Source organism: Typha latifolia, chromosome 15 (assembly GCF_019914945.1).
Source record: "Typha latifolia isolate L0001 chromosome 15, TyphaL0001v2, whole genome shotgun sequence".
Classification (NCBI taxonomy): domain Eukaryota; kingdom Viridiplantae; phylum Streptophyta; class Magnoliopsida; order Poales; family Typhaceae; genus Typha; species Typha latifolia.
Genome location: NC_133100.1, coordinates 8,741,909 through 8,875,817, shown reverse-complemented (window position 1 = coordinate 8,875,817; position 133,909 = coordinate 8,741,909). Strand labels below are relative to the sequence as shown.

The 133,909-nt window shown below is 39.1% G+C and overlaps 27 protein-coding genes across 50 annotated transcripts; 11 read left to right on the top strand and 16 right to left on the bottom strand.

Annotated features, from left to right (window-relative positions):
* Window positions 1–1,194: 1,194 nt before the first annotated feature.
* Window positions 1,195–4,437, top strand: LOC140801877 (cationic amino acid transporter 7, chloroplastic-like). Its single transcript, XM_073157232.1, has 5 exons — window positions 1,195–1,856; window positions 2,175–2,397; window positions 2,703–3,054; window positions 3,372–3,603; window positions 3,690–4,437. The coding sequence occupies exons 1-5, from the start codon at window positions 1,433–1,435 to the stop codon at window positions 4,256–4,258; spliced, it is 1,800 nt and encodes a 599-aa protein (XP_073013333.1). The 5' UTR covers window positions 1,195–1,432; the 3' UTR covers window positions 4,259–4,437.
* A 2,353-nt stretch (window positions 4,438–6,790) lies between these two features.
* Window positions 6,791–9,216, top strand: LOC140802212 (pentatricopeptide repeat-containing protein At5g04780, mitochondrial-like). The gene has a single exon (XM_073157655.1). It carries the CDS (start codon window positions 6,791–6,793, stop codon window positions 8,567–8,569), a length of 1,779 nt encoding a protein of 592 aa, XP_073013756.1. The 3' UTR covers window positions 8,570–9,216.
* A 2,199-nt stretch (window positions 9,217–11,415) lies between these two features.
* Window positions 11,416–12,876, bottom strand: LOC140802295 (B3 domain-containing protein Os11g0156000-like). Its single transcript, XM_073157774.1, has 3 exons — window positions 12,182–12,876; window positions 11,933–12,095; window positions 11,416–11,789 (listed from the first exon to the last, which is right to left on the bottom strand). Exons 1-3 carry the CDS (start codon window positions 12,729–12,731, stop codon window positions 11,777–11,779), a joined length of 726 nt encoding a protein of 241 aa, XP_073013875.1. The 5' UTR covers window positions 12,732–12,876; the 3' UTR covers window positions 11,416–11,776.
* A 395-nt stretch (window positions 12,877–13,271) lies between these two features.
* LOC140802298 (photosystem I subunit O) lies at window positions 13,272–15,110 on the top strand. Its single transcript, XM_073157775.1, has 5 exons — window positions 13,272–13,323; window positions 14,085–14,344; window positions 14,437–14,509; window positions 14,620–14,799; window positions 14,895–15,110. The coding sequence occupies exons 2-5, from the start codon at window positions 14,263–14,265 to the stop codon at window positions 14,983–14,985; spliced, it is 426 nt and encodes a 141-aa protein (XP_073013876.1). The 5' UTR covers window positions 13,272–13,323; window positions 14,085–14,262; the 3' UTR covers window positions 14,986–15,110.
* Window positions 15,111–15,507: 397 nt separating this feature from the next.
* LOC140802299 (short chain aldehyde dehydrogenase 1-like) lies at window positions 15,508–16,695 on the bottom strand. The gene is made up of 2 exons (XM_073157776.1): window positions 16,555–16,695; window positions 15,508–16,358 (listed from the first exon to the last, which is right to left on the bottom strand). Exons 1-2 carry the CDS (start codon window positions 16,578–16,580, stop codon window positions 16,019–16,021), a joined length of 366 nt encoding a protein of 121 aa, XP_073013877.1. The 5' UTR covers window positions 16,581–16,695; the 3' UTR covers window positions 15,508–16,018.
* Window positions 15,568–15,975, bottom strand: LOC140802211 (short-chain dehydrogenase reductase 2a-like). Its single transcript, XM_073157654.1, has one exon. It carries the CDS (start codon window positions 15,973–15,975, stop codon window positions 15,568–15,570), a length of 408 nt encoding a protein of 135 aa, XP_073013755.1.
* A 981-nt stretch (window positions 16,696–17,676) lies between the features above and the next one.
* LOC140802294 (uncharacterized) lies at window positions 17,677–21,356 on the bottom strand. The gene is made up of 8 exons (XM_073157773.1): window positions 21,215–21,356; window positions 21,047–21,149; window positions 20,861–20,965; window positions 20,606–20,691; window positions 20,164–20,405; window positions 19,583–19,772; window positions 18,921–19,104; window positions 17,677–18,324 (listed from the first exon to the last, which is right to left on the bottom strand). Exons 1-8 carry the CDS (start codon window positions 21,265–21,267, stop codon window positions 18,019–18,021), a joined length of 1,269 nt encoding a protein of 422 aa, XP_073013874.1. The 5' UTR covers window positions 21,268–21,356; the 3' UTR covers window positions 17,677–18,018.
* A 422-nt stretch (window positions 21,357–21,778) lies between these two features.
* On the top strand, window positions 21,779–29,282 carry LOC140802300 (uncharacterized). 2 transcript variants are annotated; one of them, XM_073157778.1, is made up of 4 exons: window positions 21,779–21,936; window positions 22,629–22,810; window positions 28,099–28,777; window positions 29,072–29,282. In XM_073157778.1, exons 2-3 carry the CDS (start codon window positions 22,649–22,651, stop codon window positions 28,264–28,266), a joined length of 330 nt encoding a protein of 109 aa, XP_073013879.1. In that variant the 5' UTR covers window positions 21,779–21,936; window positions 22,629–22,648; the 3' UTR covers window positions 28,267–28,777; window positions 29,072–29,282. The 2 variants fall into 2 exon arrangements, with proteins under 2 accessions (XP_073013879.1, XP_073013878.1); XM_073157777.1 differs by having other exon boundaries at window positions 21,785–21,972.
* Window positions 29,283–30,985: 1,703 nt separating this feature from the next.
* On the bottom strand, window positions 30,986–36,637 carry LOC140802292 (uncharacterized). 16 transcript variants are annotated; one of them, XR_012111623.1, is made up of 6 exons: window positions 36,439–36,636; window positions 36,261–36,334; window positions 34,001–36,033; window positions 32,879–33,219; window positions 31,914–32,596; window positions 30,986–31,768 (listed from the first exon to the last, which is right to left on the bottom strand). XR_012111623.1 is itself a non-coding variant. In XM_073157765.1 (4 exons), exon 3 carries the CDS (start codon window positions 36,031–36,033, stop codon window positions 34,006–34,008), a length of 2,028 nt encoding a protein of 675 aa, XP_073013866.1. In that variant the 5' UTR covers window positions 36,261–36,334; window positions 36,439–36,636; the 3' UTR covers window positions 30,986–33,219; window positions 34,001–34,005. The 16 variants fall into 16 exon arrangements, 6 of the variants coding, with proteins under 6 accessions (XP_073013866.1, XP_073013867.1, XP_073013868.1 ...); XR_012111628.1 differs by having other exon boundaries at window positions 30,986–32,050; window positions 32,131–32,596; XR_012111624.1 differs by having other exon boundaries at window positions 30,986–32,596; window positions 32,879–33,008; window positions 33,140–33,219.
* Window positions 36,638–36,990: 353 nt separating this feature from the next.
* On the bottom strand, window positions 36,991–41,545 carry LOC140802293 (mitochondrial-processing peptidase subunit alpha-like). Its single transcript, XM_073157772.1, has 13 exons — window positions 41,359–41,545; window positions 40,644–40,895; window positions 39,707–40,003; window positions 39,458–39,625; window positions 38,950–39,117; window positions 38,778–38,858; window positions 38,557–38,623; window positions 38,257–38,354; window positions 37,889–37,961; window positions 37,719–37,789; window positions 37,589–37,638; window positions 37,387–37,499; window positions 36,991–37,295 (listed from the first exon to the last, which is right to left on the bottom strand). Exons 1-13 carry the CDS (start codon window positions 41,389–41,391, stop codon window positions 37,246–37,248), a joined length of 1,521 nt encoding a protein of 506 aa, XP_073013873.1. The 5' UTR covers window positions 41,392–41,545; the 3' UTR covers window positions 36,991–37,245.
* Window positions 41,546–46,130: 4,585 nt separating this feature from the next.
* On the bottom strand, window positions 46,131–47,338 carry LOC140801969 (uncharacterized). Its single transcript, XM_073157371.1, has one exon. The coding sequence runs from the start codon at window positions 47,046–47,048 to the stop codon at window positions 46,500–46,502; it is 549 nt and encodes a 182-aa protein (XP_073013472.1). The 5' UTR covers window positions 47,049–47,338; the 3' UTR covers window positions 46,131–46,499.
* An 856-nt stretch (window positions 47,339–48,194) lies between these two features.
* Window positions 48,195–50,944, top strand: LOC140801565 (putative HVA22-like protein g). Its single transcript, XM_073156729.1, has 6 exons — window positions 48,195–48,436; window positions 48,554–48,652; window positions 49,653–49,709; window positions 49,798–49,861; window positions 49,962–50,168; window positions 50,610–50,944. The coding sequence occupies exons 1-6, from the start codon at window positions 48,405–48,407 to the stop codon at window positions 50,793–50,795; spliced, it is 645 nt and encodes a 214-aa protein (XP_073012830.1). The 5' UTR covers window positions 48,195–48,404; the 3' UTR covers window positions 50,796–50,944.
* Window positions 50,945–53,771: 2,827 nt separating this feature from the next.
* LOC140801564 (transcription factor E2FA-like) lies at window positions 53,772–59,533 on the bottom strand. Of its 2 annotated transcripts, none has more exons than XM_073156727.1 (14): window positions 59,258–59,533; window positions 56,875–57,067; window positions 56,613–56,672; window positions 56,362–56,447; window positions 56,194–56,282; window positions 56,054–56,108; window positions 55,857–55,909; window positions 55,722–55,772; window positions 55,587–55,635; window positions 55,403–55,468; window positions 55,233–55,309; window positions 54,911–55,142; window positions 54,485–54,551; window positions 53,772–54,395 (listed from the first exon to the last, which is right to left on the bottom strand). In XM_073156727.1, exons 1-14 carry the CDS (start codon window positions 59,258–59,260, stop codon window positions 54,262–54,264), a joined length of 1,215 nt encoding a protein of 404 aa, XP_073012828.1. In that variant the 5' UTR covers window positions 59,261–59,533; the 3' UTR covers window positions 53,772–54,261. The 2 variants fall into 2 exon arrangements, with proteins under 2 accessions (XP_073012828.1, XP_073012827.1); XM_073156726.1 differs by lacking the exon at window positions 59,258–59,533 and adding an exon at window positions 58,200–58,660.
* A 1,007-nt stretch (window positions 59,534–60,540) lies between these two features.
* Window positions 60,541–62,177, bottom strand: LOC140801645 (uncharacterized). The gene is made up of 2 exons (XM_073156860.1): window positions 62,043–62,177; window positions 60,541–61,062 (listed from the first exon to the last, which is right to left on the bottom strand). The coding sequence occupies exon 2, from the start codon at window positions 61,033–61,035 to the stop codon at window positions 60,802–60,804; it is 234 nt and encodes a 77-aa protein (XP_073012961.1). The 5' UTR covers window positions 61,036–61,062; window positions 62,043–62,177; the 3' UTR covers window positions 60,541–60,801.
* An 815-nt stretch (window positions 62,178–62,992) lies between these two features.
* LOC140801860 (2-Cys peroxiredoxin BAS1, chloroplastic) lies at window positions 62,993–67,361 on the top strand. Its single transcript, XM_073157206.1, has 7 exons — window positions 62,993–63,427; window positions 63,531–63,605; window positions 64,868–64,949; window positions 65,070–65,149; window positions 66,470–66,595; window positions 66,730–66,843; window positions 67,060–67,361. The coding sequence occupies exons 1-7, from the start codon at window positions 63,194–63,196 to the stop codon at window positions 67,174–67,176; spliced, it is 828 nt and encodes a 275-aa protein (XP_073013307.1). The 5' UTR covers window positions 62,993–63,193; the 3' UTR covers window positions 67,177–67,361.
* A 1,811-nt stretch (window positions 67,362–69,172) lies between these two features.
* LOC140801598 (protein SMAX1-LIKE 3-like) lies at window positions 69,173–72,462 on the top strand. The gene is made up of 3 exons (XM_073156776.1): window positions 69,173–70,593; window positions 70,770–71,007; window positions 71,097–72,462. The coding sequence occupies exons 1-3, from the start codon at window positions 69,356–69,358 to the stop codon at window positions 72,210–72,212; spliced, it is 2,592 nt and encodes an 863-aa protein (XP_073012877.1). The 5' UTR covers window positions 69,173–69,355; the 3' UTR covers window positions 72,213–72,462.
* Window positions 72,463–77,660: 5,198 nt separating this feature from the next.
* On the bottom strand, window positions 77,661–83,437 carry LOC140802210 (5'-3' exoribonuclease 3-like). Its single transcript, XM_073157652.1, has 24 exons — window positions 83,261–83,437; window positions 83,040–83,145; window positions 82,879–82,955; window positions 82,438–82,629; window positions 82,240–82,359; window positions 82,082–82,144; window positions 81,540–81,659; window positions 81,292–81,456; window positions 81,133–81,210; window positions 80,928–81,038; window positions 80,603–80,674; window positions 80,424–80,528; window positions 80,216–80,311; window positions 80,032–80,127; window positions 79,765–79,835; window positions 79,442–79,570; window positions 79,261–79,337; window positions 79,126–79,166; window positions 78,957–79,031; window positions 78,717–78,865; window positions 78,525–78,635; window positions 78,381–78,456; window positions 78,235–78,311; window positions 77,661–78,155 (listed from the first exon to the last, which is right to left on the bottom strand). The coding sequence occupies exons 1-24, from the start codon at window positions 83,435–83,437 to the stop codon at window positions 77,972–77,974; spliced, it is 2,568 nt and encodes an 855-aa protein (XP_073013753.1). The 3' UTR covers window positions 77,661–77,971.
* A 3,042-nt stretch (window positions 83,438–86,479) lies between these two features.
* Window positions 86,480–87,070, bottom strand: LOC140802209 (NDR1/HIN1-like protein 3). Its single transcript, XM_073157651.1, has one exon. The coding sequence runs from the start codon at window positions 87,068–87,070 to the stop codon at window positions 86,480–86,482; it is 591 nt and encodes a 196-aa protein (XP_073013752.1).
* Window positions 87,071–90,051: 2,981 nt separating this feature from the next.
* On the bottom strand, window positions 90,052–91,338 carry LOC140801672 (NDR1/HIN1-like protein 1). Of its 2 annotated transcripts, none has more exons than XM_073156894.1 (2): window positions 91,201–91,338; window positions 90,052–91,025 (listed from the first exon to the last, which is right to left on the bottom strand). In XM_073156894.1, exon 2 carries the CDS (start codon window positions 91,009–91,011, stop codon window positions 90,388–90,390), a length of 624 nt encoding a protein of 207 aa, XP_073012995.1. In that variant the 5' UTR covers window positions 91,012–91,025; window positions 91,201–91,338; the 3' UTR covers window positions 90,052–90,387. The 2 variants fall into 2 exon arrangements, with proteins under 2 accessions (XP_073012995.1, XP_073012996.1); XM_073156895.1 differs by having other exon boundaries at window positions 90,052–91,028; window positions 91,201–91,337.
* Window positions 91,339–93,577: 2,239 nt separating this feature from the next.
* LOC140802309 (putative F-box protein At3g25750) lies at window positions 93,578–96,130 on the top strand. Its single transcript, XM_073157792.1, has one exon. It carries the CDS (start codon window positions 94,324–94,326, stop codon window positions 95,458–95,460), a length of 1,137 nt encoding a protein of 378 aa, XP_073013893.1. The 5' UTR covers window positions 93,578–94,323; the 3' UTR covers window positions 95,461–96,130.
* A 3,284-nt stretch (window positions 96,131–99,414) lies between these two features.
* Window positions 99,415–100,523, bottom strand: LOC140802310 (NDR1/HIN1-like protein 10). The gene has a single exon (XM_073157793.1). It carries the CDS (start codon window positions 100,341–100,343, stop codon window positions 99,567–99,569), a length of 777 nt encoding a protein of 258 aa, XP_073013894.1. The 5' UTR covers window positions 100,344–100,523; the 3' UTR covers window positions 99,415–99,566.
* A 615-nt stretch (window positions 100,524–101,138) lies between these two features.
* LOC140802415 (exocyst complex component EXO70A1-like) lies at window positions 101,139–106,674 on the bottom strand. Of its 2 annotated transcripts, none has more exons than XM_073157936.1 (12): window positions 106,362–106,674; window positions 106,164–106,259; window positions 105,859–106,064; window positions 105,308–105,562; window positions 104,497–104,635; window positions 104,210–104,422; window positions 103,059–103,264; window positions 102,254–102,454; window positions 102,074–102,173; window positions 101,875–101,972; window positions 101,647–101,793; window positions 101,139–101,555 (listed from the first exon to the last, which is right to left on the bottom strand). In XM_073157936.1, the coding sequence occupies exons 1-12, from the start codon at window positions 106,518–106,520 to the stop codon at window positions 101,438–101,440; spliced, it is 1,938 nt and encodes a 645-aa protein (XP_073014037.1). In that variant the 5' UTR covers window positions 106,521–106,674; the 3' UTR covers window positions 101,139–101,437. The 2 variants fall into 2 exon arrangements, with proteins under 2 accessions (XP_073014037.1, XP_073014038.1); XM_073157937.1 differs by having other exon boundaries at window positions 106,164–106,254; window positions 106,362–106,500.
* A 2,532-nt stretch (window positions 106,675–109,206) lies between these two features.
* On the top strand, window positions 109,207–115,529 carry LOC140801863 (two-component response regulator-like APRR9). Of its 5 annotated transcripts, none has more exons than XR_012111542.1 (10): window positions 109,207–109,613; window positions 109,687–109,848; window positions 109,935–110,065; window positions 110,145–110,249; window positions 110,412–110,571; window positions 110,679–111,099; window positions 112,933–113,743; window positions 114,728–114,911; window positions 115,131–115,252; window positions 115,348–115,529. XR_012111542.1 is itself a non-coding variant. In XM_073157212.1 (8 exons), the coding sequence occupies exons 1-8, from the start codon at window positions 109,289–109,291 to the stop codon at window positions 114,842–114,844; spliced, it is 2,232 nt and encodes a 743-aa protein (XP_073013313.1). In that variant the 5' UTR covers window positions 109,207–109,288; the 3' UTR covers window positions 114,845–115,529. The 5 variants fall into 5 exon arrangements, 2 of the variants coding, with proteins under 2 accessions (XP_073013313.1, XP_073013310.1); XR_012111541.1 differs by having other exon boundaries at window positions 109,210–109,613; window positions 110,412–110,586; XR_012111540.1 differs by having other exon boundaries at window positions 109,210–109,613; window positions 110,412–110,586; window positions 115,131–115,529.
* A 1,556-nt stretch (window positions 115,530–117,085) lies between these two features.
* On the bottom strand, window positions 117,086–118,408 carry LOC140802325 (uncharacterized). Its single transcript, XM_073157814.1, has 4 exons — window positions 117,951–118,408; window positions 117,752–117,859; window positions 117,513–117,600; window positions 117,086–117,413 (listed from the first exon to the last, which is right to left on the bottom strand). Exons 1-4 carry the CDS (start codon window positions 118,146–118,148, stop codon window positions 117,334–117,336), a joined length of 474 nt encoding a protein of 157 aa, XP_073013915.1. The 5' UTR covers window positions 118,149–118,408; the 3' UTR covers window positions 117,086–117,333.
* Window positions 118,409–120,522: 2,114 nt separating this feature from the next.
* Window positions 120,523–122,479, bottom strand: LOC140802323 (uncharacterized). The gene has a single exon (XM_073157811.1). The coding sequence runs from the start codon at window positions 122,211–122,213 to the stop codon at window positions 120,687–120,689; it is 1,527 nt and encodes a 508-aa protein (XP_073013912.1). The 5' UTR covers window positions 122,214–122,479; the 3' UTR covers window positions 120,523–120,686.
* Window positions 122,480–123,188: 709 nt separating this feature from the next.
* Window positions 123,189–125,114, top strand: LOC140802324 (pentatricopeptide repeat-containing protein At1g18485-like). The gene is made up of 2 exons (XM_073157812.1): window positions 123,189–123,418; window positions 123,505–125,114. The coding sequence occupies exon 2, from the start codon at window positions 124,226–124,228 to the stop codon at window positions 124,862–124,864; it is 639 nt and encodes a 212-aa protein (XP_073013913.1). The 5' UTR covers window positions 123,189–123,418; window positions 123,505–124,225; the 3' UTR covers window positions 124,865–125,114.
* Window positions 125,115–125,497: 383 nt separating this feature from the next.
* Window positions 125,498–130,119, top strand: LOC140801958 (digalactosyldiacylglycerol synthase 1, chloroplastic-like). The gene is made up of 7 exons (XM_073157357.1): window positions 125,498–126,249; window positions 126,661–126,693; window positions 126,998–127,085; window positions 127,786–128,270; window positions 128,355–128,621; window positions 128,829–129,178; window positions 129,271–130,119. Exons 1-7 carry the CDS (start codon window positions 125,614–125,616, stop codon window positions 129,803–129,805), a joined length of 2,394 nt encoding a protein of 797 aa, XP_073013458.1. The 5' UTR covers window positions 125,498–125,613; the 3' UTR covers window positions 129,806–130,119.
* Window positions 130,120–133,909: the final 3,790 nt, after the last annotated feature.

Genomic DNA, 133,909 nt, shown 5'->3' with positions numbered 1-133,909 from the left:
ACCTTCAAAAATTAACCACTAGGGTGGTGTCACCTCTCTGGCATAAGTAGTCAAATATAAATGCCATTGTGATTAAGAAAGGTGGAATTTATATTTGTCTAGTATTGAAAACCTTAAATATAGTTTAATTGTTATCCTCTCCTTCACATTTATTATGCGTTTTTATTAGTTTTATATGAAAAACTAAGATAATGAATAGCAATGTGAAATCGATGTCGTAATCACATAAAATATTAGCTCATAAAATAATAAAAGGGCCGAAAAGAACAACGAAAGAGCACATAGTAGATGATGATTTTTATTTTAAATTTTAAAGAAAATGGGAATTTTTATTGGGATATTAAAAAAACCTACATATTAAATAAAAGAAGAAAAGGACACTTTATATATAAAAATTAATATATAACACAAGTTGACTAAATAAAGCTGAGATATTATAAGTGCCTTTTTACTAAAAAAAATCGCATGTTCGCTAGCTATAATATTTGTACACGAAACCTTATATTAAAATTAATGATTTAAGAAAATCATAGTTTTTTTTTGGGGGGGAATATAGCATCATGTCAACATTATAATAAGTGCTAATTGAGTCATTATACACCCTCTTAATTAGTACCAAAATTTCTCCAAAGAATTATATAATGTTAAAATAAGATGAGATTGAGAACATTTATTGGACATCTAGCACTCACAAGCTTCCGTTCATACGCATCTCACGTGTCTACCACTCGTTGTCTAAATAAATAAAAAAGGAAAAAGAAGGGGGGGAAAAGGGAAAGAGAGACACTGTAACGAGTGTTGGGGTAGTTATGTGCGTGACCGAGAAGCGTCCCCCACTATACTTTATTTAACAGTACCCCGACATCCTTCCGACCTTTCTATTTCCATCCATCCATGTCTAAAAATAAGACGAAATCCTTACGACGTGATAACCCAACTCACCCAACTCCACACCCAGCAACTACCGCGTGTGGGCCCCACACTGTGATATATTCCCTGGCACCACTCACAACCAACACCCGCTTTTGGCGAGTTAACTGGTGGGTCTACTTGCATCTTTTTGTTGATCGTAGGTCGTTCTTTTGTCAATAGGACTAAGTACAGGTTGTTATTTGCAAATGTTACTTTTTTTTTTAAAGAAAAAGGATTAATCCTTCGTCCTAAGTTAAGAGATTTACTACATTTAATTACTTTGTCAAATTCCTCGATTGCGCCAAAATTTTGCCCTGCTTTTTAGTGTAGCCGTTTCACTTCTCCTCCGTCTCCGTCCGTGTCGCCGTTATCTACACCCCTTCGAGTTTCTCTTTATAGCACCCCAACTTCTCCGCACTCCGCACCCTTCTCTCTCTAACCAGGCACACTTCTCTCATAGGGGTAGAGAGAGAGAGAGAGAGAGAGAGAGAGAGAGAGAGAGAGAGAGAGAGAGAGAGAGATGGAGAAGTTACAAGGCTCCACCTCATCGCCTTCCTCGGCTTCCTCCTCCTCTTCTTCGTCCTTCTCGAGCTTGAGGGCTTATGGGCGAGCTTTGGCGCAGACACACAAGAGACTAAACCGGAGAGCCGTGTCGGTGACGACGACCCACGAGGAGATGAGCCGAGTCCGAGCCCGCTCGGGTACCGACATGGTTCGATCCTTGCGGTGGTTCGATCTCGTCGGACTCGGGCTCGGTGGGATGATTGGGGCGGGGATCTTCGTCTCGACTGGCCGCGCCGCTCGGTTCTACGCGGGCCCCGCGATTGTCGTCTCCTACGCCATTGCTGGCCTTTGTGCTCTCCTCTCCGCCTTCTGCTACACCGAGTTCGCCGTCGACATGCCCGTCGCTGGAGGAGCGTTTAGCTATCTCCGGGTCACCTTTGGTAGTTCCCCAAATCTCGTCTGTGTGGCTTAAAGTTCCTTCCTTTGTTGGATTCGAGTTGAGGTTTTGATTCTTGGTAGTTTTTTCTCTCTTTTATGTGGATAAAAGAACCGCATTTTGCAGCGACATCTTCAACTGTGTTCAAAAGTTCTCTTTTTTCCTTGATTTTGGACAATAATTACGACTTTATTCAAATGGGTCCCTTCCCCTTTTCACTAGAATCTCGGTTTTTGTTAAACTTTTTGGAGTTTTTTAGATAATGGGACCAGCTTAAAAAAGAATTAGGTTTTATCTCCGATGTAATTTTTATATATTTCAGGCGAATTTGCGGCCTTTTTGACTGGTGCGAATCTGATAATGGAGTACGTCTTCTCCAACGCGGCCGTATCCAGAGGCTTAACGGCGTATATTGGAACAGCCATTGGAGTGGATGCCACTGAGAAATGGAGAGTTACGATCTCCGGTTTGCCCAAAGGATTCAACCAACTCGATCTCCTCGCAGTCGGCGTCGTCTTGGTCATTTCCATCTGCATCTGTTACAGGTAATTAATCGCATTAAAAACAACAAAGGAATTAAGCGAAAAAATCCAAACTTGGGATGGTTTTCTTCTCCATCTGTCGCTTCCACGTGTTGCTCTGTTCTGGGTGTCACTTGTTACTTGAAAACGATACTTCTGTTTCGAATTTGTTTATCATTCTTTGTACAATCTCTGAATATTTGTTTCAAAGGCGGCTCCTTTTCATTTTTTTTTAAAAAAATCCTACTTTTTGTTTCAATTGTGCATATGGGTGCTTCAATTTTCTATCAAAAATCTAAATCCCTTCTCTCTTATCTGTTTTTCCTTAGCACGAAGGATAGCTCGGTATTGAACATGGTGCTGACGGCGATGCACATTGCGTTCATCCTGTTCATTATTGTGGTTGGATTCTGGCTAGGGGATGTGAGAAATTTGACCCACTCATCGGATCCGGCCAGGGACCCAGGTGGCTTCTTCCCCTATGGAATCGGCGGGGTCTTCAATGGGGCAGCGAGGGTGTATCTGAGCTACATCGGGTACGACGCCGTCTCCACCATGGCCGAGGAGGTGAAGGACCCCAAGCGCGACATCCCCATCGGCGTCTCCGGCTCCGTTGTCTTCGTCACCGTGCTCTACTGCCTCATGGCCGCCTCCATGGCCATGCTGGTCCCCTACGACGCGGTACCCATCTACTATCCCTCCCCCAACTCTCGCGTGGAACCCACCTATTACTTCTTTCCCTTTCCCTTTCCCTTTTTCCCGTTTTGGCCCTTGAAAGACTGGGGAAGCGTGAGTGAGGACGTCTTATCCTGACGGTCCATTTTGTTCGACCCAACCGTCTCTTTACGTCTCTTTACTTCACCCACCAAAGAAAAAAAATTAACCCCAAAAAGCTCCCTCTACCCTTATCTAACTAATAAGTTGGACTTTAGAGGGGTATATGTGCAAAAGAGACTCCTATAGTTTTAACAGTGGGTAGTGCACTTTTGGGGCTGCAGATCGACGTGGAATCGCCTTTCTCGGCGGCATTTCGAGGATCGGACGATTGGGGTTGGGCGTCGAACGTGATCGGCGTGGGCGCGAGCTTTGGGATTCTCACGTCGCTCCTCGTCTCGATGCTTGGCCAGGCTCGCTACCTCTGCGTCATCGGACGGTCCAACGTGGTGCCACCATGGCTCGCCAAGGTCCATCCGACGACCGCCACCCCCATCAACGCCTCCGCCTTCCTCGGTACTCTTTTCTTTTGTTGCAAAAACCTGTGTTACTATAATAATTACAAGGTGTTAAGTGCAAAATTGACATTGCTTCCTCCATAGGCTTCCTCACGGCCGCCATTGCTCTGTTCACCGACCTCGAGGTCCTCCTCGACCTCGTCTCCATCGGCACCCTCTTCGTCTTCTACATGGTCGCCAACGCTGTCGTCTACCGCCGCTACGTGGCGGTGGGCACCACCAATCCCTACCCCACAATTTCCTTCCTCCTCTGCTTCTCCCTCTCCTGCCTCGCCTTCACCCTCGTCTGGCACTTCGCGCCGCCGGGGAAAACTAGGGCGGCCCTCCTCGTCATTTTCTTCCTACTGGCCGTCGCCGTCCTCAACGCCTTCCACTTCCTCGTCCCCCAGGCGAGGAAGCCGGAATTCTGGGGCGTGCCGATGATGCCGTGGATTCCGGCGATCTCAATCTCTCTCAACATCTTTTTGCTGGGCTCGCTCGGCGGTCCGTCGTACCTCCGGTTTGCGCTCTTCACGGCGGTCGCCGTGCTCTTCTACGTGTTCTACAGCGTGCATGCGAGCTTTGACGCAGAGGAGAATGGGGATCTCTCGCTCAAGGTTCGACATGGCCGGACTCACGTCATGGAGATAGAAGATGGTAGCATAAAGGTGTAATTTTTGTAACAGTGTTGTTCTCAAAGAACAACAGAAAAAAAAATTGCCATCTTTATTGTTTTAAGTTTAGATATCGTTTTCCTTCGCTTATTTCTTTCTTTAAGGGATCAAAAGAATAGGAAAAACTGTAACATAGATGGTTTCTCAATCGATTGCCATTTGACTCTCTTTTCATTCAACCTTGTTTATCATGAACGATAGCAGTAAGTCCACATAATAGCATGTTCTCTATGATTTGCTAGAACTTATCCATCTCTAGGATTGCGAAATGATATCGTGGAGTCCTTAGGGAGAATCAAATCTTAAAACCTATATAAAGATCTATGATGGCTATCGTACATGCATCCTAGAGAAAATTCCAAATCTATGATGGTTGCATGCACTAATCATACTTCGATCGCACGTGGACAAATGTAGGTTTGGACCATGATAGTGATGTTTACAAGATGATAATAACAAGATATCCACCATCCTTTTTTGCTAATTAGATTTGTCTTGCGCGCTTTCCTTGCAGGAGAGGGCAAGTGGTATGCCAATGCAAGTGAGACCTCTTCATTTGTTTTCAAGTCCTTGTCTTGCTGAAGTGATGAAATCTCTGATCATTTGCTTTAAGATGGTATATATATATATATATATATATAATATATAGGTGAAAGGTGGGGGGGTGTATGAAGCTTCCAGGAATGGACTACTTTGATGGTGTCTACCAAGTGATCATAGATTTTTATTAATGTTAAAGTGACTAATGACACTTTCATCCGTTGTATGGAGCTCTTGGGATCAAGATTGACTTTTGCTAATGAGACAATAATTAGAAATTATTATCGGAAAAAGCTTGTCGGAAACTGATTAAGATCAGAAGGTAAGAAGACACAAGGTGGTGACTAAGAAAGCGGAAAGAAGTGACAAATAAGATTATAAATTAGTATCTGTAGATCATCACTAACACATCTGATAAGTTTTATATCTCTCACCTATAATAATTATTTGTTTGCTCTGCTACACGATAACCTCATTATCTCCGAAATCTTCTTCTCGAGCATCATATCTAACACCATTAGCAAAAGTTTATTATCACTAACCAACATAAAAGGTGGAATATGGAAGTGAAAAAGAAAAAAAGTTTTTTTTTTTTTGTATTGCATACAGTAGTGCAACTATGCGTATCTTGACTAAGTTAAGACCATTCCACACTTCGATTCCTTCCAGCTTTTGCTTTGACTCATCATCTCTTATTGGAGTAATCCAATCACGAACAATGGGCTGTAACCTTCTTTCCAGCTTGATATTTTTCCATCTGTGCATGAACCAACGTTGGAGCAATTGCCATCTGTCAACCATTCAATGCCATCTAGATTCCACTTCATAATAATGTAGTAGAAGAAGATTTGGTTTGGGTCAAGCCCAGGTGGTGTTGATATCGATATCGATATCAATATCACTGTGTCACTCTACATCAAAGGCATCGGGTTGGGCTTGTGAGAGCAATAACTCAACTTGGACCTTCTCGAGGTCAAACTCCAAGGAAGCAAAGGGAAGCAAGCACGCAAGCAATGTGCATGCACCCAGAAAGGTTTGTACGACTGTGGCTTTAAAATTTTGCACCATAGAAGAAATAAAGACAAGGGTTGAAAAAAATTAAGATTCCTTGCAATATATGGGAAATGTGATATGATATCTCCTTAAAAAAAGATTGATATGGATCAAGACGAACCAAAAAAAAGATAACAACTTTAAGCATGCTCTTTGAATTTTTAAAGTCTTTCGACAGAATCCATTAATCCAAATCAAGACTGGGGGTCCACTCCTCTCCACCTCGATCTAGTGAAGAAGCTAAGTAGAGAGATCCCATTGCCAAGTGCCAACCCAATTGCCATCAGTGTAAGTGGAGAGCACGAGTTTCTTTGCTTTCGGTTGGCTATGGCCTATAGTATAGATGATAGATCACAGTGGGATATATACTCAAAAAGAACTTGAGTTTGTATCCATGGAGATGTCATCACCATCCACTAGATGTTGTTTGCAAGTTTCTCTTTAAAAAGACGACTCAGATGTGCATAGGAAAGTTTTAGAAAGAACTCTATGATTATAGATTCTTTTGTTGTTCGAACGCTACTTTATCTATTTTTTTTTTAAAAAAAAAATCTAATTAGTATCCTACTATTACTATTATAACACCCTAATGTTAATAAATTAAGTAAACTATTCTTCTCAGATTATCAAAATATCCCTGTTGAGATAACAGTTTGAATACCCATCGGTATAGGAATAATATTGGAGAATATAAAACTTAGGAAGAATTAAAATACAAATTATATAATTGTGAGGATAAAAGCATAAGTAAGTGGTTTGTGTTGAGGGAAAAAAAATAAAAAATAATATAGGGGTCGAACCAAAATAAACCCAAGATAAAACAAAGAAAGTTTTCTGCAATATTCTAAAATGTAGGTTGTTATTTGCAAAAAGGTCTTGTTTTTTTCTAAAGTATTTATATTTGTCATCTAATAAGGCACCTGTAGTGATGTAGTTTCGATGTGCTCAAACATAAGAAAGCTTGTCTGGGTGAATGGAGGTATAATTAATATAGTCAGATTGAAACAATTCTTGCAAATATGTGCAACAGAGAAGGCCATTGTGGCAGGGAAGTGCTGCCATGGATTAGCTATCCATGCTGGTCTACTGGCAGATACTATCACATGTAACATTCTCATTAACCTGTATTCTAAATGTGATCACGTTGATTCTGCTCGTCTTCTGTTTGATAGAATGCCTGCTCGAACTATAGTTTCCTGGAATACCATGATTGCTACATACATCCATCATGGGGAGGATATGGAGGCAACGGGACTTTTTTTGCGGATGCATCGGGAAGGGATGCCGATGAGTGAATTTACTCTGTCAAGCGTCCTGTGCGCATGCGCTGCCACATGTGCTGTTGTGGAGTGCAAGCAGTTGCATGCAATTGCTCTAAAATCTGTAATGGATTCAAATGTGTTTGTTGGGACGGCGTTGCTTGATGTGTATGCTAAATGTGGCATGATTAATGATGCATGCAGGATATTCGACAAAATGTCTGACAAATCTTCAGTCTCATGGAGTTCGATGGTTGCAGGGTATGTGCAAAATGATCTTCATGAGGAGGCCCTGAGATTATTCCGGAGAGCTCAAAAGGTGGGAACTGAATTGACGCAATTTACTCTTTCTACATGTCTGAGTGCTTGTGCAAGCCTAGCGGCAACAATTGAAGGAACACAATTGCACACAATTATAGTAAAAACTGGTTTCCAGTCGAATATATTTGTGACCACATCTCTCCTTGATTTCTACTCCAGGTGTGGACAAATAGAGAAAGCTTATTTGGTATTTGCTGATTCAGAAGAAAAGAATATTGTCTTATGGAATGCAATGTTAACAGGTTTTTCCAAGCATGCTCGTTTTTGGGAAGCTATGATTCTGTTCGAGAAAATGCAACAGGTTGGTTTTCACCCAAATGAAGTTACTTATATATCGGTGCTGTCTGCATGCAGCCATACTGGATTAGTCGAAAAGGGCCGTCACTATTTTCATCTGCTGATGAATGACACCAAAGTGCATCCTAATGTTCTTCACTATTCTTGTATGGTTGATATTCTGGGCCGGGCCGGGCAGATTGATGAAAGCTGGAACTTGATTGAGAAAATGCCATTTCAAGCAACTGCCTCAATATGGGGATCTTTACTCAGTTCTTGCAGAATTCACAACAATATTAAATTGGCTAAAATTGCAGCAGCACATCTTTTCCAACTTGAGCCTTACAATGCAGGAAACCATGTTTTGCTTTCAGATGCATGTGCTGCAAGTAAAAATTGGGAAGAAGTCGTGATGGCAAGGAAGCTTTTGAAAGAAAGTGGTGCGAAGAAGGAGATGGGAAAGAGTTGGATTGAAGTGAAGGGAAAAGTTCACATTTTTGTTGTTGGAGAGAGAAATCACCCCAGAGTAAATGATATCTATGCTAAAGTAGATGATCTTGCTAATGAGATGAGGAAGTTGGCTTATAAATCAAACACTCAGTTTGATCTGCATGATGTAAGGGAGGACGCAAAGGAGGTGCTACTGATGCACCATAGTGAGAAGTTGACACTTGCTTTTGGTTTGATCAGCTTGCCTTCTAGGATACCAATTAGGATAAATAAGAACATTAGAATCTGTGGAGATTGCCATTCTTTTATGAAGCATGCATCACGGATCACTGAGCGGGAAATCATCATCAGGGATATCAATCGTTTTCACCATTTCAAGTGGGGGTCATGTTCCTGCGGGGATTTCTGGTGAATAAGAAACTTGAATGGTGAGGGGTAATTGTTTGCTATTTGATCATCCTTAATGCAAATCATCATATCCTTGTAAGTTGTAATATTCTATTTCCATCACTCAAGTTCTGTTGACTGCATTACCGACCAACTGATCAATCATGTGGTGCAGCCCTTATTGACCTTGCATAATAACAACATTATCAGCAGATACTTGGCATATTGAATGGAAATAGAGATACAGGTTCTTAAATGATTTAAACAGATGGGTTGTTCTTGATGTCCGGAAGTTGTAGGACGGGCATGCTTTTTACTGGTAAGGCGGATCTTCCTGCTGTACATAGATAGATCAAAATGCAGGTTCAGTTTAGCCACCTCCACCTGTTGATCAGTGTTTGTTCATAGATTGTATTACATAGAGGTACATGGGACAAAGCAGTCTGCTTCTCTCTGTTATGATTTATTTTTGAGAAAATTCTCTGTGTAATCATTTTGTCTGGAATAAGGTTGCCAGATGCCAGCTACTACACAATATTAGAAGGAAAATATCGATGTCATCATCATGGGACATTGAAGCTGCTGCTAGCTCATGCTTGGACCTTGTTGATCACCAGCCATGCTTTTCTTGTGTGGTCTTGTGCAGTAATTATAAAGTACCATATTGGTATTCTGGCTTGCAAATATATATTTTTGTGTTGTGTCATGTCATCATCTGTTTTCATTCCTTGTGCTCTATATCCTTTCTTTTAACATGATCTTTCTTATACTACTCTTGGTATCCATTTCTGTGCTGACACTTACCTGTTCCGAGTTTTGCATATCAGTTCTGTTTAAAAATTGAAGTGCCAAAGTATGCCAAAAATAGTAATGACCCTCTTCTAGTTAATCACCTAACGTTGTGCTGATGTTTGAGATATTGTGGACATATTTGTTGTGGCAAAGGGCTTCAGTACTCATATATTCTCATAATTGGATTCTTTTCTTCTTCATTTTTTTTAATGTTGGCTAATGTTGCATTGGTCCCTTGACCTTCAATTTGCAGCAAGTATTTCATTTTATCTAAAGGCTGCTCTCATCAATATAGCCAATATAGTAGTAGCACATTTGGGAACAATAGAGCATCAGAAACCATAAAGGTGTTGTGCCCATCATCTGGAATCTTGAGCAACTGTCTGTTTCAGGTACATATTTTGCTTGTTAGGTATGAGTAACATGAATAATGTCCTCAGCTATGTCCCTTTTTGTTAAATTATTATCAGCTTCATGTGTTGGGCCACATTCTCTAGAATCTCTTTGTGCAAATCTGTTTCTCAAAGAAAGCATTGTCAAGCAAAGAAAACACTGTCGAGTTGAGAACCTGTACAAACCGATAAGAGGTAAAATGATTTATTGGAAGTGTGCCAACGAAAAAAGATGACCTCTCCTCAAGTCAGCTAATTTGTGTGGACCATGTTTATTAGTTAGGTCAGTGAAGGCAGTGACTTCTCCAAGAGAAGATGTGGATGGGGCACATCATAACTAGCATTTTGTAGGATCCACCAGGTTCATTTCAATAAGATTGGTCATTGTATAATTGAACGTCTTGTCAACTTCAAACGCAAGCCTATCTTGTAAAGATGTGTTGTACTTTCCTTTTCTTTTCTTTTTTAATCATTGTTGTGTCATTGGCAAATTCAAGGTCTGATACTGCCTCCTTTTCTTGTTGCCTGAGATCTGCACTTCCAATATCAAGAGAGGAACACACCAACACTGGACGTAGTTTGCTATGGTTCCACTGAGTACTGTATATTTTAGCCTTATCAACAAATGTTTTGCGGTGGAGGAGCTCTTGAATGTGCCAGGAAGTAGCAGTTCTCTGATCCTTTGAACATTTTCCCTTGTGACCCATGATCAGTCTATTAACTATTAGTACTCATGCTATAATTTTAATCTTTTTAGTGCTGGGTTACTTGAACAAGATTCAAGTTTTTTGATTAGGAAAAGGCACCTGCACATGGCTCATTTTCTTGTTAGCAGACAGGGGATCTTTCTGTCGATATGGTCGTTTATTATCCTGCAAGTTTAATCATGTCTGCACTATTATCGAAAATTTCAGTCAGATGAATTCTTCTCGTTGTGTTGGCACCTTCGTTCTCATCTTTCTCAGCTACTTGCACTGCAGCCAGTATAATATACGGATGGAATCTACGCAATTTGCAAAGTTTGGGACTTGAACCTGTTGTGATTATAACAAGTATCTATGCTATAAATGCCAGATTTGGTTGCCTGGTATGAAATCTTCACTCTTCATTAACTAGTCTTTTTCACTTTACAGCTATCAGGAATTCAGGGTGATCTAACTTTTAGATCTAGGTAGTAATTGTAGTATAGTATGATTCTGTAACACCAGCTCTTACTAATTGGTCAGGCTAGTGTATGATACTGTTGCCTCACACTAATGCACAGAAAAGCAGGTGAATCTCTAAAGTTTTAGCCATAAACTAGTGGGAATCTAGCTTATTATGGTTAAGACTGATGACCTTTTTATGTCTAAACTTGTCTCCAAAGTCTTTAGCCAAGCAGCTTTTCTCTTATATCTTATTTAGGTTGTGCAATCCACTTGCATATTAAACTGGAGACTTTTCTTCCCAAGGAACAAAAAGGAGGAGACCAAAACATTAATGTAGAATTAAAAGCATAGGACATGGGTGTCTTTTCTCTGAGCCTTTGCTGCACTTACTATTTCTTTCATGTCATTGCCTCTCCGGTGGTACTCATGCACCTGAATGCCACTTAATATTTCAACCACTGTTCACCTCACACAGTGACACAGGCCATCAGATAACAATTGTAGGAGAAAAAGAACGCTAAAAGAGAAAACAAACCACATCGCATAACAGCTCTCTTTTTTTTTTTCTTTTTTCTTTGATTCAAAAGTTTTATAGCTCAACAGGAGTTGGTGGGCCACCCTTAATTTCTTCCTATCAGCTATTGGGCTCCACTCATGGCTACTCATTTCAACCAGATGTTTCCTGAACCCTTAGAAGAGCCTATCGATCACTTCCGACAGGACTCCTGCAGTGGAGTTCCTGAAAGAAAGAAAGCAAGTTGGGCAATGAGAAGATCGCCCTGAAAACCATGGATATCTTCTTATTGCTTTTATTTTCTCTCTCCTCGCCTCCACAAGAATCCCCTTTGGCAAGTCTTCCTTTCTCTCCCTTTACCCCTAACCTTATCTTCTCCACCCAGTCTAAGAGCTGCTCCTGTTAAGATGCAAGCATTAATCCTTGTATCATAAGAACAGTAATGCTTATAGCTAACTTGTTTTTTTTTTTGACGAAATTATAGCTAACTTAGTTACTGAGAATGGAGAGTAATAAAGTAAAACAAGTGCTATGTTGCTAACCAAGATTTGTTTACAGAAGGCATTGTGCTATGGTTTACTAAATGTAACACTTCCCTTGCTGCCTCTGGCTCCTGCAATTCTGGTCCGCAATCCAAATTCACTCCGAACAATCGCAGCCGCCTCGAGTTAGCCGGTGCTGATGTCGATGCTGCCTCGGGATATCCTAGAATTGCAAATGATATAATTCATGAGTATATATAACCTGCCCTAGTATTCAAACATGTTAATCAGTTCTCTATCTTAATTTACCTGCATGGAGGCTACTATCTTGTTGCAGTGAGCTGAGGTGCGTGCATGAGTCTGTGTTATTATAGGACATTGGATTCCATGCCACTGTGACATTCGACTCAGCCATGGTGCGTGCCACCGCTGCATTATTGCGGCGTCTGCAACTGATATAGAGGCGATGGCCACCACCGCCACTTATGCGTCCGAAAAGAACGACATCACCGGCATCAAGCCTCTTCTCCTTGACGTAGCGGCTCCAGCCTTTTGTGAGGACGTAGCTCTGGCTGCTGGTCCAGTAGGAGTACCGGAATTGCCATGTCTTACCGGACTCATCCTCCAAGGTAAGCAGTAGGTCCTTCTCGCCAGAGTCTCCGTCGAGGGGGAAGTACTTCTCTGCATACTGTTTGGGTATTACTAGCCTGTTAAGCTTGCCCACATCACTTGGAGTTAGGGGTTTCTCAAACATGGGCTCTCTCTCATAGTGAGCTGCTTGGTTGTGGAGGTGGTAGTGGTGATGGGGATCCATTGGTGGCTTCCAAGACCAAGATTGTAGATGAGGGCTTGTGTGCATGGTAGGAGAGGAAGATAAAAGTTCAGTTTGTATCTTGTGAAGTGGGAGGGGAGGGGGAGAGATAAAAAGGAGAAGGGAAGGGATTGTGGAAAGTTGATAGTGGATGTGGTTGTGATGATGGTGTGCTGTTGGGAAGCATGTAGATAATATTGTTATGCATTTATCAAACATAACTTTAAGGCACAATTTGGAGAAAATGCCAAAAAATACTAGGAAATATTAATTAGTTGTACAAGAGGCCTGGTTAATCTGAACATATGAGGAGGGGGCCTTTTAAGGGACATACAATTATTTAAACCTAGATGACAACCGCACATCCATGAAGAGGCCTAGGTTCATTGTGACATGTGAAACTATTTATACAACTTCTCTATTATTTAAGGTCGTTTATGTGAAATAACCTTTATGCTTATACAAAATGATGCAACTTTTGTACTATCATACTTTGATTTCAGAGCTACAAAACTCTGACTTAGTCAACTTTTTTTTTTTTCTTTTTCCATTCAATTGCAGCTCAACATCCAAGAGGCATCATAACATGTATGACCAACAAAGCAAGTGTGGAAGTCGGCACCTACTCTTTGAGTTTTAGGTACAATTCCATGATCAACACTTACAAGGTGGCTTTCAGTTTCAACCTGCATGAGCTTTTATCCTCCAACTAGTTGCATGTCAATGTATGCCAAAAGGTGAAGTTGTGGGTCTATTTCCTCACGACACTGTTAGTCCTGGCCTTTCAGGGAACACAATTGTTCCTAAACTATATCTCCAGCAAGCTAGAGAAAGAAGATAAGATTTTGATCAAATCCCTTTCATTGTGCCGTGTACAATGTCAGTCCTCACAATTGCGTCCACCACTATGGGTAGCTGTGTACTTCTCTTAACTCAATCATGTAACCCATCTGCCCCTATTTCTTAAGCCATGTGATGCAAGCCAACACTTGTAGACCTTTGAGTGAAGAACGGATGGTATCTTCTGATACTGTAAGATAAAAATCATAGGCTTTCATGTAATGCATGTGGATTTGCCACTAAAGGAGAGAAGAAAACACATGTAAATGCCTAATTTGATCCAACTGAGTTGACAAGTCAGTGTCCTTGTGTTTGATTTTTGAGAATTTTTAATCTTTCTGTCTGTACCTTTCTTTCTCTCTTTTCTCTCTTTCTCTCTGTTATTCTCTTCTTTTCTGATAAGAGTGATAGACTTTTGTCTTTGAAATTTTGAAACTTCTGATGGATGGTAATCTCATGTGACTTGGGCTTTGCAATGGATGAGCCTTGTGGAATAGGCCCAATTCTCAAGCGTTCCTGTATGATGGAGACAGAGATAATATCTTATCCACATCTATCCAGGTGGCAGAGCTCCATTAGCCAAACCATAGCACATACAATCCATTGCAGCCATGGCAAGTGATCCACATCACACAAGCCCCTGATCCAAGAATCCAACTAAAAGCAAGCTCAGCCTCTAAAATAGTTGGAACGACCAGTGCTGTCCAGATAGTACACGAAAGTCAAGGTAAGAGCAGCCATGGCATCCACAGCCAGCATTGCAGGATTGGGTTCTCCTCTCACCCTTGTACGCCCTTCTTCGAAGGCATCTCTCTCTTCTGGTAATTTTACTACACATAGCAAAACCATACTAGTGTTTTTGTCTATTGCATTCTTGAATACTGTCGATCATCTTCTTTTGGAAATCCTTCAGGTTTCATAAGGACCCAAGTGGCTGCAAGGAACCCTCTGAAGCAGAAGCTAGCTTCAGGTGGAAAATTCACCTGGTAAGTGATAAAACATCTCTTTACTTAGATACTCTAAGCACAGGTACTTGTTGTGAGTTAATCTGTAACACGGTATGGATGTGTTCTTTTCTTTGCATCATGTAACAAAGCTTTCAGAGGGATTGGCTCCGAACTGACCTAAATGTGATCGGATTCGGGTTGATCGGTTGGCTTGCGCCGTCGAGCATTCCGGCGATCAACGGCAACAGCTTGACTGGGCTCTTCTTCCAGAGCATTGGAGAGGAGCTTGCTCACTGGCCCACTGGCCCAGCCCTCACATCCCAATTCTGGTGTGTTTAAATTTGGACTAGCTACCTTGCTGTTTATATTAATTTCTTACTGTTATTATGAGTTCTTAATTGCAAATTTGGTGAAATCTTTGCAGGTTGTGGTTGGTGACATGGCACTTGGGTTTGTTCCTTTGTCTCACCTTTGGTCAGATTGGTTTCAAGGGAAGGACTGAGGAGTACTTCTAAAGGGGTTGAGACCTTATAAATTGCTACCATGTCTCTTTGTATAGGAACTTATTATGGTCTCCACCATCCTCCATCAGCTGTAATGCAATTATGTTTCCTAAAGTTGTGTTGGTTTGTTTGCTTAATTAATTGGACTGGATATTGCTAGCAAAAATAATTATATTCGCATCCGATCAATTTTTGAGAAAAATGGGTGTAGCACAGTTAAATTTTTAGGAAAATTTACTTTTATCCTAACAGGAAAGAAAATATTCCATTACTTTTAAAAAAATAAAAAAAACTAAAATATTTCTAATATCACTTTAAAAGATAGTCATTTAATTTTATTTTAACCTTTAAAAAAAAGATTTATTAAGGGTATTATAATCATTTTCATACATAGTTGTTCATAACTAACGACATAGTGTCTTATATAATGCCATTAGAGGCCGTGCTTTTAATAAAGTTTAAGAAACAAGAGAGAGAGAGAGAGAGAGAGAGAGAGAGAGAGAGAGAGAGAGAGAGAGGGAGGGAGAACGGGGGTAGAGGGATTTAAGTGGGTAGTATTATTCCAATTCGAGTGCGTTTACGAACTATTTGATCCTACTGCTTGAAGAGACCAAAGTTGTTGTTGATGGTGGTCAACCCTCCATCTATGATGAAGTTATGCCCACTCACGTACTTCGTCTCATCACTAGAAAGGAATAGCGCCGCCTTTGCCACGTCATCCGCCGTCAACACCGCCCCCTTCAAGTTGACCATCGACGAGATCCACGCTTCCAGATCCTTCTTCTCCTTGTTCATCGCGTTGACGGCCAGCGCTGATGCGTACATGTACGAGGAGATGCAGTTGACTCGTATCCCGTACTGCCCCAGCTCCGCCGCCGCGTTCTTGGTCAACCCGACGACGGCGTGCTTAGACGCCGCGTAGGCGTGCGACGCCAGGCCGCCGACCACCGAAGACACGCTCGCGTTGTTCAACACTACTCCGCGGCGCCCCGCGGCCGTCATCACGCGCGCCGCGTGCTTCGTGCCGAGGAAGACGCCAGTGACGTTAACCGCGAGTACGCGCTCGAAGTCCGACACGTGGTTCTCGGTGATCCTCGGGTGGTTGGCCTTTTTTTGGTCGACGACGCCGGCGTTGTTGAATGTCGAGCCCGCCGTACTTGGCGACGGTGAGGTCGACGGCGTCGCTGACGTCAGCCTCGACGGAGACATCGCCATGCATGTAGGCGATGACATCATCAGGGCCGATGTCGGCGGCGACATGGCGGCCCAAGTCGTCGTTGATGTCGAGGAGGACAACTTTGGCGCCATGTTGGACGAAGAGGCGGGCGGTAGCCTCACCGGCACCAGCGGCGCCGCCGGTTATTAACGCAACTTTGCCTTCAAGCCTAAAACTCACGAGAAAACAAATTATTTAAAGACTAAAACCAAAAACCAAGAACAGTTTCTGCAAAAATAAAAGGCAGATTACGAGGTGCTAAAAGAAAATAAAAACGTTTTAATTTTTCATATGATTGGCGAAAGAATTATGCTTAAAATTCTAAACAAGAGGAAACACGATGATCTACATGTAGATGATTATACCTCTTTGTGAAGGTTGCAGTTGCCATTAAATTGATGGCTTCTGTCTTGAGATAGTGGTGGTGGGAGGAGCTCGAAGAGAGAGAGAGAGAGAGAGAGAGAGAGAGAGAGAGAGAGAGAGAGAGAGAGAGAGAGAGAGGGAGGGAGGGAGGTATACCTTTATAATGGAGAGCTCAGAGTCTGCCATTATCTCATGTTTCTTTCGTACTAGAGTTAATTTTTTATCAATCAATTAAATAAAAAAGTTTGATAAAGTTAAAATCTTCAATAGTATAATAAAAATAAAATATATTACCCGTTCAGTAGGTAATTATTATTTTTTAAATATATAATCTTGCACATTATTTTTTGATAATTATATTATTTTAATATTTTATCAAATAAAAGATATATATATCCTTAACTAATAGTAATATATATATATATATATATATATCAAAATAAATATATTGATGTCTTTTATAATTAACTTAATAAAAATTTAATTACATTTTATCTCTTTAATTATTTTTTATTATTTACATATATCTCTCATAGTTTAAAATTGATTTAAATTAAATTCTTAACAAATAGAGATAGAGAATTATATTTAAATTAAAGTTTATCTCCAAAAAAATTAAATTTAAATTATTTAATATTAAATGATATCTCCTATAATTAAAGCATAATTATATTTAAGAGATAAATCTTAACGAAAAAAAGAGCGTGTAGAGCGTTTCTTCTATATTGTAAATTTAATTATTTATCAGTTTGATGAAGATCTAACGATTAAAGATCTTCAAAAGTATGTTTGATGAAGATCTAACGATTAAAGATCTTCAAAAGTATAACAGAAAACTGAGAAGTTAAGCACACGTAATTAAATCTTTTTGACTAATATACTCTTTTTTTTTACGTAATATAATTTTAGAACCAATACCGGACTATTATAGTCGTTGGATTAAAATTATAATTTTTAAAGAGGCATTAAAGTATTTGTTTTATTATATATGTTCCAAGATTTAGATGTCCTCGGATCTCTGAAGGACTGACCATTTGTTCATCCTATCTAAACTACTGTTGAATGATCAAAATTTTCTTTTTACAAAAAAGGAAAAGGTGATGAATAAAAAATAAAGAAAAGGCTACATACAAATGATAATTTCATTCACTTGTTGATCCCTTGTAATTCAACTAGAAAGACCCAAATCTATCTATACATATAACAGCAGATAAAAGATTGGTTTAACAGGAGGGAGGAAAAAGACAACATATACAATGGTATGAAAGAAACATGCCAGCTAAGCAGCAAGGAGAAAATGATATATCTGAGCATTTGCAACTAAATATTACCGGTATAAAACACTCAATTAGGACCTGCCATCTACCCAATTCAAGAATCTGATATATACCAAGATCACAAGCCAATTAAATGACCAAATCTAGTGGGCATGAATAGGACCTGCAAATTTTGATCTCGTAATGAATTCAGTCGCTGGAATTTGCCAGGCCAACCATCTTCAGCATGTTGCGATCCTCCTTAAATCTCTCAAGAACCGACCCATTGACAATCTCTGGCTTCTCATTCTGCAAACCTGTCACTTGAACTCCCCAACATTCGATAACTTCTGGCTTTATCTTGTAAGACTTGGATAGGCAAGGGCTGTTGAATGTAGTGCAGCTAAATGTGTGCCCCTGATCGAAATTTGCAGAGAGAAAAAGACCAAAATGATTTGGCTGTCCTCCAAAGCCGACGCCATTAGGAATGCTATCTGAGCTGAAATTCATGGCACACTACCACCATAAAAGAAACAAATGTCAGAAGATGGTTATCTACTAAAGAAAAAGAAAAAGAAAAAGAAAAAGAAAAGAGCCAGCACAAGAAAATGTAATTGATCATCCTTGGAACCGAATATGCAAGAGACTAAAACATGTAATGCAAGGACAAACAGGATATATGATTTTATGAACTATTCGGTAAGCATGATTAAGAGTAATGTAAAACTGAAGTCTTTTGCAGGATGAGCAGCTGATATGTAAACCACAGATAATAGATATGCCTAGACACAACAATATCAAAGATAGAGAAGGTAATAATACGCACAAGCTAGAAAACATTACCTCCCCAAGTTCAATTAGAAGGTAATAATAAGTACAATAAGGGAAAAGTTTGGACACTATCTTAATTCGTGTCTTAAATTTTTTTTTTGTTGCAGGATCTAAGTTAACAATCCTCTGAACAAGCACAAACTATGGCATAACAAGATGCAAATAGCAGTTCGTTTAGAAAATAGGATCTCCCTCCTCCATGATTATGAACTGGAATAGAGTCAGATATATGGTTCATTCTCAGTAGAAGGCTGGCTTAGAAGTGATATGCTGCACCATACCCATTGCAAATTGTTGTTTGCTCCAGTAGGGCGAAAAATGGATGCTTTGGGGCATAGCTGGAAGAGAAATGACCTCATATCACCATAAAAATCATTGTGCCTTTCCCACTGTTGTGATGCATAACCTCCATATATGAAACCTTCAGTATCCTTGATAATCAGTACAGTTGCTCCATCGTCACTCCTGCAAATTCAAATACTGGACCAGTAAATAGCAAATACATGATACACAGTAGTTTATCTGCTGATAGGAACAATGTCATATAAGATCTCTAATAATAAATTACAAACTTTGATACAAGATCATCGCAGAGAACCATCTAAGCACAATTACTAATTTCTAGTTTTGCAATTCTCTAGCATTTAACAGGGAAACAAAAATATATTTGAAATATAATGTATCGCCAACCTTGGAGATTCATATTAAAAATTTATGACATGGTCAGATACTTTTATTTTAAGAAATTTTCAAGTCCAACCTCCAGTGGAAATGGTCATTTGAACTACCGTTACCCCAAAAAATATATATGTTCCCAATGCTAATTTTGTGTTGTAGATCATGTTAGAAGGCTAGTTACTGTTGCACAAGAATAAGAACTAGTAACAATCTGTACAATGTAAATGATGTCTGCAAGATACATGCACTATATAGAAATACTCACGAAATATTCCCAAAGAAGGTGTTGAAACTTAGACCATTTAGTGCACTATGATACAGGAGCTTCCACTCTCTGACTTCATGTTGAGAAAGTGCTCCTCCGATATGCCAAGCATATTCCTTCCTCAAAATTTGCAAGTCAGAGTTGAAATTCTCTGGATGTTTAAGTTGCGGAACTTGAAATCCAGGTCTCCCTGTGGATGAACATAACCCAAGATACACAAAAATTAAATCACCATCAATGAGTGGCTATTTAGTATTTACTAATCAAATCAGATCCATATTTAGCACATGAAGATTACTGCAGATACTTGCTAAAATTATGTGAAACAATTCCAAGACTTGTTTAATGTATTTTCATTACCTAACGGTAAGTCCAAATAGGTAAAAAAATTAGTATGACGTGCACCATGTAATCCTGATCCCAGGGCCAAAATAATTGTGATACAAAATTCTGTTGTTGTTTATGCATATTATTTTCCCATCATACCATGATACCGTTCTTTAAACCTAACCGCACACTGTGATGCCCAAAATTTCAGGAAACAACACATGAATATCGTCGAGGAAATAAAATAATTCAACCTGAATCAGGTGGTATCAATAAACTTCCAAGGAAATTCCGCACAGATGGTAGAAGGTTGCACCAACTTCTAAAATCTGCTAGACTCATGCATTTTTCAGCCACTCCTTCAACTTCTTTTGAAAAGGTTGCTGCATTCAGAAATACTTGCAAAGTTTCCTGATTGGAGCTTGCTCCAGTTCCATCATCTTTGAGAGCGAAAACAGTTTCATAAATGGATTTTAAAACAGCTTCCACATCAGACCTGATAAATGATGATACTTATCGTGTTATTAGATAAATGAAGAGGAAAGATCAATGGCCACGCGTAAATTTTCTTATTTAGTACCCCTTAAGTAGACATAGTATACAAAATTTGGAAAACAGCAATTTACAACTTCCCCTAGAAAGAAAAGAGACAGATAATAACAAATATGCATCATATCAGAAGATTCAGAACCATACCTCCCTAAAAGACCATCTCCTGTAACATCGCACAATTGGTACATGAATTCCCCAATGTCTTCTCTGGTTCCTTTCTCATATGTCCCCTGACAAAAGCATACAAACAGCAAAACTAAGACAAACATCATTTTACTACAACTATTTGCACTGTTCCGAAGAATCTTAATTGACAAATAACTTCAATTAACTAATTCCACTCTACTTTCTTGCAAGAAGTAAATAAAATCACAAAGTAAAGGGGAAGGGAGTACAAACTTTGGAAATAATGAGATCCTCAAAAGTGAGCGTTCCATTATTCCGATTCTGACCAACCAATTGAAACAATCTATCGCCCAGAGGTCCATGAATCCCAAAATACGTCTACATCCGTGATCAAATCCGACATCAATCAATTGGGCATCAATTAAAGAGGGATAAAATCCTAATCGTCTTGTTCATTACCCGGAATACGGATTGGGAGATAAACTTGCCGTCGCTCTGTGATTGGGCAGCGAGAGAGACGAATAGTGATCTCAAATCCTCGAGTTCTTGCTTCGAGAAGGCCCTAATAGTTGGGGTTAACACCGAACAGAGGAGGAATAAAAGATTAAACAGAGAAGGAATAGTTACTTGCTCGCGGTGGCGAAACGCGAGTCCGAAGACGGCGATTGAGCGTTTCCCATCGTTTCCGAGTTCCTCTGCTCGTCGCAGAGGACGCAACTGTACGCCGTGATCTAATTTTGGAGCGGCGATTAATGGAGAAGTGATCAATAGTCATATCGTTTGACACGTGGTGAACTTTTAGTGCAAATCGTTCTCTAATCAATTTGTTTAATTACATTTTCTTTTTGGGACATTTATACAAGACACCCTACATTAGTTTTTTATTATTAATCCTTTCATATGAATGTTTACATCTAATTCCTGTATTTTACTTTAAGACCCTAAAAACAATCATTTTTAACCCAAAATATAGGGGTCAAATAATTAATATTCATATGGTAGGGATTGAATAAAAAATATAAGGTATTTTTTTAAAAAATATCCTTTTCTTTTTCTCTATGTCTGCAAATGGGATCCAAAAAAGTAAATCCTCTAAATTGAAGGGTGCTAATTGCAAATGACAATGTCGGTGCGGGCCGTGGCCCGTGGGCTTCGCCTTAAAGAGTTAAATAAAAAACAATCTTTGTCTCTGCCTCCATTCAAGCCAAACCTATAAAATGATGGTCCGCTATGGAGAGCTGCATAGTGCGAACTCTCCACTCCTTTCCCTTGCAGCGTGAACCCCTAATGTTCGATTCAAGATCGAGGAGGGGGGAAGAGACCACAAGATCCTTCGAATCCGATGTCTCGTGAGTCATCTATGCGATTTCCCCCGAATTCTTACGGTAATTTTGGTTCAGTAATCGTCTTTTTGTCGCGATATCTGCTGGTTTAGGATCCTTTCGAATTTTCGACAAGTGTATTAGTTTGATGCATAAGAGTTGTGGATATAATGTATAATTGAGTCGATCGAGGGTTTCGGTGGTTCTGTGGTAGTTTGATGCCGCGATTTTTGCTGATTAGGCTTCTTTGAAGTTCTTGCTAGGGTTTAGTTGTTTGAAGTTTAATATTGTTGGATTTGGTGGCAGATGAGTTGATTCCAAGAGATGGATGCTAATTGAAGATATGGACGTTCTTGCTTTCCTTTGAAGAAAATACATCGTATCCGATCTATCTTGCTAGGAGTAGGATGTATGCAATTGTTTCATCCTGGCCATGTTCATATATCCAGATACAACCACCTAAATAGGATATTGAGACAGGAAATTAATGGGGAAAGTTATGATAGTTTGTGCTTATTTGCATCTTTTCCGATATTCAGGAACGTCAGCAATTATTTTGCTTACTATCGTGTTCATTATAATTTTTATCCTGGTGTTTGTGTATGTTTCTTTTGCTATTTATGTTGCCCCTAGAGATGATTGCCTGAGTTACTATTTTATGAACTATAACTTAATTCCTGTTGAATTTTGGTAATTCTTATTGACAACTTTATTTCCAGGTCCTGTATAATTAATCACAATGATGTCGAGGCCTGTGATGCTTCTTTTTCTATTGGTGATACTTATAGTCACATCGCAGTTTGAATGGAAGCAAGAACTTGTGAACGAATTGGAAATGAATCCGGGAATTCCTCAAAAACAGCAGTACATTTCAAATAGAGAAGAAGTTGTTAAAGAAAAGGTAAGCCCCCAACATCTCAGTAAAGATCTTAATCTTTGATTTATCTTTTGATTCTAAATCATGAAAAGAAAATGATCTTCTTGGTCTTTTAGTGTTTCTCCTGTAGATAATTATATAAGAAGATTGAAAACTATCTATGAGTTAAAATATTTTTTGTTTTCTTTAATTCTTGTTTCTACAGTTCTACCTGAATATCTTTCTCCTTGTGCATCCGTTGGACATTTTCTGTGTTCATTTCATGTTCTTAATCTTTTTTATATCATTCTTAAAGGAGGTGATGTTATTTTCGTGATCAGAAGAATTCTTTATCCGTTATGTATATAATGACTCACCTCCTGAATGATGTTTAATTTATCAGGTATATTGCTCCTAAACATCTGAACGCATTAGATTGCAGCTTACATCTTCTTATGCATGATGTAAGTATGTAACCGGTGGTCTGTTGTATTGTCTAGGAGTAGAAACATGGTTAGGGTTTAGGGGTGAAAACGGTTCGGATACGGATCGGATAGTGCTCAAACCACATCCTGATCCATATTTTTTACTTCGGATACGGATACGGATATTGGACGGATAGCAAAATGCAAAACCATATCCTAACTAAACGGATACGGATATTTTTCGGATATGGATTAGATATTAAACGGATACGAATACGAATCGGATATGGATCGGATCTTAATCGGATACGAATACGAATCGAATACGAATCAAATTTTAATCGGCTACGAATACGAATCGGATACGAATCGAATCTCAATCAAATACGAACACAAACTGGATAAAAAAAATTGAATTATAATTGGATACAAATACAAAATGAATCTATTACTAGATCACCATGTCCATGTAAAAATATAAGATCACTATGTTTATGCTTAGATATAACAAAAATGAGAAAACACTAAAATTCACTACAAAGAAGATAACACTATAATTCACTATAAAAAGAGAGATAACACTACAATTCACTACAAAAGATGATAACACTACAATTCACTATAACATAAGACCACAAATTCTAAAAACATGACAAATTAGCATCTAGTGCAAAAATATAAGATTACCCTGTTCATGCTTAGATATAACACTACAATTTATTAGAAAAAGATGATAACACTATAATTCACTACAACATAAAAGCACCAATTCTAAAAACATAACAAACTAACATCTAGTGCAAAAACATAAGATTACCCCGTTCATGCTTAGATTTAACACTACAATTCACTATAAAAAAAATTGATAACACTACAATTCACTAGAATATAAGACCACAAATTTCACTACAATTTCACAATATTTCATGACATATATGCTTAGATATAACAAAAAGAGGATAACAAAAAGATGACCAACTTATTCACATAGTAATAATAACCATACTACACCAAAAGTTAAAAAATAATGCAAGTACAATAAAAAAGCCAATATTCCAAAGTGACCACCAATTCCACTACAATTTTGTGACATTTCATATTTTTCTAATCTTCAATCAAGCCAACCGAGTAGTGATACACTTTAAAGAGGATCATTCAAAAATAACTGAATGACATTAATTTAATTGTTGAACTAAAAATCCATGAATTGAAACATATCAAGTAATACCATTAATTGTTCATACAATTTCATATGCAATTCAAATTCAATTTAAGCATAAAAGATTGCATTACATTTAATCTAGTGAACATGCCATTGATTGTATGTCTGAAACTGAAACGTGCCTGGATACTTCAGATTCTTCAACATCCTTAACAATTGATGTTACTTCTCCTAATAAGAAAAAAAATATATTGAAATTAGTATTCAATACTAATTTATAAAAGTTAAGAAAATAAAACAATCAGTACCTTTTCTTGTAGATCTTATCCAATCCTGAGTGCATACTAGAGCTTCCACGGCTTCAGGATCCAATCTTCTGCAATAAGCATCTACTATTCGACCACTTGTGCTAAATGCAGATTCAGAGGCAACTGTGGCAACTGGAATTGCCAACACATCACGGGCAATTCGTGATAATATAGGATACTTTGCACCTTCTGTTTTTCACCAAGATATTATATCAAATTTAGTATTATTACGTTGCCATAGAAGTGGGCCCTCCTCAATATATAAATCCAAATCTGTCTTAGGAGATTGATGTTGAGATTTTTCAATTAAAAATTGCTCAAATCTTCTATTTCTATCCTTGTCAAACTCATCAAAAACAGCCCCACCACATTGGAAAACTTCACTTGTGCTTACATTCACATCACGATCAAAAGGACGTGAAAATTTAGATGCATATTCATCATGCAACTTCTTTATGATTTCACGAACTTTCTCAAGTTCCTTAACACCACCAAGAGAATAAATTTGAGGAAAGTAAAATTCCATAATACTCATTTTATACCGAGAATCTAGAAATGAAGCTACAGCTAATATAAGATTGCATTGCTGCCAATATTTGTCAAATTTCTCTTTCATTGATGTTGCCATAGAAAGAACAAATCCATCCAAACTTCTACACCATTCTCTAATTTGCAATTGAATATCACAAAATTCTTTGAAAAATAAGTTAGCAGTTGGATATGAAGTTCCTGAAAGCAATTCAGTTATTGTATGAAAGGTTTTCAAATATTTGCATAACATTCTAGCATTATCCCATTGCTTATTTGTTGGACATGCAACAAATTTAATTGGATCAGCACAGTGAAGCCTCTTGAATGCATTCATATAATATATAGCATCTCTAAGCATAAAAAAAATAGAAGTCCATCTTGTAGGTACATCAATAGAAAGAGCTTTATTTGTAGCTAAATTACATTCCTTTGCTCTCTTTTGAAAATCCTCCTACTGCAAGGGTGAATTTCTGAGAATTAAGATGATATGACGAATATTTTCCACTGCATCCTTTATTTTTTTCAAACCATCTTGCACAACTAAATTGATAATGTGCGTGGCACATCTGACATGAAAAAATATGCCACTACAAACAAGAGATTGTTGATCACTGAGCCGACTTACCACATCTCTAACACAAACATCATTAGCACGATCATTATCCAGAGTTAAGGAAAATAGTTTTCCATCAATATTCCATTCAATCATATTCCTTAGAAATGCTTGACACAAATTTAACCGTGTATGTCTCCCTTCTAAATGCATGAAATTTACAATTCTTTTTTGAATTCTCCAATCATCATCAATGAAATGCACTGTAACACACAAATAACCCTTGTTCTGTCTAGAAGTCCAGAGATTCATAGTAACACTCATACGACATGAAAGCGAACCAAACATATCATATACGTTCCTTTTTTGCTCAACATATAACTCTAAGATCTCTTTTCTAATAGTAATCCGTGACTTTGTTGGAAAAACAGATTGTAGAGATTTTATAAATTCAAGAAAATACTCATGTTCTACAATAGAGAAAGGGTATTCATGCATAACTATTGCTGTTAGAAGTTTTTTTTGCACTTACTTTCTCTTTATATTTGTATGACTCTAAAATTTCATCTTCTCCGACTCTTGCAAGATTAAGTAACAATCGTCCTCTTTCTCTACCATGCTTATTTTTGTAATGGTTTTTCAAGTGTGTCGTTCCCATAGAACTTTTCCCATTAAATTGCTTCTGACAAAATTTGCATACTGCTTTACACTTGCTCACTGTTTGCCCATTGATTACTTCTATCACTTCAGCTTTATCAAAGTTATCCCAGACATCTGATGTCAATTTTTTTCTCTTTGTTCTATCATCTTGAGTAACACTATTACTAGTGTCATCTTGAACTGACGCACTTGTAGATGCCATTGCAATTTTCTTTACTACATTAAAAAATTACAGATGCCATTAAAAAAATTGTCAACTACATTATCTTAGAAATAAATTTCACAAAACATGTTCCAAATATTGCAGAAAATCATAATGTAATAATTTATTCTGCTACTTCTGCTCACTATCCTTGATACGGTTGAAAATTTGAATAAATCCAGAATGTTATCACAATTAAACTCGTGTCTTGTGCATCTTCCAAGGACTAAGAGGAAAATATTATTGATAACCTGAGTATTAAGAAAAAAAGGATTCCTTTCTACTACTTAAACTAAGATATACAAAATTTTCAATCAACTAACTATACGCGACAATGGTTAGATCATGGAGAGCTACCTAATGGAGGAAAGCAAAGCGTAGACGACAGACTGATGTACTATGAATAATGAAATTGCATACTTGTATGGTATTGACAAAATGGTAAACTAGAAACAAATGTAGTACAAACCAGTGCCTATTCCAATACATATCATTCTCCAAAAATTCATAAAATACCCGCTGGTTGTCGGAGTTACCGGAGTTGATGATGGCGTCGGATGGTCGGAGTCGTCGGAGTTACCCGAGTTGATGATGATCTGAGGAGCACCGCTGGTGTCGGTGGAGAGCGTAGTTGGGTTTGGAAGGCATTACTGCCGAAGGGATCGGATCTAAATCACTCTGCGGTGTGTGACGATCCAAGCGATAGAGATCGAGGCGAAGGTACCCAGCGACGATAGTGATGATCGGAGGCGAAGGTACCTGGCGACGACACCGCTGTTGTGGGTTAGAGAGACCGAGGCGGGACGGCGGGACGGCGGGAGTCGATGTTGAGAGTGAGGAAGAGATGGGGATGGGGGTTGATGTGGTGAAGAGATGAGGGTTGATTGTTGAGGAGTTAGGGTAAGTTGGTGGGTTGGGTGTGGGTTTTATATTAACGGGTCGGATTAGTTTTTAAGGGTAGGATGTTTGTTAGTATTATGTAGTATACGAGTATTCGGATATCCGATATCCGATATCCGAATCCGTATCCGAACATATATGATATACCCGTATCTGTATTCGGATCCGGATATTTTAATAAATTGCTATCTGTATCCGTATCCGAATCCGGACCGGGTAAAATATTTGGACCCATATCCGATCCGACTCGGGTCGGTTAGCGGGTCGGATCGGATAAAATCCGATCCGTTTTCACCCCTATTAGGGTTGCTGCAAGCGTCCATGTGTATCATCCTTATGTAGTTCCACTATGGTCTAATCTTGTAACATTCGTGCTTCACATTATACCTTCAGTTTTCTGCTGATTTTTTCTTCTCTGAGAAGCTTGTTTGTTACCTTTAATTGGCTGAGTAGTCTGACTTAGCCTTTTTAATGTAACACTTGTTATCTGTTCTCCTATTTTGCAATCTGAGGAATGTAATTGCTGGAACTAGAAATTTTTTGACTTTACAGTAGTTATTGATGAAGACTTTCGACTCTTCTTTTGTTGTAGATTATTTTATCTCAGGAAAAGATCATTCAACAGCTGAATGAGTTAGTCCAGAGCCTTCAGCAACAATTGTTGCAATGCCGTGGTAGGAACAGTACAATAAACAGCTCTGCAAATTCTTTGACAGCATATATTAATGAGATTCAGCGCCAGCAAATGTTGGAAGATTGATTAGATCCTCAGCTAAGTGAAATTGCTTGGCAACCATGAACTTTTCTTCATCCAAAATATGATTCTCTCTGGTTAATCCAGGCAATCTGAAGCCAATCAGGAATTAGCATCTTACCTATTGAGGATAGTGAAACATCAAGTGTTGAACTCTGTAGTATGAATATTCGTCTCTTAGAATGACTTGCTTGTGAGAATATCACCTTTGCAAATGTATATCTCAGTTGATGTAATTGTCTTTAACATACAGAGCTTTCGGATCTCCAACGAGAGTTTGGCTTTTTGGAAGGCACTGCTAACTGCTTGACCAAATCCTTTTTTTACTATTGCTCTACTGTGATGTGCAAAACTAGTGCCAAAATACCTGTATCAATTGTATTGTTCAACAGAAAATTTATGATTTGATTGATGATGAAGGACGTGCATTATTTTTTTCAAACAATAACAGAATTTTCTGAAATTGGGATCAACAAGTCAAGTTCAATGCATGACCATGAGACCATCTGCAATGGAGGTATAATCCCTTTTTCTTTCTTTCTTTTTCGCCTTTTGGGTTATTTGGAGTTCCCTGCCGATGTCTCTTTCAAGTATTATAACTCTTTCACGATGCCTGACTTCTTGTATGCATGAAATATCTTATCAAGTTCCCTGGTTTTGCAAGTTTCTAGTTGCCTATATAAATTTTCTCATCATGTTATTCCTCAGTGTGCAATTTTTTTTTCTGGATATTGTTCATATGCTCTTAAGTTCATAGTGCAATTCTGTCATCTGTTACTCATGTCATTCTCTTCTATTCCTTATCCTGCAGTGACTAGGTACCATGAACTTAGATTGAATTTACTCAGACTCCTGCTTTATGCGAGGAGAAACAATGATTGTCTTTTATACCCCACCAGAGAGTTGGCAAAGAGAATGTACATAAGCGTGTTAGGTGATATATTTTGATCAGTGATGGTCACAGTGAAGTAATTTTATGCCGTCAGTGCTGACTGGTGATATATATTTGATCTTTTCGTTTACCTTTCCCTCATTGTGGCAGATCCCGTGTGTATTTCTTTAAAAGCTTATAGGTGATGCTCTTAAAGAAATGAGCTGTCACTGTGTCTCAGCCATTGCTATGAGGCAACTCATTATGTAAATATAAGGTTTGCTGTACCTGGGATTTCAATGTGCATTCAAAAGGCTCATAGGAAATAGAGGCGAGATCTATAGATGTGAAGGAAGGAATGAAACCTTCGCTTGCAAACAGCGTCACCTCCATAAAGGTCGAAATGAGAGGGGAGGGCTTCAATGTTCTTTTATTGGGTGATCCATTTTCTCACGACATGCCCATGAAGTAAGAAATTCGATGTAGTTTTAGTTTTTGTGAATGCTTTTGAAACCAAAAAAAAAAAATATATATATATATATATACAATCTCAGTTCTTCTCAACCTCTCAACGTAAATTGCGGCAAACTGCATTTAATGATCAAAATGATAAATTTAAGCATTTTATATTCTACTACTACACAAGCTGGAAGTTTCTACTTTCCTTACACTTCTCTGAAGAATACTTTCTACTTTAATTGTTTTTTGGATAAGATGGAGTGGTGATCCAGTAAGGAAACATGCGTGTTTCTGCTCTTGGAACATGATTTGGTTAATGCTAATACTCTTCATCGTGAAGCCAACGCTTCACCACTGACCACCTTTGAGCATGCAATGTTTAGATTTTCAAGAAGATCATCAATTAATACCCCAGGTTATGGCCAAGATGACCCATCTGTTTTATAATTCCCTGAGAGCCACGGAGTACTTTCCAACAAAGAGTTTGGTACTTTCCCATTTAATGCCATTATAAATGTATTCCTTCAAAGCTCATGAGAAAGGAGGCACCTAGTCTTCTACAATCAATGCCTAAACCTTTTTCTATTCCCTCCCACCATTAATCCTTTTGTATTCTCAATTAGGCTCCTTAGATCTCTACATGATACTGCCTCCCAATGTATAAACGATGGGCACCTGGACTTGCTCCCAATAACAATTCAATGTAAATTATTCAAGTACTCCATTAATTAACCTCATAGTACATTAAATTATCTAGTGCTAGAGTAATGAGGACAAACCTCAAGTTATATCTACTTGTATGTGTGGTTCAGCTATAAGCAATCGTGAAGGATGGTGGGAAATTTTTTTTTGAAGTACGCAATGGATTAATCTCGAATTTAATGGTAAACAGTACTTAATGAATGCTTGAGTTGCTAAAAACTCCATCCTAAGTACTATGTTTAGACTTTGTTATAAGCTCGCGTTCTTCCTTTTTGATTTCTTTTGACCCACTTAATTACCATGGCTTGTGCATGCCCATTCCCATGCACACACACTCATAGCACGATATGTTAATTAATTGTTTATTTTAGTTGAATCCTACTCCATGTCACGATATAAGACATGGAAGCAATCTCCATTTAAGTTCTTAATAGTCTAATCCATGAATTGAGAATTGTAACTCTGAACGATAACATTAAGAAATAGGAGTCAACTTTAGATATTGCTAAATCGTGTCAACTCTAATTGTGAGGTGAAATAGATTAATGAAAGAGGATTGTACTTTGTAATAGTGTCATTATTTACTACTGCCATGTTTCTTTCCCACAACGAATTCATTTCAGTGTGCCCTAGTTTGCACTCTCCTTCCACCCCCTGCATTAATTCCATTAAATCCCACCCCTAGCCACTCTCTTATATCCTAAGGCACTATAATACTTCAAATTTTCACAAGATAAGAAGAATAACAAACTAGCAATTGACCTCTCCCCCTCAGTTTTCCTACATAATGGCTATGAGAGCTCACGATCAACTCTCCAACGACCAACATTAGTCTCCCAACTTTCTGGTGATCACTTTAGCTCATCTCCACCTCTACATCCAAAGCATTGCTAATTCAATACTACATTTCCACAAAGACTTACATTACTATCCATTGAACAATTTCTATCTTTCTTGTGTGTGTATTAAGGTAGGCAAGATGAGCAGAAACAGAGGGAAGAGCCCAAAGCTGGACCTGGAGCTGAACCTCTCGCCGTCGTCGACAAGGAGTTCTTCACGAAGGACGGTGGTTGACGATGATTCTTCTTCGAGCTCGTGCATCTCGTCGGAGAACGACCAGGGCCTGAGGTGCTCCAACAGCCCAGAGGCGATGCCGATGGTCCTCGCCGGGTGCCCGCGGTGCCTCATGTATGTCATGCTCCTAGAGGAGGATCCCAAGTGCCCCAGGTGCAAGAGCTCTGTCATCCTCCACTTCCATCACGATAAAAGCAACACCAAGAAGAACCGCAAGAGCTGAAAGATAGTTCATTACGCAACGCAAATTTTACATTCTCTCACTAGTTTTCTTTTGAATCCACTCCTAATATTCTTGCTTTGCTTCCTTCTCGAGTCAGTCAGTTTCTGAAGATAATGTAATTTTCTCATCCTCCAGCTTGAATTCATGGTGTATTCTGGAGCCCATTATCTGCTTTAATTCTGAGAAATATAGAAATATATAAGTGCAGAAGAAAAGAGTAAAAATTCATACGCAGATGGCATGCGGATTAATCTTCTCTTATGGAGATACATGAAAAAAATTGCATTGAAAAAGATTGAATTCGATTATCGTTGGATATAGTACCTGTGTAACAAAGAAGATAGAAGGATCGAAGAAATTTAATGAATGAATTAATAAGACAGTTGTCCATAATGCCGTGTTACATCACACTCACATGATGAGCATCAATTTATTTCCACCACTCCTTCCCTTTACTTCTCCTGTCATAACTTTGAATAAATGCAATACAATATAATTGCCTTACTTAATGCAACGCACGTCACTGTTGCCATGGCATTACCTCTTTTCCGTTGAGCACTTTAAGCTTCCCACTGTAATCCAATTCGAAGTGTTTCCCCTCGGATTCAAGTACTCAAACCTCATTTACTAACACGCACCAAAATAAATAACAATAATAATAAGAAGAAGAACATTAATCTCCCAAACTTTGCAAATTGTTGCCGACAAAATAGAGGAAAAAGATATGGACGTATGAATAAGAAAGCATAAGTCAGTACGTCCAATGAGACACTTCGCCAAAAATATGGGAGACAAACAAAGTGTCAACCACTTCATTTAATCGCTTGTCCAAAGTAGCTCGAGCCATAGCATTCATTTCATCAAGAGCTTGAGTTGTCAATCATTAATGGTATCTGTATTCAAATAATCGAGATTCTAGGGGGAGACAAGGATGTATGGGCAACCCATTCGGATGACTGCTGAGTACCCTTGGAAACCTCTTCATTGTACGTGATGAACTTGTGTATCTGGTAAACAAATTGATGTGAGCGGAAAGGGCAATTTATTCATTTCAATATTCTTTTTGAAACAGTACTTAAATAAAAGAAAAATAAATTGTCCACAATGCATTTTAGTATATGTCCAAAAGCATGCAGTTTGAGGCATTAACTAGAAATTGAGAACATTTAATCAACGAAAGACAAAATAACCAGAAAGAAATGTGGAGCTGGCATGCCCTGGCAAATGATGATGATAATATAAACCCAATAACAATAAAAAGCATATATCTGATCAGAAGAAAAGTATACCTTGACCTTCATCACCAGATCCCATCTATACCTCTGTTTTCCAGATGCCTGCTATCACAAGGCGCCACCTATCACGTAACCACAGCTGGAAGGTCTCAAGATGAGCATGCATGATTAGTCCTAATTTTCCCTTGAATGAGATAGTAATCATTCAGTATTGGAGAATCATCAACAATAATGTGAGACGATTAAGCTCAATAAACATCATAGCACCATGGGAGACCTTTTTTTACATAGAATAGTGGACAGACAGAAAATCACCTAAGAAGCAGCAACGGGATGGATGAATCCAATCATCAGCAAGGAACAACGGCAAACCTGTGACTAGCACTTAGATAGTACTATAGGATTCCACAAGACCAATAATGGTGAAAAGTTAGATACTAAGCAGCACAAAGGAATCAAAGTGAGTTGTAAGCACCAAAGATTGAGATATCTGCTTATGCAGCTCTTTCCAACATGCTATGCCTACTGAATGTGGATACACAGTATACATGGAACACATCGCTGCATTCTTTTGTTGTCACTGTTAATCAATCTCACTTTGACAGTAAGATATTTGTTTTCCTGGTCATAGATCAGATGAGAGCTACAGAAAGAACTCGATGGTCTCTAAGAACTGGTAAAGCCGTAATATGGCCAAGATGTCAGTACCTGGTCAATATTGATACCTCACAACAAGCATTCAAAACTAACTCAATAAGAACTCAGAAATAAAAGGAAGACTCATAGGTAACTGCAAGCATCATAGATGACAGGAGGAGAGATGAACATCACACAGAAGTACAATGAAGGAGAAAATACAGAGTGAAGTACCAATACAACCATAGCGAGATAAAAGGAATGCACAACACCACAATAGAAAATCAACTTCACCAACAGTATAGAGTTTCCCACAATTATAGCAATATAATGAACATCTGAACAGTGTATAGTCTTGACAACTGACTGAATGTGCTACAGATGTTTACTCAGGTCATCATAGCAAACAAAAGAACTACAAGCCACTTCATGTGATCATAGATGATATATAGAATGTCCAGAAAAAATAATGCATGTGACTTTCAATTTTCAAAAGTACCTAGACGACCATGGCTAAAGAAAATGAGAGGCAGCACTAACCCTAATCATGTAGAACTTTGGTGGCATTCATTCCAACCGCTGCTGCTTCTAATATACTTATCCACGATACCAAACTCCCTGTTCTGCTCAAGTCGTCTAGCATAATTCTCTGTAGAAATTGGACCCTTCTTTAGTCGCCGGTAGTAAATTAGCTGCCATGGCCATAGGCGAGCAGCACCAAAGTACTCCTCTACGGGTATGTCCAGCTGCCCCTCCTTTGGTGTTGTCAGTCCATAGTGCTTGAGAGCCGAGACCATTTCCTCACTAGTTATGCATAAAGAATTGCTTCCCTCACATTTAACAGAAGCATCTCTCTTTGGAACCTTTGATGGCATTATCTGCTGGCTGCCCATCTGACTGTGATGCTCACTGCCCAAGCAGCCATCTTTTAGCATATCTCCACATGAATTACCTAGGCTGTATCTAATCCCACAAGTAGAACATTGTGCACCTCGGTCATCATCTACAGGTTGTTCTCCATTAATTTCAGTATCCACCTTGAATGGAGGGATTGTAGGGTCACCTTCCAACATCACATATGTACCTGTCAGTTTTGTGTCCTCCAATTGCTTTTGCTTGGAGCTTGTCTCCAAATTATTCTCCGAAGAGCCATTCGAGCAAACATCTATTTGCTTGTTCTTTGAAAAAGGCGTTGACTTATGTTCCAAAGATACAGATAAAGACAGAGATCTAGGAAGGCTGGACTTTGACCTTGATCTAGACCTAGATCTTGAATTGACAGACTTAGAGTAGGATGGTGTAGAAGAAGACCTTGAACTAGAGGATGCTGAGCGAGAACGAGACTGAGAACGTGAGAACGCTAATCTTGAGTGTGATCCAAAGCTTGTACCAGAACGAGACCTCTTGGATTGTGAATGTGACTGTGAGCTAGTTGTAGAAGAATCAGAAGAATGAGATTTCCTTTTTCTACTTCTCTTGGGTGATTTCTTTCGGGTTTCTTTTCCAACTCTACTACTCATGTTTCTTTGAGAATATCCTCTGAACTTGGCCTGTTGCTTTCCTTTACTTTCTGGAGAAATCTCACTTTCCCTGGGCACCCTTGTTGCTTTATCAGGATAAAATTCCTTCCTATCACTTGTGTGGAGCCGACTTGGTATGTGAGAATTTCTATAGGAATCAGACTTTCCCCATAAATTTGGTTTAAACCTCTTTAGCCTCATGTTCCCTTTATCTCTGAAATTTGTCTCATCCCTCCTCTTCATAAACTTGAACTTTTCCCGATGAGCACCCCCTCGAGGGCATCTCCGCATTATGTGACCGGCTTGTCCACAATTATAGCAGGTTTGCTGTGGTTTTGGCATATCGATGTTCCTACCAATGTGTTCAGTGGACTTCTCTCTTCGCCTCTTTTCCTGAGAATTGCCCTGATCAGAAGAATCATAAGAACCAGCCTTTTGAAAATTTTCATTTTCATCTCTTCTGTTGTAACCATGGTAAGGTTCATAGCAGTCAAACTCATCACCATTCTCCAATCCATTGCCAGCCAATGTGTCATTACCAGGTTCATCCCATCGATCATTTTCCACTGGAGTGGGATCGTGTATACCTTGCTGATCCACGATCATTTCTTTCATATTTTCACTTTTGTTCTCCCCGGCATTGACAACATTCCCATCCATCTCATCTATCTCTCTATCAACTGCATCATTGGAATGGCGCCCTCCATGATCATTCCTAGGAAACTCTTTTCCATCACGGGGACCGCTGATCCCAACACCATCATCCCCATCTCTGAAATTTCTTCTGCAATAGGGTTCATAAAACCTCGAGCTCTTTGCGGATCTTTGAAAAGGCTTAGGCTGTCTGTTTGACCAATTAATAGATATCTGCTCCCCGCAAATGATTTTGCCTCGTAGTGCCCGTAGGGCTCTCTCGGCATTTGCAGTAAGTTCATAGACTACAAATCCATATCCATCTTTCAGCTGTACACTACAACGTCCAAACCTCCGAAAATTCCGTTCAAGTTCTTCTCTACGAATGCGCGGAGAAAGGTGACCAATATACAACGACATCTGCTGTAGTTAAAGACAAAATTCTAGTTGAATACACATACAAACTTAGAAGGCAAAGACATGAACAATGCACTGAGTAGTATAAAATAAAATTAAAAAAAAAAAATCTATGAATAGATATGCATAAGAAAAAGAAACAATCAACATTAACACATGGGACCGAAGAACAAATATATCTCGCGACCTAAAAAAATTGCATTTCCCAACACAATAGAATCGAAGCTCACCGCCTCAAGTGGAATCCGCTGCTTGGGAGACGAATTCAGACGCAGAACATTCGCCAACTATCGCATACCCTAATCTGCACCCAAAGAAACCGAAAGAAAATGAGGAAAAATAGAGAAAAAAAAATGCAGAGTGGGACGCATACTTTGATTTAGAAAGACGAATAGATCCGGTAAAAACCTTTCCAAAACCCTAGATTAGTCGAATCCTCTCCCTCGCTCTTGCTCTTTTCCTTGCTTTCCGAGAAGGAAAGAAAAAATAGTGTGGCTTGATACGGTTCTAGAATATACAAGTGTGCGTCAGACTATCGGCTGATCCTGACCGTCCGATCGGGAGATCGTGCCACAAGTGGCACTATACGAAATGTCGGAGTCTAGGCTGCACACTGTAACTTGCTCGAATTGCTCGTGAATAGTTGTTGCGAAGGGAATAAGAATAGGTATCTTGGTGCTTGGATGTGGAACTGATAGAAGAAGTTGAATTGACACGATTTACGAGAATTCTTTCTATCTTGTTTACCTGTTTGAAAATTGGATGAGTTTAATATATATACCATTAAGTGGTGGCCTTGTATGGATCAGTGGTCGTTAACATGGCAGAAGTTGAACAAGATCAAGATTTGGGACATAAACATCCATGTCACGCTGAATAGAATTTATAACTCTTTTTATATAGAGTAGTTTACTGCTCTATAGATTGCCACCTCGGCCTAAAAAATAAAACTCAGATATCTGATCGAGGTCTGGAACTTCTGTACCTCATTGGATTTGAATGTTGGAATTCAGAAATGGACATTGAAACCGATGAAAAGATGATCATCTAATTACTGTGCCACATCCAAGATGATTTCTTGTAAGCATTCACATCGTTTTGCGCAGATGTTATGCTTGGAAATGCACATAGAAACCAATGAAAGATGATCATCTAATTACTGGACACATCCGAGAAATTTTCTTGTAAGAATTCTGCATTGTTTTTGCGCCCGTGCTATGCTTGGAAATGCCGGCTAACAGAAACGTGTGAAGGAACTGAATCAACTGCAGAAAGTGCAAAATTTCGTTATTGGGTGTTTACAGAAACTCAAATACTCCATATAACGATGAGAAAAGAAGAAGAGAAAAAGCTAACCATCTCCCAAGCATGCCATTGTGAGAGGTGAAGATAAAATCTTTTGTGCCATCATTGTAAGATCGTCGCCGGTCAGTTCATCTATACACTGTAGAAAATGTTCTACTGGCTTCCTGTAAAACATTTTAATAAAAATAACCATGAAGACCGAATAATGGGGTTCTTCCAAAGAATATACAGTATCTAACTAAGAGTCCATTACCGGCATCCATAAGTCAAAATTTGCCTCCCTATGTCCTCTGTAACAATTGCCTGTTAAGAAAAGAAGAGAAAAAAAAAATCACATAAACCATAGAGACATATAAGTTTAAGGAGATGAAGTAATTACTTACTCTGGATTCCAGGTTCATCAGAACAGCTGATTTTGTAGAATTCTTAGCTCGATTAAGTTCGAGTTCAGTCACTGAATATCATGTATAGAATCAGATATTTTGCGTCAGTAAGTCTAGCTTTTACCAACTAAAAGGCAACTTTGAAAAGGAAAAAGAAAAAGAACTGCTACCTTGGCCAGGGGTCGCAACTGTTGTCAATTCATTAGCTGCAACATCAACCGCTTTTGTTACAAAGTCTGATCCCTGCGTTGGTTCAAAGATACTTAACCAAACCACCTAGTAAGAGCCTCCATCTAAAGCAATCCTTAAGCAATATCCACACACATGTTATTGGAACTCAAAAGATTATAAATGAGTCCATGGATACTTTGAAAAAAAAAATTCTCTCCTAAATATTTGCTATATGCAAATTTTGTACTAAGTCGAGAAAGTTTTGACCAAGTTACCAAGGCATCCTTCCTAAAGGATAAATGCAACTGAGTGGAGTTCCACTGTTGGCAGATAGAATATAGAAGGAAACTCTAGACAGAGAGCTCACCGTAGTTAAATGGATTCCAAAGAGGCCAGTGTCATTGTATATGCTACTAAATGCTGAAAAAGATTGTACTTGCTGGTACTTATTTAGGACACGAAGATCTGCACATCAGTAAAGGTGCTCTTTAGTTCTCATTTCAATAAGTAAGCTTTGCTCCACAGACAAAGGGCAATTTGATTAGTGTGAGAGGAACAGGATTACAACGGGAGAAAAAATAATCACATGTAAAATGATGCAAAGAATATGAGGAGAATGAGAAGGATCATTGAAGTGTATAAAGAGATTATCACATTAGCCACTCACAAAGCCGAGAATGCATCCCCTTCCCAGGACCGCCAGAAGAGAATGAACCGCCACCACCCATCAAAGTCTGTTAAAGAATAATAACTATGCTTCAACGTAACATTCTAAAAATTTTAAGGAAAAAAGGTACAAAAATTGATGTACAAAAAAATAAATCTATGAATATTTTATATGGTGCCAAGAGATATCTTTTGTTTCGTCAATGCAGATGACTGTAATACCTGCAGAACAGTCAAGACTGTTGCATCTTTCTCTTGATGCCAGCCCCCTGGAACTTCAAAAGCTAGTGCCACATGAGTCATCTATACAGCAGAAACATAGCAGACAGGCTGAGTTGTTAGAGAAAGAAAAGGGAAAACAGAATGATCTCAGAATTGAATATTGTTCTATCACCTCTGATTCCGCTTTATGTCTGAAATCTCCACCAGCATATGTGGACTTTGGCACCTCCACATGGTGTCCTCTATGTAAGTCAGACAGAAGAGGTTCTGCAATATCTAGCAAGTATTGATGATCCACACCTGATGCTGCCAAAACGATGCGATCAGCAGTATAATTTTCCTGTAATATTAAAAACCTCGGTGAAATGTGTGGACAGCATCATTATTGCACATCATAATGCAAACAAAGTCTGCAAAGAATAATAACATATAACTGATGTTATAAAAAGCATCTGCTCGATGTAAGTGGTAAGGGACCATCATAGAACACTATGTGGGTGTGGGTGCAGTTCTAAACAGTGACTTCATATGAATAAGCGGACACATATGGTAGCACATATACCCGTACTTTAGAGACATACAACTTCCATTTAATATTCATGTCTGCTTTTACCGCTGCCATTTGACAAACCAGTAGTATTATGAAGTAAAAAGCCTCAAAATAGATAGAAGAACCTTACGAAATAGAATTTCTCAATAATGGATCCATTAAGTCCTTCCAAAGCTGTCTCAGGAGCCAGCAATGACTTTCCAAGGGCACCAGAATAACCAGAAAGGTGAAGTGACTCAAGAAGAAACTTTTGAGGGTCCTTTGTGATTTCTCTGACTTCCTCTTTAACTATAGCCAGCTGAAAAATCACATAATCATTTAAAGGAAGAAAGAATTATTAGAAGAAAATATGAAAAGGCAAGTCAACAAATGCACTCGCCTGTTCTTCAACCTCGCTTTGAAGAAATATAGGGTTCCTAATGCAGTCAACAAGTAATTCAACAGCATGTGGCAGGTAGGCCTTCAGTGTATCATAATTATATCCCATCTGTTCTCTGGAGGCAGATGCACCCACATTTCCTCCGGTTGCCTCGACATCGCGTACAATTTGCAAATGACTACGATTTTTTGTTGCTTTAAAGGCCAGTCTTTCAAGAAGATGGGTAACTCCAGTAGATTCCTCCCTTTCATATATAGAACCAGAATCGACAAATATTCCTATACAAGCAGCAGGCCCCTGTAATAATATAAACTTAGGAATCGATGTTGCAGGACTTAAACAAATCCATGTATACAAATAATAAGCCTTCAAGTAATGGAAGCGTAAAAATATATATATAAACATAATAAATATATATGTGTTATATGTAGCCCACTGTACTAAATGAAGGGTTATTTTAGTGAATCTTCATATGAATTGGTTGACCATAAGCAATCATGCAAATTGATACATCCTTTCATCTGTTACGTGACCATAACAAAGGGTGATATTGTTATACCATGATTTCGGACAAGCAGAAAGATTCCAATAATCTAACTTAACTGAGCCACATCTAGTGAGGAGATTTGCACTTTTCTGTTTATTTTACAGGTTGAATCAAGAAATCTTGAGTAAGGTATTCCACTACCGAAATGGATTAAACAAAATATTAATGATTCTACCTCCTTTAACCATTTTGTATCTACTGTTAGAATGATCCGAAAGACCTAAAACTTAAATGAATGAACCAACAGCTAATATAGGTACATAGAAATCAATGGCTCAGTTAAATGAATAAATCCACTCACTGTTTTGTGTAAGAGTCAAAGGGATCAAATTGGACATAATAAAGAAAAGTAAAGTTTTTAAAAAGTAACAAAACGGTGTACAAGCATACCAGGACATCCTCTGAAGCAATCTTTATACCATTTGGAAGCGTGGTGATTTTTGTGGGATTTCTTTCCTGATAATCTGAGAGGCCTTGCGGAAGCTTGAGCTCGTGTAAAGGATGTACAAGAGGAGGGAAACGCTTCGCGTAGCTCCCTCTAGACCAGGAAAGAGATTCGTGCGACAGATATCTAGCCGCGAGATAATGATCCTGCACATTCATCCTGAAGGACTTTTTCTGATTATTTCCATTCTCCAGGAACTGCAACAAAGATAACATTTGAAAAACCGTCAGGCTTAAACATATGACAGATTGCAAGTTATCAATGAGTTCACGCCTTACAACCAGAAAAAAATAAAAGTAACTCAAAATTAGGCATTGTGTATCCCATTTAAATGTTATAACCAAAAAAATTACGCTATTCTTGCTTCAAAAATTAGAATCTTTCACCACTTCAAACTTCCAGCATCTGCTTCTACTTTTCTCAATTTTTTTAGCAAACACCCCGACTCCCTTATCAGGGTTACTAAACTAAAACATTCTAGCATTTGCTTCTAATTCCATGGAACATGTATTTATGGTACCACAAAACTCACCTTTTAATCCAAAATCCGAGCAATTAATTGAGCACAAAAGCTAAGCCAAACAAAAATTACAAATAAAACCAGCTACTGGAAGACATGATCCAAATAGAAGAAGAAGAAGAAGAAGAAGAAGAGCAAACCTTTCGTAGTACTCGATTCGATAACCGAAACATCTTTCTGAAACCCTTAACTGAACCTTTGGATCCTTTTGGGATATTTTTAGCACCCGCCTTCTTCAGAGAAGTGGAGTGCGGCGGCTGCGGAGGGGGAGGCGGAGGCGGAGGCTGCTTCGTATGAATATAGTTGCGGGTCGGATGCCAGTTGATCTGCAACTCCTTATCGGATGCAGATCCGCTTAATCCGTGGGTTCACAGTCCCAATTGTCTAGTTAGACCTAATGTATTAGTTAAAAAGGATAAACCATATTAAATATAGAGACATTTATCAAAAACACTCTATATTTTATATTTATTATCATTCCTGTCCTACCATACGAAATATTTATCATCTCACCCTACATTTTACTTTTAATGCCTTAAAAACACCCTCAAATTAATTTTTCTTTAACTTGAAGTTATAATATAGCTGGGTAACATGGGTTAAACTAACAATAACACACAAAATGACCTAATACTTTGAGTAAGTATTGTAAAATTAAGATAAATAAAAAAGAGAGCCAGATTCATATTCACTGTTCTATCTTTTGCCATTCTGTTTTTGAGATATTAAAATAACAAATAATATGTCTCGGGTGTGAATGATAATAAAAGTCGCAAACCATTGCAAGTAATCAACTATATAAATTAAACACATGGCATACAAATCATAGAGCATACTTATCCATCAAGAGAATAAAAGCATGCCTAGCTGTATGATCCGCCATATCTTATAGCTTAATTATCTTGGCCCTGAAACTAACGACAGTTCTAATTCATATGCCTGGAATAATAAATCAATAAAAGCAGTAGTTATCATGGAATATTATAGAATAATATAATGGAGAACAGAGTGACCACCTAATATATAAAATTATGTTCCTTATCTTGATGCTGCATCATTGTCAATTTTTCTCGTAGCAAGAGAGTAAACTCAGGTGCTGAAAAATTGTGTCAACTTTGCTCCAGGAGAAATTTACTCTGCACAGATTAAAACTATCTTTGCTAAAACTTCTTGCAGAGAATCTCTACTCCTCTTGCTTGAGATGAAGTATGGAAATCTTTATAAAATAATTTTCTTGAATCAGCATCATGCATACGATGTGACAGATACCTTACAATCAGACAGAGTTGAGGGGGAGAATACAAGGTAGACCAACATCTTATACAGCATTTATTCTAACCAGTTTTAAAGAGTTAGAAGCAATAAATTCCATCCCATGTCTCAATCCCCAATTCATAAATGCACAGGGAATACTGAGATGACCTAACAGTCCTCACTCTCACTCTCACAATCCAATTCAAAAACAAAACATTTGAATCCAATTCAAAAACAAAACATTTGAATCCAATTCTGGAAGGTGAACTTGTCACAGTGGTGAGTGGTCCCTCCATTATTCTTACCCTGTGTAAAGTGACCTTCTAAGTTTGTAATCAATTTTAAAAGAGTTCCAGATAAATATTACTGACGAGTAAAATGTCATGCGCAATAAGAATAGCAGTAAAAGAGTATGATTTGCTTAGTTACACAACAACGATGGAATGTAGTATTTTTATTATTTTGAAAATTTTACTGCATAAAATATAGTTTTTTTTTTAAAAAGAAGGATGGTAAAAAAACTGAAATGATTAATGGATAATTTGAGTTGCATTCATGTCATCATGTGTCTTAGCAGTTACCAAACAGATAGGACTTCCAAAACAAGCAATAAACAATCTTAGAAAGGAAACAAAGTTTGTACACTGCATCAAACTCCTCATCCATTGGCAAATAGTAATTAATCAACCATATACGTGTATATATATATATATTGACATTCATCCAACCAGGCCAATAGTTTTTTAAATGCCCACATGACTTTGGACCCCACTGTCCTCTTCCCTCTTCCCTCCTTCCCTTCTCCTACTTTAAAATTTCCACAACTCTAACCTAATCCCACCCTCCATTAATGCCACACCTAAACTCACACCCTTTTTTTCTAAAACTTAAAACCTACCTCTCTCTTTAGTCTCTCTTTCTCCCCTCTCCTTCCAATGGGCAAGAAAGGCTTCACATCTCTCTTCTTCAAGCTCAGAGACCACCACCATGCCCATGCACCGCCACCGCCTCAAAGCACTACTTCTTCTCCATCTCCCTCCTCATCTCCATGGTCGTGGGCCACGTGCAGGCAACCAAAGACCAGCTCGTTCCGCGCCGGCGATGCCGACGACTTCTACAAGACGGTGAACTCGGCCTACTTCGACTCCACCGAGTCGACATGCTTCACCAACTCGTCGGAGGAGGTTGAGATAGACAGCTTCTCGACGGCGTCGGACGAGTCGGCGGAGACCGTCCTACGTGGGCTGCGGTCGGACCGGCTCTTCTTCGAGCCCGGGGATACGAGCTCGATATTGGAGGAGGTGAAGGTGAGCAAAATCGAGTTCCCGTTCAAGGACAGCACCATGGTGCTGGCCATGGAGTCGAACGACCCATGCCATGACTTCATGATGTCCATGGAGGAGATGGTCATGGCCCATGGCATCAAGGAATCGCGATGGCTTGAGGAGTTATTAGTGTGGTATCTAAGGGTTAATGTGAAAAAGAACCACGGGTTTATTCTCGCGGCCTTTGTGGATCTGCTTGTGGGTATTGCTTCTTCTCCGGAGTACTACTCCTCCTCCTCCTCCTCCTCATCTTCTCCTTCGTCTATGACTTTTGATGAGATTGAGGAGGCAGAGGATGAGGACGAGGGAAGTGAGTCTTGTTAATTAATTACTTCTTTTTATCTATAATACACTTTTTTGTGATATATTCCTAGATTATTAATAATTCGAGGATTTTAGTGAAAAAAATGTTAGTATTTTTCTTTTCTTTTTTTGGTCCCTCTTTTATGAGGATACCTATTGAATGCGACGCCTTCTCCTACGGACATGAAAAAAGGCCGTGATAGATCCTTCTGCAGCAGCGACTGCCAAACCTGATAACATTTATTTCAGGTTTACTTTTGCAAATGACCACCCATAAGTTTATCTATTTGTAAAGCAAACACCTCTACTTTTTCGTAATTATAGATCGAGTCCGTCTTCGTCCTCCTCGTGCCTCGGATGCACGAAATTCCTGCGTCTGTGCTGCAGACCATCCGCTGCGACGTCAACTCGATCATTAATTTATTTTAAAAACAGCGTAATTTGTCATCATCCACACCCCGTCGATTTTTTCTTTAAAATAATATCAGTTTATTAATGGGTAAATATAGTTTGCCTATCGCCAACTAGATAAGTTAGCATCAAAATATAACCGTTATATCCGGCACAAAAAAATAAGGCACTATAATCATATTAAATATATATACAAGCCACAAATTACACCAGTAAATAAGAAATGGAGCAAATTCGACCCGCTTATCCAGCCTAATTTTATATTTTAGTATCTTAATTAAATTTATCTAAATATTTAATGGAATTGAAGTCTGTGCGAGATTTCTTCTTACCTTTGTAAAGAAGCTTCTAAAACTAGCGTCCAGTGTCTTTTCTTCAATAACACCCAAAATAATGCAAGATTTACAATTTTATATATAGTTGAAGTAAACTGCAAGTTTATTATATTACAATGTTAGCGTGATGACCAAGGTGGTCTTTAAATTTTACTCCTTCCAAAGGGGACCATAATTACTTAGCTCAATGATTTCGAGATTTGATTATTTTTTTAATAAAAAATAAATTAAATTTGGTTTTGGAAAATGCGAGTGTTTGTGAGAGCCACATCGATTTTTTAAATTTTGATCCAAACAAGGTCTGACATTTTCGGTATCTACGGCTGTACAAAGCTTCGGATTTAGAGGCACATTTAATTAACGGGAGACTCGATTCCATTTTACACCTTATCTTTTGACAATATCATGTCTGATTAAATCATCTACAAGAAAGTTTTACATAATTATCACAAAAAATAATCAGAATATCAAAATAGTCACTACACTCCTCAAATATAATAAACATAAAGATGAAGGACACTTTTAGATATTTATATGCATTATTATGAGAAGAAAATTCCTATTTACGAAAATGCACGATTAAAATCAAATAAGAAGGAAAATTCTCCTCCCGCTGAGATAAAAGAGTTTCCGGAGTTTTATACTCCATCGTGGACTCGATTGCAATTTGCCACGAGAGCCTTTTATTGATCGAATTAGGAGCTAAGCTGTATGTAAGATCGATGCATGCCCATGCCCAGAGCTACGCGAGCTCTCAGCCATTAATTTGCACGTAGAAAGGTACAAAATTAGCTCGCAAGCTCATGCACTGCTGCTGCTGCTGCTGCACGTCATTAATGCCTACTACGACCATCTCCCTCTCTCTCTCCTATATATCTGATGTCTCTCTTGAGTTCAGTAAAGAGATTTTGCATTTTAAATTCAAACACCGGGTTCAAGTTTCAGTCAGCAGCAACTTGAGACAAAACTGTAACCTTGAAGCTTTCCATTGCCTGTGAGTTTGATGGTGTTGCCATGGAATTTTTGCTTCTCAGATCAGAGAGTAAGCTAAGCCAATGCTTCAATGCTCGATGAAGACAGTTTCATATAGATCGGCTAAAAGAATTAAATTCGATAGTAGGCGCACAGTAAAGTTTTCGTACGCATTTATGACCCAAAAGAAAGTCTCGATCCTCATGTGAGTCTTGGAAGGCTAACACCCATGAAGACATTTAATTTTATTTACGCACCACCATCCATCATAGTAGAAGTCTAGAAGAGAGTTGGATCCGTTGAAAGATCTCGTGGAGTGCTAACTCGAAACTCATTAATAGATTAAAACTTTACACAGACATAGCAGACGCCTAGATCCATAGATTGATATAAAATGTCTCACAACGTTGGAAATTGTACAATAAAAAGGTCATCATGACCCCACATCTCATATATCATCCTGCACGGATATTAAAGCACTGGAAAGGGAAAATGAGGACGACAAAATTAATGGAAATCTTGAGTTTAGATATTATTCTCGATTCGAGATCCTATCACCACCCGGTGAGATCACCTCAGAGGGAAACGGCGAGCCCAACGTTGACGTCCTCTTGCCCACGTGGCACCCAGGTGGTACTAGGATCTCAACTCCGTCGTTTTCCTCCACGCGGAGCGGCGCGGTCACCGGCGGAATCCGCTCCCGGAGGAGGGGGAGGGGGAGAGGGGTGAGGTTAGCCCCGCCCATATCTCGGCGAAGGCCCGGAGGATGAGGTGGTGGTGGTAGGGGGAGTTGAGCGCGAGGAAGCGGCGGAGGAGGTCGCGGAGGTCGTCCCACGCGTAGATCTCCATCTCCACGATCATCTGGAGCATCGAGTCTCGGAAGTCGTGGTACGGGTCCGACGATTCCTTCACCACCGCCACCCCTTCCTCTCCCTTCTTGGGCCCCATCCTTTTCCACTCCTTCGGCTTCCTCTTCGGGCTCTCGGCGGCGGAGCACGCTAACGACGACGACGACGAGGACGAAGTGGTGGTGGCGGTGGCGGTGACCGTAGCGCTCGTCTCCCAGCAGGAAGAAGTGGCGGTGGAAGGGGAGATGGGTGTTCGAGATTTGAGGGGTTTGGGTTTTGGTAACGAAGTGAGGAAAGATGGGAGCTTTGGCTTCCGGCAGCCACAGCCGATGTCCACCACCACCGGGTGTCGCATTCCGAACCTTCTCCGCCTCGACGCCATCGATGGGCAGTAAAAAGTTCGTTTTCTTTTTCTCTCTTTCAAGTTTGGAGGCAAATTTGCGCCATTTTTGGCAAGCGAAAGGTAAAAGGGATTCTTTTAAACCAACTGGTAGATAGGAAGGTTGGAGGAGAGGGGGAGATGGAGACTTAGCTTCAAGTCTTTTCCTTTGAAAGGAAGAAGGCATTGAGTTATATTTGGACAACTTGGTCAGGGGTTTGAAGTAATTAATTGGCCATGTGAACTCTCCTCCAGCAGGGGCATTCCGGGCATACAAATGGGATGGCTATTTTGGGAATGAAATGCATGTGTGACAGCATTGGGTACTGAAATAATTTATGCGGGATATTCTACGGATAGAAGGAGCTAATACATACATTAGTGGAATAAGATAGAATTATCTGGCATTCTTCAGTAGTAGTACTCAGTGGAAGGATAAATAATTTATATTACTGCAGACTTATTCACGTGGGGAAGAACCGTATCCAGGAATTATTATTCACAGCTGTGGGCTCCATTTAACTGGCAGGCCGGAAGAGTGGTTTCTTAGTGTCAGATTAGGCCCATTTTAGCAGGGTCTGAACCAAAATAAACCAATAATACGGGGTGTAAGTTGTAATAAATAATGGCAGAAAAGTATAGTCAAAGCAAGACCATTTGCCTGCAACATTTTCGAGGGCCCACTTGATTAAAAAAATATTAATTTAATTTAATTATATATTTAAAGCCACAAGACCAAAGCCTTTTTATTTTATTTTATTTTTGTTTAAAGGAAATATAAATTTTTGTTTAAAGGCAAAAAAACTTCCACAAACTTGATATACAACAGACAAAATTTAAATTAAAAAAAAAAGATCGAGCACATTTAACAATTATTAGAGCACAACAAAGCAATATATTATATTAAGTTGAGATGGCATATAAATAAAATTATAATAAAGAAAATACTAAGTCTTCCAGGTTAGGTAAGGGTAAAACAGTAATTTCAACGTTTGCATATGATAATATATACTTAATATATCAAACTTGGCTCAGACGCTAGTGGTGATACGTTTAGGCCCCACAATATGGAATGACGAAAGTGCCCTCACTTTTCCCACCCATATGATATCGTAGTCAAGCCGTTTCAAAAGTTAGTTATGGAGGAAGGTGGGATCCCACGAGATGCATTCCGTCCTTTGCTTTGCGTGTAATTTTGCCGCGAAGTCTTCTCCTTAAAGCAACCGCTCTCCTCTCTCTCCCTCTCTCTCTCTCTCCCTCTCTTCTCCCGGACGCCACTCCATAGAAGAAGTAGCCAAAGGAAGTATTAATCACTCAGCTAACAAATTTCTTGGCGTTCCTCGATTCGGAGTTTTAAACATGTTAGGAGATTTCCTCACCAGATCCCTTGTGTATGTACCATTTCTTTCTTTTCCTTTTTCTTTCCCAATTTCGTGATGATTACTCTTCGCTGGCTATTGGGTAGTTCTTGATTTTCTAAGTTATGCTTGTGATTCTTTTGATTGCAGGCTGTTGTTTGGATACACGATTCCGGCGTTCGAATGCTTCAAGTTGATGGAGCAGCAGCCCAGCGACGTCGGGCAGCTCCGGTTTTGGTGCCAATATTGGTAATTACTCATATCTTCTTGACAAATTTTTAGCGTTGATTAATTAAGAATTAGTAGTGATCTTTTCAGTTGAATTGATGATGGAAGAAGGTATGAGAAATAGGAGCATAGATCTATTCTAGACTTATAGTTGAAAAACGCGCTTGAGTGTTGTATGATGAAATGCCTGAGACAACTCAATGCTCTGCAAATTGGAATCTTGTGCTTTTTCATTCTTTTGTTCATGGTTGGAACTGGTCAATTTGAGTTCTATATGTAGTTTTCAGCATGAGAAATGGTTGACTTTTGTTCTCTGCATGTGGTGGATTGCTCAACTTTGATGTCTCCAATTATTCTACTACATATGTTACCAATTATTTGAGTTGGTTATGAAGGTTTAAGACAACTAATTAGGATATAACTTGTTTTCCTTTAATAAAGCAAACCAGTTAAACCTCAAGGAACCACATAACTGAAGTAAATGTAGTATTCAGTCAGAAGATTGTGGAAGAGCAAAAGTATTCTATCTGAAATATTTTTTACAATTGAGACCCTTATCAGTCACCAAATTTCAAGGTAGGTGAAGAAATTAGGAATACCTAATGTCATTTATGTAGGTGGAAGCTATTTGAGTACTTTCTGATCATATATATAAAGGGAATGAGACTCTGAAGAATAATTTGGTCATTATATAAATAGGCAAACAAATAAAAAATCATCTCAAGGTACTTACTCTAATTAGTATCTTCTATCTACTCATATGCAAGTTGACTTCTATTTGTTCTCCTTTCTTACTTTATCCCATATTGAGAATTGAGTATAGATGTCTCTTCCAAATTCCATAATACTATTGATTGAGGATATTCACAACTAGAGTAAGAACAATTTAAAGAACATGAGTATAGAAAGTTTAAATCATCCTTGTATTGACACCGAACGGTTTTGACGGCTTGAGAGTCCATTCAAAATATGTGACTGAATTCATCGTTGTGTTTAAACTTCATTGAAAAATAATTTGCAGGACTATCGTCGCCATGGTCACAGTCTTTGAGAAATTTGCGGATGTGCTCATCTCATGGTAATTACGGTTCATCTCACTAAAAATTTCATTCACTTTCTCATTGAGAAATATTTGTCCCAATAACTTTGTTCCCTTTCCATGAAAGGTTGCCTATGTATGGAGAAGCCAAGCTAGCATTCTTTGTTTACTTGTGGTACCCAAAAACTAGGGTAAGAGAGGAAAGAAAACAAGCACCTAACTAAACCAACAATTCTAGCAACTTTATGATGCCCATCATAGTCTTAAAACACATATTATTTTTTTTCACAGGGTAGTGATCTCGTCTATGAGACCTTCCTGAAACCATTTGTGATGCAATATGAACCAGACATTGAGCAGAGGTTAAGAGACTTGAGGGCTAAATCTGGACAGCTGCTTCTATTTTACATCAAGAATTTTACAGACAAAGGGACTCAGTTCTTTCTTGAGATCCTGCATCATGTGGTCTCCCCAACATCTAGCTCATCAAACATTGAGGTAATTACTAATTCCCTATTTGATATAATGAATGCCTTAGAATCTCTTTATCAAGTAACCAAACAAGCCCCACTCTGTTTCTTCTCGTCTCAAAATTGTCTCACTTGTATATATTATAGATAGGACGCATGAACGCACCACTAGAGTGATGAATACCCAATGCATAGCTATGAGCAATTGGGTCATTGCTAGCTTTTTGAGTCCATAATTGCCATGTGAGAATGAGACCTAACAATGTATACTCCCAAATGACCAATTGAAGGTTTGTTTGGACCACTCCACCATTGTCTCTTGACGGTGCCAAGTAAGCTAAAGCCAGCCAACCAACCAACCTAACCGTCCATTGTACTATTCCTACTACCACCACGACCAACACTTCCATCCCCATTCACATTTGTTTCTCAATGCTAACTCTTGGATCCTTCTTCATCACTCCTGTAGATGAACAAACGGTCGGGGTCACACCCCATCACGATCAAACGGCCATCATCGCCTTTACAGCAAGCTGGAGTCCACGAGTCGGGTGCATTGCCGGAGTTCACCGCCGAGGAGTTGTGGGAGGACGCCGCCGTCTCAGAGTCACTGCGTGCCGCTACACGTGCCATGCCTCGGAGGCGGCATTACTAGAAACGACACCTGGATAGAATAATGTACATAGAAATACAATAGAGATAGTGGAGATCGGTTAGCCACTTAGCCAGCCCTTTTTTTTTATTTAAAAATATATATATATTATTCAATTCATTGTTTTGTAAATTACACCAATAATTTTGGCATCTCTCTCTGTCTCTATCCTATCAATCTCTTTACAAAAAAAAACAGAAAATAAAATAAACAAAAAGGAAGGTCCTTTTCGCAAAAATCACTACCTATATTATTTGGACATCACAACAACCTTCTCATTTCCAATTAATTGCAATTTCCAACCTCCATGTTAACTTTTATCATCTACATCGTTTATAGGTTCTCCAGATCAGAATGCCCATCTTCTAACAAACTAAAATCTTTGGGAGTATCGGGATTCAATACTAGCAAATTATGTGCCCGTACATCTGATGGCTCTGTCAAGCTTGCCCGAATATTGATTGTAATCTTTCTGTATTTCACTCTTGAATCCGATCATCAAGACTATTGGGATGCATACGGGCACGCCACTGTCTAAGAATGGGCATTTTGGAAGAAGCGAATTGCTGAGAGTTGAAGTTGTTGTAGTTTTTCGCAATATTCAAAGAATGAAGGAGGTTATTTGCAAAAAGACCGAAAACGGGGGCGGAAGAGAGAAAATTGAGATTGTGTATGGCACTGTTGTCGTCAACCTCGCCGCTCACCGGCGCGATCGTTGGAAGAGACCGTCGAGGAAGGTAGCGCAGGGACAGAGGAGCTCCAACCCGCCGCACGTGAGCACGACCAAGAGGTTGCAAAGCGCGCTCCGGCGGCGGCGCGATGTCTCCGAGGCCGACGGCGTCGGTTGGAGGTAGGCGTACGCGGCGTGCTTCACGAGGGGGTTCCTGATCCGGATCTCCCCGCAGCTCCCTCCCCCGCCGATCGGCGAGTCGATGGAGGACGCGGCGTACTCGGGCGACGTCAGGATGTCGCGGAGGCTGGTGTATCCCGGCTCCGATCGCCACCTCCCGAGCTCGAACTCCGAGGCATCTCCTCCGACTCGGCCGTTGGGGATCTCGATTGCCGCCGGGATATCCACATCGCGCCGCCGCAGCGAAGGCTTCCTCTCGGGCGGCGGTCTCCAGTGTCGTAGCTCGAAGTCGCCGTTGACCGCCGCCGAGGTACGCCTTCCAGTCTCCTTCTCTTCTACCATCTAAAATAGATTAGAATAGATTAGATTAGATGGAGGAGAGAGAGAGAGAGAGAGGGAGACAAAGAAGAGAAGCGTAAGGGATCACTATTCAATAGTTTATACCAAATCGAGGATAAAATAAATACGGATTTGGAATTGAGGTGTCGACTATTCGATATTCGATAGGAATTAGTAGGAGTTTTGGAACTTATCCGTATACTATCAAATAGTGGCTATTCTGAATCGATGTTGGAAAGGGAGAGAGGGGGGGGAGATAAGTATGGAATAATTTGGCTTCATATCGCGAATTGTGTGTTAGGATTAGGAGTAGGATCGTAACGGAATAGCGTCTATTCTGGATTAGATGAGAATTAGAAAACGAGGGCGAATCAGAGCCGTCGGATCTGGTGATGATTCGGATCGAGACTCTTGGCTTTTTTGCTATTGCGAGGCGGGCCCTACCTTTTGAAATGTTTCCATCCTCAATTATTGGATGCTGACTCCTATTAACTTTAATCCATCGTGGCCACTAATTAGCATGTATTAATTAGGGAATTAATTACGCATCCAGGAGAGGATGATCAGGACCGTTGGGGCGTTTCTGGAGGTTGTTGCACGGTTGTGATTAGTTGTAATTAGCGATTAATTAGTGGAGTAAGCAAGGTGCGGCCCAGGAATTAAGGTTAATGTGCCGCGTTTTATGTTTGGATTCGCTGTGCTGTCCATCCTATTCCAATTTGCTACTTTCCATAATTTATTCCACTCTATTTCCTCTGTCTCTCTCTATAGGTGTGTATAAAATAAATTTATTAGTGATAGTCTTAGCACGTGTTTCATAGAGTGCAACAGTGATCACTATGGATAGTATGATCATGAGAGAAATAAATTAATGAACTCCTTAATTTTCTTCATATGCTCTTTTAGCAGTTATATTTGAGAAGATAAATACGAACAATCTGGAGCAGTTGTTGATCATTTGAGAAATAAATGAGGTAGTTTCTTTTTTCTTTTTTTTTTGTCGTTAATTTTTAATCTCCTATCGTTTCGAAAGTCTTAAATCGAATAAACTGGTGGATATCGAAAATGTTAACATCATACCTTTAATTTGAAGTTTCACCACTGTTTTGTGATATTAGCAGCAGAAATATCTTACTCTCTCTCTCTCTCTCTCTCTCTCTCTCTCTCTCTCTCTCTCTCTCTCTCTCTCTCTCTCTCTCTCTCTCTCTCTCTCTCTCTCTCTCGATATGTGGATAAAACCCAACAATATAGATATTACGGAAAGTGCCATCATAATCCAATTTTACTTTAGGAAAGCCTTGTTGTTAAATCTTTACTAAATTGCGAGAATTATTCCAACTATGTTCTACTCGATTTTTTATTCAAAGCTAAAAGAGATACCACACAAAATCGAGAAATTCCTTAAAACGTTCTTAAATGCATTACCAGACTAAATGCAGAGTTGTTGGTCTTAATTTCTGCAACTACAAGTTAGATCTCGACCGTCTGCAAACTTTTCTCCTATGTTCAGATTGAGGCGACGCGGTCAGCAACAATTTTAGTACTCCTTTTTATCTTAGCGTGTTCAATGGCACAACCCTTGACATATCCTTCAAGATGATCATACATACCTCACCAATGTCCTTCAAATGAAAAAAAAAAAACGATAAGAAAAATCATAGTGCAGGTATGCTGTTCTTGTCATTCTTCTGTACATAAAATTGATAATGAGATGTTTAATAATGCAGAAAAGTCTTGCTACCTTTCGTGGCGCTTACAAACTGAGGTGTAAGTAAAGCAAGTCCAGTAAGTAAAAAGAAAGAATTGTAGCTAATTAATGCACTCAGGCTATAAGAGGTCGCCAACATATTGTCCCAGAATGCTTTGACTGTTACAGGAGTTGCACCTTTCATGGTAGGGGGGATCAGTCTAGCTAAATATTGTTTTTTTTAAATGGCGGCTGCTTCTAGATTTACAACTACCTAATTATAAGACTACTTCTTGATAGCTTTGCAGCATACAAAAAAAAAAGATCCAGAATGAGAAGCATCTCAGTTGTATCATGCCTTTTATACGAAACAAGATATGCTACTCCTCTGTACATCTCTAATGTTGGCTACTCTACTCGAAGCACGGAGTTCATGACGCAGCCGGACTTATTGAATATTTAGCTGCTGTTGGCAAACAATGATCATTTGCCACCCAGATGGTTGAGTTTAGAGAAACATGATGCACAAGGAACATCTCCACCAAATGAGGATCAGAGCATGATCTCGAAGTTACTTTTCAAGCATTTAGCCATTATGTCTGACTGGGGTTTGCACCAGGAATGTCAATGGCGCCAGATGGTAAATTTGTTACTTGAGGTGTGCTAACATCACTTACTAGGAAATCCTCAGTGTTGAATCTACCAATCCCATCCCATTGAACTTCCGCTGTGGTTCTAGTCAAGGATTTCCAATCACATAGTACACAATTTGTAAAGAAGGAATAACAAGAGAAATGCCTTTCTTGAAAAGGATACGTGCTGTCTTCCACATGTCAGTAATGCTAACCCCGGCATCTGATAATAGCCAGTAGTCAGCATCAGTCTGCGAAACAAAGAGACCATTTTAATTTTTGACACATGCTCAGCAAATGGATTTGTCAAGAATGGCCTTCCAAGCATGGAGGCCGGCAAAGGACAATTTTCTTATCCTTCCTAATATTTCAACTGATTTAAGACTGATAGTGATGTGGCTATGCAATTCAATAAAGTAAACCTAACAAATTTAGTGAGTCTTTTGTGCATTGCAAATTCTGACTCATTTATCAAAAGAAAACGAGGATGAAAAAGAAAGTTCCTTGCTTATCAGAAGAATTCATAGTTTGCATGATTAGTAAGATGTACTCTATCTGAGAAATAATAGATGCCATCATCAAAATTTGCATTATGGAGCATTAAACTTACATCTATATCTGAAGGAACAATCTTCATCATCCCCCCGCTGAAGTCCTGCGAGGCATTCAGATCTGAGGAAACCCTCTGTGTGTCTTGGAGATTTAGTTCCGCCTCCTTACTTCTGCCCTCTTCTGCAGGTACTACTGCATTAGGGTTCTCAACTGTTTTGGAGGTTGGTGTATGAGCAGGCCTTGGAGGTGTCACGACACCACTCATTTCCTCAAACTTCTCCTCAAATTGACTATAAACATTAAAAAGAAAAGTTGAATAAATTATTCCAGTAGGCAGGGCCAAGTAGACTCTTGAATAGGCATTTGGAAGGACACACTACCTAACGAGGTAAACATCAATTGGACCCATAGTGCTTCTTAGGACAATTCTATATCTCCTCTGGGGAAAGTCACCAGCCTACACATGAATGAAGGACAACAAGCTGATCAGTAAGAAAAAGAAATGCACACGTTGGTTTATTCATTAGTCTTCCTCTGCTGCTTCTCACACCTCATCAGGATCTGGAACTTCCAGTGTAGTACCATGAGGTGCTTTAATTGCAATGAGAGTTTCGTCCTGCAATAAGGGCAAATATTCACTATTCAATATGTATATACACATCTGAACATCTAGTAATTATGTTATTGGAAGTTAATCAAATTTAGCAACATTTTCAGAAGCCTAAAGATTAGACCTGAAAGCAAGGCAATCCCTTAATGTCATCTTCAGTCACATACAGCCACCTGTAAGAACAGATGAGAAAGAGAAACGGTAGTGAGAGACATGGTAACTAACATCAGGTACAGATGCATGCATAAGAGACATTTACTTCTGATTATTTTCATCTTCAGTAAGCTCCCTAAATTTGTCCCGCATTTCACTGCAACAAACTGAAATATGTCAGAGCATATCACAAGGGAAAAAAAAATAATCACAGTTGTTTGACAGTTTGATTAACTAGAACCTTATATGATCATCTAATCCGCGTTCCTGTAAAGTGAGATTTTCAACTTCCGCCTGAAAAAATAGGAGAGAAGAATTTAAGTTCAGCAGTCTCCTTTCAATGCTAAGCAACCACAGGGAAAACAACATAATACTCTCAGATGCAGATAATTCGTAAATACTCCAACTGTACGCTAAAAGTTCATGCATGCGCAATACCTGTAAAATTGAAACATCATCATTAACTTCTCCTGGCCTGGAGTCATCTAATCCCCTGTTATGAGATTGAGTAGTCAAATTTTAGCAGTACAAAGGAGAAACCTAGCAGAATAACAAAGACGTAGAAAGCTAATAATTACTTCCAACGAATTCTGTTCTTGAGTTTCTTTTCTATTAGCCCTATCCCTTCGAGAACATTTGTTATATCATATATCCGTCTCTTCTGAACCTGTATGATTGAAAGCCATCCAATCATTTTACATGAAAAGATCAACATTAAATCTTCATACAAATAATGGTCTGCTAACCTCTAATGTTTCTGCAGCTTTGTTCAAATCAAGAATACCATCATGTGCATGCTTAAGCAAATTGATAAATTTTTTTGTCAAGAGCCCTGAAAACAGGATAACAATGTTTGTCAATAGCATAAGGTGTCAAACCTCCAAACAGCTCTTGAGATCTAAAGCTGCTGGATGTCCGCAAATTTAATTTACAATAGGATTGAAAGTGGTGAAGCCTGTGAGGCATCATGCTAAAGTAAATGCCCCACTGTAATCACCTAGGGAGCTGTCATAGCGGCAGGTCCCAACTGGAGTGAGAGGATTGCTAGAAGGGGAATCTGCAAAGATGGAGATGAAAAAGTAAGTCTACACCCAAAATCAATGTACACTAATACATCTAGAATGAGGAGAAATCAATATAAGATATCTAATGAGAGGTTCAAAGATACTGCGACTGCGCTACAAGATAAATAAATATATATAAACAACTAATGAAAATTAACTTACAATCCAACCACAAGACAGTATAAAAATACTCACTAGCATTGGATATAGGGGTTTGAGGACCAGATTTATTGTGCTTTGCAGCCCTGGACTTGCCATACATTCTACCTCCTTTTCCTGATATTGGTGTAAGCAGAGGGCTTGTAACTGCTTCAGTATATCCTGGGCTAGTAGTCCATTCACTTGATTCAGCAGCTTCATTTTCTTCTTGATCAGCTTTTCGTTTCAACTGCATTGGAAGCAGCACTATTATCAGACTATTGAACAGTATAAAAATCATAACGATTGTAAGGAAAGAGATCAAATTACTAAAACAATAGATGCATCATTCTATCATATGCTAATCATCCTGCAAAATCAAGCAATATATTATTATAGAGCATAAACAATGAACCCATGAACAAATGAGAAAATAGATACTAGTTATGTAAGAGTTTAGTTGCTAAATTTACAGCTTAATGCATTTCAAGAACTAGGATTTAGGTCGCTCTACCATGGAAGAGATTTTGCAGTAAGCCAAAGGGAAAGGTTCTTGTCTACTGGAGTTGGCATGTTCAGTTGTTCCAAAAGGAAATCTTTGAATTACCATGTGAAGCAGAGAGAGGCTAATGATAGTTCCTTTTAGAAAGCAAATTTGAATTACCATGTAACTATTTATTGCTGCACATCCATCTTAGATCAATCCTCAGTCTGCTGAGGTCTAAAACTTCATTGAAGCCATCTAGTTTACCACAAGATGAGTGTAGTTGGAGATAGGGTGGTCTCCGTTTGTCGACAACTAAAGTTGATGTAGAGCTTAGAGATTGATCATGTCATCACAATTTTGTATATCATGACTTCGACAATGAAGAGTACTAAATTTTATGTTGTAACAGTTGCCTCCTTAGTGCAAATACAAACTTCTCAAATTGGAAGTGAGAAAGTAATGACCATTGGGTAAATGGAGACTATGATGTTTCGACAAACTAGAAATAATCTTCAGAAACCATCAAAACTTTGCAATAAGCATTTCTACCAATCTCACTTTTTTCAGAAGACAGCTGAACTAAATCTCGTAAGTACATATAACTTAAGTTAGATAGACCGGCAATTGCAAAGATTAGCTGCTAGAGATATAACTCATGACAAATTCAATGTCCTTAGATCAAACTGAACGTTTCACACACATACCGAACTGACATCACTTTCCAACCAAAACAAATGAGTTCTAAACCAAGCAATAACCTATAAAAACCTTTAATTTCCATAAAATCAGAAAAGGAACACCATCAACAAGTCAATCAGCGCACACAAGCAGACTCAATGTTTACCATCTCAAAGCACAGCAACAAAAAACCAACAAACCTCCCCACGAAACTCACGGGTGTCTTAATAACTAGGGTCTCAGCCATGTCGTCGGCGATCCTCCGGCCATCAGTGACGGAGAACCGGTGGTACTCATCGGTTGCGGCGAACGGCGGCCGGGACGACTGGAACGGAAGGTGCCGCCGCAGCGGCTGCAGGATCTGCCTCGATTGCTGCGCCGATCGGTTCCCAGACATCAAATCCGACTCGATCGACCTCAAAATTCCACGAGAAACCCACCGATCGTGCGATCGGAAACGAAACCCGACGGCGAGATCTCGTCACCGATCCGAACCGATTCGCCTCGGGCTCGGCGCCAGCTCCACGGCGGCGGGAGATCGGAGGCGGGGTTAGGGTTTTGATTTAAGATCTAAAAGGATTTGGTACAGAGAGAGAGAGAGGGTGGAGGGGTTAAAAAAGCGAGAGCAGCAGAACACGAGGGAAGGGAGGGAAATTATGGTTCGGACTTCGGATAGCTATGGAGGGAAGAGGCGGGGTTGCCGATTTATCAAAATTATCAAAAAAGCCCAAAACAAATTATAAATTTGCCACGTCCCCTCCCCTGTGGTTCTTCTACAAAAACAACTAAGTGTAGAGCGAAGTAGGAAGGTCATGTAAGGCTACCAGAGAGTTCTATCGGTGTATAAGAATCACAGTTTTCTGGGAGAGAGAGAGAGAGAGAGAGAGAGAGTCATGTAATTCGTGACCTACATTTAGGGGATGTAAAGGAGCCTTAGCTAGAGTCGAGCTGGGTTAGTTTGAGAGGTTTTTTTTTTTTTTTTTTTTTTTTTTTTTTTTCTGGCTCAAGTTCAAGTTAAGCTGGAAAAGTATAGCTGGCATGAGGCTCGATAGCTTGTGGGTCGATGAAGAATATGATTTGTGGGTTTTATTTTCTTTCAAATAGTAGAATTTTCAACTATTTCTGCTCGTGCTTCTACCCGCAGAATTTTACAACATAAAATTTGAAATTTGAATACTTTGAATGAAACCAACATAATTTTGTCCACAATCAAACAAGAAAAATAACCTAAAACCTTTTAGTGTCCAATTAAGGAAGGCAAAATAGATAAAATACCATGTAGTAGGAATTTGGAGCTTGGAGGCTGATGGGCACTGGGAGATGACTGATCGTAGCTTAGAGATGGCTGATGAAGCTTGAAAATGGTCAGTGGAAGCTTAGAATTGGTCGATTGGAGCTTGTAGACCAAGACTACCAAATACCATTTCGGTGGTGATGGCCAATAAGGTTTGGGAAGACAAGGTTGGAGACCTGGAGGTGGGTTTAGGAAGACGAAGGTTAGAGACTTGGAGAATGATTTTTTTTTTTCTCTTATATAAATCATACAAACAATTAGATTTGTTCTAAACCTTTTATATATATATATATCATATGAGTCTAATTGAGCTGAGCTTGAACGAACTAGCGCTAGCTCAAAGCCCGCGAGCCTCACAAGCTCACAAGTTTTTTTGATAATCCTACCTTAAATAAGCAGAGAAGATCTACATGCTCTTGGATTGCCATAGCCTCACGATTCTTAATGGGAGACTAGAAGTCCTAACTCACTGTGAGGTTTGACAAACATTATATTTGAGTTTGTGCTGCGTGATTGCACCATGTCAATTTAAGTTAGTGATCAGGAGACATACCGTGAAATTACCCCTATGAATGGATTCACTGAACGGTATCAAATAGGCAACAATATTCAAGCACTAAAATGTACCGAATTATAAAATAAAATATCCCACATTTTATTTTTAACTCTGCCATTTGAAAATTTTCAATACATAAAATACTCTTTATTTATCTAAAAAATCTTTTTCAAGTGTATTAAAATTATTTTGCATCTATAGTTAATTTAACTATCTATACAGGAACTAGTCGTTATGAGAACTAATGTGAAAGTGCTTTTAAGATATTTTAAGAAAAATATAGAAATAAATATACATGTAGTTTGTAAAACTGTAATGATAATAAATCAATTTCCCAAAAATATAACTACAATAAACCAAACTATTGAAACTTTCATGCCAGGTAACTCAAAGAAATAACCGCAGTGACTGAGGTCTCATAATACCCCATTTGCTCTGCTTGTATCTCACTAACAGTTACAAAGGTAACAGAGAGATAAACTCTCTGGATCAGTCCAAGTTTCTATCTATAATTGTATGTCCACCTTTGGTTGCAAGCATTCACATATCACATCAGATTCGGACTACCAGCAACATCTCATTGTACACCTTAGTGTGCTATGATGATGGAAGCCATTATTCCTCTGTCAAGTTCCCTCAACAGCTTCATTGTGGGGCTGCTAGTGTCAACCAAGCATGTCCTTTCACATTTCATTCTAATCAAGCTGGTAAGAGAATGACCAAATTCTGAGCATACCAACAAAACTGTGATATAATTCCACAAACAGAAGAAAAAAAGGATAGGACACCAATGATTTTACAACTTCTGCTATCGATTGAGAAAGATATGATAATCTCTCCTCATCATATAATAACTTTTAGAAGGAGCTTGTTAATTGATATATGCAACAATGATACTCCACTTACTAAGCTAAGATGTCTGCTTAGGGTTCACAAAATTAAAGAGCAACAAAGAAAAAAAAATGATATCTACTTGACCAAGTGAGCTAGATCAGGATCATCCATGTCCAAATCGAGCAAACCATATAGCCGCATGCACTCAATGTAATGGTCAGGTGGCTTTATAGCTCGAGGATTCCTCGGAGTGAAAGCATGCAATCTTTGGACATCACGAGCAAGCCATCTAACAAAAGCTTGGTCCAATGGAGGCATAGCCCTCACCAAGATTTCTTCTCGCTTCTGCTTTGCAGGTTTATTCCCCATCACAACTACTCTGCCGTGGTATCAGGTCTGGAAAGAAAAGATCGGCATTGAATTAAAGAGTACATAGCAATGACAGGACAAAAGGATTAGTTTCAAAAAATTTCCACATGAAACAACATTACCGACATTGCTGTTTCTATATGAATGGAACAGCATGAACAGAGGCAGCTTGAGAGTTTGATATACATTTACTAACGTTGACCATATGACAACAGATGATGAGATTTGTGCTATTATATTTTGGCAATTAAGTTGCAAAACCTTGTAGTAAACCAAACAGAATGATCTGCTCTCCAAGATTGCTACTAATCATATCGACCAAGTAAATAACTGCTTACTCCATTCCATGAGTCTATTTACTCCCTTCCCATAGTGCACATTTCCTAGAAATGTATTACTCAGAAATAGCTTCTCAAATATCTCTTAATCAAGTATTAGTTGGTCACTCTGGTGAGTGAAGTATTAGTGTGTCTATGTTTCACATCACCACACATCAGTATGCTAGCTCCCCAGCAAAAATATTTTTTAAGTCCCATGATTTAAGGTTTCACCTGAGACGAAAATTAACTTCTATAACTCCAAATTTACCCTAGATATTATCATAAGAATGCTCTGTCTATTATAAAATACAGTGGTATACTACCAACATTACTTCCAAATTTAACCTTTCCCATTGGCACAATAAGCACGCAATCCAAACCCAGAACCTATAATTGCTTCTATGTCATCAAAACAAAAAAGGGGCTTTTTCCCATATAACCACAAATACAAGCAGAACATCTGCGATCATGTACTAAAATTCATAACATCTCAACGAAAACTTCAATTAACCCATATCCCCCAACAATCATCAATCTAAGCTTTATGCGCAATTCCCAACTTTCGAAGAAGTAAACAAAAAGAAATCCTCAAATCATGATCTCGATATCGAGGTATGTAATGGTACGCACAAGAGAAGTAGAAAAAGTATAAGAAGAATAAGAATCAGTATAGGAAGAAGAGGAGACCTTTATTATCGGCGCTATCGGTTCCGGTGCGCTTCCGAGGAACGGCTGTCTCCGAAGAAGGGGAGGTGGATAAGAAACTATCGAATATTATGTGGTTATTCGATCGGCTCGTGCCAAGTGGAGCTCCGGGAGAATCGGACGGCTGAGCCTACATCTCGGATTGATATTTGAGGCAAAGCTAGACCAACCATTGTTCGAATCGGTTCTAATTGACCATCTGATGCTTATTAGTGCATTTAATATTTTAATTATATTAAAAATATATAAATACTATGTGAAATTTGAACGAATTGATAGGTTCTCAATATTAGCCTCGAGTTTTTAAGATTTTATCTTTTTGTCAGAAACACATGAGAATTATCCTAATCATTCACTAAAATTTATTTATATTATAGAGTACTACACTTAAATGTACAATATTAATTTATATTTGTAACTATATATAAAACAAGCCAATGAGATGCTTCATTTTTTTTCAAAATATTTGATTGAATAAATAGCAAATTAACAATATAAATAATCACAAGAGAGAGATAAATTTACCGTTTCTTTTTTTTAAAGAAAAAATAAATTTTTTATAAATTAGTGTTACAAAAACTTTATTAGAACGGGAGACTAAAATAGACATGAGATCAGAAAAAAAAATCTACATCCCAAGTACAACCCATTTTAACGAGACAATCAGCAATATAATTGGTCCCGCGATAGATGTGATTAATTATATAATTATGGTAATTGCTAGTATCCAGATGGATTCAATTAATATTTTTTAAATTATTTGAAACATGCCTCTCCCTCTATACTGAGCTAATAAAATTCATAACAAAATTTCAAAAAGTATTAATCGAAATAAAACTATAATATACTTAATTTATATATTTGAAGTACTTGATACCCCAAATGTCTTACATTGCGAAAATAAAAGAATAATTTTTTTTTCGGAAGAGGCTAAGAAATAATTGCGGTGAAATTATCCAGTTCCAGCGGAACAACAAAATAGCAGTTTTTGCCCGGATGGCGCTCCGGGCTATCTGTGGCACGGGTTTCCCCTCTTAAAACCCCAATCCCGCAAACGCCCTTATCCCCTCCTCTTATCCACAGCTGTGACTAGCGAAGCGAGCGAGAGTGAGAAGAGCTCCGTTGTCATCGCCATGGCTTGCTCCGTTCCTTCCATCGTCTCCTCCTCGAACCCTAGACTCTCCTTCTCCTCCAAGTCCTCGTCTCCCATGGCCTGCTTCTTTCCCGCACCCTCGCCTCTAGTCAAAACCCTAGCCATTCCGAGGAGTTTCCATGACTTGAGGAGGGGGTTCCAGCCCGCCTCTTCCGGGGTCGTTTCCAGTATCAGATCCGGGAAGAGGAGCTTCGTCGTGAAGGCTTCGAGCGAGGTCGCGCTCCTCAACTCCATGGATTTTGCTCATCCACTTGTGTGATGCTTAACGTGCTAAGTTTTCTTTTCTTTTTTGCTGACTGATTGAGTGATTGTTGCAGAGCGATCTGCCATTGGTGGGCAATGTGGCACCGGATTTCGAGGCAGAAGCAGTTTTTGATCAAGAATTTATTAAGGTATAGCAATGAAAAAGAATTTGGTTTGATCTTTTCTGATCTGTATTCGCTTCATGCTTTCTATAGGCTATGATCATGATAAAGATGTGATCTCTATACTAGTCACCTTTACTTTACATGCTATTGCCGAATTGATGGAAGCTGAGAGTTTATATGATATCAAGAAGATTGTTCTTGTAATTTTGTCTCCTCATTAGTTTGCGTCCTTTCTATCTAAGTAGTAGAATCAAGAGAAACAAACTATTATCTTGGGGATGAATGTCAAGGCTCATGAGTTACAGTTAATCATGAGGGCGATCCTCCTTTTATAGACTGAATCATTGTAGTTGCTTTGAAGTAAGTTTCACATCTGTTGGAGTGGTATCAGGTGTAATGTGGGTTTCCTGAGATTTTTACTTATCTAACTTTGCTTCTTGCGATAAAATTAATCCATGACAATTTTGAAATGTCCATACAGAATATCTCCAAATTCCAAAATTATAGTTTTCAGTTTTTATTATCTTTTCTGATGTTATTTCAGTACTATATATTTTATTTTTAATATTTAGATTTAGCCCTATGAACAGCCATTTAACTCTTTTTTTTTCCCTTATTCACTTTGACCTGCACATATTCTTAACAGAGATTCCTCCATATCATCACTATTATGGTATTACATAACCTGAATTTTACTGGCTTACATTACAATAGTCTACTCAGCAGCACAAAATTCCCCATGCCACACATTAAAAATGGTTTAGCTGATTTCTGAGTTTTGACCTGTACCTAATTACCTACCTCACTGCACTAATGCCTCTCTTGATGTAAATGTGCACATTAGCTCTGGACTTTTTGTAAGCTTTAATCTCTTTGTTTTGTTGGCCCTTCATCCGTATTATGAAGTGGTAGGTCATATGTGCTTTATACTTCCTAAGGATAAAATCCATGTTCAAGTTTTTGAACTGTAGTCTGCTTTGCGGTGAATGTTTTCCACTTGGCAGCAACTGAAATCAGTTCGCCAGCCAGTTTCTTTGTTCTGCGCAAAGGGAGTGAATCCTTTATGAAGCTGAATGGCCAGAAAGTGTGTTCAAGGTTGTTTAGGAAGAGGCTAAAAATGGAAAGAATGAGCTTCCTTGCCGATCCTGATCAACATACTACTGTTTGATATCTTGTAAAGTTTTATGTGGCTTATGATGTCAAACATATCATGTTTGTAAGCAATTGATGATAGGAATTCATTTCCTAATTTAGTACTCATTCTGATATTTGTCCTATTATTACAGGTCAAACTATCTGATTATATTGGTAAGAAGTATGTCATTCTGTTCTTTTATCCACTGGACTTCACCTTTGTTTGTCCAACTGGTAAATTCCAGCTCTTGACTTATTGATAAAAATTTAGATAGAAGAATTAATTTGAAAAATGACAAGTTGAATGGAAGAAGAAAGGGTACATAATATTTCTGTTACTATGTTTTGCTGCAGAGATAACTGCTTTCAGCGACCGGCATTCGGAATTTGAGAAGCTGAATACAGAAATATTGGGTGTCTCCATTGACAGTGTGGTAAATGTTCTGTTCCATAGCAGAGTTGTTATCTTTTCTTTTCTGCCCTCTTTAAATAAAATATTTGCAACGATGAGCTTATTTCTGCTGGGCCGTACCTATCAGCATTAACCTATTGGTCCTTGGAATTTATGTTCACAATCTTACAAATGAAAACAACTTAATATATGATATACTTGGCTTCTTAATTTATGTTTTACTATTTTTATTCCTACCTCTGGAGAATTGCCATTCTATTGTTCCTGAACACTAATTCATTACCCTGTAATTAGTTCACTGTTTTGGTTCCTAATCTGCTGGGTTTCAAGAAAAGAATTAGTTTCCAGTAGAAATGCTTAGAAAATGGAAGAGGTAATTTCCAACACTGTTGAATATCCTTTTGTTGTAAATCAATGTTAGATTAAAAGAATCACATTCTTCTTTGAATCTATATTCGTCAGTTGCCATTGTTCTTTTTGATTGAATTCTATCAAGGACCACTTGTGAATCTCTAGTTCTGACTTCTGAGATGTGACTGCTCGCAGGACTCTTATACTCTGATCCTGTTTTTTTTTCTTAAATCTATCCCGCCTGTATAATCTCTGCCACTGCCAGAATCCTCACACTCCAAATCACACATGCATGAAATGGAGAATGTAGTCTGATAAACTTGACATCTTCAGTTTATGCCTCGTGATTCATAAAAGAAACATGGTCTGATAAACTTGACATCTTCAGTTTATGCCTCGTGATTCATAAAAGAAACTGGGATGATTGCCACTACAGCTCAAGTCGGTTAAGACTTGCAATTTTCCCATGGTCTTTGCACGGGTTAGAGTCAGTCATAAATCAATAAGATTTTCTGTATTGGGACTTGGGAGACCATGGATTGGCTATTTAGATATTTCAGGATGCCAGATTCTTCTGCAATAATCGAATAGCAATTTCAATTATGACAAAAAATTCTCAAAATTGTAATGCTCGCCGTTCTGCTAAGTGATTATGAGATTAAATTATGGAAACAACCTCTTTACTGATGAAATTTAGGCTGCATACATTTTGCACTCATAGAACCTGCCTTAGTTGGAGCCTTGTGCACTTGCATGTCTCTTTCTATATAACTGAATTACACAATTACTCTCCAACAATTGTTGATGTTAGCATGTTCACAAAAGCTTCACTTCTGATCTTTTGGGCGCTTTATTAAATATGATGCAATCTATTGCCAAGTTTTTCTGTTGAATTACATACTAACATTTATATTTTGGATATCTGATTTGTTGATTTGTGTCTTGTAATTTATTCTCAGTTTTGCTTCACTGTGGCCATTCTTCTTTGTAGTTTTCCCATCTTGCATGGGTACAAACTGATAGGAAGTCAGGAGGTCTTGGAGATCTGAAATATCCATTAATTTCTGATGTTACTAAATCAATTTCAAAATCTTATGGGGTGTTGATCCCCGATCAGGTATTATTTTGTTTGTTCCTAAGCAGTATTTGTTATCAACACTCTGATGATGTGAATCCTACTATTAGCTTGACATGACCCTTTTAATAAGTAATTCTGGTTTATAATATCCTTAACCCTGCATGATCTGACAGGGTATTGCATTGCGAGGATTATTTATCATCGACAAGGAAGGAGTTATTCAGCACTCTACCATTAATAATCTTGCTATTGGTCGTAGTGTAGATGAAACCATGAGAACCCTTCAGGTAAAACAATAGGAACTCAATTATTTTTTAGTTATTTGCATTATCTGATGGTTTTCTAAGTAAATGATGAGCTGTGTCTTCAAGTTTCTGGAATAAGATGTTTCAACTTGGAGTTTGTAATTCGGTAGTTATTCATTGCAGTGTATTACAACTAGTTGGCTAGGTAATCTGTATCCTCTGAACTTTGTCCTTTCTGCTCTATTCCTGTTCTTATAGGCATTGCAATACGTCCAAGAGAACCCAGATGAGGTTTGCCCTGCAGGATGGAAACCTGGGGAGAAGTCCATGAAGCCAGACCCCAAGCTTAGCAAGGACTACTTCGCTGCTATTTAATAGTCAGGATCATTGTGACTATCGCCTAGTCTTTTGCTGTTTGTAAGAGGTAAAGAGAAAATTTAGCCCGTGTTGTGTGCGATCCTCTTTATATATTTAGCAAACATGTATCAGTATCAAGAAATTTTCATTTGCCACATTTTTGGGGAATAAAAGGGCGAGGGATTACCACTCTTTGGCCGGAATTCTGCAGGCATATATCCTCTTCGACTCCTGTTTCCATACTTGTACTCTTTACTTGGTAAATTGCTCTTGTTTTCTCATTCTATAGAAGTTGTGGCCTGAAATTTAGGAATTTGATGGTTGCATCCATTTCAAGATGTTTATGTGTACAGCCGAAGAGATCCAGAGGTGCTGTTATCAAAATGAGGGGAGCTTTTCTGGCAGATAATGCCATGTAAGTGCTTTTCAACGTGCCTTCCTGAGAGACTCTCACTTTAGGTTAGAAAAAGAGGAGAAGATAGCGAGCTTAGAAAAAAGCAAATAAAAAGAACAAAACATCGCCAGGTGTAGCCAATCTCTAAACCGTTAAAATTGGGGAAAGGAGGCAATGCTCTAGATTTTTTTTTTCTTTTATCGCATTCCTTTAACTGCTTCTTTATTTTATTTTTCCCTTCAAGCTCTCCTTTTGTAGTATCGCAAGGTACTTTTCCCTTGCTAATTATTAGACTTGTCCTTCGTATATCTTTTGGACCATATGTGACCAAAGCTTTTGACTGTGGCCTGGTCAGCTAGACTAATTTGAAAGGAGGAGGCCCCTGTAGTTAAGGGTACCTCCTGTTTCAAGCTTTAGGGAGAAGAATAACACTTTGAAGGATGAAAGTAGTTTCATTAATCTGATCATATGAAAAGCTAGGAATAATTTGACACTGGATCTGGCATCTTTCGCATTGCCATCGTTCAAATTTTTGTTATGGGTCTTCTGTTGGTGTATAATTTTATATCCTTTTCTTCTCTTCTCGTGCCACCTTTTTTTTTCTGGATGCCAAGCTGGTTGCTAATGATATGGTCTATAATAATGCGTTCTATTATCATTGAGGAATGAAAGAAAGATCTCTCGGAAGTTGTGTTGAGGTACTGTGTATGCTTATTTTTATTTTCCTATATAAGAGAAGGTGGAGAGCTCTATTTTCAATGCATCCTTCAAAATTTGTGGTTGTATTAATATACCTAACGTGAGGAATTTACTGAAATAGTTTTTCTCAACAAAATCTTATGCAGAGTGCTTGTCTTTTTGATATCTTATCTGTGATTTCACATCCACCTTGGAACTCGACCTGTTTTTATTCTCTTTTATCTCTTACCTTTTATTGATGCAGGGAATGCCCAAAAGCCATTTGTGTTTGCCACAAACACACCCACAACTCCACAGAGAGAGAGAGAGAGAGAGAGAGAGAGAGAGAGAGAGAGAGAGAGAGAGATGGATCACTTTATTCCTTATACTTTGAGTCTGAGAGGAAAGAAACCGTACACAGTTCCCGATTCTCCCAGAGCAGACCAGACCAAACTCGCCCCCACCTTACAAAAGAGATGTTTGAAAAAAAAAAAAAAAAAAAAAAAAAAAAAAAACTTCCGGTCATTTATAAGTGGGTCCTCATAAAAGATGAACGGTCCCAGACCCACATCAGATCAAGCCAAGCATCAACACTCAAAATTACTAACCATACTTGTCGGGAATAATATTTATTTTCCTTCGTCCCCAACATTTGTATTTCCATCTCGTTAGGTTTAGACAGCGTGTAATTCGTAAATCATAAAAAATACAGGGTTTGAACTGTAATATGCCTTTAGAATTAAGATTATTAGTTCCATAATTACCTGTATGTATCTCCACATGCGTTGCACTTTCCGCTGCAAAAATCGACTTTGGACCCAAAATTTGAAACCCCCCTCCCACCCAAAAAGCAAAGCAAATGACTCTGAAAGAAAGAATAATAATATAAAGCAGATAACCTAACTATAACTATAACTATTTTCCCCCTATACATATATGCTTACTTCCTCCACTACTCACTCTCTCATATTCAGATAGTGACTCACCTACCGAAACTGAGAGAGATTGACCCTCTACCGATATGGAACTCATCAATCCAAATCCATCTCAACCTCTTCTCTGAACCAAAAACCTCTTTAATCTCCAATTCATCGAGAAGAGATCTAAGAAAATAAAAACCACAACATGAGAGCAGGAGGTTGCACAGTGCAACAAGCCCTGACCCCAGAGGCAGCAACCATAGTGAAGCAGGCGGTCAACCTTGCCCGCCGCCGCGGCCATGCGCAAGTCACCCCCCTCCACGTGGCCAACACCATGCTCTGCTCCGCCGCCGGCCTCCTCCGCGCCGCCTGCCTCCAGTCCCATTCCCACCCCCTACAGTGCAAGGCCTTAGAACTCTGCTTCAACGTCGCCCTCAATCGTCTCCCTGCCTCGTCCTCCGCCGGCCCGATGCTCGGGCCTCACCACCACCACCACCACCATCACCACCCCCCTTCCCTCTCCAACGCCCTCGTCGCCGCGTTCAAGCGTGCGCAGGCCCACCAGCGGCGTGGATCCATCGAGAGCCAGCAGCAGCCGCTGCTCGCCGTCAAGATCGAGCTCGAGCAGCTCATCATATCCATCCTCGACGACCCAAGTGTGAGTAGAGTCATGAGGGAGGCTGGCTTCTCGAGTACTCAAGTGAAGAGCAATGTCGAACAGGCTGTCTCATTAGAGATATGTGGAACAACCACCACCACCACCACCACCACCACCACCACTCCTCCTCCTCCTCCTCCTCCTAACCCTAATTCCATCAAGCCCAAGGAGGTGATCATGAACAAACCTAGGCCTCCTTTGGATCATGTGAGGAGTGAGGATATCACGAGTGTGATGGACTGCTTGGTGAGTAGAAGAAAGAGGAGCTTTGTAGTTGTAGGTGAGTGCTTGGAAGCCAGTGAGGGAGTTGTTAGAGTAGTGATGGATAGAGTATGCAACGGCGAGGGATCACATGAGAGTCTAAGAAACTTGCAGTTCATACCACTTCCCATCTCTTCCTTTAGGAACATGACAAGGGAGGAGGTGGATCACAAGGTCGGAGAGCTGAGGTGCCTGGTGAAGACTAGCTGCTCCATGGGGAGGGGAGCAGTGTTGGTATTGGAGGATCTCAACTGGGTTGCTGAGTTCTGGGCTGGTGATCATCTGGAGAAGCAAAGAGGTTATAGCTACTACTGCCCTGTGGAGCATGTAATCATGGAGGTGAGGAGCTTGCTTTATTGTGGTGGACTACTTCTTGGAGGGGAGAGGCTTTGTCTCATGGGGTTTGCTACTTACCAGACCTACATGGGATGCAGGGTTGGAAACCCTTCATTGGAAGCTCTCTGGGGTCTTCAGACTCTCACAATTCCTGCAGGTGCCTTGGAGTTGAGCCTTAACTGTGACAGGTATAATTAAATTGTAATCTCCACATTAGTAGTTGATCATGTTATATATAAAATCTCTCTCTCTCTCTCTCTCTCTACTCTTATTTTTCCTTTTTCTTCAATGGCCTTTTCTTATGTATTTGATTTCATATTGACATCGGATTCATTAGGATAAAGTGTCTTCTTTCTTCTTCCAGTGATTCACAAAGCCAGATGATGGGAAAAAGGAGTGGCAATGGAGCTAGTTGGTCTTTCATAGAAGGTGGAGTAGTAGAGAATACTCAGCTCACCTGCTGTGCTGAATGTTCCATCAAGTTCGACGCCGAGGCTCGAAGCCTACCGAGCAATTCTTTCAGCAACCGCAGCTCCATCTCCTCCTCGAGCCTCCCTTCATGGCTAAGGCAAGACAACCGAAGTGCAAACAGCAATGATCAAGTAATTCTCAACTCACTGTTCATATACATATATTCATATTTAAGTTTTTTTTTAATCTTTCTTTTCCTTCTTCTGTGTCTTGTATATAGGGTTGCCTTCAGCTGAAAGATCTACGCAAGAAGTGGAACTCAATATGCAACACATCCCACCGAAACCAGCATAATTTATCTGAGATGACTCTAAATTTCTCCTCAGTACCTCCATCTTCTTCTATATCTTCCTATTACGATCACTGCTATCCAAGCTTGCACCAGCCTTGGCCACTCCCTCTTGAGCCCAAACACCCATGGAGAGAGCACCATGTCTGGCTCTCGGGGGCCTCCGACGAAATCCATGAACAGAACTCGAGATTCTACTTACGAGACAACGAGCCAAACCCTAACCCTAACCCTAACTCATCTTCCTCAAATGGTTCAATGGATCAGGCGGAGCACTCTCATCCAAAGTTCAAGGAGATCAATGCAGAGAATCTAAAGACCCTTTGCAATGCTCTAGAGAAAAGAGTCGCGTGGCAAAGCGACATCATCCCCGATATCGCGAGCACCATCCTGCAGTGCAGGTCAGGAATGGTGAGGAGGAAGGAGAAGTCGAAGTTGGTTGAGACTAAGGAGGAGACGTGGTTCTTCTTCCAAGGGAATGATACTGATGGCAAAGAGAGGATAGCTAGAGAGCTCGCAAGACTAGTGTTTGGTTCCTACAACAAATGTGCATCCATTAAACTCAGCAACTTCTTGCCTACGAGGTCTGATTCTACCGACGATTTCAGGAATAAGCGGTCGAGGTCCGAGAAAAGCCATAGCTATCTTGAGGAACTCTTCGAAGCTATTTGCGACAACCCGCACCGCGTTTTCTTGTTACAAGACATCGAGCAATTGGATTATTATTCGCAAGTGGGTATCAAGGCGGCGATGGAGAGTGGTGTGGTGCATAACTACAACGGTGATGAAGTTAGTGTTAGTGATGCAATTCTAATCCTGAGCTGCGAAATGTTCGACTCCAGGTCGAGGGCTTGCTCGCCGCCGGCTAAGGAGAGGGTGGAGAGTGAGGAAGAAGAAGGAGGAAGTGATGAGAAGGAGATGGGCTCGTATGCTTGTCTAGATTTGAATCTTTGTGCTGAAGATGACATGGAATGTTCCTCTGATGATGTGGGACTTATAGAAGCAGTCGATCGAGCATTCTTCTTCAGATTGCCTGAGGATTTGTGATGCATGCCTAGCTATGCTAAAAAACAAAAAAGATCAGAAGTTGAGTTCTTGAATTCTGGAATCTTGATGTTTATTTTTTTGTTTTTTTTAAATCTTTTTTTCCTCTTTCATTTGTGTATTATCATGAGATCAGATCAAGGAAAGGCTTGGGGTGGATTAGCTTAATTAAATTTAGGCATGTAGGAAACACATGTAAATTTGCAGTTATTTCATGGAATTGGTCTATAATTGGTTGTGTTTTCTTTCTCTATATTATTTCTCAACACAGTAACATAAATATGATTACATTGAAGGGTGCTGTTTGCAAACAAGACCCAAAATGATGGAGCTTACCATAGAGAAATTAACAAAAGAGAGACATTATTATATCTGCTCCCTAATAGGTGCAACATTTATATGTATATATATATATAGGAGCCATGATAAGGTTTTGAGACATTAAAATTAACAAGATAGGTTCATGTACTAGCAGACACGATCTAGTTATTGTTTGATTGGCGAATACCAACTAAATGATGACATGAGGTATATATAATTAATATATGTTGCTAATAATGAAACCAAAAGAAATATAATGCAATAATAATGCAGGAAAAAAATTTAATAAATTTTTTAATAGAAAAGCGATGATTCATAACTTAGGGTTTGTGCAAAGGAGGAGCCACTTTAGAGGGCAAAAGAGCAATCTTCCTTAAGAAATATCAAAAGCTCACTACTTTTCATGCATGGTGATGCGATTTGAAAAGGAATCCCCTTTCCCTGCTTTAGATTTCATAAACCCAACATTCTCATCTTGGAAAAAGTAGTGGGCTGTGAAAAGCTTAACACAAGATAAAGATAAGCATCTTAGTCTTTGGACCTTAAAGTTGCTGCTTTAGAATCCTAAAAAGATTTTTATCTTCTCTACTCTCTCCTACGCCCCTTCATTAGAGTAATTATTTATCATATCACCCAAGTTTAAGTAACGAATTTGTCGTGTCTAGCCTTGAAAAGATTAAATAAATTGAGCTAATCTATGAAGATTATATGTATATATTTATAAGGGAGAAGGAAATTAAACTAATCACCTCTCACATGCTTATCCATTCTTTCTATAATCCCTACGCTTTATGGTTTTGCCTCTTTCATGTCCTTCCTTTTCCAATCTTAGAAAAGAGGTCTTCACCCTATGAAACTTTCCTCTCTTAATTTCTCAGTGCTTTTGTTGCTATAATTAATTAAATCTGCTTTGCTTATGATCTTCCAAGTGAAGTTGCTATCTTGTAATTTAATCTCATTCCCTTGTTGCATTTTTAAAATGAGCAAAAAATAATAGCGTAATGAAACTGTTGATTTTCCATCCAAACTTAACTAAAACAGTATAAATCACAATAACAATTATATACTATTGATAATCCTATTGTTTGAGTATAAATGAATATATTTTTTAGATGATTTAAAAATTTTCATTCTATTGTTATATATTTAAATAATAACTAAAATTCGAAGCTTATAATTTTATATAGTAGAAAATAAAAGAGTTTGAAATTATAATTACTTTTAAATTTAAAGTATACGATATAGTAAATAAACTTAATAGAATGAGAAGAACAATTTTATTATTCTAATATTTATTATGGTGAGCTTAACAAATTTTTTAATACTATTTATGTTAAGTTTGGATGAAAAAAAAATTAATAGATTCACATACAAAGTGATAAAAAGAAAAGAAAAGAAAAGAAAGTTTAAGTGGATAGTTTGATTAGTTTAATTTTAGGCAAAACCACGACAAAAGTTTGTAATTTGCCCAAAATAATATCTATCAGTATTCTGGGAATTCGAACTTCAAATCCCTAAAATATCCCTTGTACTACCTTTGCATCTTTTGTTACTAAAGAAGAACATATTCCCTCGTATTACGGAGGCAGGGAGGGGAAAAATCCAAGGTGTAATCTTGGTAGCTCCACGATCAAGAAATAATGTGCATGCACTTAGCATAGTTTCATGTGCATGCAACTTTGGAGGTTAATTTGCATTACATTCACCAGTATAAGAATCTCTCAAAAATAATAATAATATTAATAATTAATTTATGTTGTTATGCTCCATTCATATGCATGCATAATGAGTAACTTTGAGAAAAACATAGCTTTACCATGACTAGAGGAAGATGGCAAATTTCTTGTTTTTTTTATAAGAGAGAAAGAAATTAGTTTGTGAGGTATTATATCAGTAACTGTATCTTTTTAGTTCTATAGTGGATGATGACAAAAGTTATACACTCCTGTCAAGTTGTTTGTTTCTCATCACTTTTCTCTCTTTTACTGCATTAAAGCTCAAAAGTGCTTCTCGATCATCAACAATGCCTTCTCTCTCTCTCAAACAAACAAAAAATAAAAGGATCTTAATGCTAATAATATATTAAGAAACCTTCTTGTATATATAAATATTTTAGATGATACAATTAATACCTAGTTCTTGCTAATGACGTATTTTGATCTTATCTATTTGCCCTTAAGATTCATCCATGCACTTCGCAAGAGTCTTATGTCACATTTCATTTTTGGCCCTATTGTAATCAGACACGCAGCATAAGGGCTAGATTGACCTTTGATTTTTTTTTAATAAAAAGAAGAAATTATGCTAGATCTTGATCCTTTTGGCTCAATGAAGTTAATTAGCACCTCAGTAATTTTCCATTTGCCTTCTTTTGTCATGTCATATGCACATTAGTTCACAAGTAGTATCATCTCCCTTACAAGTTACAAGCTAAAGATTTGTTCTTATCCTGATTAGCATAAAGAATATACTAATTAAGTGGAGGTAATCAAATGTTTGAATGCAGAAAAGCATATACGGCAGCCATAGGTCTAATTAAACTGCAGTTGGATACTCTCACCAACAAAGGTGGCAATGTCTCCACCAAAGAAGCCTATTTCATATTTTCTTCTTCTCTCTAGTGGTAATGCATGATCTCCTTTATACTTTCTAAGCATTAAGCATTAGGAAAGGGGGGAAAAATATATATATATATATATATATATATATATATATATATTCTATGACCAAGAGAGCACCATGGAATTAATTGTTTCTCCTATGAATTGTTGGTGAGCCGAAAGCAACCACTGCAAATTAATCAGTTAAAAAGAGTACCTAATAGATCTTGTAGATTTTTTTAGTCTGCAAGGTTGAACCCCATCAACACATTGACTCAGATAAAGGAACTCTACTTTCATGGACAAACTTAAATATATAGCACTAATGCTCCTTGTGCTCAGCTACTGAAAGAGAGTTCACTCAACATCAAAAGTGAATAGTGCTCATAACCATGAGTTATTTATTCGAGTATTAAAACTATATAATTTTTTATTTTCTAACAGTTTAAATATTTTAAGAAGTCGTCAATTTGATCGGACTAGCAATACACTTGATTTCCAACTTATAGATTCTTTTCTTTTCACCTTTTCCAAAATTCGGCAACTTTTCCTATCCACTTTGACATATGATCTTAGAAAATCTTAGTAGGCTTCCATTAACTCAAGGCCTAGTATAGTAGTATGCCTTGTGAGAGCCTTTTTGAAGCCTTAATTGTGCATCTTGGATCATGTAACCAAATGAGTACTAACCCACCTTCTTTGTCAAAATTATATTTTCCATTTGGGACTAATTGAACTTTGGATAGGCATGCATTAAGGCCTCAGATTAAACAAAAGTTTTTTTTCCAAGTTAATTACAATAATTAAGTAGTGCTTAATGGTGACATGAAGGACAATTCCTCGAGCTTTGCCCAAGGATAAAGTGAGACGTCACTAAAGTGATCATGGTGGTCTTTAACCTTCCTCTATGGAGAAGGAGATAGATTAAAGTATAAAGAAGGAAAAGGGTGTTGATAAGGTGTACAAATTGAGAGACATACTTATTAGACCAACCTCCTCCAACTTTGCCAAGAGCCAATAACCTCTCCTTTAATTTGGATTATTCCTCCCTTAAGGTGTGCCAAATAAGTAAAGGACCAACTTGGATTTATGTATCTTAATTTGTATCTTTCAAGTGTAAGGACTCGGTCTTCTGGAGATAATGGTGCTTCTTCTTTAGTGCTTGCCTTTCTCCCTTTATAAAGTTGCTGCGATGCAATTCTTTTTAGAACCTCAAGACAAATACTTTTGCCAAAAGTTGGCTACTTTTCTTTTTTAGCCCACATTAAACTTACTAACAAACCCATAGTTGGATTTAACTAAGGCCATTCGTGTATGCTTGATTGGTGCTTGGTGAAGAATCTCAATATGCTGGTAGGTTGGGAACAAACATCAAATTGTACATCGAAGTCCAAATTAACCAGTTATATATATATATATATATATATATATATATATATAATAGCACAATTTGAACACTATTGATCACTATATAGTTTCAAAGAGGTTTTGAGTTCACAGCTTTGTCACACATGGATAAAGTACATAGCATGCAAGCTTCTTGCTTTCTAACTGGGTCTATAACAAGACAAACTTCTAAACCTCATCTGACTTTCACTTCTCCAAAGCCCGCAAGGGAGGTAAAAGAGCCACCATTGGCATCTGCAAAAGAGAGAGAGGCAAAATTTCCACAACTCTTGAGGCTTTTGCCAGGCTTTGAGTAAAGGAAGGGAGGCATTGGCTTCTTTTCATTTGAGAAGTGGCATTGCATGAAAGTAAGGGAATTCTCGGATCAGGGAGCCCTACAACAACAACAACTACTACTACTACTACTTCTACCACTATAAATCCAACATTGATGGCTAGCTATCTATCCTAAATCCCAAAAAGAAAAGAAAAATCTATACCTTGTGGGTATTATTTCATCATTTGAAAGTGATGATTGAAGGATCCAAGGAGATGGGCTCTCTTTATATGATGCTTGAGTTGTAGGAGAGAAGGGCTAGAGGGCACAAATCCATGTGAGCACCTCTCTCTCCCCTCTTTTTTTAAGTTCTTTCTTTTCTTTTCTTTTCTTCTTTTTTCCTTTTTGTAAAAGAAAATAATTCTCCTTTAATAATTCTTTTGTTTCACAAGAGGACTGGTCAAAAAAGTAGAGGAGAGAATCAGAAGTAGAGGCCTTCTTACCTGCATGGCATGAAGAAAGAACCAAACTATTTGGGGGGGAAATGATAGTGCTTTTGTTGAATGATTCAAGTAGTGGGCAGAGTGAACAGCTTCTTTAGCTTAGCAACAAAAGATTGTGGAGTAGAGTAGGCGAAGCAAATCCCAAGACTACTTTGTATATTAAAACAAAAAAAATCCCATATTATAATCAGATCCTACTTTTTTTTAAAAACAAAAATATTTTGCTAGTCTAATTAGTGCCGTGTGATGATGGCAATCATATATATCGACCTAAGGGCTTTTTTCCCCACCCCACCCCCACATATACATCTTTTAGAAAAACCACTTATTCCCATGTATACTACTTGAAAAATACATGCATACATACATACAAAAATTATGTATACTTGAAAATAAGAGATTTTTACTGAGTACACATGCAAAAGAAAAACTCTATTGAGTTTTTGTTTGTGATACTTCTCCTCAACGAGCTACCTACCTGTTTCTTTATTTACACACATCCAAAATGAGAGAGACAGAGACAGAGACAGAGACAGAGAGAGAGAAATTTCACCACCATCCTCTGTTCTTATTATCCTCATTAAAGCCCAGTTGCCTCCCACGGCCTCTTCCAGTCCCAAAGCCCATACATTGATCAGCCCACGGCCCATTACTAGTCTCACTGGGCCAGGCCATTTACCTCCCACGGCCTCCTCTTCCAGTGCCAAAGCCCATTCCTTGATCGGCCCACGGCCCATCGAAACTCATACTAGTAGAATTGTTCGTTGGATAACGACCATGGCGTCTCCCAAAGCTTCCATTATCTCGCCTACTACCATTACCATATGAAGAACCAGTTAAACCTCTTCCTCTCCCTCCGCTGCTACAACCCATGGTTACGTCCGACTTAGATCAATACTACTGCATGAGATTAACAAATGATTGGATTTTATGTGTACCTATTCGTTAACGGCGGTCGCGATCCTCGATACTCGTGCCACAATGGCTTCTTGATGATATCATCAGGCGACAGAGTCTGCGAGAAGACGATATGGCTAAAATTTATCTGCCATGCAGACAAGATGTATATGAACTTTCGATTTACCTTCTCAGGTTTGATTACGTTCTCAAGCAATCTCGGAACGTTGCACGTTGAATCGGGGTTGAGGAAGATAGCTGACCTGCGATTGAGAAAGATGTAAGGAAAGAATTTATAGAGACATCCAGGGCTTTAGGATCAACAACTTACGTCGTGTGATCTTCTGTGATATAACTATCTTCCATCCTTTCGAGCAGAGAGCTCAAGATACCACGGACCAACTCGTCATCGCAACGGGAAAGGAATCCACTAACCTGGCAACTGGAGCAGGGAAATAGCAATTGCAGGTCTTCATGCCAACGAGTATAGCATCATTAGTGACAAATTAAATTCTGCAAATACCTTTCTGAATCAATTGGAATTTTTTCATCTTCTTTTTCAGAAGGGCAATTCGATGGCGTCAAACTAGAGCTTATTTTTAGACCCAGTGTGGAGCAACTCCTCGTAAAGATCTTGTCTTGCCGGAAGACATTTCGGTTTGTTTCATCCACCTGCCGAAAGATAAGAAAGTGAATCTAAGAAACAAGTGCTAGTTGAATGTTTTAACTGATTATTATTCAGCGGAAAAGACTAATGACATACCGATAAATCCTTCTCTAAGATTTTGGTAGCAGCTAAAAGTTGTTCTTCCTCAATAAAAGGCAACTTAGCAATACCCTATACGAGTTTTTTTCCCCCCACATTTAGATGAAGTTCTACCTCATAATCAAATCAAAAAAGTTACTTCATATTAAAAAAAATTCTAACTTACTTGCCACAGAAAGCGAATTCCATCAGTATCGACCTCAAAATCTGATCACCAAGAATATGAATATTACATAACTAGCCATATTTCATTAGAAGTGAACGTGGATATTTCATTAAAAAAAAAAAAAAAAAGAGCTACCTGTTGGATAGAACTTTAAGATTGTTGAGTCCCTGTCACTCATCAAAGGCATGTATGCCTTCGGCAAAGCAGCATCACTGTCGAAATTGTATCACGATTCACGAGTAATGTGAAAATTCCAGAGAAAAGAAAAACTTTCAGGTATAATATAAGTAATAAAAATCCTATTAACTTAGTATACCTTTGTGGTGGCAAGACTGCCATCAGTTGATCAAAAGGTTTAAAAGGGCTTCCAAGTTTAAATACAATTTTAGAGCACGAGAGGCACTTAAAATCTGAAGCAAATGGAGCATAGTAGAATGGATAATACCTGCCAGAAAACGAAATCACAATGAACAAATGCTTTAAGTTCAACTGCTCACTAGATGAGTTATGCAATGACAAGGCAAAAGATCATCGCCCCTCCCATCAAAATTCTCCCTCCACTGGATCAAGATCATATCAACCAGGTGGAGGAGAGGAACACTTAAATGATGTAGAAGTTTTAAGTTATGTATCACATACCAGGACCATGAGCATACCCCTGCAAAATAGTACCGGAGGACCCAGCAAAGCCCTTCCATATACTTTTCAACCTGCATTAAAAAAAACACAGTGACATATAAAATCCCAAATATTGTAATATACTAGAACAAATAAAGAAGGAAACTTCTGTAATTGGAAAAAAGAAGGCCTCCCGGCCTAATCCTTCTTCGCGGATATGATTAAATAGCCTGTTTGATGGAATAAATTAACCAAGGAACACAGCAAGCAGCTGAACTTCATTCATACCATTCTTTTGCGCACGCTTTCAATTTCGTCTGAACTTTTAACTGAAAACTTCTCACTGTAGTATCTAGATTTCCAACCAGGTGAACCCAGCTTTACCTGCAAAAGTTTTGAATATTTTATCGATTATCAATATAATTCGCACAGTTCATTTACATAACTATAAGATTAGAGGTATATTTTGTACTGTGCCATTGTGAAGAACTCCACCCTTAAATAGGTCTTGTTTACTGCGAAGTATATCCTTCAATTTTATCCGTAACTCGGCAGTGTTTTTTAAAACCTATAACACATGTCAGCAGTTTCTTATGAAATACAAGTTCAGTTAACAAACTTAAATGAATTGTTCTATAAATTGTGACAGACAAGTCCAAAAGCTGAATTAATTAGCATACATCAGATCTATCGGCATTCCCAGCCATCTCACTTCCACTTCCAGTTGAAGAGATTACGCATTTCACCTTAAAAGTGTCTGGCATGAAACTTCCAGGGCTATCTTGCTAAAAGGGGAAAATAACACTATTAGTAATCTTGTGGATCAAAAATCATAAACGCACTCATAAATGAGCCTCACCCAATTGTCAGAATTATTTCCATTTGCGTCTTCTTTTGCTAATCTTTCATTCATCAGCCTCCGGAGTAGCTTCTGTCGAGATAAAAGAAAAGCAAGCATACTTGGATGCAGATTCTTTTATGCAAGGAAAATGTAAAGCAGGAAAGAGAGAAGCACTTCAGAAATTGATGAATTCTTCAGATGATTTATGACCATTAATTAGTTTTCAGATGTTCGATGCCAAGACACTACATGGCAATTTAGCTCCAAAACACACTAGGAAGTGATAAACTTGAAACAGAGACTGAAAGATGGAATGTATAAAATTTATCAGTCCAGAGGAAACCTGCTGCAATTCATATCTTCTACTAAATATTCTTTCTTCGTATGTTCCAACCTCAGCAACAAATCTTTCTACTCTTGAGACTTTTATATATGCAGCCTTTTTATCTTTAATCTGTTGTACCAGAAAAAGGCATACATCGATTAGTCTTCCCAAAATGTGGCGTACAAACATGCAAACTGAATAGCAACATATCTGTATTCATTACTTTGCTAGAATCAATAAGATATCCTCCCATTTTATTGAACATTTTTTTATACACCTCAATAACTAGATCAATTGCCACCTGCATAGAAGAGAATATCAGAAGATGTGGAAGGAACTAAAAGAAGCAAAACATTTAATTGTGAAGGAAAAAATCAAATACCTCCTGAATTTCCAGTGAAGGAATATGAGGGAGGAAATCATTTCCAGTCAATAAACAGAGGAAAACAAAATCATCAATAATTCTTTCAACATCGATGGAGAAAGGTGGATCAGGTATCATCAAATCGAGCTCCAAATATTCCCGCAAGGTCCAAATATTCAGAAACTGCAAGACTAAAGTTGGTAAGAATAATAGTAGGAAAGGAAAAACAAAAACAAAAACAAAAACATTGCAGGGTGGAGGGTAACCTGATAAGGTTTTTTGGTTGGGAGAAACTTTCTTGGCTTAAAGGTTTCTTGTTCTTTTGCTAAGAGGCTTGTGTCTATTAATGCCTGGCAATGTTCTTGCCGGTCTCGCATGATAATATCCTGCATAATACAAACAAATTAATACAACCATAATGTATCTAACATATTTTTTATAATTGCCATAGAAAATTTTCAAACTATCATAATTATAACTAAATTCATCAAAATATCACAACAACTGCTATCAAAATCATTATGCTCTTTGAAAAATGACATTTCATTAATTAAATCTAACAAACCATGATTAAAATCGAATTTGGATTAAAAAAAGATTCACGTCGCCCTTGTATAGATTATTTAAAATGATTCAAAAACTATTGTGGAAGAGTCAGAAGACTAGGGTGACAATTGTGATATTTTAAAGAATGTAACAACAATTATGATATTTTGAAACTTTTAAGTAGCAATTATATAAGAAATTCTATATCCAGCCCAATCTTATAACATATAAGAATAACATCTACATCACAAATTAAACTCACCTCACGCAGAATAGAGAAGTAGATTTCATGACTGGCCAGAGCAAGAAAGATGAGGTCTGCATCCTGGGAAAATTATCGCATTCAATCTCAAATTTCTGACAGCATTAATAGGTAAAATCGAATCAATTAAACTTCTGCTACAATAAATTATCTCATACCAGACCATATAAGCAATGGCTAGTATTCACATCGTATCCAATAGAACTCCGCTGGGCTCGAATAAAACTCATAATCTTATGCTCTCCTTCTCCTGGAACATTGGCATCAGAGAGGATAACCTTGAAACAGAAACATAGGATAGATTAAATAACATAAAATTAACTAAGCATTGGAGTAAATTAGAATAGCAACCTCACCTTTAATTCTTTCCAACCAGTGTCACTGTTTAATCTCAGTCGTATATAATACTCGAGAGCATGAGATAATTTCTCCATGAAGATTGTTCCAGGAGTAATGACGTTTGAATCGGAAACTTCATGTTTCTGTTTTGGGAGCACTTCTTTTTGCTCCTCTTCGAATTCTTTTCTCAGTCTTCGCTCCTCTTCTTCCTAAATAGCAAGAAAATGATAACGTTATCCATCAGAAAATAAATTAGGAAAATTTATCCCCCAAAAAAAACAGTACCTTTGCTTTGATTATAATTTATAATCATTAACAAAATAATAAAAAAAATATGCTACTTTTAAAAATAAAAATTTTAAATACCTAAATAATTTAAAAAAAGAAGAAGAAGTGAAAATAGAATGTTAATTACAAATTTCACCGGAAAATGGACAATAAAATTAGCTAAGACATACTACGATTGCTGCTTCTTTAGCCGTTCGAAATCGTCTTGATCTCTGCTGGTTCATTTTTGCCCTCGGAGCAACTCCATCTGCACTTATAAATATTATTCTTCGATAGATATTAAGGAAAATAGAAAGTAAACATTAGGAAGTACAACAAAAGATTAACCCACCTATGGCCATATAGAGAAGCTTTCTGGGCCGCACGATGCGGATCATGCGGTCTATGTACTTGAAGATTGCGATGAAGACTTCATCGTACGTGGTCGGCGGAGAAATCTGCATGCATATATAACGTTCACGATACGTGCATGCATACCTACATAAATACGTGCGGTAGGAAAACCCGTGAATAAAAAGAAGGAACAAGGCATTGGAATAAGTCGGATTAAACCTCGTCTTCGGGGTGAAAGCATGGATGGATTATTCCATTCATGTCTAGATAGAGATTGTCATACTCCATACCGACAGGGTTCGGATTGGAATAGTCTACTACGTCTTCTTCGATTGCATTCACTACAACTTTGGGATATTTCCCTACAAGCCACCGATAAAATGATGGAACTCCCATAGTTATCCGAGTTATTATTCTACTACCATGGACTCGTGCAATACTCTCTCTCTCTCTATATATATATATATATATACACGGGGAGTGATTGAAATGGCGGTTAGTTGAAGAGACGTGGGTGAGAGACGTGGAAGGGTCACACGTGTAAGGGTGCCTCGAGATGGAGGACGGAAGAGGTATGAACGGTGGATGGGAGCGGTATCCGCCACTGGCACGAAGGACGAGCTACGAGAATGATGACGACTGACGATAAAGGATATTATGCGTGATAGAAACGATTGGGATCTCGACTCGCATGCATGTATATAAATAAGTTATTATAAAAAAATTCAAAATGAAATAATTTGTTGTAATTTGAACAGTTTCTTTGGTTTTTTTTATGTAATTATCCAGTGACTTAAAATAAGAACAGGAGCTATATATATGATCACTAAGATCACGTGTGCGGGCCACGTGGATTTGAATGTTTTTGTCTCTTGTTCGTCTCAACGGGTAGAAATAATAGCTCTCGGATAAAGTTATCGAAGACAGTGATAGTTGGAGTGGTTATAGATTTACTTTCCCTACGATGAGATAACTTGTAACAGCAGACATCTTATCTCGATTATTACGTGCATCTCAAGAATAATATATCGTATATATTGTTCTACATTTTATAACTTCTGATAAATTTGGTACTGCTACACGATAATGAAAGCAGATTATAATTTCTAAATAATAATTATTAGAAAAATTATTTAATAATTTGATAGTTTAAAAGATATATATGAAAAATATATATATAATTTTAGTATGCCAGAATCACAAGTACAGTAACGAAGATTGAAGTTTATTTAAGAAGAAAATTATTTAGTGGCGTTCTTAAACAGGCTATAGCCGGTAACGGGTACGGCGATGTCGTACTGTGCCTTCACCGACCCCTCATTTAAACCGACTCCTCCAAGCTCCACGCCTCAGTGCGAAGCCCAAAATCACCAGCCAAACATTTCCATTTTACCCCTTTCTTTTCTTTGATATTCAATTTTTCTTTTTCTCCTTCTTCTCCTTCCACTCTTGCGACATGAGAGGCCTCACCAAGCTCGGCTTCGCCCTTCTCCTCGTCTTCTCCTTCTCCCTCCTCGCCCTCGCAGCCGAGCTCCTCTTCCTCCTCCGCCGACGCCACCTCCGCAGCTCCCGACCCGCGGATCCAGAGATCGCCGGCGGCCGCTTCCTCTGCGGTAAAAATCGCTCCCGAGTCGAGCCGGCCGTCGCCGCTATCACTCCGTCCGCTAAGCCTCCGCCGCCGCAGGCGGCTGCGGAGGAGGAGGAGGAGGACGGCGATCTGGCGTCGTGGCGAACAATGTACCTCGGGCCGTCTAGGGTTTTGTACACGATCGAGGAGGAGGAGGCGGAATCCGGCGGCGACGATGACTTGGAGTCGGAAACGCCCTTCTACACGCCGTCGTCGTCTCCGCTGCGCGCGGTGGAGGAAGTGCTCGTAAGTTCCCGATCCGACCGGAAGATGGAAATTAGTGTTCTCAGTTAGTTTTACTATTAGAACCTTGTCATTGCTCTTAATTCCTTGGCTTTTACTACAAGGAACCAAAGAAATATAGTGTACTTTTAAATTAATTAGGCCTTTTTAACGAAATGAAATTTATTGTAGGAGTAGTTGGTCGGAGTAGCTAGGAATTAACTCGTGAAGTAATTAATATCCTTCTAGATATTAAATGCTCTTTCCTATTTTTGAGCTTATATTTTCCAAACATTTTCAAAATTCGCAGAAATAGAAATTTCCAATACTTTTCATCAGAAGGAAATATTGTGATATGGAACTTTGAATAGAACAATTAACGACAGTCATTGCCTTTTTTTTTTTTTTTTGGTCTTTTAAAAGTAACTGACACAATTCTCTTTTTCTTTTTAATCTTCTTCTTGTAGTTTTTGCTTTAATTTGTATCATCACTTCCCTCCTCCATTGAATCATTGAATCCTTTACAAAAAGTAGGCTTGGAGTTCACTGACATGGAAATGGGCCGAGGCCCAAGAAGTTTCCTTATCTTTATCCGCATAAATATTATTTGAGATAACTCATAACTTCTTTAAAACATATTAAAGTAATAATAAAAGGAGAAAAAGAAACCAAGTGAACAGAGCAACGGTGATCGGAGCGAATACGGCGCCGGTTCCATTAGTCAGCGCCGGAATTCTCAGCATGTAGTCAAATCTAAGCTTAAAACTAACCACCTTAACGAACCTAACCTTGTACCCCATCGTAGCATTTAATCCCCGAGAAGAGTCGAGGTTGGGGTATTAGTTACTTCAACTTATTTACACGATAAATTATTAAACTAATAGCAGGATGTTTTGAGGCAATAAAAATAAAATAGAGGGATGGAATTACAAATAATCTGGCACTTAATTAAAAGTAAATTATACTGTCTTTTAAAAAAAATAAATTTCCATTATACTTATGCTCATCGAATGGTCCAAATCCACCCCATTTGATCAGATGTAGAAGTAGAAAAGTGACGTGTTGTTATTTTAAAAAAAAAAATCTTATTTTCTCTCCCGTGGGTTATTGTCTAACAAATATAATATAAGTATTTTTCAGTAATTTTAAATATTATATTAATACAAAATAAAGTAAAGTGCGGTAACTGATTTTATAAGCTAAGTCTGCCACGTGCTTTTCCCCAGGCTGGAGCAAATATCTACTACTACTTGGCCTGTAGAGAATCCGCGCCGCACCCAAAGCTTCTTAACCTCTAAAATAAGCCATCGGCTTTGCTTGTGGCGTTGGAGAAATCATCCACGTTGTGAGTTGTGAGCACGAAGATGAAGACGAAGACGAAGCCGACGACTTCCAAGTTCGAGCAAGTCAATGCGGCTTCGATCGTCAAACTAAAAAAGGGACCAAAATAAATAATTATCCCACAAATTTATTTAAGCCAATTTAATCAATCATCCCGCCAACCATCACATGTGCCAGGTTCTTAAAATTAACGAAAATAAAATTAAAAAAAAATCCACAATGATTTCAATTCCATCAAAATTCTATCATCAATACTTGACGTGGCATTTGGTACCCTCGAATTGGGGCGAGTTCCGATTGGTCGGCGCCGGAATCCTCAGGACGCAGTCAATCTTAGGCCTAAACCCGTGCACCTTGACGAACCAAACTTTGTACCTCAACTTGCCATTCAGCTTGACATCCAAATTAAAGTAGCCATCGGTCCTCTCTTTAGCGTAGGCCTCCGGCGCCGACGAGGAGGTCAGGCTGGTCGATTTGCCTTGGAACGCCACGTGGACGACGGTGGTGGTCTTGGTGTGCTGGAAGAAGGCGGGGAGCGTGTCGTTGGGGCCGCCGAGGGATGCGTCGGCGTAGTAGGCGGTCGCCTCGAGGCGGTCGTAGTAGACTCCTATCCGGCGGTTAGGGTTGCGGAAGCTGAGGTCGAGGAGGAGGACGTAGTCCAAGGCGCCGGTGGCGTTGGAGAAGGCGAATTGGGGAAGGCTGGCCGTGTCCACATTGGCGCGGATCTCGTGGGGGCGAAAGATGAGCCAGAATATGAAGATGCTCAAACCGACGGAGAAGATGAGCTTGACCAACTTGCAACAGAGATTGCAGCAGCAGTCGCCGGAAGAGGAAGCCATTTTCTTTCTTTCTTTCTTTCTTTCTTTCTTTCTTTCTTTCTTTAAGGAAGAGATGAGAAGAAGAATAAGAAGAAGAAGAAGAAGAAGAAGAAGAAGAAGAAGAAGAAGAAGAAGAAGAAGAGAGAGGGAGGAAGGATCGTTTGCAGCTTCTTCTTTGAAGAAGAGGTTTGAATTGGTCCAACTCCTCTGTTTTGGTCTCTCTCTCTAATATTTTGGTTGTATAAGTCAAGTCAAAAAATATATAATAAATATTTGGGGGCGACATTACATTTAACTATTATTTTTTTCACATATTTTTTTGCTAAATTATGTTTATTTTTTTTATTCATAAAATATACATAAGCAGCTATATACATATTTGCCCTTATATTTATAAGAAAGAGAAAAAGAAATTTTAGTTTGCCAAAATATATTTACTCTCTTAGGAGGTATTTTAGTTTTTTTTAGCCTTTTCGTTTACGACATCTGGGGTAAGATATTTATAAATATTATAACTATCTCTATGTTGTCAACTTTCTAAGTCTAACTTAAGAAAAGAAAGCAGTGGTATATATATATATATATATATATAGCTCAAATGCACCCTTAAATTGAACGCATTTGATAACTTGGCTTCTTGAATGCCTATAAATAATATTGCAGTTTGGGAGAGGGCAGTTAGTGTGAGTTAGATTTGTAGTGATTTGAAATACAAAAAGATTAGGAGGGGTTACATTATGAGTCATAAATAGAAGTTATATGAATGTTTGGTATATTATCCCTTAGAAAACCAATAACAATTAGTTGCACATGAGGCAACGTTAATTCATGCATATTTTTTAAAGGCATGATTAGAGTAATTGGTGAAGTGGGGAGAACAAGGGAATCATTAATTATTATCTCATCCCATAGATAAGTAGCTGGTACAAGTTAGGCCTAAAAATATTTAGAAAATAAATATAATGCCAAGGTGATGCTTGTATTAATTATGAGGCTTGGGATGGAATAATGAAAAGTGGAATTAACAATAAAACAGGACATGGTATATATAACATCAAATTGATTCCCAATGTCTTCCACAATATGTTTTACTTTAGTGTTTCTTACTCCTTGAGATAGAGAATACAAAGTCTCTTATTCGTACCATTCTTGCTTTAAAGAGAGAGTATTGATGTAAATTTATTGTTATTATCATAACAAAAGAGATTTGCTGCGAATTTAAACTGATGATTCTCTTTGACTAAACTATTTCAATACTTTATTGAGATGCATCATCAAATGCTCTCAACAAATCGATTAGGATAATTAGATGAATTCTATTGTGCTCACTCAAATCATACAACTCTTTGTATCATTTTTTTAAGAACGGTTAGAATTGTAAAAGCATGTAATCTATTGTCGAAATGAGTAAAATAATTTATGCTTTTGTATTTAAATTTTTTTTTATTGTTTTGTTTGCTAGAAATTTTTAACATTCGTTTCATGTAATTAGTAAAGATAGGTCTTTTTTTTAATTATTTATGAGTCCGAAGGCTAGATATAGACTGAGCAAAAATCAAATCCTTTCTAGATTGAAAGGCATTCAAATCATACAACTCTTTATATCATTTTTTAAGAATGATTAGAATTGTAAAAGCATGTAATCTATTGTCGAAATGAGTCAAAAATTTTATGCTTATGTATTTTAAAAATTTTCATTGTTTTGTTTGCTAGAAATCTTTAACATTCGTCTCATGTAATAAATAAAGATGGGTCTTTTTTATTATTATTTATGAGCCTAAAGGCTAGATATGAACTGAACAAAGAGCAAATTCTTCATAGATCTAGAGATCTCACTTAATATTTAGCTGCATAATCTAGGCTTCAAGTCATATGCGCTGTCGAACAATTGCTCTGAACTAAACGTCACTGAGACTTTTTTAAATCATTGTGTTGCCGAGCTGTTCCTTCAAACCAATTGCACTATCGAGTCATTAATCGAATCGAGCTAAGCCACCAAACCATCAAATAATTTCTCCACAATATTATGGGGTTGAAGTCGAATCCATGACCTCCTTAGTCATGAAAAATATAGCCAGAGTTGATAGAATGGACTCACTACCTATCCTAGATTCCAGCCCTAGATTCCTTTCTTCACTTTATTTGAGGAAAATAATGCATGTACTTTTGATTCGTTATTAAGCCATTCAACTATTTATTGAGATGTCGTTTGAAGCTGAAAGCTAAATTATGCCCACCACCACTGTAAAACAGTAGTATAGACATACTAATAGGTTTAAGCGTTTGTAAGTACACAACTTTTTGGTTAAAAAGATTAAAATGAATTGTGCATATGTGCGTCCATTTATAACCTATTCTTTATAGGATAATCTATTTATATGTCTAATTTATATACGGAGAGAAAGCCCCATTAAATCGACCTCCCAACTCCCAGAAGAGTACAAATCTTGTTATGGTGGTGGGAGAGTGGGTCCTTGGCACGAATCGAATTCCTACTTGGTGTCGTACTTAGCAAGAATTGTAACTTTACCTAAAAAGGCTACCAGATTAATATCTATAGATCAACATGATCTAAAACTCTTGGCTGCTTTAGGGGATCTTCTGGTGTGGTGGATCCTCCACTTAGTTACCAAGCTATGATCAAATAGATATATGGTCATGACGAGACCATCAGAAATAACAATGTCACACATTATTTAGATGATGGAAGATAACATTCTTCATTTAAACCTCGAGCAGGATCGAATTAAAAATATCTAAATTAAACACAGACCGCAAGCATGGGCATGGAAGGGTGTGAAAGAGGATGAAATTAAAAGAATAACGTATAAGGTTGTTACTAGTGGAGGAAGAATCCAATCTCCCACTCATATCAACACGGTGGAAAGAGAGCGACGTAGCAATTACTACTGAAAGAGACGTCCACCTAAAAAGAATGGTTAAGTTTTTTTTTTTTTTTTTTTTTATAACAAAAAGAAGAAGAAATAAATTAATAAAAAAACTTTTGACTTCAACCATCTCCACATCCACATGAATATTAGATGCTTAATTTCCACATTAATCCCACCAACGCGATTCCGCCACATCTCTCGAAATCTTGGATCTCACACCACGCAAGATCCAACTAATAGTACCAACCATATTGCAAAATTAATCCACAGTTAACTTGAAACTAAATTATTACAAGTGGAATATATATATATTTCCAATTCTCTTATATATAGATATTTTTCTACTCGATAAATAATAATACTAGTAATATCTCGTTACCGAATTAATATACATCTCCATGGTGGAGACTTACTTTGAGATCTGAGGCCTTAGCTGTGGTGGCATGATTAGACGTCGACGGTGCAGGCCGACATCTGCTGGAACTTGAGGGAGGGGACGACGCCGTCGCCCCTGCCGCCCTGAACGGAGAGGAACGCGGGGCAGCTGACGAAGAGGTGGTACTTTCCGGAGATCCAGCTGCCGACCTTCCACCGGACCCGGCCGTCGAGCTTGACGTGGATGAGGAGGAAGTTGGCGGAGCAATCCTGGAGGAGGGAGTTGGCGACGTAGGGGGCGACGGGGACGTCGATGCCGGAGAGGTAGGGGGACCAGACGACGACGTCGTTGTGGCCCTGATAGATGGGGGGGATGGCGTTGGGGACGGTGATCTGCTGGTTCTTGTAGGCGGCGTAGATGTCGAGGCGGTTGTAGTAGATGCCGATGCGGTCGTTGGGGTTGCGGGAGGAGATGGTGACCTGGAGAGAGGTGGTGAGGAGGGTCGGGGTGGTGAGATTGATGGAGATCACCGTGGCGTCCTGCAAATAGAACTTGGGTTTCGTAGGTCGGAGGGTGAGCCACACGATCAGGACGATGAGGAGGATGACGATGACGATGAAGAGGAAGAAGGCACACGCCTGCCGGACCCTCTTCCGCCGCTCGCACTCCCCGTGGTTGCCGCAGTCCTTCGTCATCCCGACGGTCGTGCCTGCTGGAATGGAGTTATTATTGATACTAGAGAGCAAGAGGAAGAAGAGGAAATCAAATAAAAGGATATATGCATATATATATATATATATATATAGAGAGAGAGAGAGAGAGAGAGAGAGAGAGAGAGAGAGAGAGAGAAGAGTAAAATTTCGTTTTTATTTGGATTCTTTTACCATTTCACACCGTATATGATCCGTTTATTTCATTTATTATTCTTAATGCCTCTGTGCTTCGTGAGAATATAAAGCGAAGGGAACCCACTATCGGGGGGTGGTGGTTAAGAAGTTGGGTATAAAAAAATAAAGACCGTGAAGGAGAGCTGTATGACGAAATGTCTAAGATGGCGCGGGCGCTGCAACGTCGCCATCGAGACCGTCCTGCAGAGGTGGAAAAGAACGAGGGAGCGATGCGTAGAGAGGGGGGAGGTGGTCCGAGTCGCGTCAACCTTGATGTTACGTAACTCGCACTCACTGACTCAACTCCTCCCAATTTATATAAATTAAATTAAATAAATACGGCATGAGAATTATAGTACGTACTAAAATGACGATGCTTTATTAGGTGGCAATGGTGTGTTATAGTCTCCGGCCCACATGGCCAAGGCAGTAGTCGATCTACTACAGCATAAGTTTTCTATTATACCATTTTCAATTATTGGGCCATACTGGAAGGTAGAGAGGAAAAGATAAGGTTGGAGAGAGACGGCACAAACCATCATCCACACAGTGTTATTGAAGACAAAAGAAGAAGAAGAAGAAGTCCACTACTATTCCTTATTCCTAATCCCAATTACTTTTAGTCAGGAATAAGGGAATAAGGGGGTGGGGGCCCTTAGGAAATGGGGGAGGAGGAGGAGGAGCAGTGGGAAAGCACCGTCCTACCCTAAACTCTCTCCATTACGTTGACATCTTAACCACCATTTGTCCACTTTCAGCAGCCCATGAGGCATAATCACCTTTGGCCATCCACGATTTCTCCACCATCCATTACCTTGAACAGCATCTCCTTGTACCCCTCCCCCTAATTATAACACCCATTAGACCTGTAGTTAGCCACATGATTATTTAATTACTTTTCCAGTAGTTAATTAGTAATAGCATGAAAAAGGAGATTGCTTCTATGAGAGGGGAACTGAATTTTATGCCCGTGATGCCTTCAAGAAAGAATTCAAATCCATCATTGCTAACAATTTTTTTTTTTTAAAAGTAACAGAGCATAGAAGAAAAAAAAAACAGAGTAAAGGCACTTTTAGCATCACTTATCCATTCTTTCTTTTTATTTTTATTTTTCTACTTCCCTCTCCTTTGTTCTTTTGGCATGTTTGGAAAAAGAAAACTGAGACATCTAAGATTTTTGCCGTAGAAAAAACTGCCGGAAAGGAGAGCAAGAGATTTACTTTTAATGACAAATACTGCGTTAAGATATATTTTAAAACAACTATTTGGTTCAAAATGTTAATTAAATGTCCATACGATTTATGCTGATATCCATTTTAATTGAATGGATATCAAAAAAGACAAAAATTCAACCTTTTATAATAAAAGAAGGGTGTTACTTAATTATGTTCTTAGTACTAGAGTTTAGAGAGAAAATTAATGAAGAATTCTTGAAGAATAGATGACAATTAGAAATCCAGACCTTACATTTATGGACAAAATGGAAGGTGGAACGAACCTTCATGATGGCTGACTGACTGTATATATATATATATCCCAAAGCTAAGGAGTCTGATTTGGATAATAAATTTAATTTTTCTTTCCACTGAACATAAACATGCAATAATATCATCACTATAAAGGGCTCCACAAATAGCCAAACTGGAGAAGATATAAAGAATCTTTAAGAATCAGAGGTATGCTGTGTGTGTGTGTGTGTGGAGAGAGGAAGGAAGATGACAGATACCAGAACATATCTCAATCAGTTTGCTTTCCCAAAGAATTAAAAAAAAAATAGTAATAGTAATAATCACCGGTAACAACCCCATAGGAAAAGAATTATTAATTTCTGGGAGTAGTGGGCTAAAAGCCTAATTATATATTTTTTTTCAAGAAAAAAGACTGGAAAGGACATTGAAAGAAAAAGAAAAAAAGAAATGAACTAGGATGTTGATGGGAGTAGAGAAGTCAATATAAGTCGACTGAGGAGAGAAGAGGCCAAATTCCAAGATGATATTTCCCAAGTGCAAAATATGGAAACTATGGAGCTCAAGGTAAAGTGTGCTTTCCCTACAGGAAATATATTCACTTGTTTGAACAACTAAAAACCTATTCGCATATTTACAAACTGAGTGCTTATCATAATCACTTCTCCTGAGATCCATGGAGGATAAAAAGTTAAAAAGAATTAAACATATCAGAGTGATGAGGTTCAATATGCAACATCAAGCACGTTAGATTAATGGAAAACAAAGGCAGAAAATGAAGAAATGTCTGCAGTAGCTACTCTCCTGTAACAGGATATAAATTCACTTTTTTTTAAAAAAAAAAAAAACTTTAGCTGATACGATGCCTGTTAATTATGCTTAAATTTGACTTAGAAAAGATTGCTATGAGAAGAACACCAAGATTATGCATGCAGTATTTAAGAAATGTTCCAATGTAATATCAAAATGTGCATCTCTCAACAGCTAGCAAATTTTATTTTCTTTATAAGTTTTGACATATTAAATTACATAATACTCAGATGGAGATACAGGGAGTTTGTTGAATTGATTAGTACTATTGTAATCGGCGGCATTGCATATATAGTAATATCAAAATGTGCATCTCAACTTCTGGCCTCTTGAGCCTTCAATGCAGCTATCTTTCCAAGCTTAATGTCTTTGTGAATGAATGTTTTAATGCAATATACACGTTCCAATGTCTTTGTGGACAACATAACCTCGAAGCATCATGTTCCAAATGAATGGCGCTTTGGATGGGATCCTCTCAAAACCCAACTCGGCGAAATCCATTTGGTTGAGGGGAGAGTAAAGAGTAACGAGGTTAGTTTGGATTTGAAGGGCGTGTGGGAACTGGGATTTGATGATCTGGGCATGGATTTGTTTGAGAGATTCGAGATCTCCTATCCTCCGGAGAAGAAGAGAAGGATGGTTTGACGGGATTACGAATTCGAGTTCTAGTCGGAGAAGGATGGTTTGATGGGATTTACGAATTGAAGAAGGAAGAAGAGATCGAATTGTAGTCGTACGTTGGATGTTCCCCAGCTATATGATATTATATAAAGGAGGGACAGCATCCCATCCCCTTGGAATCACAAGAAGCTAGGGGAGATCAAAAGTTGAAGGAATTGCTGTGATGGCTCCTTGTAATTCCTACAGCTCTGGAAGTTGGTCCTCCCTCCCCAATGAGTTGCTGATCTCTGTAACGAAGGTGCTCCCCAATGCGGAGGACTTCGTGAGGTTTGGCGCTGTGTGCAGATCATGGCATTCTGCTGTCACAAAGAACAACTACTGTAAGACACGGCACATGCCTTGGTTGATGATGGCCGAGACCTCGCCAAAGAGTAAATTCCGCCGCTTTTACAGCCACTCCGAGGACAAGATCTACAGGTTCATGATGCCTGAGGCTCGCGAGAGACTCTGTTTCGGCTGCCCTGGAGGTTGGGTTGCCACCGTAGGTAAGGACTCGGAAGTCCACCTTGTAAACCCTTTTATCAAAGCTACCATCGCCCTCCCTTCCATTGGGACCTTCATCTCTCCCATGGGCAATTTTTCGCCGGAATTTAAGCGTATCTCCGTCATAAGAAAGATATGCGTATCGATATCTTCCAAGAGCCCTCTCAATCTCAAGAACCCCAACTTCTTCGCCGTGGCCTTGTATGATATGGGATGGAGGCTGGCTTTTACAAGTCCACGTACCCGTGGTTGGACCAAGATACTTTGCAATTGGTGGCCTTACTTCGACGCCACCTTCTACAAAGGTCAATTCTACCTCGTCAACCATTACGGCGCTGTCGTGGCGTTGGATTTTCGGAGACAACTTGTGAAGAAGATCGCATCTTCTCCCGACCACTATCACTTTGACAAGAGGTACTTAGTAGAGTCGTCCGGAGAGTTGCTGCAAGTTATCCGAACGTTAGAATCGTCGCTGGAAAAAGCGGCACCGGAACGATATAGAACGGTACGGTTTTGTGTCTACAGACTAGACATGAGCACACGAAAGTGGGAGAGGATGGAGAATCTGGGCGATGATTCGCTGTTTCTTGGACTTAACACTTCGATTTCAGTGGTAGCTTCTGAGCTTATTGGATGTCGCCCCAACTGCATCTATTTTGCTGATGATATCTGTCACGAATATTCTGATGAAATTGTAGGAAGAGGACATGATATGGGAGTGTATAGTTTGGCAGACAATAGTATCGAAAAACATTACACTGGAGTATCACAATCGACATATTCTCCGCCGATGTGGGTACCACCCTTTCTCTGGTGATATCACAAGCCACGGCCAACATAAGTTGTCGGTTTTTAGTAGCTAATATAACTCAGAACAATATTCAGCATTAAGATACTTGGAAGAAGATTGAACTACTGTTGCTTGGGCATCAGAAATCATAACATTCATGATTTGAGCACCTCAGAGAGGAGCTCTGCAAATAGCAATCTTTGGTTATGCATGGTTTGAGAAACTGCAATGGTTATGAATAACAGTACTTTCTGTTTTGAAAATCACATTGAAACTTCAAATGCGTGCCTGATAGACAATTGATGTATGAATGTAATGCCCTGGTTCTTCTGGCTTATTAAGCTCAGGAGCCTTCAATGCAGCTATCTTTCCAAGCTTCATGTCTTTGTGAATTCTACAGGTACCAAGCAGTGAGCCCCACACACCATCATCTGTCTCGATAGGCATTCTCTTTATGAAGTCATGAGCTTCTCTGAGACGGCCTGCACGCCCAGAGACATCAACAGCACAAGCATAATGTTTTGTCTCGGGAGCAAGAATATCCTCATTGTTCATGGACTCCAAGCATTTCAGACCCTCCACCACCATTCCTGCATGACCACAGGCAGAGATCGCTGAAACAAATGTGCTGCTATTTGGTTGCACACCATTAAGCTGCATTAATTTGAACCATTCTAATGCATCCTTTCCTTGACCATGGAGCCCAAATGTGTTGATCATAGCATTCCATGATATTACGTTTCTATCTGGCATATCATCAAAGATATTGTTGAGCCTCTACTATACAATCACACTTTACATGCGTATCCACAATTGCAGTAGTCACAACTAGATCTAAGTTGAAACCATTCTTAGTACTGCAACCATGGATCTTCATTCCTAGTTTGAGATCCATGATATTGGCACAGGCTGGAGAAGGGTGTGTGGGAACTCAGATTTGATGATTTGGGCATGGATTTGTTCGAGAGATTCGAGATCTCCGATCGTCTGGAGAAGAAGAGGAGAGGATAGTTTGATGGGATTAAGGAGGGACGAAAAGGATTAGATGAAAAGCTCCCGCTGTAAATATCTGAAATTTTAATAAACATACCGAACCGTATAATAATGTTGGCATAGAGATTAGTGTGAGGACTTATAAAAAGGATTGCGCTAGTTTAATTCCAACTGTATATGGACGGGCTAGATTCCTTAAATGGTATACTGGACGGCCAAAATTAATTTAAGGGAAAATTTTAAATGACACGTCTTTTTTAAAACATTCATTCAGTTTGAACTTTGAACTTTGAACCCCATAGTAGTGTTGCAGCCTGCCAGATGCTAATGCCTAATAGTAGTGCTTGAATGCATGACAAGCTAATGTAGGTTCTGGCAGGCTGCAGCATCTTTAGTTTCGAAAATCTCAAGCCTGGTACAAAGTGTGATCTGAATACTAGAATGATGCTTAGTCTTTCCTAAACCCTCTGCAGTTAAAAGCGACACATAAATAAGATAGATGGTGCAGGTGCCCCTCAGACAATTTTGTTGTATTATTTTCCTTAGTTTGCTTCTTTATGTTTTTTTTTCTTCCTTAATTTATTTCCTAGTTTACCATCTGTTACAATGTCTTTGTAACTAATAAAGTGCTGTTGCCTTTGTTCTGCAGGTATAGAGCTGGGCCATGCTTAAAATTGAAACCTGGGTACCTGACGGTAAATGTACAGACATAAGCAGGAGGTGGCTTATGGCACACATAGACATGGTTCGGTAGAGACCTAAGCTTAGAGGGAAGAGTCATCCTGAAAGCTGGGGATGGTTCGTTTATGCATAAGCTTGTTAAAGTGAAGAGTGAATTTGGAATTTTGCATCGTTTTCTCTTGTTTCTCTGACTTATTCTTCCTCCTTTTAGCTCAGTTAACTCTTGACGGATTTAAGCCAAACCTAGAGAATCACCTTTGTCCACTACTCGCAACAAAATTAGAAGAGACGCAAACAAAATGTGAAGAGAAAGCAACTTTTATCAAGCTCTCCGAAAGTTACCCATTACTCACTGCTTTTGCTGGTACTTCCATTGTTATTATTTGTCCTGTTAACCAGAGTGAGATTTCTATTATGTCCAGTGTGCGGTGGATTTGGTACTGACGATATCATGGTAGTCTGTCCTCGCTGTTGGAAGGTGATACTTGTGCTTAATAATATCTACCTACCTTTCAGGTGGGCACCTCTTAAGCCACTTGATAAAATAATCAATTCTTCAGAGCCAAGAGAAACTCAGGATCCAAATTACAGCAACAAGACGTGGTTTTAACGAACTAACAAGCCCTGATAACATCAAATAACTAGCTCTCATAGTACTTATCCTAACCTCTTTTGATACACCAAACAATTCAGGCTGGCTGAAAGTTTGCCACTTGACATTAGATGCATGGCACACTATAAAGTCTGTACCGATGTAAAATTTTCCTTCTTTTTTTTATCTCTGCATCTTGGTTTTGACAACACTATCTTTCAGCTTACAACTTATGCATCTTCACGTGTGAAATTGCATTGACATGTTGTAGGCTCATTTAAGACTAACAGATCAACAAGGAGACTTTGGCAATAAGAGAAGAGCAACTCATCTAATGGGACACATTATCATCAATCGAGTCGTGCCAGTGCCAGTGCCAGTGCCAGTGCCAGCTCAAAATGGACAAATATGCCAAGTAGTGCTTGGCTGCTAGCTCTCCACCAAGCTGGTTCAGCAACTAAACTGCTACCTGATGATTGCTAACTAGTACTCATCCACCTATCCTCTTTCACTTCATTAGTTTAAGCTACTAATCGACTATTCTTCCAAAGCAAGAAAAGAATCTAGTAGGGTAACTGAGAAATTGGAATGCTAAATTTGGATCAACATTCAGTAAATCCTCAATTCTCAATCTGCAATCACTCTTCTAGTTCAATCCTCCTACCCTCATCAAAACCACCGGTGTCTTGCAATGTAGTAATTTTCTAACCTATCGCACATAGAAAGTTCATAATTTGTCAGATTTACCATTTTGATCACTTGGATATATCATATATCTATATATATATATGTGTGTGTGTGTGTCTATCTATCTATCCAAGTCACTTTCGATCTCATTTGGCACCCAAAAAATTGCAAGTTTTCAACTTATAAGCTGCAGTGTCATTTCTGGTATCCTTCGCAGTCATTACGGAGATGTAAGAAACTTTGTCTAACTATAAACCACTAAATCCTGATCCTAATAAATCTGCATTTGGTCCAAAGCACATCTAACACATGGATATCTGAAATAAGATCTAGCATGAATTTTAAGAAATACATCAAATAACTTAACAAGACCTATAGTTTATTATACATTCTATTAGGCATCCCCAAATACTTGCACATGCACCTAGAAAATACATAAATACTATATCCTTTTCAAGTGGCGATTTCTCATATCCTTTGTGAGTACTAGAAAATTTGACATTCGAGGGTCCAAACAAATCAAACAAAAGAAGAAAACCCCATCACCAAGTGTCATAATTCATTAAATATCGATTTTATCAAGACCACATCATGGAGTTCCAGAAACGGCACATGCCCTTGTGCTAGGCCACTATGGTGGAAGGATTTCATGAGTCATGGCCATGCACAGTGGTACAGTTGAATCACAATAGGGTACACAGGTCGCCTGACTGGAACTCCAAAATAGAAAATGTTTCATCTAATAGCAAAGATCTAATACTCGATACATGTCATTCAACATAAAACCATATTCAAACACAGTTATGGGACATATGAACTGGCGGGTGGATATAACAAGATGAAGATTCTAAATTTCTCGTCAATGGAATGGATCATCTTGACAACATTTTTACCTGCCTGCGATTCCCTTACTCTCACACCACAATACAGATAGAACAAGGCAAAAGAAAGACATTATTGCATTAAAATAATCTAGGACCAGCACAGATTACCAAATCATGCAAACAATGCAATGAGTTGGAAAGAGATAAACCAATTTGCGAGCAGTCATGTTAGAATCTAGAGTTAATAGAAATCAGATGTCACCACATTAGTAAGCATCCAGAGATAGTCACAAAATCACACCCATACGCATTACCACTAATCGTTAAATAAGAGTAAAAATTTCCATACACTTACTTCACATATCAACCCGGCATTGCTTCGGCGCTCCGGTCATCGATCCTGCCATGGCCTTCGAGCTATTAAACCCGATCGATACATCATCACAGGACACCCTCATCGCGTGCCGCCTCGTCCGCCAACCCCCGGAATTGAAGACCACCCATGAGAAAACCCTAAACTGAAACCTGACGACACCGTTCCCATTGCCCCGATCCGATTCGATCCCCTTAACGGCATCGGCGCCGACGTACTCCCCCATTGCGACGAGCCGGGCGTGGACGGTGGAGACGTTTCTCTTGGATTGGTAGAAAGGCGGGAGATAAGTTTCCGCGATGGAGTCGCCGCGGTAGAAGATCCTGGCGGAGATGGAGTCGTAGTGGACGCCGAGCTTCTTGTTAGGATTTCGGGCGGTTAGGGTTAGGTCGAAATCGGCGGAGAGGAGGGAGGAGGCGGAGGAGAGGTTGAAGGAGGAGACGGAGGCGGAAGAAACGGAGAACTGGGGGAGGCGGGGGCGGAGGATGAGCCAGAGGAGAAGGGTGGCGGCGCCGAGGATTAGGAAGAACGCGACGGCGAAGGCAAGTAAGCGGCGGAGGAAGGCGGTGTTGCGGTTACCATAAGGAGGAGGGGGAGGGGGGTAGTAGGGAGGAGGAGCGGAGACCGGGTAGTAAGGGGCGGCGTGGGGCGGCGGAGCTGGGTAGGGGTAAGCAACACCGGAGGCGGAGGTCGCTGCCCCGCCGTTGTGGGCGGGGTAGCCGGTCACTATTGGGGGTTTTGGATCGCTCGTGGAAGACATTGATGAAGAGGAGGAAGGGGAGAGAGAATAGAAAAGCGCGTATAGAGAAGAGAGGCGAATACCGCAATTAAGCTGGAAGAAGGAAATAAGAGGAGAGAGAGAGAGAGAGAGTAAAAATTGAGAGAAATCCGTTTTGATGAGAAATAAAGGTTTGAGTTATTTAGCGGGATTTTTTTGATATTCTCGAATAAGTAAATAGAATAACTCTTGTTTATAAACGAGTTGTTGGATAGAACCGTTTCGACGGTAGAGAATAAAGAAGAGTGTCTATCAACTTTGTTGGAAAGGAATAAAGGTTGTTATCTATTACTTTACTTAACCTCGTGGTTGTTCTAATACCTTTTCCCATCTCTTCAATAATTGTTCTCGTCCACGATTACGAAACGCTCTCTCGTTCTTCTCAAGTTGGTTGCGGGTTCCGGTTAGGTAATATTTCATTTGGCAAAGGCTTTGATTCTTTTTGTATACAGGGGATGATATAGGAATTAAATCTATTCGTAAAAGGAGACTGGAGAGAGATTGGGAGGTGGGTCAAAATAATCCCAACTAATTTGATTTGCACGAACGAGCACGAAGTAAACAGGCCCGAATCCAGTTGGTGTGAAAATGATTGCCACAATGCCACCCCCTACCGACGGCAGACTTTGTGAACCACGCAATTGAAGTACAATTACTAGTTGTAAACACTAGCTTTTGAAACGAATAGCCCAAAAAATTATTTTTCTTTCTGTACAAGACTAACAAATATGTCAAGATTCTTATAAATCAAATTTCCAGACAATGGGAAGCTGTGAGTGGGAGCACAAAAGAACTACTGAAAAGAAACCTTCCAGTAAAAGCATTCCATATGTACATATCCCATCAGATCAATTAGCGCATTGGACATCAGAATTCTACAGTGCTATATGAATAAAAGAATACAAAAGATATTTGAATTGAACGAGGTACATGTGGACAGAAGCACCTGTAAAATTATTGGCATCTAGGGGGAGGGGGCGGGGGGAAGAAGATTAGCTACAACAGCTGAATATTATGTTGAGATTATGTGAGAAGCTACGTACAATGGACAAGTATATTTTTGGTTTCATCAGCTCTTAGCGCTTTGGATCAGCCCATGTTTTTCCCTCAAAGAACTCACCTAACAGCCGGTCGAGCTCTTCCGGGTTGTATCTGATATATTTCTGAGGGTTCTTCCCGTTCTCAACCAGAGGTCTGAGATGCAATAGTGACACGTTAGAGACAACAGCAATCATACCACTATTGATGCATCAATCTAAATTGCACCTAAGAATACCAGACATACCCAAAACGTTTGATGAAAGATCTGTATGCCGGTAATAGAACTTCAGCGACTGCAAGCCTCAGAGACTCACGCAGCTCTTGGTCAGGTACTGTCCATTGAGATTGCTTTTGGTGGAGCTCTTCAAACTGAAAATTGAAAGACTTGAACCTAATGATGACAAGAACAAGATAAGTTTACAATAAGTTTGCCACTTGACCATAATAAGGGAGCATCATGCAAGTTACTGACCGCTCCTTGATTGTTGCTCTTGAAGCTCCACTACTGCCACCTCCCTCGGCTCCTAATGAACCAGTATTCATACCTTGGACTGAAAGTGTCTGTAGAATCTGGAGAAAATAAAGGTAGTTTATTTTGAGAAAAAGCACACAGTTAAGTTCAGGGGCCGAGCGTAGTTAAAGAAGGGGAATAGGTTGATTTATCAAATTACCTTGGCCCAAGCAACCCTTTTATATTGATTTGCATTTTGTTGCACAATCCTTCTATGTCTTTGAATCCAGTCATCGCCCAGTATGTCTTTTGCTTCTGACCTGAAACAAGATATGGTCCATACGATGTTTAAACCTTCACCATCTTCTAGATTTCAGATTCCAAACAGCAATCAACGTACCGACGCACAGATCTAACCATATAATGGATGTTGTTCATGAGAAATAGGTAAGTCAAAGCAGGATCTCTGTACTGCTTAGATTTCCCATCTAGGTTACTTTGAAGAGCTTGCATAATCCTCATTGTTACGATCGCCAGCTGAGAATCTGTTTCATTCCTAGTTTCAAACTCTTGGAATAGTTGCTTCAATGTTGTCTGGTAACTGCATATGCATACATTTGTTAAATAGCAAGCACGAGTTTGTCCAGATAGTCTGGATACTAGAGTTGCTGGAGCATTTCAAGATTCCTACCAAAAATTGGAAAACACTGCATAAACTTAATTGGTTCTTTCAAGGTATCTCACAACAGATGTTTGGGAAATCACACCACATACTTATGTACAAGCAAGTCAACATATAGAGGTATCATAGTGTTTTAGGTTATCTATCGTGCACCCTGTGATCCCTAGTTTGAGTCATCTAGACAATTGTTCAGATTAATGGGAACAAAACTGCATACATCTTGTCTTTCCAAATCCCTATTTGTAGGAGCCTGCCCTGCAATGGGACACTCTTTTAACTTATATTACATGATGTACATATAGACATTAAATCTCCAATATCCTCCTCGTGTTTCAGGCTTTCAGCTATCTCTGTTAAAGATAGATCATCAAAACTAGTAGCGTAAAGCCAATACCAATGCTAACTTGCTAAGACATAGCAACTTGAAAGATATTTTAACTCATCAGCATCCTAACTAAATAGTGATATAACATGTCAAGCAAAAATGTTCTCTAAAATAAGAGCTGAGAAGGACAAGACTTACTCGAAAAGAAACTTCACATAATTAATTACATAGCTTGTAAGAGGATGCACTGTTCCATCTTGAACAGTAGTTTTTGAAGCATCCTTTTCAACTGCCTCCTCAAAATCACCAAATGTTTCTTGGGCAGTCTGCGCCAACCGCTTTGTTAAACTAAGTGCAGATTCACGCATCTCAGAACAAGCTTTGCCTTCAAAAATCACCTCAAACTGATAGAAAATTTAGGCAAGACATATAAGTACAATCTTCACTGTGGAAGCAAAAGCCCTTTTGCTTCAAAAGGCCAACAAATCATCAATAGAATATGCATGCAGGTTTCTCAAGGTATACAGAAAATCATAAGAAAAAGGTGAAAACAGACATGATGCATCTGAGATATTGAAAAAAATTGCAAACTAGAAGATCGGGAACTCTCTAAATATGCCACATATAATATGGACTTCTCATATTTGGTACTACAAGTCTACAATAGGCTTCACACTACCTCTTCCACTAAAAGAATATAAAGCCAGAATGAAATTTTCTGAACTACTGTTCTATGAAGACCATTTTTGACTGAGAAAAAGCTTAATGTAGGAATTTCTTTTAGTATCTTAGACCTGTGAGCATAGGCAGAAAGACTAAAGAATGATCCTAATGCCGATAAAAATGCCATATGATATCTAACAAATAGAATAATTGTCAACTACAATGAAGCTGAACAAGAAGGGAACTTCTAGCACACCCAACTGTCAACGTCAAAGCATTCATTCATCAATGAGAATTATGAACCTTAAATAAATAGGAACAATTTGACTAAACAGCGCATATAAGCTACAAATTCACATCATAAAACCAAATTGGTGCTACATTACCTAGAAGAATCGGTAAAGATTTCAAGAAAATCATGATCAAAGACTACAAGACAAGTTATTAGGGAAATTAGTATTCCGACCATTCTTAGTACACATCTTTGTATAATCCTAGCCGGTCAACATGATCTGCTTCCAAGGGCTTATACAATAATTTGTTATCCGTAGAAACTAATAAATCACAAAATTTGACTCTAATACATACAATTGGTTAAACTATTTACAATAAAAGTTATATAAGTTGTCTTCATAAAAGATGCTTTATAGACTCAGATTTGCATAAGATGGAAAATTTTAGCATACCTCAGATTGTAGTTCATGCATTATTTCATACATGTCAAGAAGCACAAATAACTTTTCAGGGGACCTTTTGCTTTTAGCAACTGCTTCCCCAAAACTGAGAAGTGTGGCAACACTATTTACTGTTACAAGAGCAAAGCACTGGTCCTTCTGGAAATTAATGCCGTCAAAAATTTGATCACAAACTTTTCGTTCTCCAGCAAACAACAGTTTAACCTGTTCAAGAAAACTCAAATTATTGGAACTCCAAAAGTACACCCTCTGTGGTATAATTTTAAAAAAACTCTTACTGCAATTCGCATAAAATGAATCCAGTTTCCAATCTTGGCCTCTAGTGCCTCCCATTGCATCTTCTGCACATCATCTTTGCTGAGCTTTTCCACTCCCAGCTTCCAAAGGCTTGATTCTAGTGTTGAAGCACGAGCATCTCTGAGATCAAAGGGAAAAAAATTGTACATACCGCATAAGCACCAAAAATAAAGTAAAAATATAGAGTGAACAAGAAATGAAGAAACTGTATATTTGTGTTCTGAAGCATATATGACATAGATAAGTCTAAGATGAATTTCCTACCATCAGTATCTATTGTTTGCGGCACAATATGTTTAAGAAAATTGGTTCATGCAATGCTAGGTCTGAGTCTCTCTTTCATACTCCATATAAACTTGGCATAAGATATTGTCTTTACTCTCTTCCAGGAACTATATAAATCACTATAAATATGGAATATTGCTCATGCCAAGATTTGGGCCTCAGATTATGGATGTTGATTTTTTTTTTACGCTCATAATCCCTCAGATACACCACACATATGCACATGCATGTAGAATTTTAAATAATGTTGAACATTGGCAGATAAATGTTTGCATAAAAACAAACACACAATGACTCAAATTCTTATATCTATTCTGCATAATTCTCCAATCTGCATGTCGTTCATTTGTATTGCTTCTTAAAAGAGACCTAATTTGAGTTTCATTAAAGCAACACCAAAATTACCTCCATCTTTCTAATAGGAAAGCCATGTTCTTTTCCATCATGAAGAACATGATGAAGAGTTCTAGCAGAGTCAGATAAACATAAGATATCCGGAAATTTTACCTGTAAATTTTGAAACACTGCTGCTGGTAGCCAGCTTGAATCAATTGCTGAGCTAAGTCATGTAGCAGAGGCAAAATCCTTGGAGGAATGAGAGTTGGTGTTTTGTAGATAGTTGTCTCCAAGATTTTGGCTGGATGCTCAGAGTGATTTGCTGAAGGATGGTTCCTACCATTATCAACTTGGTGCCCAGGTGATCCTCCCGGTCGCAAAGAGTTGGGAAGGCAGTCAAACAGACGATCAGGCTCAATGGGTTTGCTGAAAGCAGAAAAGAGGGAAATTTTATTTGTTAGAACAGAGAAATTAAACAAATACGCACTTAAATTGTTTTTTCTTTCTTCTTCTTTTCTACCACGTGAAGAATTACCCAATAATATGCAACTCGCACACCCAAAACTGTGGCATCAAAGAATATATACAAACTCCAATCAAGTAACAGACATATTTCCACGAAGAAGTTTCCCATGGCTTGATGAGCATGATGTGAGATTTCAAATAAAGCGAGAGCCAATAATGAGAAAATTGACGCAGAGCAATCACCAATAAAAACAAACCTGTAATTAGCTAAAATCTGCCTGAATTCCTCCTCCAGCTTCAAGATGGACTTCGCTAGCAAATTGTTGATATGGTTGAGAACCCCATCACTGCCCTTGAAGTTTTTATTTGAGGTGAAAAATCGAACAATGCCTCTCAGCAGATCAACCGCCTCCAGATAGCTTTCTAGATCCTCATGCGGTCCTCTTAATATTGTAGCCTCAGCCTATTCCATATAGTGCAATCAAATTACAACAGATGCTATAAAAATGTTAAATTATCAAAGAAATTCAAACACAAATTGGGATGGAAGACAGCAACCGACCTGGCGCGAGAGATCAAATTGACCAAGAATGACCTCCGCCGCCTTCAAAGTCTTGTCGATGTTCTCGTGCGCCATCCGAATCGCGTGCGTCCTTACCTACAGATCGGACAAATCTCAACCTCCGCGATCGCATCAAAGAGCTGATCACGATTCTTCGATCGGCGAGGAGAACTCGAGAAGGGTAACAAGGAATTTAACCTGGGTGGGGCGCATCGCTGCCTCGAGAGCGGAGAGGCGATGGTCGAAGGATCCAAGGATGGCGACCATACTATCGGTGTTGGTCTGGCTCTTCTGCAACGAATCCCTCAGCAAGCTTGCTCTTTGCGACAGCGACTCGATCGCCTGCGGAACCCCCATTGCTCCACCTTCTCCTCGATTCCGATCTCGAAGATCGAGATCTAGAGAGAGAGAGAGAGAGAGAGATCAACGAACTGGTCTTTCGCCTATGTTGATGGAAGAAGAAAGCGTACTCTTTGGAGGGAATCGTTTGCCGCGGCGACCGAGCACGTATATTAATAACAAAAGCCCCTGCATTGCTCTTTTCATGGACAAGCCCCTGCTACTAATCTTCACCCATTCCTCGGTCAGGACAGTGTTATACTCCATTCGTGCGGGTGGAAATATGGACGGTCTGGAATCACAGTATGCACATTTGGACGGCGGATCCTATTCCCGCAGAGAAACGTTGATGCGGTGAGTGGATCAAAAAAGGTCGGTGAGTTAGGAGAGTTCGGTGCCGTATTCTACAGACAAAGGCTGGGCCACGTCTGCACACGGGTTTTGAACGACTCGGCTGTTGTTCTCGCCCGAGTCCGTAACGGGTATAGTCGGTTAGACTCGGGTCCGAACTCTATAATATTTTTAAATACCATAAAAAAAAAGTATTTTCTCAGATAATAAATGTTATTTTGGCAAAATAGCAAATCCTTTTTTTTTTCATAATTATGTAAAGTAATCATTATATTAGCTTATCATACTCTTTCAGTCAAACTTCCATACAAATAGATAATAACAATGATACTCACACACAAATAATACCCTCTCTTTTTTTTCTTTATTTTAATGCACGTTTCCTTATTATGCAACAAATATACCTTAACTACTATAATAAAAGCCATACAAAAAATGTCTAACTTGCATCTTCCTTTTATATTGTAGCCTGACTTAACTTCTACGACTATGGGTGACAATTTTTTTTATCGAACACATTAATTGGGTACAAGTCTAAAGGTTTTAAATAAGTTTAGATTTAATATAACTGGATTTGAGTCATTTAAGTTGATCTCGCATAGTGCGATTATTAAACAAATTATATTTTTAGATATTATTCTAATCTATTTATGACGTATCTACTCGTTTATGACAAATGAGATTGCTATAGAATTGCCGCTAATTTTTTTTTTAAATATCTTAATTGTCATCGAAAAAATATCATTATGCTCTATTAAATCTAACTAATCATAACTAAAATTAAATTTAGATAAAAATAAATTATTTTGCTTGTATATAAGTACTTAAAATAATTTGAAAATTATCTGACGTGATTTAGATATCATGATACAAGAAAAAGGATTTTATTTTTTTTCATAAAAAGTTATATGATAAATATTTTGCACCGTAACATATTAATAAAAGTGTTTTATTTATTATTTTTAATAATCATTTATTAGGCTGTCAAAAAACTAATAATTATAATATTTGTGAAATAATAAAAAATCTAATAACAATTATAATTTTTAAAGAATATAGCGATCGTAATTATTTTATAAAAACATGGTATTTACATAAAAAAAAATTATTATTATTTTATAATTCAAATAAATTTGTTTATAACGAACATAATTAATCTAAATTCGAAAAGTTCATGTTAACCAATTTAGCTTGTTTAAAACTAATCCATTCAAGCCGTTTAAGCTCACTTAATACTTTTATTAACTTAATAAATAGATCATGCTCGTGTTGGAGAATTTGACATTGTCCTACGTTATTCTCACTTGTCTATATATTCTCGAAAAATATAAACTTTTTCTATAGTGAATATAAGGGAAATTTTTAAGTAAAGCCTATTTTTATTAATTTTTTATTATGACAGGTATTTGAGGATTTTATAAATATATTCTTTCTTTTATTTTCTTATAATTTTCATACAACATTATCATTCTGAGTTAGTAAACCCAACTATTTTCAAATAAAAGAATATCAATAAAAAAACATTATATTAGATATTAAACGTAATTTATTATACACCTAAACTAGTTTTTAGGGGAATATAATAAGGTGATTAATTTTTTTTTTAAAATATATTTTACTTTGATGGAGTCGACTAGAATGTTATATAACTTTAAAATGGTGGGCTAAGGTTGGAATTTTTTTTCAAAGTATTTTATTTAATTTATTTAGTTATAAAGAAAATAAATTAGATTAAACGAAAATTATGGGAAAATAATTATTGTTACAAAATACTCAAAAACGAGTGTTAACAAGAAAATTGTAAAAATAGAGGGTGTTTATTAAAAAGTTCTCTAATTAAATATCTAAGTAATAAATATCACACATCGTAGCAAATATCCAAGTGGGAGAATAGCACTAGAGGAGCAAAATTACTTGGCAGGATAAGCAACCGTGCGCCGCAGACACAAGTCAGAAAGACACGTGCCAAAAGTAAAAAAAACAAAATTTCAAATAACACCTTAAATTTGTATTAGTTTTATTAACGCCCGGCTCCTTTTTTTTTCTCTTATAATTTATTGTTATATGACATCTGAGTTATCAACTAAGAAATATTCTGTTAAAATATTAAGGATAATTTCTAAAGTGTCCAAGTAAAAATAATATGGTCTAAGATTATTTTAGTAATAAATCAGAGTGTTACACCAAAGTAACAGTACAGTGTTGTATAAAAATTATAGAAAAAATGAGTGTTAATTGGGAAATAATAAAACAACAGGGTGTTATTTGCAAATATCCCAAAATGAAAATATCTTCCTTCAACTCGGTCAGCTCACCCCCCCCCTCTTCTCCCTGCGCCTCGGACGTCAAGCGAGTGATTGGCTCGCGGAGCGTCCATGTAGTCCACCTTCTCCTCTCGACGCATTCGATTCGATCTCACCGCTGACGTGGCGCCCATGCCCATTAGATATTTCTACTCGTATCCACCACTTCAAGTCGACTCCTCTTTTTTCCTCCTTCCCTGCCCACCAAATCCTTCTCCTCTCCCCTCCATGGAGCCCAAGACGACGAGAGAGGAGGCGGCGGACGAAGTGAAGGAGGAGGAAGAAGAAGAAATCCCAGCCGTCCGCCCCAAGATCGACGGCAGCAGGCCCCTCGACCGCCACGTCATCCGATGGGACCACTTCCTCCCCCGGCGATCCCTCCGCGTGCTCCTCGTCGAGCACGACGACTCCACCCGCCATATCGTCACCGCCCTCCTCCGTAAATGCAGCTACCACGGTAATTTCGCCTCCCCTCTTCCCCTATGCACTTACTTTGTTTGAATCTGGCTTCGAGCTTGCGTCGTCGGCAGTGGCGGCGGTGGCGGACGGGCTGAAGGCCTGGGAGATCTTAAAGGAGAGGCAATACGCGTTCGATCTCGTCCTCACGGAAGTCGCGATGCCATCGCTTTCCGGAATCGGGCTCCTATCGAAGATTATGGCGACAGGGGAGTGCAAGAATATTCCTGTGATTAGTAAGTTTATTTTATCGGATTAGGACCTTAAATTGCTTGATGAATATAGTTTAGTTGTTTAATTCGGGAATTGCATGTGTTGGTAGTGATGTCGTCGCAAGATTCTATCGGGGTAGTGCTCAAATGCATGCTTAAGGGCGCTGTGGATTTCCTCGTGAAGCCAGTGAGGAAGAATGAGCTGAGGAATTTGTGGCAACACGTTTGGAGGAGACACTGTGTATGTTACTATAATATTTTGACCAGTTATCGTATTAACATCATATGTTGGAGATTGGGTAATTTCAATCTTGATGCAGGCGAGTAGCCAAGCATATGCTTCTGATAACAATGCTGCTAGTAATCACATCAGTGCCAATGGGTCAGAGACTGGGGAAAACAGCAATTCAGGAAGTGATGCTCAGGTAAAAAGTCAGAATCTTTTTGTGATATTTTAAGTTGGAATGCCATTTTGTATGAGAAGGTAAAAGGTCTGAATTTTAAGATGATGTTACTATTGATGACTTATTATGTGATCATTGTTCCTGCACGCCTTAATGAATATGAATTATGCTCTACTTGAACAGAGTTCGGAAAGTAAGCAGCAGGTGGAAATTGAGAATGCTCAAAATTTCAGAGAGATTACTAAAACTGAAGGGAGAAGTTCTTCTAGAGAAGTAGAAGAAAAACCAGAGGAACCTGATGGTGCAAAAGCAGTGAGAATAAATGTGTTGAAGATTGATAATGGTGAAGAAACTAAAGGTTCTTAGTTAATCTTGATTAAATTTAACACTTTGTTCCCCTAATTGATAATTCTCTATACAGCTCTGATAATCTTAAGGTTAACCATGCAGATTCATTTGGTGGAAGGACAGTAGAAGTTATTCAACCACCTCTATCTTCAGCTGAGAAAAGTCTAGAGAAAAAGTCTCTTAATGATATAACGCATAATGGTCAAGATGTACAGCAGTCTATGAGAGCCAGGGGGGATGTAATTGTTGGTTTGATTTCCAATCATCCAAATGATTCTCTGAAGGATGTCGTAGCCTGTATTGAGCCAATAGTGGACAGGAAAAGCAGTTCTTCCATTCTAGAGAAGGACGCCTTTCGAGAAAATTCATTATGTGAAGGTTCAACCAGCTGTATACGGAAGAGTAAATCTGCTTTTGTTTCCTCTCAACCTCTGGAAAGAGGACCACAGATAAATGATAGTGTACATCAGGGCTTCAAAGAAAAGCATATACTGATTCATTCTAATGCCTCTGCCTTTTCAAGGTAATGTTTCTTTCTCTGAACCCCTGGTTCGTGCAATTGCTAGCTTATGTTCAGTGTGATTTGCCCTTGTACAATTTTTGTTATTTAATATATGCGTGTATATTAGAATTGAATTTATTAAGAAGTGACATTAAGAACTATAATAGGCAAGGCCACTTCAAACCATACTTATCAGCCATAAGGATATGAATTTATGTCATTTTCCAGAAAGATTTTAATGCTAGATTTCTTCAGTTGGTAGCTGGATTTTACAGTTCCACAAAGCACTGCATGCATGCTCAAATACAAAGAATATGTTACATAATACTGTCTCTATGGATGCATCAACTATTTTATATAATTCTGGATATCTGTACAAAGCACTACATGCATGATCAAATACAAAGAATATGTTACATAATACTGTATCTATGGATGCATTAACTATTTTATATAATTCTGTATTATAGATATCCATATACTGATGCGCTCCTTGTTCTTTGGTGTTTGTGTAGGATACTATGGAATAAAGAAGTGAATCTAACTTTTCCCAGCATTTGTGACCCATTTATTTTGGGTTCCTATAATCATAATTGATTTACAATCAAATGGTTCCGACAAATGCAAAAAATGAACCTAACTTGATGCTTATTTTCTGGCTTGCTATTATTGGCATATCCATACCATGAGACCTAGAAGCTACTCAGAATGCTATTTCAGTACACCGTGTAGCATTAGTGTCAAGTTGAGTCATTAAATAAGTAGTAGGAAAATATTTTACACTTCCACTGTACACTGTTTGTGGGCAATTGCTTTGAACAGGGGAACTGTGTATCCATGCAATTTATGTTTGGTCCTTCCTCTTCTCATCCAACCTTTTCATATATAAGAACCAAGTACTAGGTCTTATTTTTGGTTATGTTGGTTAAATGTGTCTAAACTTTCTGGCTGAACTAAAATAAGTAATGCAATATGGAGCATCTGATCAAATGAGCGAAAAATCTTGAATGAAAATTTGCAGGTTCTGTTATTCAAACGTTTGCAATAGCTTATATCTGAGTTGGATTAGGATTTATCTTTTAGAGTCTTTATTTGGTTTATTTTTTAGAGTCCTAGTTGGGATTATTTTCAGAACTTGTCCTAGAATAGATGTTTTATTTTTCAGAGTTTGTTTTATCATAGGAGTTTTATTTTTCAAAGTTTGCTTTGGATTTGCAGTGTAGAAGAGAGTCTATAAATATGTACTAGAGTTTTGTATTAAGGATAATGTTATTCTTTATTCAATGAAGTCTTCATTTGTTGAGCGAGATTTGAGATGGGACGCCTTAGCTTAGAGTAATTCTAAGTGAAAGTTTTGGTGAAACACTAAAATCTTGAATTAGTGAAACGTCGTCTGTCTATCAAGTGAATTCTAGTGAGATGCTAAACTTTTTGATTGCTGAAATATTGTCCATCTATCAATTATGAGTTTTGGTGAGAAGCCGAACTCTTGGATTGGTGAGACGTCATCGTCTTTCTTATTATGTTCTTAAATATGATCATTTGATGATCTCTTACCATCTGCGCCGATAAAGACAAGTGGACATTCTTTGATGAAGCTTAGAGAGCAAATTGGTTGGTAGAATCATCTATCTTATCTATTGCAGTTTAAACTCATGCAACTTAGAAGCAGAATATGGAAGTTCATCCTCGAAACTTGAGTAAGATAAAGAACTTAAATGAAGTTCAACCCCAGAGGTTCTACTCTTTTGTAATTTTGAAAAAAAAAAATCAAGAATTTGATATACCTCAAGATCCAACACTATTGTCTCTAGTATTTTCTGAGGACAGGGTATTGTTTTATGAAAAATGCAGGTATGGCGATAAAAGGATTCAACCTTCAGGTCAAATGCTGTCTTCATCTCTATCTATCAGAAGCAGAGAATCTGGTGATGACGAGAGGATCACTTGCTTCCAACCTAAAGATATCTTGTCTTCATATCAAGGAAATGCAGATGAATCTACTGTTCTTTTAGATAGCGGCAAGGAGAATGTTGGTGCTTCGTGTTCTGGTCTTGCTGGAGAAAATGCTTCTGCTAGTCACTCCTCCAATGGAAGAGATATAGTTTTCCATCATCCTCAATTTGGGATTATATCGCTGCCGGGTCCTGTTGGAGCTATACCTTACCAAAGCTTGTATGCTGGGTATGATGCTATTCTGCAGTCTATGTTCTTCTCCCAGACCTCTTTTCAACCACATAATTTATCTGAAATTGAGAAAATAGCAGTCCATATTACTTCTGATCAATCTAACTGCCATGGAAACGATCTTGTTAACCACTTACACTGTGACGAAATTCACAACCATGAAGAAAATCATCAGACCAACCTTCAGAGACAACAAGTTGACAGAGAAGCAGGAGATGCAATAAACTCGTTATGCACTCCAATGAAACAAGTTGATCAAAGAGCTATCTGCATCGGGGGTATTATTCGAGGTAGTGGAAGCTATGGTAATGGTGAAACAGCAGATCCAACTGCAAATACAGGAACTGCCATAGAAAGTGGGAATGAAAGCAGTGTCCATAATTGCAAAATGCATGGTTCTGACAGCGATCGCTCTCGTCGTGAGGCTGCTCTGATTAAATTCCGCTTGAAACGGAAAGACAGATGCTTTGAGAAAAAGGTAGTGGTTCAGGTTTACTTTAAATTATAAAATACATAAGTTTTCAGTCATTTTAGTTTATCATCAAGATATATCTGTGAACTTATTTGTGGGCCATGTTCCAGAGTACATATATGCCCAGCAGTACTATGTCAATGACAGGCCAACATCTTTAGGAGTCAGTTCTTAATTGAGTGACCAAATGATAAATCAGCTTTTAGCATAATATGCCTCTGCAATTATTAATATAAATTCATGATATCTATCTAGTGACAAAATAATATATGATTACCTTGTTTCTATTTATATAACAAATGAAATTTATCTGCTTAAATTATAGATATTGTGTTAAGGATAGTAGCCTTGTTTCTGTTTAAAACAGCACTGGCCGAAACCAGTGTGTACTTTTAATGTTACCCTCATGGGCAGAGCCACATACAAGCAAAGGGGGGTCATGCCCTCTATATCCCCCCAAACCCCTGCTTGATTTCTAAATTACAGCACTGTTTTATTTTGGTCAAGACCCTGTATTGTTTAAAGTTATGCATTGAATATGCTATGCGACCCTCTGTACGAGTAAAAGCCTGCTTTGCCTTTAGTTACTGTTGACCTGAATTTAGTTGATAAAAATCCTCAGAGCCTAATTCTGAATAAGGGATGATCTGATGGTATTTGGTGTGTGATTATACTTCTTTTATAATGGGTTAATAATTTAGAGAATATTAACTGACCTGAATTTAGTTGATAAAAATCCTCAGAGCCTAATTCTGAATAAGGGATGATCTGATGGTATTTGGTGTGCGATTATACTTCTTTTATAATGGGTTAATAATTTAGAGAATATTAACTGACCTGAATTTAGTTGATAAAAATCCTCAGAGCCTAATTCTGAATAAGGGATGATCTGATGGTATTTGGTGTGCGATTATACCTCTTTTATAATGGGTTAATAATTTAGAGAATATTAACTGTTTTAACATATGACCCTGGTTGTTGGCTTGACAGGTAAGGTACCACAGCAGGAAGAAGCTTGCAGAGCAACGCCCAAGAGTAAAAGGCCAATTTGTGCGTCAAAAAGTATCCGATTCTAATACAGCCACAGAACCAGAAGATTGGCAATGAACATTTATGTTTAAATGTTTAATGATAGTTTACTTTTTTATCCTCCTTTTTATGAGGGGCATTTGAGGTAAGAAATACCAGCTAACAAAATCTTTCCCTCTTCAATATAGTTTCTCAACTAATCTTTGTGCCTGTTCAAATCAGAGCAGCCGGTTAACTAGCTTGTAATTATATCAAACGTCCAATATGTAATCAAATTAAATAATTTTATAGTAGAATCTCTACACAAATACTAGTAAGTTACACCGTAGATAACATCCTGGTTTCTCTTAAAATCCTCTTGCAGGACAGGTGCAACTATGCAAATTACTGTAATTTTTGGAATCAAGATGATCCTTGTGATTGGAGTTTCTATAGTCGTACAAGGCCACAATCCTGAGGTTCTTTTTGCAACCAGTGGCGGAGCGGGTAAGACTTCTTCTACATGTATATTTGTCCCAATTTCTAGAGAACTCCGGTGTACTACTAACCAGCAATGAAACATTATTGCTATACACCAACAGGCAAAATTTATCTTCATTTAGAAGTGTGAAAGGGCAACGTTTTCCTCTGGCAAAATGCGTTACTGCTAACAAACATTTGCAGTGATTCAACATTTATGCATACTTGTAATATGATATGTGTATAGCATTGTCTCATTTCACGATCTATTAGACCATTCTTTTTATCATTTTCTGAAACCAAATCCATTGTGCCACATACATTTTCCTTATATTTTCCATGCATTTATGTCCATGAATCTTAATTTTCGTTTTTATTAGCTTGGTTGTGAACATAATTATTTACTAGAAATGGTTGTTCAGATACTGAGCAGCAGCATAGCACGAGAAAGGTTAAAAAAAGAGCATACTTCTGGCAATTTATTACAAGATTTATTTGTTATACAGATTGTGTTTAAATTGTTCATATTAGTCTCTTCTTCCGACTCCAAATCACAAGAAAGATTTCATTAAAGAGAAGCTTGTTTCATTTCTCACACTCCATTTTTTTCTCGATGGTGGATGAATGATGATCACATTACCACCCTTTGAGAAACATATTTTCCCATTAAGAATCAATTCCTTTTTACTAAATGAAAAAAAGATACTAGATCTTTTTAGGGAATGTAGACATCTTTTAATCAGAAGCATACATCCATCAAATTACTTTTCGAAATTAATCACTATCCCATACTTTATTAGATAAAAAAAATCATAATTAAGTGAACTCCTGCTACTTTACAACACTAATGGCGAATCACCTTCCAGTCTTTTTCTCCAAGGAGCATCTTCTCCTCTCCTCTTTACAGCAAGCCTTATGCACCACTGCAGCTATATTCTCTCTCTGCTCTTTTAGCTGTGCAATCCAAGTGTATACAAGAAGCATGGAATCTATACGTACTTAGTACTATGATATGATAGATAACTCTTACAATTAACCATATAAGAGGAGGACGAAACCCAACGAAGTTGCAAGCTTATATAGAAGACCACTATAGCACTATATACATGGAGAGTAGTAGAATCCATCTCCATTGCACAAGAGCAGGGATGTTTGGATTGCTATCCATGGTGATGATGCTATTCTACGCGGCCGCTGCAGAGACTAAGGATGGTCTTCTTTGCATCAATGCATGTGGAACATGCCCATCAATATGTACATCACCGCCACCGCCACCAATACCACCTAAGAGCTACTGTCCTCCACCTCCTCCGCCGTCACGTTCATCGCCGGCGCCGCCCGAAACAGAGAAACCCGGAGGGCTCTCTAATCCGTATTACTACTTCTTTACTTCTGAGGCAAAGAGAGCACGCTCTGTTTTGCCGAGTTGGAGACTCGTATTTCTAGTCTTCCTTTGCTTTGCCATGTGTTTGATGTGATCAGCGGTCATGATCGAGTTGCGTTGTGCATGGGGCTCTTTAGTTTGTATAGATCGTTTGATTGATCCTCACTTTGCTAGTGACGACTTAATAAATTAGACTATTAGATCTTGGATAGAAGCTCCTCTGTTTCCTCCCTCTCCGACTCTGCCAGTAAATTTCCTGGCCAAAGTCTCATCACCTTCTGCATAAAATAACTCCCTTGTCTGTCCTATCTCACGGATCTTAGATATTGTCTTGTCTCAGGGATAAAGAAACTCCCAATAAAAATAATCCCGGAAAATTCTCCTCGACCAAGTATAAGAGGAATAATTTCAAACCAAAGCCCAGCATTGGATGCTCTCACCACCACCAGCAAAAGGAAAGCAACACAGAGTTCAGAGACGCAGACCAAACATAGATACTATTATTGTTTATTTTGTGTACAGAAGTAAAAAAGCAAAACAGGGACCGAACTAGATGACAATAGACAAAAGAAGAGAGAAAGAAAGGAAACAAAACTTTATCATATCTCTATCCTATGCTCCACTACTATTCTTTCTCTCTCTCTCTCTCTCTCTCTTCCTAATCCTAACCCATTTGACATGGCAGTAAAGACACACGAGAGACAAAGGATGGATGGGCCCCGTTTTAGTAAGTCCAGTCCTGAGGCAGAGCTAACTCGGGAGAAAGCTGACGTGGCCTCTGCAGTTGCTCTGCTCCTCTCACATCTGCAAGTAAAGTTTAAGAAATATAATAAATTTACGTAATAATTATCCATAAATTTCGTGGCCAAGTAAACGAAAAAGAAAGGGGAAAATAATAATTACTAGCTTTCTTCTCCAATTTGCTATCGACCAAAACCCGAGGGAGGAAAACGCCGGTCCCCTGAGACCTCCTCGAACCCGTAACTCTCCCCTGCAAAAAAAATATATATATATATAATAAATAACATAATAATAATAATAATAATAAAATAGTAATAAAATCCTCAAGACATTACGAAGGATCCTTTTGCAGATATAACCCTCTAAATTAGATTAATTTATGGTAACTACTAATCAACTACCAATGGGTGCACCGGCTTAACCGGCGCGAACTCGTAGACCGCCGTCGAACGGGAACCCAACACTCCTCTCCCCGCCGGTCCGAACTGGTTTCGAGCAGGTCTGGACCACTGCAGCACAAAAGAGACGAAGAGGAGGAAAGGGTTAGAATGTTAGAGAGGAGAAGGGGGGCAAGTGAGGAAATGGGCTCGAGAAGGCGACCTCGAAGTGTGGGGTGGTATTCGGGGTAGCGAAGAGCCGGGCCCGGTCGAGAAACCCGAAGGCAGCGAGTTGGTGGGCTAAGTCATCCGCGCACGCCACGTCGGACCTGAGGCTGCAGCGGCGTACGCCGAGGTCGGGGATGATCTCAGAGGGAAGCCAGAGCTCGCCGTCGTCTAGGTTTGGTGGGAACTCCGTCATCGTAGAAGACTAGAAGGCGAACGTGATAAGAGAGGAGAGGAGAGGAGAGCAGAGGAAAAAGAGAGCGAGAAGTTACAGCGGCGGGGTTGGGAGTTTGAAGGAAAGAGAGGAGAGGGGGGGCAAAATGGGGATTTTGGATGGTTTCACTCTTTTCCGGCACTGAGCTCGGGAAACGATGTAGAGTGGGGAGTGACTCGCAATTGTGACTCGGGTTAAGCCCCGTTGGCTTGCACGCCAAGCGCTACTGATAGATTTTGGTTAGACTTTTGGGTCCGATTTGGAGTATAAATAGGTTTTCATCAAGCGCTACAAGTTCCATTGTAGGATACGGTGCTCGACGCAAAACAGGGAATAGCAAAAGGACCTCGATGCGCGCGACATGTGGCGGGTTCGCATTAGAGGGAAGTCGATTCGGTTACGTGGCGCGTTCTGGCGTTATTGACCGGGGGACGAGTCGGAAAGCGATGGGGCGCGTGTCACGTGAGTGGGCCGTAATGTCACACCCGACGTCGTGGGCCGTAATGTCAACCTAACCCGGTTGTGGCCTTTTCGCCTGAGTAGAAAATGACCGTGCTACCCTCCAACGAGGACGTGGTGGGCCCAGGCAGCTTTGCGCGGGAATCGAACGGAGTCGGTATAATTTCGCCCCAAGTTTGCCGCCTTTCGTTGTTCAACGTGGAGTTGAGGACTGAGCAAGTTGCAGAAAGGATCCTATTCTTTCTTGTAATTCCAAAAACAGGACCTAAAAGCAATCTTTTTCTTTTTTCTTTTTTCTTTTTCAATCCTTGCCAGAGTTGCCTTCGCAGATAATACTAATGGACAGTCAAAATAAAACTATAATAAAAGGACAATTAACAGCTAAATTATGCAAGTTTAAATCTATGTCTAAAAAGTATAGCATTACAGCAATTTGCTCACAAGCGAAGCTAAGGAAGGCTTAGGGCATGTTGGGCCGTTGGGTTTGAGCCCAAATTTCTATTGGGCTATGACAAAGTGTTTGTAATTAATTATTGTATCATGAACGACTCATTAGTTGCAATACAATCTTTTCCTTTTTCTTTTCTCTTTTGTAGAAAAGTAAGCCGGGCTCAATTAAATTTTTTTTTATCATGAGCTCAAATGCTAGATATGAGGGTTGACTCTCTCTAAAAACATAGGCACTTAGGCTCCAGCGAGCTTTTAGCTATCTAGTCTAGGTTTCAAGTCATATACATCGCCCTACAATTGCTCCAAACCAAACACCACTGGCCCCAAACCATTGTGCTGCCGAATTGTTTCCCCCAAGTTAACCAGATTGTCATGCCATCATTCGAATTAAGCCAAGTCATTAAACCATCAAACAATTTTTCTACAATATTATTTTGGAGTTGAACCCATGACCTCCTTGGTCATACCGACTTTACTTGAGTTGACCGGTGGCACAATTAACTTGATAGGAAGAAGTAAGAGATAATAATAATAATAATAATAATAATAATAACAAATATATATTTATTGGGTGAGTAGCACCCAAAATACATCAAAAATTTATGAATTTGTTGTTCCTTCTGCAAAGCCCACCAAAGCAGCCCAAGAGGTGATCAACAACCTTTCGGAGTTGAGCAGGAATGAAGGTCGGGGCCTTGCTTACAATGGATTGTCAATCATTGGCTAAGAGAGGGCTGGGATTCTGGGGCAAGCCAAAAATACTTGATATGGAAGCTGGCCATCTCATAGCACTCTCGTGTGCCATCTTTTCTGGAAAAGAATAAGAGACAGGGCTTTGACAAATTGATGCGTATGTTAGAGATCATCTTGGTTTTGAGATTGGAGAGGAAGTAAGGATCTGTCTCAAAGAGTAGAAAAGTGTCATCGGTGAATTGGAGAACCGGAATCACTGTCTCTAAGAAAGGACCAAGGCCTCGAATAAGGCTTTTATTCTGGGTGGAGACGAGTAGCCTGAAAATGATGTTAGAGACCAAGATGAAACATAGAGGGGAGAGAGGGCCCCTTATAATGAAGGTTTTGGTCGAGGTTAAGTCTAGCTTGATGAAGATGTGAGATTAGCTATTTCGATAGGTGCAAGCAAAAGGAGTTCATGAATAAAGGCGAAGTTGTCAAGCATCAATATGCCCTTGATGAAGACGGATTGGCAGTCGAGAACGAGATCATCCATCACACCAATGAATCGATTTGCAAGGATCATGGTGATGATCTCGAAGTTATAGTTGACAAGATTGATCGGCCGAAAGTCGAAGAGAAGGTTGTGGGAAAGACATTCTGGATTAGTTGCACACCGGGTGTGCATTTAGTTGATAAGAAATGAGTTTTTGGAAGTGAATTTTTTTAGAAAAGTCACGCCTTAGTAGTATATACAACAACAATTATATAACAGTTTGTGGTGAATAGTTATCATTAGAACGAGTTAATATCTTCTTTTACAGTAAGGAGAGTGCCCTTTACTCCCTAATTTTCCATCAAGCCAAACACGCCAAAGGTAGTAGAAGTGAACTAACTATAACTTCCAGGCTTGTTCTTTTGATGCTATTGTATGGATCTTCATCTCCCAATCCTACTATCACTGGCATTCTTCAACATCATGTCTTGAATACGATCAGCAACAAGTCTCGCGACAACCTTAGGCGAAAACCTCGTGATCATGTCCTCCCTTGCTCTCCTCCCTCTCCTTGCCGCCTCTTCGCGGTTACTGACGACATGCCTCATCAGAATTCTCAAACGATCGCTCGACGGCTCTGCCCACAGATGCCCCTTGAAGGGTCCTTCCATCACTTCACTCATTTGATCCACGCCCAATGGGTAGCCATTCTCCTCCGTCAAGTACTCCGTTGGCCCAGACCAATTCGTCGCGATCACCGGCAACGCCATCGCCATTGCTTCGACTATTGGCCTCCCCCAACCTTCCCCTCTCGACGGAAGGACAAACGCGTCGGCCGCCTTGTATAATCTCGGAAGATCGGATTGCGGTATATGGCTATCGATCACATGGATAGGAGCCCATCCACTGATCGGCTCCTTCATGCCGAATTCATCCACAAAGTTGTGAATTTTGCTACTGAAGTCTTTATCGGAGTGGTAGGCACTTATCAAGAGGTGCAACGCAACGCCATCAGAGTTTGAGAACTCTTCCAAGAACGCTCTTAGCAGCACATCCCAACCTTTCCGCTGCTCCCATTTGAAGATACTCAGCAAAACAATCTCCTTTCTGGTAGAACTTGAACTATAATTTGACCTTTTGGAGACTAAAACTGGGTCTCCGACCGGAAGAACCAATGCCTCGTGCTTTGCTGGGTCGAAGAAGTCGACGTCGATTGGCTGCACCACTTTTACGACTTTAGAAGGATCAACACCACTCTGCACAAATGTTGAGACATGGAATTCAGTAGGGACCCAGATGGCATCCATCTTGTTACACCTCTTCACATGCTCCGGCGTGAGCCGATCAGTCTCGAACATTGTGCGTCCAATTACGAACACCGGCTCCTCGTATCCCCCCGGGGGGCACGGCAAGGTCTGGAACAATGGCGGAAACCAAGCACCCGGCTCACTGTGGCATATCACAATACTCTTAGAAAGATCACACCTTGTGTTATAAAGCTTCAAAGCTAGAGCCCTGGACTCCTCGGGCAACCCAAGCCAGAACTCTATGGACTCCAAATCACCATGTTGCTCAATCTGGAGCTTAAAGTTGGGATCTTTGATGTGAGCATCAAGAGCTGTGACATAAGACCAGGCTTCGGAGCTATACCCGCCGCCAGATACGAAAGGGGCCATCCATCGAACACATGGCGGGCGTGTCGAGATAGATCTCGATTCTTCCTCCTGGGCGCGTGAGAAGAGACTCAGATATGCGAGAGTGAGGTGGGATAACGGGAAGGAGACGGTGAGACAGAACGCGAGGAGAAGAGTTACAACAGCCGGTCCCCAGAAGAGTAGCTGCTTCCATTTCGAAGCCGATGGGTGTTTGCGAACTGGAGGAGATTGGTCGGCGGCCGAGTCCATGGTTTGGGGACTAGAGTAGTTCTTGGATCCCTCCCTAGTTATCTCGCAGCCAGATCGGGCCAGCATCACGCGCTAAGCACGTGACTCTTCTACACGAATCTCGAGGACAATCGTAACTATACGTAGCGTTTTCGTACAGTAGTACGTATTTACATAAAGCTCGTCAGAACCGTTTCGGAATCTTTCCCGCAGACGGGGATTTATGCGTCATTTGCGTACTTCGCTGGGATTTGCTTCGTCACCAATGAGAGTATTAATTAATGACGATTTCACACCCAGTCCAATCACCAGCTCATAGCAATTCCAAGGGTAAATAAAGAAAAGAAAGAAAAAAAAAAGGGGGTATTTATTTTCTGGGGATCAAATCATGCCATCATTGCCGTTTTTTGAGATGATTGTTTGATGGGGGTCACGACTACGCCACCAAATTTGCCAAACCGAGGTCTCTTCGAGGTAACCCAAATGATTAAAGTAGACATCAACCCGCCTCTCTTAGATCAAATCTGGGTGTCAACTTGGGTGCAATTAAATGCACAACTTTCGTTGTGGCAGATCCCGATGACGTCAGCGGAGAAACATAATAAAAATCTGACGGTCCAGATACGGAGTGGATCGCGACGACCACTCGGTCACTTCGGCACGTGCCGCCGCGTGGCAGTAAATTTACGTCTCCTCTTTTACGTATGACTGCATGGGAGGTAGCGTCGGTGATTCGGGTGCGCCGCCGGAGATCCAATCGCATTCGATTATATATATATATATATATATATATATATATATATATATATATATATATATATATATATATATATATATATATATATCGCCTCAATTTGTTTGGACAGGGGTGGTGCAATGATTAGTTTACTGAGCTAAATTTGTACTGGATTCGCAGGATCTTCTCAATCTATTCCATCTTAACTTCTTTTGAGAAAAGTGCATCTCTTCCATCTTTAAAGCTCTGCCAACCAAGTCGATAGATCTCCTCTATAAATACATCTCACCTGTCCTCAAATACCACTATACCACTGGCATGGGCTACTCTCGTTCTTTAGTGTTACCATGGCTGCTTGCTATTCTATTAGTGGCTTTGTGCTTGGTAGTGCACGCACGTATAGGTATATATCATGGCTGGCTCTTAAACGAATCCCCTTTTAATGATTTTGATCCAGTTTTGCTATTTAACTTACTCTTTGCATATAGGTTGCCTTGATGGTTTCGGATGTTTGAATCCGAAGGTATATGCTTCAGAGAGAGGAATATCCAGAGAGGTGTATATACATAATATATTTATGAAGATCGGTACCAACCTTAATATTACAACTGACATGCTTTGGCTTTGCCAATTTGCTCGCAGGTGAACCTTTCCCAAGGGTTTGGGGGTGATTTGGTGGGTTCGGAGTTGAGAGAAGTGCCATCTGGACCCGACCCGTTACACCACAGGAGTAGCCCCAGGAAGCCCAAGACCCCTTGAACCTGAACCCAACCGGACTTGAATTTTTGGGGAGGGAGAAGTAAAGCTCTCCTTTTCTTTTTAGTCCTGCTTTTATGGGGAGTCAAATATATATAATATGGGGATACTACAAAATGTATAAAGCTTACATCTTGAATACCTTCTTTTGTATGTTTATTTTATATCCTTATGTTTTGGTATATGAGAGAAAAAGAAAGTATATGGGCCCTTTTTTTCATTAAAATTCGTGCACGCTTGGCCCATTTAAAAGGTAGTATAGAAGAGAAGAGCCCACGTTAGTCCTAATGAGCCCACGCCGCCACATGGGAAGGATTATTCCCAACGACCTCCCCTTCTACGCCGCCCTCCTCGACTCCATCTCCGCCGCCCGTGATCTCCCCTACTCCGCCGCACCCACGGCCGCCTCGTCCACCTTTCCCTCTCCCCCCGCCCCTTCCTCCGCTCCAAGCTCCTCGCTGCCTATGCCCGCTGCTCCCGCCTCCATGAATCCCGCCTCCTCCTCTCCCTCTTCCTCTCCTCCAGCCTGCGCCTCCCCCCTCTCTTCTCCCTCAACGCCCTCCTCTCCTCCCTTCCCCCTCTCCCCTCTCTCTTCCTCCTCCGCCGCATGCTCCACCTCGGCGTCAAACCCAACTCCCTCTCTTTCTCCGCCGCCCTCCGCTCTGCCGCCGCAATCCCATCCCTCCGCCTTGTCCGCCTCCTCCACGCCCTCTCCATCGTTTCCTCCCTCCACCACCCTCCGTCCCTCATAGCCGCCTACTCTAAATCTGGCGACTTTCCATCTGCTCGCAAGGTGTTCGACGCAATGCCCGAACGAGCACGCTCATTCGAGGCGCGCACGGCGATGATCTCCGCCCTCGGTGCGCACGGGATGGCGGAGGAGGCGGTGGGGATGTTCGACGACATGGGTCCGGAGGTGGACGATAAGGCAGTGACGGCGGCGCTGGCGGCGTGCGCGCACGCCGGGATGCTGGTGGAGGCGAGGAGGGTGTTCAGGAGCGTGAGTGGGAGGAGGAGGACGGTAGAGCATTACACATGCATGGTGGATGTGCTGGGCAGGGCGGGACGCGTAGAGGAGGCGGAGGCGTTGTTGACGGAAATGGAGGCGGAGGAGATGGACGAGGGGATTTGGGCGGCCTTGCTGGCGGCGTGCAGGTTGCACGGGAGGATCGACGTGGCCGAGCGGATCGCCGACCGCCTCTACGGGTTGAAAGCAGAGCTAAACAAGTGCACTTCTGCATCCTAGGATCCATCCGGATTGGTCCCGCAGACAGCTGGACATGCAAAAGCCGTGATAGTGCTTGAAATCGAATGTTTGCAAAATCACAATAGATCGGCTCGCACTGTAATACTGGGCACCCATCAGTAGTTGCATGCCAAGCAACAAAGAATCTAGGCACAGTCATAGCCGTCGGATGTGTATAATCTACACACACAATTCTTTCACACCTGGATGTTTCTTGTGTTTGTCTAAGCAATAAATTAAAATTAGTAAACTTAGTAAGAACATAGAAACGTTGTCACGCAGAACAGCTGCCTATCCTTGTCGGAGTGCGTACTTTGTGCAATCATTAAGTGGATAAACCACACAACTTGTCCGCATTAATTAAGTGGATATCCTTGTGCGAGCGAGACTAGGACACATCCAGAACAAGGCGGTGTCAATAGAAATTTTGTTGGTATATCCCACACTTGAAAGGTTTTGCATCGTCTATGGTCCATGGAATATACCCTTCCACAATATTCCACCAGCAGCCTCATCAGAAGCACGTGCTATTCCACCCTTCCTGCGCCGCCACGTCATCTCTCCGGCCCCACGAAATCTCTTCGACGACGCTCTCCTACTTCTCCTAGTCGACCTCGGTCCACAAAAAATCGAAACCCCTCCTTCCCTCTCCGCGTCGTCTTTATTCTCTCTCTTTCTCGCGGCCACACGATCCCATCATTGCCAAAGAAGAGAGAGTGAAAAAGAGAGAGAGAGAGAGAGAGAGAGAGATGATCAATCTCGGGATGGAGACGACGCGGCCTTCGGCGGCGGCGAGCTCCGGCACGGCGGAGAAGGCCTTCTCGTTCCTCTCTAAAGGGTGGCGCGAGGTGCGCGACTCCGCCGGGGCCGACCTCAAGCTGATGCGCGCGCGCGCCAACTCGTTCAAGGACCTCGCCGACCGCGAGCTCGAGAACTTCCTCAACTCCGCGTCGGCGTTCTCAGCGCCGCCGCTGCCGCCGGCTGAGGGGGCGATCGCGGAGATCGAGTTCGTGAAGCGGATCCAACCGAAGCTGTCGGAGATACGGCGGGCGTACTCGTCGCCGGATTTTAGCCGGAAGGTGCTGGAGAGGTGGAGCCCTAAGGCGACGATTAGGATAGATCTGTCGGCTATCAAGAACGCCATCGTGTCGGAGGCGGATGTGGCCGGAGGGTTCTTGGATTTTAGGATCGAAGGAGTCCAGGGAAGGAGGAAGGTGCGGTGGAAGGGATGGGAAAGCGAGGGGGAGGAGGAGGAGAAGGAGGAGTGGGAGCCCATCCGGATGCTGAAGACGGGATTGAAGGAGATTGAGAGGAAGAGCCAATCGACCGATATTTTTGGAAATTTTGCGGGCAGCGAGCTTGTGGAAAAGCTGAAATTGAGCCTGGTAATTCCCTAAATTATGTACTTCTCTGTTCAATAAATGTGCTTTAGGGTTTAGTACCTTGTTTCTCGTTCTGCCATGGTTTCAATTAGGGTTTTTTTTTTCTTTGTTCTTGTTGCAAAAAGTGAGATCAAGCATATGGGTGGATGATTGATTGTCCTTCCTTTCACCTAGTTCATAATTTCGATCACTTTGTGTAATCCGTTATGAGCAAACTGCAAATTGAGTGCAGATTGACGTTATTAGAAATGCTTTTCTTTTGTGTTGCAATTTAGTGCAATCCATTAGTTTGGTTACTCAGGGTGCAGAGTTGATACCAATTTCTCTTTTCCTATACTTGTTTTTCTATGCTCTTCTATGTTACTCTGTCTGAGAGGAGCCATACTTACCTACTGTTACATTTTCTTTTTGCAGAGGTCAATTTCCAAGGAGCCTCAAGAATGCAAGGTTGGTTTTAGAACTATCATAAATTTGTGTTTGTTAGCGTTGACAGTTCTATGATATGCAATTTGATGTGTTCTTTCTTCAAATTGTACTCATGGGTTGAAATTTTTTGGAATAAGAGAGAGAGTTTGGATAATTGTTCAATACAAGCAGCACTAAAAAATAGTGTCCAAAAGAATGTACAGAAATAGTGGCAATCTTGCCTTTTGGAATAGGAGACGTAGTTTGAAACTTTGAATGATTGTTCAATTATACTCTGACGGTTTGCTTTATGCATTTTCTAATGGATTCAAACCATCTAATGCAGGAAATTCTGCCTTTGGATCTACCTGAGCTATTGGCATATTTTGTTAAGCAATCTGGACCGTTATTTGATCAGCTCGGTATAAGAAGAGGTACAGAAATGAAAAAGAAAGAAAAAACTTATTTCCTGCTGTGAAATATTTCCTGACTTTTTTAGTTTTTTCACATTTGTGTTGTCATAGTAGACTTCATGTTTTCCTTCTGTCCTTGAGTTTGCAGTAAACCAATCACTACATTTTGTATGTAGCTTCCCTGTTTTCTGTTTCCCTCTTTTGATTGAATAACAAAACTAGTCGGATGTTAAGTAATAGCTGCTATTGTTCCAGAGAGATCTCTTAGCCAGATATTTCAAGCCAGGAAGTCAGGCTTACATATGAATAATGATAGTGGGAGATCTCTAGCCAGATATATTTTGTGCCACGAAGTCAGGTTTACACATAGATAGTCATACAGCACATCTTGCAAAATCCTCCTACTGTAATCATATGCAACATATGTCCCATTTTTATGTATAGTGTAAGGCCGTTGCCTGCCTAGACCCATAGGCAAACTATGTACCATATTTGTTGATGACAGCTTATGCTGGTAGGCAAAAATAGGCTAGTAATGGAGAGGTACGATTGCCAATACTCTGGTTTTGCATGTATTATCTGGAGTTGTGGTGCTTTTTTTTTAAATTCTTCTCGGCATTATCTTAGACTTATACCTCTGTTACTTTTAACAGTGTCTTTTGCCTCATTATTGATATGGTAAGCTATTGTATCTTATACTCGGTAACCATTTTGGGTGCAGATATATGTGACAAAATAGTGGAAGTTCTTTGCAGCAAACAGAAAGACTACCTTGTATCTCATTCACTTTCTGCTAGTGAGGAATCATTGCTCAGAAATGAGAACATCAATGATGAACTTGACTTGAGAATAGCCAGTGTGCTACAAAGTACGGGTCATCACTATGATGGTGGATTGTGGAATGATGCAGCAAAACATGAGAGTACAGACAAGAAGCGGCATGTTGCAATTGTAACAACGGCTAGTCTTCCCTGGATGACAGGAACCGCTGTAAATCCATTGTTCCGAGCTGCATATTTGGCTAGAACAGCCAAGCAGAATGTAACCTTAATGGTCCCTTGGCTTTGCAAGTCAGACCAAGAGCTGGTATATCCTAACAGTATGACTTTTAACTCCCCAGAGGAGCAGGAAGCTTATATTAGAAATTGGCTGGAGGAAAGGGTTGGCTTTAAAGCAGATTTCAAGATATCCTTTTATCCTGGAAAGGTAGTCATTTAATTCATTATATCTCATCCTAATACTTTTATCAGTTTTCAAGAATTCTTAATAGTGGACTTTATTTTATTATAGTTTGCTAAAGAAAGACGAAGCATCATCCCTGCTGGGGACACCTCACAATTTATTTCCCGTAAGGAGGCTGATATCGCCATACTGGAAGAACCAGAGCACTTAAACTGGTACCATCATGGTAAACGTTGGACAGATACGTTCAACCATGTAGTTGGTGTAGTTCATACAAATTACCTGGAATATATCAAAAGGGAGAAGAATGGTGCTATCCAAGCTTTCTTTGTCAAACATATAAACAATTTGATCGCCAGAGCATACTGCCACAAGGTATCATATTCTGATCTTCTGCTGTTCCTAATGCACGCTCTCTTGACCGAATATATTTTGCGCCCTGTTAAGAGGTCCAAATGGCTTTATTTGATGAGAATGGTGTCATCAGCAACTGCCTTTTTCTGTCAATTCGACGGCAGTAAGTATAAATTTTATCGTGTGTTCTTAACTAATTAGTGATCTGTGTCCTGTGGCATTATGTAGGTATTGCGCCTTTCTGCAGCAACTCAAGATCTACCTAAGTCTGTCATTTGCAATGTCCATGGTGTGAACCCCAAATTTCTCAAGGTTGGGGAGAAAATAGCAGCTGAAAGGGAGCGTGGGGAGCAGGCATTCTCCAAAGGAGCATACTTTTTGGGGAAGATGGTCTGGGCCAAAGGTTACAGAGAACTGATAGATTTGCTGGCAAAGCACAAAAATGACTTGGAAGATTTCAAGTTGGATATATATGGAAATGGCGAAGATTCACATGAAGTCCAATCGGCTGCCAGGAAGTTGGACCTAAATCTTAACTTCCTTAAAGGAAGGGATCATGCAGATGATTCACTTCATGGGTAAGGATTCATGGAAAAACCATGATATAATTCAATTATATATTCTTTTCATTAGTTGTGGAGCTATAATGTGTTCTTTTGTGGATTCTCAGATACAAGGTTTTCATAAATCCAAGTGTTAGTGACGTCCTCTGCACAGCAACTGCTGAGGCTCTTGCCATGGGGAAATTTGTTATTTGTACAGATCACCCATCAAATGATTTCTTCAGGTCCTTCCCTAACTGTTTGACATACAAAACAACAGAGGATTTTGTTGCAAGAGTGAAAGAGGCTATGGCTAGTGAGCCTCAACCCCTCACCCCTGAGGAAAGATATCACCTATCATGGGAGGCTGCGACCCAGAGATTTATGGAATATTCGGAACTTGACAAGGTTCTGAGTAGCGACAGCAATGTGTCGAGAGAAGGTGCAAATCCTAAGAATATCATGAAGAAGTCAGTCTCCATGCCGAATTTGTCAGGTATGGTCGACGGAGGACTCGCATTTGCTCATTATTGTCTCACAGGTAATGAGATCCTAAGGTTGGCCACAGGAGCAATACCTGGTTCACGCGATTATGATAAACAGCATTGTATCGATCTGCACCTCTTGCCACCTCAAGTACAGAATCCTGTTTATGGCTGGTAAGATGCAGCCATCTGTACCGTTATTGTGTTGTTTATACTACCTTTTGGTATCGATTGAGTGTTTTTCTGTTAACATGTGCATGATAATATGATCCACACTAATTTCTACCTACTGATCCATTTCCTGTACTAATCTCACCGAGTTGTGAATAGGGGAGAAAAAACCGATCATTTCCTCCTTTGGATCATCGTGTCTGTAGTGTTCTTAAGCATGCCAGTCAGAACGCATGCAGGGTTACCACTAACATGTATTCATTTGATCTGGAGCTTTTTACATTTTTCCATCGAATTGCTGAAATGGAAGTTGTCTGTCAATAGTCCATGCATGTGAACCTGATGTTATCCTTGTCAAGCTGGTCACTTCACTGGCATAGCCTCTTGGCATCAGGGGCTGGCTCCTTGCTTGCAGTTCTCAAGCTACCGTTTGATATGGAAGGTAATTCTTCTGCTCGTGTAACTGATGCCAATTGCATTTCTCCAATTTGGTGTTTACTAGTAGTCTCATCTTTTTATTCTTTTTAGTCGGTGTAATAGTCTATTAAGTTGGACAGTAACAGGTGCTCTGCATTTATTTGATCAATCCTCGCTTAGAATCACTATCAGGTACTGGAGAATTGATTCCTTCCATTTTTATGAGGTATATATATATATATATATATATATATATATGTATAGATATGTTGCAATTTCTCTTGCCAGTGCAATTGTTTTGTTGGTGTGTGTCAAGAGGGCAAAAAAAGGATCGTAATTTTTCATTATAAACCCTATCAAAAGAATAATTTGACCTCTTTCTCAGCTTGAGTTCATGATCAGACTCAATGCTGGAGGTGTACAAACCGATGCTTGTGCCACAAGTGTCAGAGCTGGATTGGATAAACAACTCTCCGTGACCCACGTAAAAATCTAGTTTTTTTATTTTTATTTTTTATTTATCTCTTATCCCTTTTCTATCTAGGCCCTATATTGCAAAAGGCAAATAACAACTTGTGGATAACTGGATCATTTTCGTAAAGCCAAAGCACGAGCTTGCAAATTTATCTTCCTGACACGTGGCAACACACACCAAGAACTGGCTCATCTTCCACTCGTATTTATTCAAATAAAGGTCTTATTTCTTTCTCTCTCTTTCTCACTTTTTTAACCTTATTTTCTTCACCATAGACTAGTGGCATCCCAATGCCTTAGTTTACACGTACTGTGAACGACTTGGTGATCTAGACAAGAGATCACTGTGGAAAGTTGCTTCTTCTCTGTGTTATTTTGCAGTTGCTTGTTTTTCCCTTTATCTCTATGTTGTTTTGGAATGGGGCAGGATTTATCTCGGTGTATTTGTTAATTATGGTTATGTGGGACTTTTGAGGTCAGTTCAATAGGAAGGTTTGTCTTGTTACTATTAAGATCCGGTAGGTGCTGGTAAAACTCCGGGAATTTTGGTGGTGTTATATTTGGTTGATGGAGATTCTTTGTTGTATTTGGTGGGAAATTAATGTCTTTTTTAAGTTTCAATGAAACGAGGGCTACGACATGTTTGTCAAAAAAAAAAAAAAAAACACACGATCACACTAGTAAATTAGTGCTTGACTCTCCTCAATTTATGTGAGTTAATATTAATTAATTAAATATTAGAGCTGATATTTAATAAAATTTTCATCAGCGTTATATACAATTCATAAAAAAGTTCACTTAATTGTCTAGCATATATATTATAAATAACTAATTTATTTATCTAGCCTACAGTCTGTAAGCTTACGATCAATAAGAAAAATAATAATAGCGGACTGCACTAGATTTTAATTATTCATCAATGGCACCAAATAACCTAGAACAAGAGAGTACAAAGTAACTCAAAATATGAGCTTTCCATAGCTAACTAGGTGCCCTTAAAGGTAACAACAACACTTACATATCCAGCTTTAAACTGTTACTGACTCTAATCATCCAAACTTAGCTTTTACATGTAATTTGATAATAAAAAAAAGGACAAACTAAATGAAGGTAGTGCATGATTACAGTCTGATATAAGGAATCCACTATGGAATATACTAAAGCTTCGTTTGTTTCCAGCTCTCTTTTTATCCATCTTTATATCTTTTTATTGGAACTAATGGTCCATATCTTTCTTTGCCTCAGTTGAGTTGTAGTGGGGAACAGCTCAAAAGACCAACTCTGATAGTGCTGCTCTTTTATTTCTTTTTTTTTCTTCCAATTTGTACAGCAAACACCCACCTCTATGATATCTATATATCTCTAGAATACGGATGATAGATTATTCATCCCATATGGTTTCTTATCCATACCTATCAGCATATCTTATTCTGCAACTTTGGAGTAGTGCTTTCTAGAAGTTATGACGGTATATACATAATTTATTGCAGAAAAGCTGTTTTCTATCCTCGAATAATTCATATTTTAATAATGCTCTATTTGTAGTTTCTTATCTTATACGAGAATAAGGGTATGTTATCAAGGTTTATACTCGCTTAGTTTTCAGATATATGCCTATATGTGAAATTAAAAGTTGGGCCTTAAATTCAATTTAGGCCAGGCCCAGGTACTCTTTTGAAATCCAAAAGACCCTATAATAAGTAACATTTAGGGAAAATTTTCAATTCACACCCTACAATTTTACTATTTTCCGGTCTTTGTGAATTTAACAACTAAATCCCCCTTTTTTTTTCTATAATTTCCATATGACAATAAACTTACTAATATATGTACATTTATTATATATAAATATTCTTTTACAAGTGGCGATGGTTATATATTCTTTATAAAGTATCCAACTACCACCAGATGGCTTTAACTGCTCGACCACTAGCAATTTTCTTGGTTAGCAAATCAAGTTTAGAGTTGGTCAAAACGATTAGTTAGTAAATTATTATCACTGCAGCCGACCATTAGACTCGATAAGACTCTTTCACTAAATTCTCCTCTCACACAGTCATTAGTGTCTCTCCGATAGATCCAAAAATTTGGCAGCGAACAATATCTATCCCTAAGATTAGATCCAATTGTTCCTTCTTCCCCATTCGACACGTTTCCCCTCGTATTCTTGCGGCTTGTCGGAAACGACATGGATATAATAATAAATGCAACAGATTTTAAGGTGGGAAAAAAAGAGAAAAAAAGAAAAGGGGTGAGAAGCTTGGATACGGCAGCAACCAGGGCAAAAAGGAAGGGACCATTCTGGATTGGGGGAAACGAGAGTGGTGGGGAATGGGGGAAACGCAAAAAAAAAAATTTCACCTACCAAACCTCTTTAGTCTTTCCATAATGCTCTATGCCCCTTTCACCTTTCTTGGCCTCCATAATTAGGACTTCAATCGATACCAAACAAAAATAAGGGGGAAACAAACACATCATGATCATCACCTATCATCCACCCCCACCCCCACCCCTACTTTTGGTGGGCCTCTCAAAATCATCTAAAATATAGATGTGGGAGCCCCCTAACAATCCATTGCGAGTGAAAATGGATAGAAATTCATCCATCTTTCCTTTTCCCCTTTCTCTGGCTAATAATATCATGGCCTGATCTTAGTACTCGGCCCCATAGAAAGACTACAGTGATATATCTCTATGCAACTGTGTGTGTGTGTGTGTTTATATATATAAAAAACAAAAGGCTCCCTTCAAATCAAGACTTGTGCTTTCTATTGTGTTGTTGTATCATTTGATGAACGCCAAGGTCAAGATTCTCACACAGATATGGCTTCTAGTGGGTTGTTCCTTTCATCTCCTTTTGTTTTTTTTTCCTTTCTTTTTCCAACTATCCTCCCTCTCAGAATTCCCTTTAGTTTGGGGCTCTGGTCCAACAATTCATCTTGGCTATTATGCCTCACATCACCATCATGGAGCACAATGGGTTACCAGCTTCCACTAGAGGATTTACCATTATCCCAACTTCAATTACCCTTCTTGTTATCTCTCTCTATATATGCATTAAGAGTGTGATGCTTATAGAGCAAAGTTCACTAATAACAGAGCAATGATAAGAATTTTGATAAAGATTGTGGTTTTACATGGGCCAACTTAATGGCATTTTTAGGATAGAGAAAGTAAATAGTGGACAAATTTGTTAGCCTGTTTATGCTAACCATAGATC

Coding starts and splice junctions, on each gene's coding strand:
- LOC140801645 (XM_073156860.1), bottom strand. CDS start 61,035: ATGGGGAATAAACCTGCAAAGCAGAAGCGAGAAGAAATCTTGGTGAGG.
- LOC140801598 (XM_073156776.1), top strand. CDS start 69,356: ATGAGAGCAGGAGGTTGCACAGTGCAACAAGCCCTGACCCCAGAGGCA. Junction 70,594..70,769: donor TTGAGCCTTAACTGTGACAG/GTATAATTAAAT, acceptor TTCTTCTTCCAG/TGATTCACAAAGCCAGATGA. Junction 71,008..71,096: donor GTGCAAACAGCAATGATCAA/GTAATTCTCAAC, acceptor TCTTGTATATAG/GGTTGCCTTCAGCTGAAAGA.
- LOC140802209 (XM_073157651.1), bottom strand. CDS start 87,070: ATGGCTTCCTCTTCCGGCGACTGCTGCTGCAATCTCTGTTGCAAGTTG.
- LOC140802298 (XM_073157775.1), top strand. CDS start 14,263: ATGGCATCCACAGCCAGCATTGCAGGATTGGGTTCTCCTCTCACCCTT. Junction 14,345..14,436: donor GAAGGCATCTCTCTCTTCTG/GTAATTTTACTA, acceptor GAAATCCTTCAG/GTTTCATAAGGACCCAAGTG. Junction 14,800..14,894: donor GCCCTCACATCCCAATTCTG/GTGTGTTTAAAT, acceptor AAATCTTTGCAG/GTTGTGGTTGGTGACATGGC.
- LOC140802292 (XM_073157765.1), bottom strand. CDS start 36,033: ATGTCGTTGTATATTGGTCACCTTTCTCCGCGCATTCGTAGAGAAGAA.
- LOC140802295 (XM_073157774.1), bottom strand. CDS start 12,731: ATGCACACAAGCCCTCATCTACAATCTTGGTCTTGGAAGCCACCAATG. Junction 12,096..12,181: donor AGATAGTAGCCTCCATGCAG/GTAAATTAAGAT, acceptor TTGCAATTCTAG/GATATCCCGAGGCAGCATCG.
- LOC140802309 (XM_073157792.1), top strand. CDS start 94,324: ATGGCTCCTTGTAATTCCTACAGCTCTGGAAGTTGGTCCTCCCTCCCC.
- LOC140801863 (XM_073157209.1), top strand. CDS start 109,289: ATGCCCATTAGATATTTCTACTCGTATCCACCACTTCAAGTCGACTCC. Junction 110,250..110,411: donor ATTCAGGAAGTGATGCTCAG/GTAAAAAGTCAG, acceptor CTACTTGAACAG/AGTTCGGAAAGTAAGCAGCA. Junction 113,744..114,727: donor ACAGATGCTTTGAGAAAAAG/GTAGTGGTTCAG, acceptor TTGGCTTGACAG/GTAAGGTACCACAGCAGGAA.
- LOC140802212 (XM_073157655.1), top strand. CDS start 6,791: ATGTGCTCAAACATAAGAAAGCTTGTCTGGGTGAATGGAGGTATAATT.
- LOC140802325 (XM_073157814.1), bottom strand. CDS start 118,148: ATGACGGAGTTCCCACCAAACCTAGACGACGGCGAGCTCTGGCTTCCC. Junction 117,860..117,950: donor ATACCACCCCACACTTCGAG/GTCGCCTTCTCG, acceptor TTTGTGCTGCAG/TGGTCCAGACCTGCTCGAAA. Junction 117,414..117,512: donor CAAATTGGAGAAGAAAGCTA/GTAATTATTATT, acceptor CTTTACTTGCAG/ATGTGAGAGGAGCAGAGCAA.
- LOC140801860 (XM_073157206.1), top strand. CDS start 63,194: ATGGCTTGCTCCGTTCCTTCCATCGTCTCCTCCTCGAACCCTAGACTC. Junction 66,596..66,729: donor GGGTGTTGATCCCCGATCAG/GTATTATTTTGT, acceptor ATGATCTGACAG/GGTATTGCATTGCGAGGATT. Junction 66,844..67,059: donor AAACCATGAGAACCCTTCAG/GTAAAACAATAG, acceptor CTGTTCTTATAG/GCATTGCAATACGTCCAAGA.
- LOC140802415 (XM_073157936.1), bottom strand. CDS start 106,520: ATGGGGGTTCCGCAGGCGATCGAGTCGCTGTCGCAAAGAGCAAGCTTG. Junction 103,265..104,209: donor TGCATGAACTACAATCTGAG/GTATGCTAAAAT, acceptor ATTTTCTATCAG/TTTGAGGTGATTTTTGAAGG. Junction 102,455..103,058: donor TATGTGAAGTTTCTTTTCGA/GTAAGTCTTGTC, acceptor ATGCATATGCAG/TTACCAGACAACATTGAAGC.
- LOC140802210 (XM_073157652.1), bottom strand. CDS start 83,437: ATGGGAGTTCCATCATTTTATCGGTGGCTTGTAGGGAAATATCCCAAA. Junction 80,128..80,215: donor GAGTTCTTCACAATGGCACA/GTACAAAATATA, acceptor AAACTTTTGCAG/GTAAAGCTGGGTTCACCTGG. Junction 78,636..78,716: donor ATTCCAATTGATTCAGAAAG/GTATTTGCAGAA, acceptor TCCCTGCTCCAG/TTGCCAGGTTAGTGGATTCC.
- LOC140802324 (XM_073157812.1), top strand. CDS start 124,226: ATGCTCCACCTCGGCGTCAAACCCAACTCCCTCTCTTTCTCCGCCGCC.
- LOC140801564 (XM_073156726.1), bottom strand. CDS start 58,379: ATGTCTGGGAACCGATCGGCGCAGCAATCGAGGCAGATCCTGCAGCCG. Junction 56,673..56,874: donor AACCCCTATATCCAATGCTA/GTGAGTATTTTT, acceptor CCATCTTTGCAG/ATTCCCCTTCTAGCAATCCT. Junction 55,773..55,856: donor GGATTAGATGATCATATAAG/GTTCTAGTTAAT, acceptor AGTTTGTTGCAG/TGAAATGCGGGACAAATTTA.
- LOC140802293 (XM_073157772.1), bottom strand. CDS start 41,391: ATGTTTCGGTTATCGAATCGAGTACTACGAAAG. Junction 40,896..41,358: donor CGAATCGAGTACTACGAAAG/GTTTGCTCTTCT, acceptor TCTTTGTTGCAG/TTCCTGGAGAATGGAAATAA. Junction 37,500..37,588: donor ATTTTGACTTATGGATGCCG/GTAATGGACTCT, acceptor AATGTTTTACAG/GAAGCCAGTAGAACATTTTC.
- LOC140802211 (XM_073157654.1), bottom strand. CDS start 15,975: ATGACGGCCGCGGGGCGCCGCGGAGTAGTGTTGAACAACGCGAGCGTG.
- LOC140801565 (XM_073156729.1), top strand. CDS start 48,405: ATGTTAGGAGATTTCCTCACCAGATCCCTTGT. Junction 49,710..49,797: donor GCGGATGTGCTCATCTCATG/GTAATTACGGTT, acceptor TTTCCATGAAAG/GTTGCCTATGTATGGAGAAG. Junction 50,169..50,609: donor CTAGCTCATCAAACATTGAG/GTAATTACTAAT, acceptor TCACTCCTGTAG/ATGAACAAACGGTCGGGGTC.
- LOC140801969 (XM_073157371.1), bottom strand. CDS start 47,048: ATGGCGTCGAGGCGGAGAAGGTTCGGAATGCGACACCCGGTGGTGGTG.
- LOC140802310 (XM_073157793.1), bottom strand. CDS start 100,343: ATGTCTTCCACGAGCGATCCAAAACCCCCAATAGTGACCGGCTACCCC.
- LOC140802294 (XM_073157773.1), bottom strand. CDS start 21,267: ATGGGAAACGCTCAATCGCCGTCTTCGGACTCGCGTTTCGCCACCGCG. Junction 20,966..21,046: donor TCTCCCAATCCGTATTCCGG/GTAATGAACAAG, acceptor TCACGGATGTAG/ACGTATTTTGGGATTCATGG. Junction 20,406..20,605: donor GGAGATGGTCTTTTAGGGAG/GTATGGTTCTGA, acceptor ATCATTTATCAG/GTCTGATGTGGAAGCTGTTT.
- LOC140801672 (XM_073156894.1), bottom strand. CDS start 91,011: ATGACGAAGGACTGCGGCAACCACGGGGAGTGCGAGCGGCGGAAGAGG.
- LOC140802300 (XM_073157778.1), top strand. CDS start 22,649: ATGATGTCGAGGCCTGTGATGCTTCTTTTTCTATTGGTGATACTTATA. Junction 22,811..28,098: donor AAGAAGTTGTTAAAGAAAAG/GTAAGCCCCCAA, acceptor CTTTTGTTGTAG/ATTATTTTATCTCAGGAAAA.
- LOC140801958 (XM_073157357.1), top strand. CDS start 125,614: ATGATCAATCTCGGGATGGAGACGACGCGGCCTTCGGCGGCGGCGAGC. Junction 127,086..127,785: donor TCAGCTCGGTATAAGAAGAG/GTACAGAAATGA, acceptor TTTTGGGTGCAG/ATATATGTGACAAAATAGTG. Junction 129,179..129,270: donor GCAGATGATTCACTTCATGG/GTAAGGATTCAT, acceptor GTGGATTCTCAG/ATACAAGGTTTTCATAAATC.
- LOC140802323 (XM_073157811.1), bottom strand. CDS start 122,213: ATGCTGGCCCGATCTGGCTGCGAGATAACTAGGGAGGGATCCAAGAAC.
- LOC140801877 (XM_073157232.1), top strand. CDS start 1,433: ATGGAGAAGTTACAAGGCTCCACCTCATCGCCTTCCTCGGCTTCCTCC. Junction 1,857..2,174: donor CTATCTCCGGGTCACCTTTG/GTAGTTCCCCAA, acceptor TATATATTTCAG/GCGAATTTGCGGCCTTTTTG. Junction 3,604..3,689: donor CAACGCCTCCGCCTTCCTCG/GTACTCTTTTCT, acceptor CTTCCTCCATAG/GCTTCCTCACGGCCGCCATT.
- LOC140802299 (XM_073157776.1), bottom strand. CDS start 16,580: ATGGCAACTGCAACCTTCACAAAGAG. Junction 16,359..16,554: donor ACTGCAACCTTCACAAAGAG/GTATAATCATCT, acceptor CGTGAGTTTTAG/GCTTGAAGGCAAAGTTGCGT.